This window comes from Gavia stellata, chromosome 8 (assembly GCF_030936135.1).
Source record: "Gavia stellata isolate bGavSte3 chromosome 8, bGavSte3.hap2, whole genome shotgun sequence".
NCBI lineage: Eukaryota > Metazoa > Chordata > Aves > Gaviiformes > Gaviidae > Gavia > Gavia stellata.
Window position 1 is genome coordinate 27,982,510 of NC_082601.1, and position 131,484 is coordinate 28,113,993.

Consider the following 131,484-nt stretch of genomic DNA (forward strand, 5'->3'; position numbering starts at 1 on the left):
ATGTGGCTTCCACTGGTGCTGATTTTTATTTCTTCCATGTGTGCAAAATATATAGGAGATATCTGTGCAATCTTTTCATGGCTATTACTACAGTTATCTTTTTAGGGATAGCTGAGTTGGATAACTAAAGTGCTGAATAACACAGTTCTTCATGCCTTACATCCTTCACACTGGTCTAAAGCACAGCCACAATCACAGGAGGGCTTTGTTGAGAAGAAAGTGAAGTGGGTGGGTAACATAGCTGGAATTTCTCCTTCAAGTCTCCCACTACTTTAAATCTTATTCCATTCAAATGCTTACTTCAAGTAACCACAGTATGTTTGACTCAGAATTTTAGCAGAAGCATCAACTGTACATTAATGGCTCTTGCATAGCTGATGTATTTGTAGCTCTAGGGGAAGGGAAAGCAAGGCCCCTTTGATATCAGTTTATGTAACACAAAATTTGTTTCTTGGACGGCTCGAGGCCACTAAGAGTAGAAACTGTATTGGAATATGTTCCATATGGCAGTTTCTCAGCTACTGTGACAGCTAACCCAAGTTAATAATTAAAATCCACTTCTATCACTCTTTCCTTCTGGATGCAAGAAAGAGCTGGAGTGCTCCTTTTAACAGCATGTCATCTTTTTCTGAGTATGTGACACTGTCATCATTACCACAGCGTACTTAATTTTTTATTTTGTAATATTTCACCTGGGTAAACAATCAAAGGGGAGGAGGGTTTGTTTGTTCTTTAAGACATTTTTATATAAAATGAGCCCATGGTGATACTAGTGATTGATGGAGCACTAATAGCACTGGCAGCTTTAAGATACCTCTTTCAGAGTAATGCTGGAAAATGTCCTCCGCTTCCTTCCTCCTAGCCAGACATTGTGATGTGCTGTGATCTCGGTTTGGACAGCCATAGAATGTGCTGTCCTTGTACTCAGCAGCATGAACAGCCACTGCACTCAGAGGGAGCTATTTTGGGATTTGTCGTGTCGGAGGGACTTTCAGAGGTTTATGGTGTAAGAGTAGCATGATAGGGAGATTAGGCTTAAAACTCTGGTTTGATGCTCTTAAGTTCTTGGAGACATTTCATCTCTTCAGTTATAAAACATGAGGTTTTTATTTGCCTGCCTGGCAGGATGCTGTTATCTCATGATCACTGGATGGTGCATCCTCTATGTTAAGCCCATAAAGGAACCATCACCATTACAAATACAGGAACTAGGTGTAAATACTTAGAAATCTGAACTTTAAAAATTAATGTACTTCAGGTTTGTTTGTAGGGTTTTTTTTCCCAAAAAACCAGTTCTGCTGGGAAAAGAAGTCCATGCATAAAATATAGAATATTGCAGTGTCCTTCCTCAGTATAGGGGGATAGAACATTGATGTCCTATCACCAAACCAACGGAAAAGCTTTGGGCTGAGTTACATAAAATGTGAAAGAAAATGAAGGCAGCTCTCTCCCACTTGGCAGGGCAGCTCCTCAGCCTCTCCTCGTAGGGTCAGATAGAGCTGTGGAGGTTTGATCACGGCAGAGCTGCAATTTACTGACTCCTGGACATGAACACCAGCTGATGTTCATAGAGACCCCACAATTTCAACTGTTTGCCTTTGGCTTCCAAATGCCAAACTAACTTTTTTTTACTAATTTCCAAAGAGCTGTTCTAGGAGCTGTTGGAGATTCAGGAACATCTCTGCTTGCAGATGCTTTCACGCGCTGTTGGGAGTGGTGTCCAACCTGCTCTCTGGCACGTGGGCTGATTGACTTGCCCTGTGCCAAAGATTTTCATGTTCTGTGCTTTTTCTACTGCATGACTGCCAGATAGCTTTAGAGTTCATGGTGGGAGCATTCAGACCTAGTGCAGCTGCTCCTGCTGCTTCAACAGCTACTTTATATCCCAGGCAGGTCACGGCACAGGACAAAAAGCAGCTGTGCTGCCAGTCCGTGAGTCGGAAAGCATCTTCCACCTGGGAAGAAAACTTATGCCAATAGATTACATACCTTAATTCTCCAAAGTTACTAGGAAAACGCTGATTGGTTCATTTCTACTTAGTATTGTAAACTGTGTGACTAGAACTACCTCATAAAGTTTTTAAAATGGGCAATACTTTTGAATTAATAGCTTTTATTTCTGTATTTTCACTTTTAAACATGAGAATAAGGAGCTAAGTTAAACATCTTTGCTAATGAGCATGCATCTGACTTCACAGCTTCAGCAATTTATTACTGAGGCTTTACCAATGACACAACTTAATAATGAAAATAGTGAATGAAGGAATACTGGAAGTTAATGTTTTCCTCAAATAGTACTGGTTGATGACAGTATTTTGGCTTGTGATAAAAGGAAATAAATTGTTGAGCTCTGAACATCATCTTCTGGAACTATTTTTCAGGTATTAAAAGCCAATTGCTTTCTCCTTTCAAAGCCTTGAGTGTTTCTGGCGAGGAACCTGGGGTTGGTGACACCTGGGACCAGAGCTACTACTGCTTGGTGATGACGGGGGGCGGCCAGTGCCAGCACCCCTGTCCCAGCCACAGCGCCATGGGCACAAACCAAGGTGGGGGGCACTGCTTTGAGGTTTATGTAGAGCCTGGGAGATTTGCCAGATTGCTGCCTGTATCCAGTGCCTCTTTGATCGAGGGGGTGGGTGCTGCACCGTTCTCAAAGGGACTTAGGTTGCTGAATTTCCTCCTTCTTTTTGGATAAATGCTTTATTGGAAAATCGATTTTGAATCCGTACAACTGACAGGTTTGGTAGTCCTCACTGAATAGCTTAAAATTCAGCAGAAGGGAGCACACATGTTGTTCTCTCTGGGGAACAAATGTATCCACGGGAATTTGGCCCACTGCATTTATTTAGCAGATCTGGAAGAAATAACTTACATTTGATTTTTAATTGCTTTAATTCTCTTTTCTTAGAGAAAAGTAATGGTAGAAATCAAGTCACCTAGTATGTTTTACATCTGCTAAACTTACATTTGATTTTTAATTGCTTTAATTCTCTTTTCTTAGAGAAAAGTAATGGTAGAAATCAAGTCACCTAGTATGTTTTACATCTGCTAAAACCAGTCCTAATGAAGTGCTCTCAGGTACGGCACCTTGCCGCTTCTAGTCAGGAACAGCACTGTGGCTCCAGTAGCAGTTCACCATTTTCATGATATTTGGACTTCTAATAAATTTTTTTATCTATTGTCAGGAGGCAGTACAAATAAATCCATTCACTAAAGACACCACACCTTCACTAGGCTTCCTATGGGTTTTTTGTAAGCTCCAGGTCACGGGGCTAATCTGAACGACTTCAGTGATTTTCCGTTGAAGCTGCCTTATCGTGCTGTGAGGAGTGAGCCCAGAGCTCTAAGATGTCTTTTTGCCCCTGCTTGTTGTAAGGGCAAAGCTCACCTGTGCCCAAGGACGAGCACTCCTTGCCAAAATCCTTCTGGAGCACCAGCATGCATAATGTGCCTTGGGAACTCGTAGGGACAGCCCCTGCAGCCCCTGGAGCTGTGCAGAATGCCCTCTCCATAGCTAACTGGAAATACTGAATTAGTTAAAATCCCATACATACAGCAAACTCATGCAGTCAAGGAAGAGTAGGGGAGGCAAAAATCTAGCTTTATTTAATATATTCTTGCAAAAATTATTTGATAGTATCTTATTTCTGTGATGTTTAGCAGAGGGGTATGCTGTTATTCACCCCCCTTCTCTAATGGGTATTTCACTACAGCTGTGGTGGCTTTATATGAAGACAAATTCCTCGAGGCTGGGATATTGTGACTGGTCTGAAAAAGTGTTGTGCATTCTTCTTTCTTCATTTAAATAGAAGAAGCGTGGAAAGTTTGCGAAGGATGGGGGTGGAAGAAATGTTTGCTGTTTTCCAAAAGTTGGTGAGAGGTTGGAATGCAATTGAAATTAGATTGTTTAGATGGTCCTTGATGGTACAGATGAAGCCTGTTTGGATGGAGTTTTTAACTACTTTATTTCAATTGTCTTAATCATATTTTTTGAAACCTCATACAGTCTACTTAGGGGTGAATAGGAGCTCACCTGGAAGCCCACTGTCAAAACCTCAGTATTTAGTTTTCCAGCAAGCAGTAAGCTCAGTTGATGGATATTTTCACAGTGTAACTGCTGTTAAAGCATTGTTTTTCAAGAACTGATGTATTAGGACACATGTTAATGCACAGAAGACTTGTAAGTGGCCGCAGGTTAGGTGTTGTGAAAAATACAGTCATTGGTATTTAGAACTGTTTATTTCCTTTTCTGATTGACTTCTGAAGTGGGAATACTTTATCGGTACTTTGCTACTGAGAGCACTAGGACCTTTTGTGAAGCAAATCAGCTGTCACCCAGCAGGAGAGGGTGAGGAGGGTGGTTTGGGCTCTGGCACTGCAGCTGTGACTGGCACAGGTCCTCAGTGCTGGACTGACTCTGCTGTCTTTGAAGTCAGACAGAAAACAGGAGCTGATTCAAAGTGGGTTTTGGAACCAACCCCCTTTGTCAGAGCGTGCCGATTCCCTAAACACCATCGGCATGTTGGAAATAAACGTGAAGCCTCCACTCAGCTTTTATTAATTGCTAATGTGCTTTGTGAAAACCAGTTAAAGGGTGTTACCAGCTCACGGCTTTGCCAAGGCAGTAAGGTGGAGTTGCATGTGGGAATGAAGCCTTGTTTAATCAGGTTTTATAATTACTTTGATATAATTTTAGCTAAAGCATGTTGGGTCAAGCAGTTCCTGGTTTAATACACTTACTGTTTAGTTTTAAGTTGAAGATTTAAGAATTTACCAAATACCTTCTGAATCACCATTTTTTACTGTTGCACATTGATCATCTACAAATATGCATATAGTAACTGTATGTTGCATTTTATTTCTTTTTACTTAAGTAACCAGCTGTAGATGTCAAATCTCCCCTGGAGTCTACTAAATTTTTTGATAGGTTTTAAAGATGAGAGAAATCAATCCTCAGCTTGAACTCCTAATAAAGGCAGGTGAGCACAACAGAAGCAGAGCTTTTCCTTCTCTCATATCACAGTTTAGTGGTTTCGTTTTGCAGTGTTTTCTTGACTGACCCATTAGATCTAGAAGAGAGGAATATTCTCCACGGTGAGGTGTAGCCTAGCAGACAGGGCTGTTTCGATGCAGAAGCACCTAAGCAGCGCTCACGGGTGAGATCTCTGAGGTAGGGAGGACTGGATATAACACAGCGCAGCAGCCTGGAAACTTCACAGCAGCGATAACCCGCTATCGGGATGCACCACGCCTACCTGGGAATTCATACAGAAGCTATAGAGAGCTTCTAGCAATGAAAGGTTGTTATTTATAGGCAATGGGAAGGTTTATGCTTTGTGTTTGCAACTGCAGGTGAGCAAATAAACTGCAAGATTGTATAGTCCTTTATCCTCTTCATTCAATTGTTAAACCAGGTTTCTTCCCCAGAAGCATACCTGTTTCTTTTTATTTATTTATTTAACGTCTCTAACCAAGGCATCTGCCAGGTACTCCAAAAGAGAGTTTAGAGAGCTGCTTTTTGGTTTTGCTATACTTTTTTTTAAAATAACTCTAAGGTGTTTCTGATGAAAAAAAAAAATCTTTTTTTTTTTTTCTGAGAAAGGAACATCTTACAATTAGGAATAACAAGAATTTCATGTTTGTAACAAGTGAATTATAGCCTACAACGTGGCTTGAACTTCTTCAGCTGAAAGCTGCTTTGGAAGCTTACCATGGGATTAATATTTGAAGTATGCCTGGACTATCAAGAAGTTAATCAATGGAGTGTGAGCTATACCCACTTAAAAGGCACAGGCATGGAAATCAGTGCATTCTCCACAAGAGGCTCTTAATGATTTCCTTTCAGAGGCTGTGCACACTATCTTAATTATACAGGAGCCTACGTAAAGGTACCATTGGATTGGATCCAACAAAAGCTAAAGCAAACAATATGACAACGAAAAGGGCACTTGCGTCATTTCGCTTTAGCGTTTATAATACAAACAATAACTGGCAAATAAAAAGCTTCTAGCCTATGGTGTGCTCAGTAGTGCCAGCATAATTATTCCTTCACGTGTAATCATTAAAACAAAGAATGCCATAACTGAAAATACTGGGACAGTCTTTTTTCCTTCATGATTTGTCTGCATAAAAGCAAGACCACCTTTCAGCAAGGAGGCATGTTTCTTGTGGTGTTCTGCTGGCTTCATCAGGTGAATCACCTCTACATTTCACAGATAAGACTTTCTGTGTGATCTCCTGTGTGCATGAGTGTACACATCCATTGAAAAAAAAAAAAACATCAGAAAGGATGGGCGATAAAGCTGGCAGTGAGGTTGAGGTGCTGGAGCTCTCTCTCATTAGAGATGCCATTGCTTTCTGTGAAGGGTTTGAGATGCCCAGTAATAGTTACTAAAATAATCAGTTTTCCTGCATGGTAAGCCTGGCACTCTGATCAAATCCGCCTTGTGAAACTTAAGCTTCTGGATCCATGAGATCCCAAGCTATTGTTCTGGAGACCTCGACTTTAACGTGTGATTTTGTCTGTGGCAGTGCACTGTTAACACGCTTTCTCTAATGACCGAGTGGAAAAAAACCAAACTATTCTTTAAAAGGGTACTGATGTTGCTTCCAATGTCAGGCCAGTTCAAGGTTTCTCTGAATCTTTGATTGTTTTATGTATACTTTGGTGACAGGCAACACCATTCCAATGTTTCTCAATATTGCTACAAAAACGTTATCACAATGTTACTTAGCACCATGGCATTGCCAAACCATCTGGATGGTGTTGGGGTACTTCAGAGGATGGTAGGTAGAGGAAGGGGTTCTCCCTTATCCTTTATCGGCCTTTTTTACCTTCCTCTGACCACTTTGGGGGCAGTTCCTATCCCTTGGAAACTTCAGCCCTTCACGGAGGCTGCAGAGTGCCATGGTGGGCTCCAGAGCCTCCTCTTTCCACCTCGGGGTAAGAAGACCCCAGCACAGCCTCCTACGCTCCATTCAGGTGACACCGAGACCTACGCTCGTTGCACGTGTGGCGCTTTGCTGTGCCCCAGTGTGTCTTGAGGTGCAAAGAGCACCATTTTCTGTAGGAAGACAGGAGGACGCACAGCCCTCCTCAAGCTTTGTGTGAGTGAAAAGCTCTGAAAGGGACATGCACAAGACAGGACGGGTACGGATGATCTTACAGGATTGATAGCTGTCAGCATGACAGCAGTGACACTCAATACATGTTAGAGATAAGTCTACAACACCTCTGGTCCCTACAGCCACCGGCGTATGGGACAGAGGAAGGGCGGACCTCAAATGACATATTTCTAAGTACAAAACAACTGCCTCCATTCATGGAAGGGTCAAAATAGTTTTAAACATTAATAATGTATTTTTTAAACATAATTCATGTTTTCCAATGCTAGTAAAGCCTAACTGATATATGAGCAGTGTTTGAAAACCAAATTCTTGCTGATGTCAGGAAGCCCTGATTCAAGGCACGCTGACCCATCCCTTCCCATGGTGAGGCCAGCAGCCTGCTGAAAGGAGGGACATGCACCAAATACACCATCACAGGTCAGTGAATTCCGCTCTAAGAGCAATGACAGGAGCCTTGATAAAAGTATGTCACGTTCTTTTCCTTTAGGTGGCGTGTTCTGCAGTATCTCCCCTAATCAAACTAACTCCTAACTTATTTACACAAAAGGCAGAGTCCTTATCTTCAGCAGGGCATCTTTTTCTTACCCTTCCATATCTACTGCCCTCAGTTTTCTACCTGTGATAATCGAACCATTCCTGTAGTAAGTGATTGTGTACTTGGAGAGAGGCACAGGTACTAGGGTAGGTATGTGAGCGCTGGCTAACTGCAGGGAAGTGGGAAACAGAAACTGCAGAACGAGCGGGCTCTGGGGTTTAACCAGCCTCGGAGGCGACATGCAGCCATCAGCTCTTCCCGGTGTATGGCAAAGAAGGAAACTCTTCCTCTGCTTGACAGCTAATTTTAAGGAGACGAGTTTATTTTTTTGGCCACTGTATTTGAACTTTCAGTTAATATTTTAATCTATTAAATGGATGGGAAAAATCGCTGGCAGAATTGAGGACTTGGAACCGCGTAAGCTTGAATTACTTAACGCTCCCAAAGGCAGTATTAATTTAGCATCTAAAGGGAGCTGATCAGATAAAGTCCTCTGATAATTTAGCACCAGACGGCTTGAACTTCCATGTAATGGAATAATTTCTCTGGGCAGCACTGGTTCTGTTCCGTTTATTTTTGGCGTCGCGTTTGCTACTACCAGTCCCTGCTATGCTCTTTAAGGAGCTAAGTTTAAAGTTAATGAGACTTCTGTGCACAAAGGGTTTGCCAGCCTGGACCGTAGACAGCAACGAGGTACCTGATTAGTACAAAATGTGATGCTTTTGTGACTTGGCCTTCTGCCCGGTGGGAGCTACTTCTGTTGAGCACATCAAATGAATTCACATAAGTCACCGAAGAATTGCAGGCCAGGAATGGCTGTTGGTTGCTACTGGATCAGACCAGCTTCTGACCAGTCAGCTAGAGAAATATCCTGTACTCCACACACTGGAGTATCCATTTATAAACATTTAGAAATACATACAACAAGATGGAGTTGTTAGACTGGAAAATCCTCTTTAGCATGATACCATCTGACCATTAAATGTCTATGGAAAAGGGATGAAATAGCATAGTGACTTACCAAGGAGTTACTGAACTGTGTAAATAAATCTTTCTTAAGAATTTATTGATCAGTGTGGAAGAGCTCATGAAGTCAAATATGCCTTTTTTTGTCTTTAAGCAGCTTCATGCAGGAAGTCCGGCCTTTGCACAATTCTCTGACCACCCCTAAGATCAGAAGTAGTTATGTTATGTATACTGGAAGAGAAAAACATTATTTTCTTCCTTTTATCCCATTTTCATTTTAATGGGATTATAAACTGACTTTTTAAACACAGATAAAATTTTCTTCTGTTTCCTGCTGCAATATTCTTTAATTGACAGCCCGTTGTTGGCCAAGTGTTACCTCAAAGGAGCTGTAACACCTGGATCCCCTCCCTCCGTGCGGGCTCGCCCTCTCTCCCTCCCACCCACCCACCTTCTGTGCTCCCACTGCCAAGGATCCGGTTGATACCATTGTCATTCTGAGCTGTATTGTTTGAACTGATGTCTCAGCACTGAGGGAATGAGATTTTATAGCAAATAATGTGAATACGCCAAGACTGTCTTAGCCCATCTTAGCTGTGGTTTTGCTTGGAACTTTTTACAGTTTTCTGTTTAGAATTTTCTCCTGATGTTTTTTGTCTTACTGCTGGTCACAGCTATAAGATAACTTGGTCAACACCTTAAAGTCAATAGAATTATCACTCTGGAATTTCTTGTACTTCCCAAGGAAAGGAAATGCATTCATTTTAGAGCTGAGTCAAGTCCACAAATGAATTGGCACATTGGGTAAATACCTGATGGCATATTTTTGTAACTAGCTAGTCACGCACACTGAGCTGTTCGGTTCCAGATGACAAGAGAGGGAAATGTCCTCTGGGCTTGCTTATACACAGCCTTTCTGTGGACTTTGTGATGAGGAATGATGCTCAAGCTCATAGTTGGTGTTGGCTTTTTTTAAACTTTCTTTCTCAAGAAAACAGTGATTATATAGATTATTTTCCTCTCCTCTTCTTGTCATAATTTCTGAACTTGCCTGCCAATTTCAGCCCAATTCTAGAGAGGGAAGAGGACTCGACGATGTTAAGTTTCAGTATGTTTCACAAAATTGATAGCTGGAGAGCTGAGTGGCAAAGGCTGCACCATGAAATTATTTATTATCGGACAACAGGCAATCCACAGAAGAGAGACACATTACAAATGCTCCAATGATGGAAGACTTAGTGGAAGCAAAAATAACCAACCACAAAACCTAAATCCATAGGAAACTTGACTGCCTCCATTTTGGAGCTGATGAAACTTTGTTTCACTGATTCATTTCAAAAAATTCATCCAGTGAGTTTTCTAAATGGATTTGGATGGACAAGTATGGTATGTTGGTCAGACCTGGATGTGCTGGGTTCCCTTGTTGTGTCCTCCTGCAGATCACTGTTTAACAGGGGACAATGTAACAGCTAATCCATACCTCACTGCATGTTAAAAAGCTTAATTATTCTAAATACACAAAGTTTCATCAGTGATCCCAGTGAGAGCAGAAACAGGACTCAAAATGTTAGCAGAGTGCTTTTGAATGTGAAGGATAGAATAAAATAGAGTATTTTAACTGCAAAAATAGAGCACAGAATCCTGTAGTATGCATAAACGGACATGGTCGCAGTGCCAGTCTTGTAAGGGTGGTGTTCAGAAAGGGAAGGAACACAGTTGCTAAAATTAAAGAAAGACAGCACTGGATGAGAAAATTCACAGAATCAGCTTTAAAATTAAAATGAACCACAACCTTCATTTCCTGCATCTGTGGATTTATTTCCTTAGCCTGCTCTCTTGGCAAAGATATTAACGTCTTCAAAAATTACAACTACTCACTGACATAATTCAGTGACATGAAATCCATTTACATCTTGGAAGATTTAAAGCCACTTTTACTCTCTCCTCTTCTCCATGGTGTTTGTTTTCGTACATTTATGTATACTTGGCCTCAGTTACCTCCATCTGATTTGGTGGTGCAGCTGTAATCCACTTCAGTACAGATATCCGGCTCTTCCTTTAGAAACTTCCCCTTGCTATGCTATAGTTCTTGTAAACGCCCTGACGGAAGTGGGTTTTTTCCTCCTTCCTCCTGCTGCAAGAGGTCCCAGAAATGCAAGTCACTTTATAAAATGGGCAGCATTTGGTTTGAAAAGAGCCTGAAGTGCTCTACTGTCACAAAAAGAACTATTTTGGCATTAATTTTAATGCAGTTGTTTCTTACCTTATAGGAACATCAGGCATATCACTCATGTATAAACAAAATGACTGGCAGAGCCATAGAGGCTGTCCTAACATTTTAATTTATTAGAGTAAAACTGCCAGGTTATTTTCCATTCTTTCTACTCCATATATTTGAGAGATAACATCTGTCTGGTAACAGTGATGGTTCCGAACCAAGTATATGATTTTATTCTTTAAGGAGAAAGATACTTGAATGACACTCCAGATGTGATTACCTTTGACTTGCAACATTTCACTTCAAATATGCAATTTTAAAAATGAAAATTTAGAAAAAATATGAAATTAATAATATTATTTCATGCAATAATTTTTATTATTTGTTATCTTGTGGCATATATATTTCATAGGATACAAGGTGACACTCTGTTCTGCCTTAGCAATATAGTATTTCAGTTACCCAATTCGGTTCCTGCAATCCGTGATGGTAGGAAACAAGTGAGGTATCCTTTAAGTATGTTAAGAAAATCTTCAGAGGTCTAAAACGGCAGATACTCTTGGCAGGTCAGTGTTAGCATTGAGAGAGACAAGGCTCTCAAAAGGTCTAAACAATAGATAATGGCCTACAAGGTCCCCCCCAAAAAATAAATATGAGGCATTTCCACGGGCAGAGAGCAAAAGCCTACAGATGCTCTGTGGGAGAAAGAGGTGCCGGTCAGTCTCCTGCCATCATTAGAACAGAAGGACCAGGGAGGTGAGATACATCCCGAGAAGCTGCGAAGTTGCCGATGCAACCTGAAGAAGAGCCAGCAACACCTTCCCAACCACCATCACTTTGGAGGAGCTCTGCGAAGACCGACCTCCAGCTTTCGTTTGCAGATGCAGGATATGTTATGGAGAAGTCAAGAAACCAAACTGCCCATCGCTGCAGTGGGCAATCCAAAGTAAAATATCACAAAAAGCAGTGGCAGGCCCTTTCCCTTGACACAGAAGAGATACTACCCGTGCCTGGCCAGGTTGTCTTTTTCATTTATAGTATAACAGAGGCTTCAGTAGACTTTCTTTTTTTTTAATAATCTTGGCTCAAAAAGAAATCGCTTAATTTAACAAAGTGCATTTACTAAAACGGAGCTGTGGAAACTTTAAAGATGTACATGACACTGGGTTGTGCGTTTCCTCATGCATTCTCCTGCTCTTAAACACAGACCCTGCCAAAGCAAATAACTGCACAGTATTTATCATAGCTTTCTTACCATGTAGAACTATTTTTTTTTAAAATGCTTGCTAAGGTGAACTATTTGTTAGCTCCTCCTCTCCTCTGTCTGGAAAAAGCCAGCAACATGGAAATGCAATTGTGGTCATGAAATGTAGCTGACTTGGAGCTGCCTGTCCCAGGATCAGACCTACGTTAGGCAGCAGCGTGGAGTTTCTACTCTTGTCAAGAACCAGTTCTCGCTGCCATGTGAAAGTCCAACAGAAGACTTTTGTCTTATTGCACCACTTCTCTAAATGATACAGCCTTCAAAATTACTCCCATTTCTTCTGTCAAAAGAAGGCACTAGGCACATAGAGAGTTTTGCTTGGTTTTTTATTTTGTTTTGTTTTTATTTTGGTGTGTAAATCTCTTCCCAATTACCCTGTCTAGAAGCTTCTGCATGTGTTATCCGCTTGCGTGGTCATACTGCCCTCCACATGGCGAGATCTGTGCAATGGGGCTTTGGCAGCTGGTTGGCAGCATGTTGTCCTGCTGCAGATGGTTGTCCTGGCGGGGTGGGCTTAGCCCTCTGCTGAGCTGGAAAAACAGAGGAAAGAGCTTCCAAATCGGGCCAGTCCAGATCTCATCAGCACCTCTTGATCCCGTTTGCTCCCATCCTCCTCCAGCACTGGATGTCGGTAGTTCCCAGGGAGTCTTCTGGTGGAGGCAGCAGAGAAAGAAGTGCAGGCTCTGACCAGGCTACTGAGGGCCCAGCTATGTATCCTGTAAATATTTCTTTGGTTTCCAGATGTTTATCCCTATCCCTCTGTACTATATGGAGGGATATAGATAAATTGTATAATCCTTTCTGAACAGTGAAGGATGTCTTGACCTACAGATCTAGCAGGGAAACAGTCTGCTCAACAGCATGGGGAAGCCTAGCTCTAGTACAGCAGGAAAGTGCTACTCACAATGCACTCAGACATGGGAATAAGTCCCCAAGGGAATTGGTGGAAGCACCTAATTTATGTCTTCTCGAATTATGTAGGAATGTATTTTTTTAGACAATCCTGTATCTGAAAGAATCCTCTGCAGGCAAAAATTGAATTAAGTCCTCTTCAAAGGTTTTTGCTCTTTTAAGAACAAAAGACAGTGACTTAGTGGCATTCCTTGGGCTAAATTGTATCTGTGTGTGTGTGTGTGTGTATTTACATGCACATTTATAAATTCAAGGCCAACACCCAGATGACAAATGTGAGAGTTCTTTCATTATTATTCTTAAAATGCGTCTGTGTTTTTTACTGCGATGCCTGGTAGTACTGTTAATGGTGCTGTGGTTATAAATCTTCCTTTAGGAATTTATTATGTAGTGTAAATGACAATTTCTCCCTTATCTAATTACTGCCTATGCATTTTTTATTTGAAGAGTTTCAAAAATAATTTGGAAAAAAAGAAGTTGGTCTGATTTAAGTGACAAGATGACTTGACAGGATTTATTTCTTTAAAGTACGACTAACAAATTACATTCTGAAGCAAGAGAAGCTTTTATTACAGAACAAAACCACTTTCTGGTTACAAGTAGTAAGAGAAATAACAAGCCAGATATTTTCCTTAGAAAAAAGTTCTAATGAGTATAGGAACTGAGTGTGCAATCTTTATTCATATAGAGTCAAAGGGAACTTGCTGGGGTGGTATGAATGTGCAAGTGCGAGTCCAGTGCTGGATGTGGCAGGACTTAGTTGCAAAAAGCTACTGGCTGCTGTTTACATTTCAAACATTCTCTGAATAAGTGTTGTCACAACAGACAAGCAATTATAGACAATAATGTCAGTAATTTGTGGATTAAGAACTCCTTAAGGATGTGTTGGCAGGGGCTGACAGTAGCTGCTTTTAGCTTGCAACTGTTCACCCTTAGCTGTGCCAGCGAAACTGTTACTTCCCAGAAGCTATTGTGTTCCCTCCGAGGCAGCAAAACAATGGCAGGGGTTAAACTTCTCCCGGTCCTCCCTCCGGTCCCCAGGCCTCTCCAGCAGCTCTCACCCAGACAGCTTAACCTCAAAGAGTCATTTTTAATAGATACATCTATTTATGCATATGCACAAAACAGAAATATTGGCCATTATGTTGAAGTAATGCTGTGCTAGGCTCTTGCCAACAAACCCAGAAAAATCTGATTTTAAGATTCCAGTGCTGTAAATACACCTGTGAGGAATTTCAGCCGAAGGCCAAGCCCCGGCACGCGGAGGCAGAGGGTGCGGGACACGTGCTGACCCTCTGACTCACCCCTCGGGACACCTGTGGCTCAGGACACGCTCCGCACTAGCTTACGCAAAAACATGTAGTGTGTGAAACATGCCATGCTGAGAAAATGTTGATAGTTTTGAGGATCAACAAGCAAGATTCAAGTGTAGTTTACTCGTCATTAAAAAATACCAACATTTAAAAATACAATCCCGAAACACGTATGGTAATGAATACTTTCAGGGACAAATTAAATACAAACACACTTTCTTTGTGCTACTGTTCTTCCGTTTTAATTTCAATATAATGCATTCAGAAAACTCGAGTGTGTTTAGGAAAATGGCTCATGTGATGAGGAGAAATTAATCTTAGGAAGGCTATATATATGTCAAGTAGTGGATGGGTTGGAGGGGTTAGGAAAAAGAAAGAAGGTATTGCTCTCATTAAGTCAAGTTTTTGTTTGTAGGGGAAAAATGTCACAGAGATTCCTTGATAGATTTGAACTATAAAGCTGGAAAATGAAAGGATATTTACTGAGCACCATTAACTTCGTACTTCCATAGGCAGATTTGCCTTTAAACAAAAGGTATCGCATATGCCTCCCTGTCAAGGCCAGCTAAACCTCCAGGGGACTCCGGTCCTTTTTGCTGTTTGTGCTTAGTAATTCAGCACCTTTTCCTGAAGATACTGTAAAAGACCTTTTTAAAAAAAAGCTTATTTCTCCCAGGCGCCACGGCTGGAGGTGAGCTCCCCAGGCGCGCAGGGTTCAGTGGAGGCAGCAGCCTGACCCCGCACGGGGAAGTGGTGGGGTCCTGCTCCCCAGGGCAGGCACCGACCGGCCCCTTAGCCCACAGGGGCTGGCCCAGCCACGGGCACCCTCACGCGAGGTACGGCCAAGGCAGGGTGCCCGGCGCAGGGCTCTCGCTGCAGAGACCTTGGCCGGCATCTCAGCGAGCGAGCCGGAGACAGTGGTTAAGAAGCAGCTCTCCGCTCCCGAGAGTGAAAGTGGCCTTTTGCGCGACACCTCCTTCCCAGACACAGGGACTTGTCTTTTGCTGGTGTTTCGTTGACTCTGGTTGCTTGAGTACACCCTGAAGCAGATGATACAGGCTTGAAGTGCATCTAAGGTTTTAAGAGGCCTTGCTCGGTACTGCCGGTGCCCCTGCAGACGTCTGCCTGTGCCCAAGCAGAGGTGTACCCGATTTCACACCCCCGAAAACGAGGCAGAAGGTTGTGTGTGCCTAGCCAAGCTATTTGTCTTCGTGTGCCTTCCCTCTTCCCAGCACTCCAGTTCCCCGAAGAAGAAATGTCTCAAACGCCCCTCTGCCTGCTCTGCATGTGTCCTGCTCTGGAACACCCTTCGCATGCCCACGCCGGCCGGCCGGGCCCAGGCCACCGAGCGCGGCTGAGCCCAGCCAGGCCCAGCCTCCACCCCAGCGCGGGCGGCGCAGGGCGCCCTCCCTGCGGACCGCAGCCCTCCCGCCCCTTCCCCGGCCGCGCTGCCCCAGCACCGGCCAGCCCGGAGCCCCGACCCCCTGCATCCCCGTGCCGAGGAGGCTTCGCCGCGGCCGCGGGCCGGCCCGGCCGGTGCGGGCGCGGCCGCGGGCGGTGCGGGCGGCCCCGGCAGGAGGCGAGCTGCCGCCGGCCCCGCTGCCATCACGTGGCCGCCGAGTTTTCTCCCCGCAGCGGTATGAGGAAGTCAGAGCCGCCGCCGCCGTCCGCAGCGCGGGCGGGCGCAGCCTCCGCCGCCGCCTCCCCACGGCGCGATATGTGAGTACCCGCGGGCAGCGGCGCCGGGCCGGGCCGACCCCAGCCCAGCCTCTTGCCCGCCCGCTGCGTCCCGGGCGGCGGCGGGGGGGGGAGCCGGGCGGGCCCCGCGGGCTGCCGGCGGCGGGGCCGGGGCTGGCACCTGCGGGGCCGGGAGCGGCCGTGCGGGGGAAGGCGGGGGGCGGCGGTGAGCGGGTCTGGGGGCGGGCCGGGGTGTGATCGCGGGTGCGTGTGGGGGGTGTGCGCGTGTGTGAGCGCGGGGCGGGGCGGCGGCGCTCCCGCGGGGCTGTGCGGACGGCGGCCCCGCGCCCCCCGGCGGCCCGTCCCCGGTGCGGCCCCCGTTCGGACGGCGCGGCTCCCCTTCCCCCGGCAGGCTGGCTCTCTCCGGCATTCGCCTCCCGGCGTGAGGCCCCCGCCGGCGCCGCCGTCCCGATGGAGGAGCCCCCGGCGGCGGAGGAGTGGCAAGGGGCGACCCAGAAGAGGAAGGCCTGGGCCAAGAGCCGGGACTCCTGGCAGGCGTCGGAAGCGGAGGATTTCTCGGCAGCGACGGCGGCGCTGGCCCGCGGCGAGGAGGAGGAGGAGGAGGAGGAGGAGGAAGAAGAGGAGGAGGAGGAGGAGGAGGATCTCGCCGGCGGGGAGCTGCCGCTGGCCGCAGAAGCAGGTCAGTGCCGGGGGGCGGCGGGCCCCAGGGAACCCCGCGGACCGGCAGCGGGGGCGGCCTCGGTGGGCCGCCCCCGACGGACGGGCTGTTACTGACCGTCGGCTTTTCTCTCCTGTCTGCCCTGAAGGCCACAGCGTTCCCAACGAGAAGATCGCGATATGGCTGAAGGACTGCAGGTGGGTGCCCCCGCCGAGCCCGCCCCTGCCGCCCCGCTCCGGCTGCCGCCGGCGGGTCGCTGCGCACACGGGGCCGGAGCCCGCGGCCCCCCACGCGGGGTGTCGGGCCGGGCAGCTCCCGCGTAGCGGAGGGGAGGAGGTCTCGGCGGCGTCCTGTCCCGTGGGTTGGCGTGGGCATCTCTGCGCTCTTGGAGCATGTTTGCCACCGGCACTGCCATGAGCTTTCCTGGAGTACAAGTGCCCGTCGGTTTTACATGGGTTATAGCTTCAGTTGGGGTTACAAAGGGGAGCAATAGCCTATGCACGTATGGCTAGAGAAGAGCTGGCTTTTGGCACCTTTTCTCTCCTTGGTGTCTCATGTAATGAGGCTGAAGACTTTCAACAGCCAAGGAGGAACTCAGTTTAGGGTAAGGAAGGCAGCGTTATTTTGGAAGCTGCTCCATTTCTCACCGAGGGGCTCCGGTTTAAAGCCTCCTGTTGCCTTGCCTGGTTTTTGCTGCAGGTTTAAGGAAACGGAGCTTACACAGCAATGGCCTCTGTGCTTCGGGGTCTTAAAGAGTGATGTGACAATTTAGACTAACTTTATTTATCCAAGTCTCTCTCCACGTCTGCCATATGGACTGACATCCTTAACTTGCGACGTGGTATATATATTCCATGTTTCTGCTACTATGACAAAATACTTCCTCGGTGTTTGGAATGGGCAGACAACATTACTGTTTCTTCGTTCTCAGTCACATAAAAGTGTAAATGGTGCATCCAGTAGCAGCTGCTTTTGTCCTGTCTTTTTTTCCATTCAGTCCTGGCAGCCCTTGGAGACAGAGTTGATGGGGAGAAGCTAGTAATTAGCTTCCCAGTAGTTAACAACGACATTTCAAGACCTTCCCTACTTGGTATTTCTGGTTTCCTTCTCCTTTTGAGAGCAGCTACATTAAGATGAAAATTTACCTCTGAGATTAGCTGTGCCTTTGTGATCTTTTGATCTAGTAAGTGGCTGAGCTGAGCTTACGCCTGTAACTGAAGTGTGGGTTGCTTCATAGCTACAGGGTCCTCAGTATAGTTTTCTTCAGATATCTACAGGCTGTGCCTTGGAGGGGGCGTTGGCAGCTAGACGCTTAAAATCATACTGTATTCCTAAAATACCATGTTCAGACCTGACAGGCTGTTCTTCCCAAATGCCAGAATGGGAGAAGTCTTTCCTGACTTTACCTGAAAACTGGTGTCCTGTTGGTCTAGCAAAGTATATCCTTAAAAATAAGTGTTATGAATTTGGTGCTTTATTAGAAGTACTTTTTGAGCACGGAGGGCAAAAAATGGAGGAGTGGAGGGGAAAGAGGCCCCTGAGGGAGAAATTCTTCCTAATGCTGCAGTGTCACTTCCCTCTGTATCTGCAGGATTTGTGTCTAGAATCTCCCCTGGACCTGTGATCCTTACCATTTCCATACAGAATTTAAGGAGTAGCACAAAACTGCAACTGACAATGTGAACGTTTAATAGATGGTCACAAATCTTGAGTAATAACACAAAGCTTGCAGTTTTATTCATGTGCTCTGGTAACTAACTGTTGTTAAAACTGGCACCAAATGCTTCTGTGGAATGTGTTTGCATCTCTGGCAGTTGATTTCCAAAATATGGTAACCTTATTTTACACTCTGATTCCATATTTTACACATAAGGAAATAAAGCGCGAGTTTACCCTTTTGCTTGTACAGAGATGCAAATTTAGTTAATGCATGTTTGTGAAACCCATTGTGGCCCTTCCACAGAAGTCTTTTAAAGTATAGCTATTTACTGTTGTAAATCTTTTCAGAAGAATCTTGTGTTCTCCTTGAAAGATAAATTTTGCATTTTTTAGAAGATCTCTTAAACCAAGCTATTCAGACTGGAGTTAGCCTCTGACTCTGTAACGTGCAGAGTGCATGCATATACGGTTCATATCTGGGAGGTGCTATCCCAGCTGCCTGGAGTAGTGCACAGTCCCTTGTGTTTTAAAACTGCAGAGTGGTTTCATTTTTTGTATCTAATATAAATGCGAGCAGTAGCTAGTATGTGCAGGAAAATGATTATTCAACTTGGACTGTTATGAAGTGACTGTATGCTTAGAAACCCTGAATTGATTCTCTCTTGATAACAGTGTATATAGGAAAAGAGGACAGCATTAGCAGATGACAGAATAGCCCTACAGATACTACAGTGTGTTGTTTAAAAAAGAATACTTAAAAACAACAGTTGTGAAATTTACAATTGTTGTCATCCCTGAAAATTTTTATTTGTTTAATAACACTGTTTTTGCTGTGGAGCTTTGATTGCTACAAAGTGTGGGCAACATACACAGACTGAGCTTCTGTTTCTGGTCCATCGCACAACCTCATTCTTACGAGTTAGCTCTGTTGCAAAAATATAACCATTACTACAAGTGAATCCCTTACTAAAATAAAGTATTTTCTCTGTTAACATATCTTCTAAAAGCAGTCCTTCCCATTTTGTCTTGAGTTTCTGTAAGCTTTTGTGAAATGTACATCAGAGGAAAATTGGCACTTCTAAAATCTCATTTTCTGGTTTGAGTTGGCAGCAGCACAAAAAAACTTAATATCAATCCACTGCATAAATAGATCTGCTTATAAAATTTATTCCTTTGTTTGTTTCCAAAAGCATCGACAGTATTATAATATGGATAAAAAGATTTACTAGCTGTCCCTTGATATTCATGTTAGCAGTTTGGGGCTCTTATTACTTGGCATCTCTGTGTCACATCTGCTTTGGAGGAGAGAGGAGGGTTCCTAATATCCCAGGCTATTTAACTTGATAGACACATTTTTTGTTTTTTTTTAAAAAAGCCCCAACCAACAGCAAAACAAAACAAAAAAAAGAGCAAGTGTGTATCACACTGTGATAAGAATTATGGAGGCTTAAGAAATGTCAGATGTTACCCAAAGTTTCTGGTTCATTCATGTTTTGGGAATCCCATGCCTTTGAGAAAGCCATCCTTTACTCTCTCCCTGGTACTTTGAAAACGCATTTTGAAGTAATAAGGAAGCTTACAAAGGTTTTTAGTTTTAACTCTTGTAAAGCTAAGACAGGGAACACAAGTGTTTGTATTATACTGATGGAAAAGAAGAAATTTTATCAACTCTGTGGTGACATGTATTATTTTGATTGAGTATATTTAAACCCTGCCAGTAGTACAGGGGATGCGGGAGGTATTTAGGAGCCATCTTCTGTCGATATGCAGGAAGTGAGTTCTTGAAATGCCTCAGAAAGAAGAGATTTTTTGCTTCAAGTTTAAAATAAACACGGCTCCTGGCCAATTTAGGCTTTAAAAGCTCAGGTTTAAACACTTTTATGGCACAGTGCAAAACCCTCGTCCCGTTCCTGAAGACCACCCTACCACAACCGGCAGCTGAGCAAACCAACCTCTGGAAAGAGAGGAAGCCTTGAGGCTGCGTACCCACGTCCCATGGCAATGTGGGCATCGAGAGTTCATTCCGTTCTTTTGTAGACCGATACTGAGATAAGTTATTGCCATATATATTAAAATACAATAATAAATGAGTGAACGCAAATGGAAAACCGTAGGATCCCCTGATCCAGGCACACACCCGCTTACTTGCTCCTTGCTCTGGCTGCCTTCTGATTGCTGTTGGTCTCCACGTGCCACTCCTGCCCGGCCGCCGTGCGAAGGCTGCCGGGACGTGCTGGGGACCTGCCGTGATGCACCTCCGGCAGGGAGACCTCATCTTGAGGGCCCAGCAAGTGGAAGGGTCCCCCAGCCCTAACCTTCCTGAGGGCGTGGAGCCGCTCTGAGGCACAGCCGGCCAAGCTGGCTCGTGGGCCTTGCTGGTGAAAAACATCCTGGCACGGAAAGGCAGAGCTGGCCGTGCTGTTGTCCAGGAGGATTTTTGTGTGGATACTTGCCCCTTGTGTAAACTCGTGTTGTGTCTAGTTCTTAAACGCAAGTTTTTCAAAGGCAGGGGGTATAAGGCGGCTGCGCCTGCGTGCAGCAGTGCAAGCAGGGCAGCAGATGGGTGGTTGACAGGGCTGCTTTTCTGCTAGCTGCTAACATGCTGTAGAGGTGACAGACTTAATTTCTGAAAGAAAATGCCAGCTCCGCTGCTGGCTTTTACTGTTTTCTGCCAGCCAGTGCATGCAGCGCTGACCTCGGCTGTCAAAGTCGCTGCCAGCATGTTTCTACCTTGAAAAGGTAGAGATGGGGAAGTAGCTACCAGGGAAGGAGAGGGAGAAGGATGGGAGCGCACCCGTCAAAGCCAGAGAGTAAACAACTGGCATAGTTCTTACCTCAGAACGTAAGGCTTGTTGTAGTGTGACAGGTTTAGACAATATGCCCTAAGTTTTTTCAAACCCTGACAGGACAGCCAGGCAGAACCTGGGAGATCTGCGCCTCGGCAGAGCCTGTCCTGTCGCCTGAAACACGCTCGCCCACCTGGATGCTCTGGCTGTTTACCTCGGCGTCTCACCGCGGCAGGGCTTTGCTTTGCTTCGCAAAAGACACATCGAAGTGAGCTTGCTCCCTGTCAGCAGGCCCCATGTGGAAAGAGCGAACTGTTTTCAGAGGGGGAAGAAAAAAAAGCTGTGAAGTGTAAGACCTGTTAGTAAGCAGATGCAAACTTTCCTTGCTTCATTTGGCCATGGCACCAAAACAAATAATGTATCAGAGCACTGTTTACTTTCAGGTCTTTGGGCAGGTTTATGTGTTTGTCTAATTAAAAACTCAAATGAAACATGCATAATATAGGCACATAAATCAGCTGCTTTCTCCTTCTCTATGAGTATTATATTTCTGAATTTGTTTTAGGCTTTGAGAGTTAATGCTGCACTACTTAATAGTGACAGGCCTTTGATTAAACATGTTTCAGAGACAAGATGTGGAAACATCCAGCTAATGTCAACAACTGTAGCGTGAACCCAGAGAGGGACTGGACCTGTCATGTTTGCGGTTGCTGTGGCTCCTTTTGGGCACCATGAGGTTCAGCAATTCCCTTGCCCTTTAGGGAGCAGCAATAGCAGGAATCATCCAAATAAGAGCCAAAGTGAAGAGTCTATAAAGCATCAGAACTGACAAGTGATAGCTAACATAGCTGTCAAGATTTTATCTTGTTCCTGATCAGCAAATACAGCTTTTTACCCCTCTCTCCAAGAAGTTTTAAATGGGTAGAAAAATGGCAACAGTTTTTGTCATATAAAATGAGATTGATTTAGTCCAGTCAAAACCCATGATCCTTTTTTCTGGGTGTTTTGCTGAGAAGCCCATGATTTTCCTCGAGAGAGGGCTGCTGACCCCGAAGCTTTGCCACTGACTAGTGCCTGAGCGTTGCAGTTATTATTAACCTGTTTTGTTGTTTTTCCCTACAAGGCGTATTTGTTCAGAGGGCTGGGGATTGTTTAGGAAGTTATTGCCAGTCCTCAGATGTTTGTGCTTTCTGGGGGCGGAGGGAGGGACAACTGCTGCTATCACAAGCTTGTTACACACTGTAAGGAAGGACATGAAGCAGCAAGTTTTTAAAGTAGTATTAATCTCTTCTGTGGTTTCAGAACGCCTCTGGGAGCCTCCCTGGATGAGCAAAGCAATCCTCTGTTGAAGGGTAAGGAAAGGCTTTACCTACTGAAATCTCTTTTGCTGGGAACTGTGCTTCTCTGGACGTTCACCTGAGACCTTGGCTCTTTAGCAGCGGCACAAACCACAGCCTAGTCGGCGTTGCTGAGTTATTCGCACTGTGAAGCAGTTGTGCCCGAGAAATTGGAGAAGCGGGAAAAGACCCTGAAAAAGTCTTTCTGAAGAGTTTAGTAAGCCCTAAAAACACCCCCAAAATGTGCCGAACGGGGAGGTTGTCATTTCCTCTCTGAGCTGGTGAGCATTAGGCAGTCTCTGCCTCTAACAACTCTGGTTGCCACACCTGAAAATTTTACTATCTGAGCAGGTCTGAATACTAAAGTTCAAAGTACAGTGAGAATGTGCAGGTAGTGACAGGGTGCAGAGGAATTACTTGCTGTGCTGGGATTCTTCGCTTCAGCTCTTAATCTGGTACAGGGAGAGAGAGAGGAATGCCTAAGCTGGACTCAGACTCTGGATCCCCCTGGTAAGATGTCTGGAGGATAGATAATGTAGCAGCAGAAGGCACAGATGTGTTGGGTGGTACCTCCAGGTTCCCACTTGCAATTAATTTGCTTGCAGGTTGACTCAGGGATGTTTCTGAGCACAAAACTAAAGCAGTGTTGTAGCCGTTCTCTTTCAAAATAGTTCTATGTTCTCAAATGTAACTTCTCACTTTGTAGTGCGTTTTTAGTGTATGAGTAATGCAGAGATTGTAAATATAGTCTGGTTATGTCCTGTTGTATCAACTGAAGTATCTTGCTAATATCTTTAGTTAAGCTGTTGGAAAGAAAACACTGCAGCATTCTAGTTGTTGAACTGCTAACTGTACATTTTCAGGCATGCTGGTGAGAAATGGAGGAAGTTTTGAAGATGACTTATCCCTGGGAGCTGAAGGTGGGTGTGGCAGGATTATGACTCTCTTTTTCTAGAAAAAAAAAAAATTACTTTCAGTCATCTGATTTTTATTTTGAAAGACAGCATTTCCCTTCTGGTCAAAGGCAGTTGATAAAGCTGGATAGAAAACCAGCATGAAGCACACAGGAAAATGCAGGAGGATTTGCTTTTTGTCTTTATTAGACTATTGCTGGTGTTAAACATTCTGGTCTAACCTGAAGGTCAGAGGCAGCCCTGAATTTGCTTCTGCCTTCTCATTTTAATGCCCACAGTGGCAGCACAGCCTGGAGCACTCACTGAGGCTGTGAGAAAGTGGTTTCTCCTACTTGCTCTTCTTGTCCATGGGTTACTCTTGGCAGCTGTGCATGCCCCACTTCCACTGAATCCCCTGGGAGTGGCATGTGTGGGCTTTTGAAGGGAGGAATGAAATTCTGTCAGCTAAGAGGCAAACCCATTAAGGGCTAAGTGCTTTTAAAAATGAAAAGCACCAAAGCTGAGTAAGTATTTTGGATCAGCCACGATATACACTTTGCTGTTGCTAGCTGCTTGCTTTTTCTCTCTTCCCTTTTTTAAGAGGAAGGAGATGTGGCTGTTCATGGTGGACTTACTTGTTAGAAAAAGACTTTTAGCCTCTCTGTTGATCATGGGTTAGAGGTGTCCATAAACAAACAAACAAACAAACAAACGCATTGTGGATCCTGTTCTAACAGCAACATTCTGAAATAAAATAGCAAAAAACAGTCTCACAAACCAGGTCCTGGGGTTATCTGCAGGATAGGGGATATAAGACAGTATCTGTTTTCAGTGTAAAAAAAAAAAAAAAAAGGCAAAACAACTCCCCTCGTTTAGATTTAATGTTTTTTGAACTACAACTTTTGCAAAGTGTTAGAACTTGTAGAGTACAAAGCCCTTTTTTCCACAGCAGTCTTACCAGTGATGTCAAAGTAGTGGGACAGGACCTGGAAGAACGAAATATCTTTAAAGATTCAAGACTTCTAAGGAAAACAGTTGATCTGATAATGACCTTGATCTGATAATGATGGAGAAGCACTAAATGAGTCCATTACTGCAACAGATTAAATAGGATTAAATTTTCTTTCTGACAGTCTTTTCCACTTGTTAGATTGCCTGCAGTACAAAGATTTCATAGGAAAAGTTTCTTTGTAATGATAATCCAAGCTCTGAGCATGTGGCCAGTAATACAAGAGCCAGTACATTTTAAACCATCCTGCCGCTTTTTTCTTTTCAATTTTTTCCCTTATCATTCCCACGGATTTCTGGTTTTTACGAGCCTTTAGCATGATTTAGGCAGAAGGTCATTTCCCTCCTTTTCAGATTATAAAGGTCCCGATACTAGAATCGCTGGTTGATTTTCCTGGGTAAGGACACGGTTGTTTCTGCAGGGCTTCGTTTCCCATCTGAGAACAAGGGGACAACAGAGCTGTGTGGAGCAGCGCTGCGTGCCCTGCCAGACACACAGCCCCTTTGAGGCGGGTATGAATGGCCTGCCCTTGTGCATCCCTGGCTGCCTGAATCCAGATACAAGCCAGAGCCCTGTGTGAATGGTGCAGAGGGCATCGGGCAGGGTCCTGTAACCCCAGCGCCCTGGTGAGCTGTTAAACCCCATGGTTTAGCTGTTCACACTAGTCACCAGCTAATCCATATAGACAGGCTTACCGTAATCTTACAGGCAAGAATATTAAAAAAAAAAGAGGTGTGGTATCTGTGTTTTGTATACATTTAAGTTTCTTCGTGATGCCTCTGAAAAGAAGAGAGAGGTTTTCCATGTTTGCTCTCTGTGGCTGACTCTACCCCGCTGGCACAGCGAGTCGAGATACCGGGTTTTCCTGGCAGCGTGTTTGTCATCACTTTGCTCTTTTTATAGCTGATTCTGAGGGCTGCTACAGCATATGCACGCTCCTTGTCTGTCTCCCAGGGCAAGCTTGTTAACATTGAGTCGCCTCTTTGGGGAACCCATAATTTAAGGCTGGTGCTCAACTCTCTGGCTTGACAGGGTGTTGATTTTCTGAAAGAATAATGCTGCCTGGGATGTTCCCATGTGGAGCTGGGCTGATCCAGCTGCAGAAAGTGCTGACATCCCTGTCGGAGGCTGGTCACCAGGTGCTTGGTACCTGGTGGCCGTCCTCCTTCCAGAGCCCTCTCCAGTCCCATCGGCGCCACAGGCTTCACCTAACTGTTGTCCATGGCTGGCACAGCTCGGGCAGCCGGGGCCCTGCCCCACTTGGAGAGCAGACCGTGCTACTGTAATGACTAACGAATACAGTCACAGTACCTGGCCGTGGGGCCAGCTGCCTTTCTTATGTTCTTTACTTTCTCTACTGGAGCAATCCTTGTGTGCCGGCTTCTCCTCCTCCCCTTCCTGCCCGGGAGCAGCCCTGCAGCTGGTAATTGCATCTTCAATTGCAAAGCAATAAAAGGTTTATATAACAATAACTAGCTTACCACGCGTAAAATTTCAAGTTAATATGATTAATGACAGTATGTAAACCTGTGTCCATGTGAGATTTTATTTTAAACAGAGCCTGAATAAACCAGATCATCTTTATATCAGCTGTATACTAGAAACACTTGACATTCACATTTATATGGGAAGAGAAAAAATTGGCTTATGCGGGAGTATTGGTAAATGTGCTCGTTGCCTGCTTCTTCATACCGGTTGTGGGAAGTGTAATTCTGAAGAGGTCTGTGTGTAACTTTTTGTTTCTCTACAGCTAATCATCTACGGAGTGATACCCAAATGGAAACATGGTAAACATCTTTTTTTTTGTTGTTTACTTCAGAGAAATATTTATACTAGAGGGTGGGGGGGAGAGGGGGCAGTGGAAGTCATGGAGGCTGCCTCAGAGCTAAAGCTTTTCTGGTCATGTCAGCTTACGTGAGAGGGAAAGAGAGGATCCAGATAGCACAGAAACAGTCATTATGAAATGGCAGAAAAAAAAGCAGATTTTTATTCTTCCAGCAGACCTGACATAGATTTTGCGGTAACAGGAGGAAAACAGAGAAATGCCAAATCTTCTAAGTAACTTAGTGTGATTTACCTTCTTTGCCTCGTGATCCCTTGCCATTTCAGAAATTTCAAGGGAAAATTAGTTTTACCTTTCAGGGCAGATATCCTTTGGGAGTGGGAAAAAAGACTTTGAGAGACCCTGCTTTATAGGGAGAGCTTCTAAATAAAATGTGCTGTGATTAAAACCCCTGTGGAGCCTTCAGCAAATACCAGTACAGCCCGTGTGGGCAGCATCCTTGCTACTTCTGAGCCAGGCCCCATAAATACGCTTTTAGGTGAATCCTCTGTCTTTGCTTTGTCGGTGGTTGTTCTGGGGGGGGTGCGTGTGTGTGTTAGGATTTGTACAGTAAAATTCACCCTGGGAAGGTTTGTCCCCCAGAGAGATTGTCGGTAACGATACGTTTGAGGCCGAGGTACCACCTAATGCTGAGGCGGCTTCTCCAGATGCAGGGAGGAAATAGTTTGGGATTGGGAAAGAAACTGGCCGTCAGCCTTGGTTGGAGCTCGTCTTGCTCCATTTCCTCCAGCCTGGAGCCTCTTCAGCTTCCCCGACCACTACCGGGGTGGCTGACAGCCTTGCGTGTGTGGCAGCCAAGGGTGAGGGGGAGCCGGGTACCCGAGGCATGGAGAGGTGGCCCTGCCAGGGAGAAGTGGCCCTGCCATGGCAAGGTGCTCCCGCTGGAGGAGGCAGCGGCACGGAGAAGGGCAGGGAAAGGCAGGACAGGGCAGCTCACCCGAGGCCGGGCTTCCTTGCTGGAGGAGGGTGGGATCGGGGAGGGTGGGGCAGCAAGGGGAGATCAGGGATTTGTTTATTCAGCTTGCATTTGCCTTCAAATTCTTACCGTCTACGTACATTTTTACTGAGGCATCCCAGGGTTCGCTTTTGTTACTGTATTTCAATAAATGACATGGCTAATATAAACCAGATAACGCTGAAGGGGAAAAGAGAAATTCAGCAGCGCTGGAGGCTTAGCTCTGCTCTGAGACAGAGAATCGAGTCCCCGAACAAAAGGGGTTTATCGCAGAGGTCTTCTCCATTTGTGTTGACAGCAATGGTGTGCTGGCGAAGGAGAGGAGGCTGCAGTTCCACCAGAAGGGGAGAAGTATGAACTCCACCGGCTCTGGAAAAAGCAGCGCGACTGTTTCAAGGTAAGAGAGAGCTGTGCTTTGAAGGTCATGGCACAGTTCAGTGGAATTTGGCCGCATTTTGCTGGCAAAACTTACTTCTTCTGTTCCTCAGTTAAATGGACTTGGCTTGATTTACGTGCTTTGTTGCGTTTAGTAGCTGAGGAGAGAATTTTCATTTGGCTGCTTGAAAAACTGATACTTGTTTTTAGTTGTGGTTTGTGGTAAATACTAACAAATGGGCCCAAACATTAGAAATGTCTGAAATTTTAATGACATTTTAAAATGGGAGCTCTGCAGAATGAGGGCTGACTTTATAAATTACAGGATTGGATCTGAGATGTGTCTGGGCCGACACGTCTGGTGATGTGAACCAAAACTTCAGATGTAGAGATCTCCACAATTACTTCCTTAAGTAGACTGAGCTGTAGGAGTCAGAAGTTCGATAGACCAAGCTGGCTACTGGGCTGAATTAGCAGTTGGACAGAAGAGACTGGGTCTTAAAAAGACACAAGTAGATAGTAAACATCTTTTCATTTGTCTAGTGTTTCTGAATTACTGGAGCTTTATGAGGAAGATCCTGAAGAAGTGCTCTATAACCTCGGATTTGGAAGAGATGAACCAGATATTGCTTCAAAAATTCCAGCAAGATTTTTTAATTCATCATCATTTGCCAGAGGGATAGATATCAAAGTGTTTTTGAATGCCCAAATACAGCGCATGGAAGTGGAAAATCCAAATTTTGCTTTAACAAGTAAGTATGTTTTTGAAGCAAAGTTTATTTTTAAGTTTTTGAACTATGTAAACAACCTCTAAAGAAGGTGTATATCTAGTGTTCTGGCAAAACCCCTTTACAGTCTAAAGGCCAAATTCCATCCAGAATCCATAATAAAACTCTTGTTTGGTCTTAAATATGGCAAGAAGTGACCATCAGTGTTGTACACCTGGGGGTGAGGGGAAGGGATTTATAGTGGGGGAGAGAAATGAAAGGCATCCTGTAAGATATAGTGCCTTCTGGTTTGTATCATTTCTGCTTCTTGCTCCTAAGCTTGCCTCCTGTTGTAGCTTTAGAGCACTGAAACAAATAGCAGTATCTGTCTTTTTCTTGTGTTCTTCAGTATCTGGGTGGGATTTTTGGAATCTGTCAGCAGCAACCTACTTCTGTAGTTGTTGAAATCTGGGTCAGTATTTCTATTGACTTGGACAGGAGCTTTGTTAGGTCAGTAATGAGCGTTGCTGAAATGAGGGCATAGCTGAAATGTCCTCTTGTAGTTGTAGATGGAGAGAGCAATGCGAGTAACCCTTTTCTTCCTAGCACTTTGTAAATTAACTTGCACTTGTGTACCTGTGTCCCTTTTTTACTTTGTGAAAGCTTTCCTTGCTGTTCTCCTTGCACATTTACCAAACATTCTTGCGAAGTTTTTTTCCATTTTTTCATACTGTGTGGTATCACTCATGTTACAGGACTAGGCAGTGTTCAGTCATCCTTTGGGACCCTTGATATAAGTAGGAGGAGATTTGGGGGTGGGTGGAGGTAATGATGAAAATTCCCTCTTCAGATATGACGAAAGAGCTGTCTCTGAGAATTCAAATCATCATGTGGAGATGGATCAACAGGTCTGGGATGTGATGACGGCAAACATCCTCATAAACTCTGCCTTATGTTTTGTTCTCGTGCAGGTCGTTTTCGTCAGATTGAAGTGCTTACTACTGTGGCCAATGCTTTCTCTTCTTTGTATTCTCAAGTCTCTGGGACTCCTTTGCAGAAAATTGGTAGCATGAATTCAGTGTCTTCCAGCAAAGAGGCATCCAGCCCTCCCCCTTTAAATCGCAGCAACACAGCCAGTCGGTTAATGAAGACCTTGTCTAAGCTCAATCTGTGCGGCACACAGCAAGCCGATTGCAGCGGCTGCTCAACTCCTTCACCAGTTGAAAAAGGGAAAAGTCCAGCTGAACCAGGAAGCGAGGAAAATGATGTTAAAAATGAATCTAAATTACCAAAATACTCTAAAAAGAAAGACTCCCCCTCTTTTTTGGCTACTGTAAAAGAGGAGATAGCTAGTAGTCAGACAAATGCTGCGGACATACGTAAACCTGCAAACCTTCCTGCTGGGACTAATGATCAGCAAGAGCATACTGTGCCTCCAGCAGATGTGCAAAGTGGCAGGCTGGCAAGTGCCCAGGATAGACCGTGTGAAGAATCTGGTCTTTTGGACTCGCCAAGCCTCAGCAGCAGTTCCAGCACATCCAACAGCAGTGCCTCGACGCAAAGGCTGCCCGCAGCATCGCCAGGTAGAGACCTCTGCACTCCCCTCGCAAACCCATCCATAATGAATCTAATGCTGCAGCAGAAGGACTCCTTTGAGATGGAAGAGGTAGGTGGAGATAGATGACTTTGTTTTGGCATAGAGTTTACATAACTTGCTGGCTGCCAGCAGAGGAATGTTCTCTCCGGTGTAGCTGACAGTGTTTTCTCCAGGAATGCTTTAAATTCTCTGAGTGATAGGACAGTTGTCGCTCTCTCTCGGTAAGCTGCTCTAATTGACCCTTTTAATGAAATAACTTGCTGCTGCTGCTGCTGCTGTTTTGTTGTTCCTGAGAGTCAGCAGGAAAGTTCTCATTCTTTTTTTCATCGAGCTCAGGTAATTGCAGTCACTGGCAAAACTACTAGGAACTTTTCCTGTGGAAATAGATCTAGGTTTGCCTTTATGTATATGAAAGCCTTTGGTTTTAAATTTTTACTTTGCTTAAATTGCTAACTGGAAATCTTTATTTTTGTTGCCTAAAAGTAAACTCACTTTATTATTTGATATTGATTGAGGATAAATACTCAATAATTTGTCGATGGAGCAAGAGTGTTGTTGCATGAAAGGGAAAGGGGCTGTCAAGTAGGTTGAAGTGCTCATCTTGTGCAACTTTTGGTTTTGATGGCAATCTACTATATGTTGATTTGCTTGTTCTCTGGAAATTAGCACACTGAAGGTTGCTGTTTGTGCCTTTGGCGATAGCTTAGTTACACATTCCGTGCTAGCTGTCTTTTAATTTCTTCATAAATGCATGTATCCATTTTTTGATTGATAATTGTCACAAAGGGATTTTAATTCCTAGGCTCCTGTAAGTGATTTGTTTATTAGGCTAGTAAACGCACAGCCTACAAATTCAGGAATGCAATTTTTTGCATAGACTCACACCTTGAATTGTAAGATCTGCCTTAACTTAACTCAGCAGGTGTTTTTGTGGACACGTTTCGAAGTGGCTGTTGTTAACAATTCAGCAGTTAACTTTTTTATCTATGTGAAATAGATATGTAAAATGAAGGATTGTGATTTATTTGGTGAAATGAGTGAAGAAAGCAAGTGAATAGAAATCCCCCAGAGTTTTACAGCGAATGAGGAAATGATGATTTAGTAGATCCTATGTCTAGTGTTGTATTGGCACTACAGGCTTTTGAGGCTCCTCTAGATCAACTAACATTGTAGCTGAAGGCACTCATTATATAGAAAAAGGTAATCCAGCCTCTCATAGTTCCTGTGACTTGTTTGTGCCTCTGTGTCGTCACTCACATGTTGTGTGGCCATCTTCTGAATCAGAACCAAGGACAGTTTAGAGGGGAAAAAGAAACCCAATGTGTTTCGATTTATTTATTTTTCCTGGCTTAGTTTTCAGCTGGATAATTTTCTTGATCCAGTTTGTTGTGTAGCTGCACAAATGTTTGTGTTGGCACAATGGGAGGGGTCTGAGTGGCAATGCATTTTTCTATATTCTTGATAGCTGGACCGGTTTCACGTATCCCAGAGGAGAAATCCATTTTTTGGTACTCTTGGGCAAAATTGAAACAACTAAGTTAAAAAAAAAAAAGAGGAATTTTCCTTCAGAGTAAGTTGGACTGTTATGACATGAAGAAGACTTGCCAAATTCTGCACAAGGCAAATGCAATGGGTTTGCAAAGTTTTGGTTGACACACTTTGCAATGATGCCAGTGCATAAACACAGCTGTTTTGGCAAGATGACGTGTGATGTGGGATGGGATTGTGATGAATTTTTGTTTATGCAATATAATATATATGTTTCAACTGCCTTCAGATCCCTGGGAGGGAGGGATTCAGTTTTGTTGAAGAAACTTTAGAACAATGCCTGGCAGCGTGATTTTATTTTCGTGCGTCTCTAAGCAGGGTATAATGAACAATAAACCGTATTAGAAACAGTGACAATAGCTCCTCCCCCCATTTTCCCAGCTTGGCTTGGAGTGCATTCATATGTGTAAGAAAGATGACAGATATATCAAGGAAGCTCTTTCCATGCTTACGAATGCCTTGGAGGTTTAAGCGCCCTTCGGAAGTCTGTGGCTGTGAAGATAGCTAGTGTGGGAGTGAGTCAGGGCAGGATTTCCCCCAAACACCCGCTCCTGAGGTGGCCAGTTACAGTCCTGAAGGTCATTTACCAGCGTCAATATTGGCTGAAGGGACAGGGAAGGAGAGGGTTGTGCTTCTGCGCGCTCGTCAAGCGGTCCCGTGCTGCGGACACAGCTGGGGTGCTGTCTCCCAGCCAAGGACAGGAGGAGGGTATTTAGATGAGAAGAGGCTTAGCTGTTGGGAGGCTGCAAATTTAGCCATCAGAAACTGGGAGATTTGAGAGAATCAAGACACCTTTCCTGGAAGGCCAGTCTGATCAAAGGGCCTGTAAGATTACTTGCTGTTCCCTTTTTTTTTTTTTTTAAAGGTACTTTTCCTAAATTTAAATGGTGAGCCCCTTCTATGCTCCCCTGCATTTGGACAAAATAAGCTTTTACTCCTTTGGTACAGCCTTCATCTCCTGAAGGAACAGAAGCCTCTTGGTTTATTGTACAAGAGTAATGCTGTTCACTTACTAATGGTGAAAAGTTCAGGCCAAGTACTTCTCAAAACTCTTGTAATTAAGAAAATGCACCCTTGTGGCTGCTATACACATATTGATGCAAATATAGCTGCTTCTTTAGCCAAACACTAATTTGGGCTTAAAACCATCAGTATCCTGGTTTTGCATTTTTAAGTTTATCAAAAATGGAGATGAAAATTTCATTGCTTGGTAATTTTGAAATTAGGCAGTCAGCCCATTAGAAGGAAGGGTTGGGGGTGGTAGTTGGATTGGCATTTTTGTGCGTGTAGACTTGCATGTGAACCATTAGGATTTTTTCTGTAGCACACAGAAGAGAAAACATACCCTGGCTTTTGAATTAAACAAAGGCCTCCCTGTTGAGATTTTAGGCATATTCCTTTCATTGTTTGAACGGTTGTCTGAGAACTGCTTTCTTAATAAGGCTTTGTTTCACAAAGTGATTAAGTAATAGGATTAATTTTCATGTAATTTTAAGTTTCCCGGTTGAAATCTGCATGGCTCTGAATGCATTATCTTCCTTTTTGTACTGGAAGGCACAAGAAGTATTTCCATAAGTCGGGGCGCGGTGAAGTCTGGAGTTGGTTCTGGCAGGGTCTGGGTCACTCTGGAGGATTGGTGGCTTGTGGGAAATACTTGGTAGGGCAGCAGATGACAATCCTTATGTGCTGACCTCTTGATATATTTTTCTAAATGTATTTTGCTTGTTCTTTACATTCAAATGAGGGGCCAAGAGTGCTGAATGAAAAAGACAGTGGTAGTGTAAAGGTGGTCAAAGGTATTTTCACACAATTATTTCAGTCTTCTGTCAAAGAGGAGCTGAGAACTCTCAGTAGTGTCTCAGGATGCAATTTCCCAGTCTTTTTGCACAATGAATGTAACCAGAGGGGAGCCCTGTGCTGTGAATGAGAGGTGCTGTCCTAAGGATCACGGTTGTCCTACAGGGGCATTGCTGAGTACCTGATGAAGTAATACTTTGGTTCAAGGAGATACGATTTACTCCCTCAATCATTATAGGCTGTTGGACTGGAGAAAAAAAACCCAATAAACGCCCCACCCCGCATGTGCAGTGTGTATAGCTTGGGCATTCTTAAGCACAGGAACATATTCCAGTTGTCCTGACAAAATATTCATCTCTTCCTGATAGATCCAGAGTACAGAGGGGGATCTACCGCACGTTCCAGCTTCTCACCAGCTGGCAGTGACCAAGTCAAGGAAAGGTGAGTAGACTTCAACTCCCAGGAGGCAGCAGTCTGCTGAGTGTCCTTCCCTCTCTGAAATGCTGATTCAGATATTTAAAACTTCTAAAGTTTCTTTCCTCTTTAGAAATAAAAAAGACCTGGGTTTCTTTTTCAGCTAAATCACAGAACATTACTGCAAAGTGGCAATCAAATTACAGGCAAGACAACAGCCCTATAACCTCACTGGCTGTTTTCACTTTTGTACAATTGATGATACCTCAGAGGAACTGAAATGTTAATTCAGATTGTATGGGATTTTTTTTCCCTCACAGATCCTGTAATTTAAGATAGCCATTTAAACTAAAATTACACTGTTTTAAACCTAAATTGCATGATACATCCAGCTTTTTCCTATGCGCTACTGCTCCATCTGCAAGCTGGCTGCACAGAAGACTAGTGTCTCTGCACCCACATGGAAATTGTAGTCCTTCACATGGCGAACTCTGTGCACTGGCTCTTGTGGCTCACTTAGTTTGTGCTTTCATCTCAAATTCTTATTTATGTATTTTATGGCTTGGTAGAGGGACAAAGCTGATCTTTAAGTTCATTTTGTGATTGTTATTTTGCCCAACATTGGCAAGTGAAGTCTGTTCTCTAGCTGTTATGTGTAATTAGAGAAGAAATAGAGCCTGTTGGATTTAGTGAGATGCTTAGCTGCAATGCAGTTTCTTGGTGAAACAGGACTAGTATCTCTAGATACTAAGGAGAGGCAGAAAAACCTGTTTAAGAAACAGAGATCATCTTATTTGCCTTTTCACAAATGAACTGACAGTCTTGTGAACTGTCAGCTGAATTGCATTAACATGGTTGAGAATGCTCTGGACTAAGCACTGAAGGATAATGCCTGGTTATTAGGGATAGCTTGTGCTACTAGTTCAGCAGTGTTTCGCACAACACAGCATTGCACTCGCTAGTCTTCCTCTGTTACAAACACAGGCCACCAAGGAGGACCACCAGAAACTGCATCTCTAACTGTTCCCAGCATTTCTCCCTTGGCTGTATTTTAAAGTTCATGATTACATGCTTTACGTGATTACGTGTAAAGAGATGCACTCTTTACAGGTCAAGTCTCTTGTTTGCCTGGCCTCAGCAGTTTCAGAAAGTTGCTTTTCAGAGAAAGGCAACTTAAGGAACCAGGAGCTGCAGTCAGGGAGGAGAAAAATACATTTTTTCATCTTCTGAAATGCTAATTTTGTGGTTTCTGTTACCAGTGGCTATCTTACCCTCTTCTTCCTCCATGCAAGGAAAAAAAAAGTCAGGTGGTCCTGTGTGTACCAGCAGTTCTAGCAATGGGTCTTCAGTATGGCAGAAGCGGGGCATGCTGGCTTTTGTTTTCCAGATAGTATGTCTCACCCATTTCTGAATACACTTGGCACAGATTAGTGATGACAGTTTGTTGTCATGCAAGTATTGCCTAGAGTTTTCTATGACTTATCTAACAAGGATGTCAATGCTGATGGAAAGCTTGCACATTTGCTAAAAGTTAGTCTGAGGCCAACATTTTATTTCACCTGGGAGATGTGGAAAGCTTAGGACTTTGTTCTATATGGTTTTCAGTAAAATTGCCAAGAGGGAGAGCATTTGGTGGAGAACTTATCCAAAATGTTAAAAATAACTAAGTATTCAATTGTTTTTTGCAAGTTGTCCAACATGAGACAATGTAGAGGCCTGTCTTCTCAGAGAGTGGGTGTTCACCAAGTTTGAAGGCATCCAAAGTTAATGGTCACTTATTAAAAATGCTGGCCATTGTGTCTGAATGTAAAATGCCACTCTCACTAGCAATCTCTTGAGGTGGGATCAGCATGAAATTCAAGCACTGGTCTTCTGTTGCAATGTGATTTCAGTTGATGATCCTCATACAGACCCACCTCTTTCAGTGGTGTTGGCTCTACTGTATATAAGCACCCATAAACAAAAAATTTGTTCCAGATGAATGCTTCCCTGAAGGAATACATTTGTACTCTTTTTTCATGTAGGTGTACTTCTGTGTCAATTAGCAGCATTAGTGCTGTTCAGTACAGACTGTTAAAAACCTTGCAGTGTCATTTTACATCTACACAGAGGGCTGTGGATGCTTTCTCTGACATTTACAACAGTTTGTAAGGCATTTTAAAAGGTCCTATAATAAGATGTGAAGTATTTGAATTAAAAAAAAAAGTCTCTTTTTTTGAAATAGTCTGTACACTTAAGACATGCTTGAACAACACTGAGTCTACTGCTGCTTAGACTCCTTATTAAAGCATGTTTCTCATTTCAGATTAGCTTTGTTTATAAGTGGTAAGCTTAGATTTTCAAAGTGGCTTGCAAATGATTGCTTTGCTGTCATACTGTCTTTGTTAAACACTTTATAGGGGATACAAAGAATTCTGTATTGTATTGACTAGCTTGATGTACTTTTTAGGTCTTGTCTTCCAAACGGTACTGAACTGAACTAGTTTATCCATTATGCCCAAAACCAGAATTCTGTTCTTTGTTGTTGCAAACCTCAAATGTAGATGTATTTTTGTGCATGGGTTTTTTTTAGGAACGCAGTAGAGAAGAATGAAAAGCTTCAGTTGCTTTGCACTGTAAACATACAGTGCTGCTAAATGTCCACTATAAAAAAAACTTATTGCGAAGTTATCTGGAAGGAAGGTTTGTTAGTTGAAAAACAAAATTCTTCCTGACATATTTATACGGCAGCAACTTCCATTCCAAAAACGCGCAACAAACAAGACAAATATAAGTACAACGCGTAGAGAACAAAGTATTCTTGAGGCATTGTAATTTGTGAGTGTCTGGTGGCTGACATCAGTGGCTCTGTGAAATTTTTAATAGCCACAAACCTGTTTCTTTTAAGGAGTCTGACATTGGTAGTCAAAAGCAGTGATTAATTTTGAAAATTTAGTTCTTGAAAGTGAAGAAAGCACATCATCAGCACTTCCTGTCCTTAATATATTATTGTATTTATAGCTCTCTGTGGGTGCAGCTCCACAGGAGATTGGAGATGGGGGAGTGAGAAGAAAACATTTGGAACAAATTTAGTGTTTGTGGGAGTCGTGCTTATCTGTCCAGAAGCTAGGAAATCCCCAGGGACTCTGAAGAGTTTCAGCAGCAGGGCTCCCTACTGGGCTGGTTTTGGCAGTGCTGGAGTGCAGGGTGCGATCAATATGGGGAAAAGGGGCAACAGATATTTAATCCCATAATGGAATAGTTTATAGCTAAGTTGGGAATGTCAATTTATTAATAATTTTGTGAAATGCAAAGTGCATTAGAGCTTTGCCAATACTGCAGGTACGAGAAACATAGATGTTACTAAAGCTTCACGGGCAGTTTCCACGTATTTCTCCTCCTCTTCTGTGTGAGCAGTCAAGTGACGCAGAAAGTGTAAGACAAGTACCTGATGGGACTGTTTGGATTAGTAAGACTGACAGTCCATTGGTAGCTGAATATTATTTTACAATAGGTGAATTATTCCATTATTTGATAGTGATTCTCTGATAAATCTATGCTCTCATGTTTTGTAAACCGCAGGCTTGTTTTTTCATCATCTGTTCTTGTTTAGAACTTTGTCAGCTTATTTGATATATTTCTGAATACCCACATTTCTCTGGCATGTATTCAGTGCCTAAAAATATTTTTATTTTTTTATACAGCTTAAAACAATAATCCAAGGGGCATTTTCGTTTGTGCTCTGTTTAACTGGGACGTGAGTTTGATTGTTCCTTCTGGTTTTGTTCATCTTGGCTGGTTCCTTTTCCCACATTTTCCTTGTTATGCTGCCTCTGGTCAGCATCATGCGGTGACCTTTTTGCGGAAGGTACAGTTGCCTTAGTGGGGGTACGCAGGGCAAGGGATGATCGCAGGTTAGCCTCTACAACCCAGACTGTGGTGCTGAATTTTCTGCATTCATGGTGAAGAGAGGGGAGCCATATCTCATCACAACCTCCTTCTCTTAAGACTCTCCATTTGGCATTTTAATCAAGATGCCTCCAGGAGGCATTTTAATCAAGATCTGAATGTAACTCTTTAGCTTCTTTTAAACATGTTTTCATGCTTTCCCTTTGTCTGCTTGAAACTGAGACACATCCAGGTGCCATAGAGCAGGTTGTACATCTGGATCAGTAGTTGACAAGGAGGGTGTATGCCATTATGTATCAGTATATCCCAATGTACTAGTTGGCATTTCCAGTCTTTATAGAGCCAAACCTTGTCATTTCACTACTGAAGTAGTAGAGATTCCTGTTCTTTAAAAGTTTTTACTGAATTTACATGATAGTGGTATAGTGGAGAACTGTGAGAACTTGCAAGAGACAAGGGTAAGGTGGGGTAGAAAAAGACTACTCATACTTACAAAAAATGTCTTCTCTGATTTGCTTTAAAACGTTCAAAAAAAATCCTAGCAGCTCTGCTACGCAGAAAGGAAGGGATGGCTGTATTAAAGGGATGTCTCCTTGGGTGGAAACAAGGCAGTCTGAATCTGTTCATGCTGTGCTAGTCTCTTGCCATGGATAAAGACAATGAGGCAGGCATGAGTGCCTCCGCTCTAGACTGACCAGTTGTCTGGCAGTATCTGTCATGTAAGGCTGTCAAAGCATGTGTGTAAATAACAAATGCTGTAGAAAATGATCTAAGACATTGATTTTTACTTTAGTACTGTGTCTCCAAGGAGGCCACGAATTGATTTGAGGAGACATATATATATGTGTAATTTTTTTATAGCTGAAAAGGAAATATTGACTGAGAAGGAAACAGAAAGGCAGGTCAATATTTTTCTAGAGCAGTAATAAACTTCATGCACATGAAACCAGATGCCAGTACACACACTGGTGAATTGCTTTACCTGAACTAGTTGGAATCTCTCCCCTGTGGCTAACACTTTTACCAGTAGTGCTTTTTCCTTTTAAATTAAAATTCACCGAGTAGGCAAAGAGACAGAGAGGAGGCCAAAGTAGGTGACTATTCACCTTGGAGGAGGTGGCAGCTTCCCACCAGCCTCAGCTGGAGTGGCAACCTGTTCGTGGCATGCTCTTTCAGCCATATTAATTGTATCGGGCAGTTAATAAGAGCTAGTTCAGTTCTCAGGGAAGTAATTTCCATTGTCTTTACTGGGAGCTGGGTGGGGATGTCTGTCTTGAGGTAGAAAAGTTGTTTATCATCGCAGGATATTGTGGCTACCATGATAACAGGGCAGCAGCACAATTTGAAAGGCACTCCCTAAAAGCTGTGTGAAATCGCTGATACAGAAGTTTAACAGGCAGTTTGCCTCTCCTGGTGTTCACAAGTTTCTGGGCCTGTGCAGGCTTTTATTTCTGTGTTAATGAAATGTTCATCAAAATTACTACCAAAAAAAATCAGTTCTGAATATCCAGCAGTTTCAAAACAGTTTTCATAATGCATTCCAATGCATTGAGCTGTGAACTGGGATTAATTATATGATGACAGTTAAGTGGTTGAAGGAATGCGGGGCAAAATTCTGCTTTGAGCCTCCGAGAAGATAGCAGCGAGCTTTCGCCCCAGGGTGAAGAGGAGGAGGAGGCAGGGGTCTGGGGGCTAGAGGCCACTGTGGTCTCATCCCATCTCCAAGCTTTTACACTTCTGCAGAGAACTAGAGGTGAGATACAGTTGTTGCCCACGCTGCCATCTGGCTAAGCAAAATGTTTATGGTGCAGTAAGGTAAACTCCATACTTGGTGAGTGCCTCCTGTGTCTAGTAGGAAACAATATACGTGCAATACTGTACTATAGAGCTTGCTGAGATCTCCTTGAAAAGCAGCTTTTCCTCTGCTTGCACCAGAGGAAGCCACTCCTGGGTAGCACTGAGGATTTTAGAGTCTCTTTAGGCTATTTTAACACTTACCTAATCTAAGTAGAAAGGAAGAAGCAGGAGGATCTTATCTTTCATGTATAAAATGAGTGCTGGGAATGTGCTTTGGCAGATTGCCCGTCGATGTGTCAGAGATGTTTTGTATTTGTCCGCTAAACCAGCGGAGGACCATCTCTAGCAGTTCTCCGAGTCCTGTGCATCACTGTCTCTGCTCATGTGATGCTGTTCTGGGTGTATGGGGTGGTGTAGGCTGGCAGGAGACAAGTGATCTCCTTTATCTCCGTGATCAGGAGGGATGGTGAATTTGTACGTGTCAATACAAAAGCAACTGTTCCACTGCCTGCATGTGAATTAACCAGTGATTCAGTTTTGTGAAAGGAAAACTCCAGCAGTGGCAACATCTGCAGTGTGGGGTTTTTTCCACAGTACAGGAAAGAAAAATGTAAAAGATGGTTCCTTTTCCACCACTGCTTGAAGTTTCACAAGTAGGGCTTTGCATGAGAAGAGGTTTCGCTCGAAACAAACAAGCTGTTTCTCTGTATTGTTCAAAGTGGAACTTGAAAAGAAATTGTGATTATCCACTTAATGCTACTTTGATGTAAAAGGAAAGCGTGTATTGAATGTGATTGGGCATGAAAGGTTGTGATTTGTAAAGTAATTATGGTTGGGTTTTGCTTGTTTTAAGCAGATCAGCTGTTACGGACCGCGAGTCAGCACTCTGACAGCAGTGGCTTCGCTGAGGACTCCTCCACAGATTGTTCTCCATTTAATCAGCTTCAGGTAAGGTTCCCATGCTGTGGTTAAAATATTACCAATTATTGTGGGATGGTAGGGACCTGGGGAGGGATGTTGGTGTTTGACTGTTATTGTGACCATCAGTCTAGATGCTATAAAGCTTCTCATTTCCAGAGCTGGACCTGCAGAATCTCTTACAGAACTGTGTTAAAATTTTAAAGCCTTTCTGGTAGGATAATCTGGGTATACTTGGGCCTGGAATAAGCAATAAGTTCAGTATGTCCTGTTTGCTGTTTCTGGTGTATCTTTTCTCACTAACCGAGGCTGCAGAATCACAGTCCATTCCTTTCATGACTGCAGTGGGTAGAGATTAAGGTAATGAAAGAATATAGCTTTTCTGCTGATCATTTGATTTCCTGTATCATTTTTGCCTTCCCACTCATTTTCTTTTGCATATTTTTCTATTTTTTTTTTAGTTAACAGCTGACAGAAAGTGAAAACAATTTCATACTAACTTTACTGTGAAGGTATACTAATGTCTAGTTGATCTTGAGCTCCCACACTCTTTCTAGTTCTAGTTCCTTTGATCTCGGTCCCAGAACTTACCATGATACTGACCAGAGACTGCATGTCTTAGGGGAGGCTTTTGTTCTGGCATGGTGCTTAGGTGTCTGCTCAATACACACATTTGCTTAACATTGTACCTGTTATTTAGGAGACGTGTTCTCTTGCCTCTCTTAAAACATTTGCACAGGAATAGCCATGATTCGGTTGGCCTGTTAATCAGCCAGAGAAAAGTCTTGAGTTGGATCCTGGCCTCAAGGCCATCGGTTAGCTGTCTGGGACCTAAACCACAGTCCGGAGGAATACAAAGATGGGAGTCTGGGCACCACCAGTAATTTAATTTCTGTGGCTTGCAGCTGCTGAACGTTTTTTATGCTACAGTATGTTTTTTCCCTTGTGGCACACCAAACATTTTTAAAGCTGTTTGGCACTTACTAGAAAGAGATTCCCACCTTCCCCATCCATCAACATTGCTTTTCCATTTTGGTATTTGTATTCCATGCTTTCCAGTTTAGTAGTTTTTCAACTGAGTACCAAAATGAAAGCCAAGACAGTGTGAGTCTTTGTGTCTCCCTTAAACACCAGCTTACACCTTCCAAGAGCAAAAGAGTGAACAAAGGAAGTCATGAGCCTGAGTCTCTGTAATGAGCATAGTAGTCTGAGATACCGCTTCTGCTCTCTACTAAACTGGGATTACACTGAAGTTGACAGGCATGTTAGAAGGAGTCTTAGGTTAGAGTTGCTCACTCCTGATCTTTATATTGGTTGCAAACTGATTAAGAGTCCATTAAAAGCATGTTGCAACCAAGTGCCCCTTCGCTGGAAGACTGGTGGAGTTTGTTTTTGTTGGCTGTAAAGGGATGAGATTTTTCTGCTTTCTATTATGCTGTTTTGAAAAGATGTATTGAGACTGTATGAGATTTGTGCCATGGAGTCGCTAGGCTCTCTTCTGCCACCTTTGCTGCTTTATTCAGACCAAGTGCTGAGCTGAATTCAGAAAATACGGGTGAATGATGAGACTAGGGGAAATGAGAACTTGGCAGCTAGTGAAGAGAACCTGTGAAAAGAAGATGAAGGGGATACAGAGGGGTGTATATTGTTTCTTAAAAGTATGGTAAGTTAGTGCCATCTACTGTTAAATAATTGACTCTAGCAGCCATAGCATTGCTCTGAAACTCAGGAGAAAACTCAAAAACTGGAACCGTATTGCCTTTCATCCCTGACATCCAAAATAAAGATTTCTAAGGGAGATTTTTGCATTAAGATGGGATATTCTGCAGGGGAGTTTCATGTTACCAAAGAAGTGAGAAGAATTCTCCATCCAAGTTCTCGAAGTTTCGCTTGCCTGACTTGCAAGTGAACAATGTGATGGAGGATTAGAGACACAGATATGCACACGTGTAGCACACCTAATTTCACCTAGATACTACTATTGCCTGACATACAACATAAGTAATCTCTGTAGAAGAAACTCATAGTTAGTATCCTAATGGCAGTGAGAACTGCAGAAATTAGAGATGGGAAAAGCTTCTCTAAGTTTCTAATTCATGCGTTAGCTATGGTAAACTTACAAGACTGTACTTTATAACACATATTCTTATAAAAATGTCTTGTCCACTTGTACCGGTCAATCAGGCCAGCCTAAGCAATGTGCTTTGTAATCCATAGATCTCTTTTTTTTTTCCCTTTCTCATGGATGCTTTTCCTGCCATTTGTTACCTATTAAATTAGCCTCTCCCTCATACATGTGCTCTGTTTTAAACTGTGATATAGAATGAAAAGGGGAAGAAATATTAGGAGAAAGAAAGGGGGGATGGGTGTAATAGTATTGGATGCAGTTTTCAATAGAGATTAGCAGCCTAATGTGAGATTCCCAGTCTCAGACAATTCTGTGACTTAAAACAGGCCAAGTCTATAGGCAGACTGGTTTTCCCATTCTTAGTGTTGTCCTGTGACACTAGTTTCACTACGGTCTGCAGTTCTCACTTCTCTGTATGCATTCCCTAATACCACCCTTTGTTTCAGTGCTGACTGTGAACCTTTATATACGGGAGGTGCCCTGCTATCCCTTTGTCATTGCTGCCTAAAATACTAGCATTTCATTCTTTTACTCTGCTGCCACTTCTGTTCTTCTGGAAATAAAGACTTTATTGTCAAATCAAAGAAGTGTGTGAATAGTTTGCTTTTATTTTTTTAAACCATCTCCTTTTGGTGCCATACTTCAATGTGCTTCTAACCTCTCTGACACTATGGTTTCTTTGTTCTCCTTCATTGTTTTTCTTGCACACTAACTACATTTTGTATTATTCGTTCTGCTCCCTACCACAATGCCCAATGAATATGGACTTGGACTCTTAGCCTGACCCCGGAGAAGACAGTAGTTGAGTCTCCAGTATGTTCACCCCTTTGCTGGCTCGTATCTTTCCTAGGTTCAGGAGTCTTTGCAGGGCATGGGAAGCAGTGCTGACAGCTGTGACAGTGAGACAACCGTGACATCGCATAGTGAGGAACAGAAGACACCAATAGCCAAGGAACTGCCTTGTTTCAGTAAGTTTGAGGAAGAGGAAGATGATGATGATGATGATGATGATGACGACGATGAAGAGGATATTATATCTCAAGTAGAGAGACGAAAGGTAGGGGCATCTTCTGAGAACAGAAGGAGCGAAGACAGAAAAATTATTGACTATGAAACTGAACAAAATCAAGCAGGAGAAAGCAAGTCATGTCATATATCAGAGACAGTCCAAGGAGAGGTCAGCTCTAAAGAGGAAGACATTTCCAGTGAGCAAAAAGAACTGGACCTGCTGGAGGAAGGCAGTGTGTTTGAGTTCCCACAGTACCATACGCACCATATCCTCAAGTCGATGGAGTCTCTGGAAGGTGGCAGCTCCTCCCCATCGTCTGTGGACAGGGTTCACGTCGCCTTGCAAAGAGCCGAGATGAGGATCATCAGCACATCTGATTCCAGGGCCGGACGCACCCTGCTTAAGTCAAAAGATCTCCTGAGGAAGCAGAGACTCTGGTTTGCTGAATCAGGCTATCCTCTAAGGCGGTCTCAGTCTCTCCCAACTGCATTGCTGAATCCAGTGAAAGTGGTATCCTCTGTGAATGTCCAGTTAACTCCAGGAAAAGAGACTCTGTGCAGTCCTCCTTCTTTTACCTACAAGTACACACATGTAGAGGAAGACGAGAAACCAATGTCTGAGAACGACAAAAGCGAAGGTGAAGCAGCCGCCAGCCAGCCAGTGTGCAAATCCACACTGTTCATTGCACCTTTGTCCTCCAAAAAAGAAGCGCCCCAGACTGGGCTCAACAGACTGTCCGAGGAGCCCAGTCCCACTAGGGTACAGAGCTGCCCGCTGCACACGCCAGCACACATGTCCCAGTCAATGTGCTCCCTCCACTCCCTCCCTGCCGAGTGGCAGGACAGACCGCTCTGTGAGCACGTGAGGACGCTGAGCACCCACAGCGTCCCAAGCATCTCTGGCTCTTCCTTTGGCACCTTGCTTTCCCCCTTCAGCTGTCCCTTCTCTCCAAGGCATGCTGGATTTCCGCATCGACCTCATGCCGTCAACCCTCCCTCCACCGTGGAGATGCAGCTGCGCAGGGTCCTGCACGACATCAGAAACTCTCTGCAGAACCTCTCACAGGTAAGAGAATGCCAGATTTTTACCTTGGGCAAAGAGGCTTCTTATTTTATCCTTACAAAAGCAAAATGTTAATCTGAATATTCCTTTGCATAGTGCAGCAGATCAGGAAAAAATGACATTTTGTGCAAGTTTGATTTGCTACTGTTTTAGGAGCTTCTGTTTAATGTGGCAAATGATCATCTCTCCAGTGCTCCACTATTTTTGCATTTAATTTTTTCTTGTTGCAGTTGACCCAGAATGATTTTTGATTTTTTTTTTTTTTTTTTTTTACTTATGGTTATTATTGGGTAGAAGGGAGGAACAGTGTACTCTTTATCAGCTATTATTTTAAGGTGATAGCCATTAGCTTTAGATTTGAAAATACATATTGACAGTCCTCTAACCTCTCTCTTGTCTTTGACATACTTCCCATCCAACTGATAAAAATTTATTTTTTTCATTGCAAGTCCCGTGGCTTCACTAATGATGTCAGTGATGATGTCTGTTGCATATACATTTCTGTGCTGTTTCATGCCAACCTTTTGCATGTTCAGCTCTGGAGCTAGTCAACATGATCCTGAAGTCATCCGTCTTTTATTAAGAACCATTTTTGTCACAGTGTGTGAAATTTTGTCCATCTCATCACTCAGAGAAAAAATGCTTTAAAATGCAAGTGCTTTTTTTTTACCGGTTTCTGCCACACCTTCTGCTTTTTCCCTCCTGATTGCCAGCTGTCCCTCCTCTGCCATCCCTGTACTGCTCTTCTCAGGCGGTGATCCAACTTAGGAGCCTGCAAGCTGCTGCAGGAGGCTACGTGGGCAGAGCAGACTTGATATTTGTTTATATATGAATGCATGAACACTATTCAGTTGTAAAGCTTCAACAATTTCTGTGGGTTTTACCCAAGAACAAACATGTACCTGCCTGCACCATATTGCAGGTGGTAGCCTGTAGTGGGCTTTTTTAGACCCCTGTTGTTCTGTTTTATTTTGCCACTTGACAAAAGTTAGAAGCTAGTCCATCCTGACTTTGGTTATATCAACTGGCCTTGCTTCTTAGAGCAAGCTTAGGTACTGGGACACAGCTCTGCAGCAGAAAGCTGCGATCAACTGTGTTTTAAGTCAACCATTCTTCAAGGTAGTGGATGGTGTGCCTGGGAGTAAGCATTTGCAGAATTTAACTTTCTTTGTAAAATCTCCTCTTGGGAACCAACTGCAGCCTTGATATGGGTAAGGTTACAGTGTGCTACAGCACTTCTATCACTTATACCATGATGAAGAAGTCTCTGTATTACGTCTGGAACTCAGGCTCAAGCTGGTTCAATTAAAAAAAAATTAGTGTTAGAAGGGATAATAATATCTCCTAGCCACTTGTTCTACTTCCAGCATAATTTCTCTAAACTAGTTCCATTTTGGGGGCTTGGTCCTTCTCATTATGGAGGTTTGTATGAAAACGTCTTGCTTACAATACACAGTTCCCTGGTGCTGCATTTTCCTACAGCCAAAATCCAGTTTGACATGCAGCATACTCAGCTGCAAAAGAAAAAGTTGAGATGCTTAAAATATATGATTCTGATTTTAGGAAGGAATAAAGAGGATTAGATAAATTCCTGATAGAACAGGGAACAGAGAAAACTGGGAGAGGAAAAAAAATACATCCCCTTGATGTGATCATGTTTGAGCAAAACTCCTCTGGATGAATGGACATGCTTCAAATTTTCCATGGCGTGTCTATAGTCCTTTGAATTCTTTCAAAATTACATTGGACAAGCTGTCTTTTTCACGTCTGAAAAGGTGAACGTTTTTGCTGTTTCCACTGTTCTTTGTTGTACCATGTCTCTACATGTAACAGCCCCTGAATTTTATCTGGTTGCTCCATGTGTTGATGCAACATGCAAATAGAAATTCTTCAACACCCTTGTTTTCGTGAGAGGTCATTAGCACGTAGAGGTCTTTGGATGTAGGCAATGTAGTGAGATTAAAAAACAAAATCAACAAAAAAACCCAAACTAAGAACTGAGCAAAACCCCACAGCAAATGTTACTGTAATCATGATTTGAAAATGGCACACTTTAATTTGCTCAGTTCTGTTTTCTGTTTTCTGAGTTCTTCTTTTTATCATTAGCTAAGACAATTGAGACACTCAGTTTTCAGGCGTAACATGCCTGCTGCAGAAAAACTTAGCTTTTATTCCTACTTACTGTGTCAGACAGGATTAATTTGGTTTTTCACCTGCAGCACATTTGCATTACAGAGCTTTGGTGCACATGCTTCAGTTAAGAGCTGGCACTGCTGTTTTGCAAGGTTTCATTTTCCTGATACAATATTTACATAAGTAGCAGAAATTGCAGTGCTGGCAAGGTTGTGTTTTAACAGTGGCTGCTGTCGGAGTATCTGCGCGTTTGGGAAGATGAGTTCATGAAGGGGATTTCTGACATTCCCATTTCAAATTCCTTGTTTTTTCCCTAGTACCCAGTGATGAGGGGTCAGGAGCTTTCAGCGGCCACCGGTTACACTACTCAGAGATCATCCATTCTACCTCTCTATGAAGTAAGTGACCCTGTTCACACAGTGGTACTTAGTCAAAATAAAACACAAAGAAATGTCCTAAATGTGTCACAGATTGTGCTTTCGGCAGTTCCCTATCTTTGCTCTCAAGAGATAACAGATGAGTCCATCCTGCAAATAACATTAGAAAGGAATTAATCTAAATACGTGGAAATCCTTTCATGTGTTTGCTTGTATGATACATCTAAAAATGTTGTTTTCTTGAATTATTGTGAGTTCACAACATACAGCCTCTGTAATACTCTGGAGTTGCTGAGGTTCTGCTTGACTCAAAGGGCACATCTGGGCAAATGTGGTTATAGGATCCAAATTTATTTTAATTCAGTTTTTCCATGTAATGCATTATTATCTTCTTTTATTTTTTTTTCCCCAGAATACTTTCCAGGAGCTACAAGTGGTAAGGCGAAATCTAAACTTATTCAGAACCCAAATGATGGATTTGGAATTGACTATGTTACGTCAACAGACAACAGTTTATCAGCACATGACAGAAGAGGAAAGGTAGAGTGATCTTTTAAAAAAAAAGAGAGAAAATACTCTGGCATTTCAGGAAATGTGTTGCTGCGCCTGAAATCAGAGAAAAAAAATCTATTCATTTCAATTTGATCAGGGTTGGAGCTGAGTTTTTGCCAAAAACTTGTTTATTCTTTTCTTCACACTTCTTCATTCTAGAGTTTTTTCCTCTTTGTTTCTTCTAATCCCTGTTTCTCATTGATTTTTTTTTTCTTCATCCTTTCTCCAAAGTCATTTTACAGCTGTGGATTTTAAGGACTTTTATCATAGGTACTTGAACATAGGATATTGGGGAAGCCTTAAAGATTTTTCAGCTTAGATTCCCCTCCCATCTTTGTAGATGTAAATAAAGAATGAACACTGTAGCATTCAGATGCTTTTCCAACTTACAGTGGCCACTTGGCAGGCTACAGATGGTATTCATATTCTGGCTGTGTGTGTTGGTGCTCACCATGAGTTGCAGCAGCAGTTGATCTGGAACAATTTTCAAAATGGCTTATATATTTACTTTAGTTGAATCAGCTTTTGACTAATCACTTTAAAAGCAAATACGTTTGAAATCAGTTGGCCTTCTTAGACAATGGCGTCCTGGCCAAAATGTAGCTGTGGCTTCTTGGGAATCTAGGACCACGGAGGAGAAGTAATATGCGATTACTGCATTGCTCTGTGATTTTTGTTGTTCCTGATTTTAAATTAGATTTCATTAGACATATGTATAAATGCAAATTTCTTCTGCTTGCATATACGCAAGCATTTAAAGCTAAAATTTTTCGAGAATGTTCTGTGATACACTTATTTTGTTTAGTTTTCTCCATGAAGTGATACATATTTTCTATAAATGGAGAAAGACTTTTGTTCCATCTAGGCATTCAGGTAATTCTTCCATGAAAGAGGAATTTTCTGTGTTCCACTTTGAATTCCCTCATATGAAGTCCTTCACTCATGGGACTGTCCTGCTCAGTTCCCCCTTTGTGGTGTGCAGCTGAGTGCAGTGAATGCCCTTGTTCTTTTTGTGATGGACTTGGTATAGATACGAAGCTGATCAGCTACAGGGCTTGAGAAAGTCTGTCCGCATGGAGCTACAGGAGTTAGAGATGCAGTTAGAAGAACGTCTACTTGCTTTGGAAGACCAACTGAGAAGTCTGCACATGTCTTCGCCTTACAGACCTCAGACACACGTCGTAAGTATTACTTTTGCAACAACATTATATGTTTTCTCAGTGTAATGTTAGTAACTCATAACTGTTACAACTCCTACAGTGGGATGATATCTGGGGAATCTAATGATGCTGTGTGTATTATCAGGGGTCATATTTTATTATTTTCAGTCAGTGTTTCATCTTGAGGATGTGTGAATAGAGGAACTTCCTTAGTGTTAATACAGAATCACAGAATCATTAAGGTTGGAAAAGACCTGTAAGATTGTCAAGTCCAACCATCAACCCAACACCACCATGCCCACTAAACCGTGTCCTGCAATGCCACATCCACGCGTTCCTTGAACACCTCCAGGGATGGTGACTCCACCACCTCCCTGGGCAGCCTGTTCCAATGCTTCACCGCTCTCTCAGTAAGGAAATTTTTCTTAATATCCAGCCTAAACCTCCCCTGGCGCAACTTGAGGCCATTTCCTTTTGTCCTGTCGCTAGTCACTTGGGAGAGGAGACCAACACCCACCTCACTACAGCCTCGTTTCAGGTAGTTGTAGAGAGCAATAAGGTCTCCCCTCAGCCTCCTCTTCTGCAGACTGAACAACCCCAGTTCCCTCAGCTGCTCCTCATAAGACTTGTGCTCTGGACCCTCCACCAGCTGCGTTGCCCTTCTCTGGACATGCTCCAGCACCTCAATGTCCTTCTTGTAGCAAGGGGCCTAAAACTGAACACAGTATTCGAGGTGCAGCCTCACCAGCGCTGAGTACAGGGGGACGATCACTTCCCTAGTCCTGCTGGCCACACTATTTCTGATGCAAGCCAGGATGCCATTGGCCTTCTTGGCCACCTGGGCATGTATCAATACATATCTTCTGGGGTTTTAGGTCTGAGATTTCAGACCTCTTCTGTCAGTGCTTTCTTCTTTTTCCTCATCGTGACCCTGAATTCCTACAGTTTTGGTAGGTATTGCTCATATCTAAAATCCTTGGGGGATGGTGATGGTCTTTCTGGAGTTTCCTTACACTGATTTTCATACTTGTGAAATGAGGGCAGAGAGATGATAAATGCACAGTGTTTCTCTCCCAAGAAATGGGGTGTGCTTCCCCTCTAGCTCTGCCAATCCATGGAACAAAAACCCAGGAAAATCCCATTGTCATCTTCATTTTTTTCCTCCATTGCCTTTTGTAACTCCTTCAGATGAGCATGTGGCTCCCCGCCAAACAGTGGGAGAAGCTCTGCTCCCACAGACGCTCCCCAGAAGCACAAGAGGGGAGATAAAAAAGACGCTTGCATATGTTTATTGGTGGCATGGTGATATACTTTCTTTTCTTTTTCACTCAGCGGAAGACTGTTCCTCTTTTTTCCTGCTGCAATTCTGTCATCGGCCAAACAAAAGAAGCACAGTCGAAAAGTATCATATGTTCTTCCTGGGTTTCATTCCTCTCTTTCAGCCAATCTTCTTCTGTAGAAGCAGCACAGGCACAGGCCACATCTTCCTCTTCTGTATTTTGTCATGGGAAAAAAATTGAAACCCAACAACAGGAAAATATGGTAGTATTGTGATCCCAAGCCAAACTTGCATTCTTTGAACCATATAAATATCTTTTTATTTGTAAATCCTTTTATAGAAGAAGGCCAGCTTTAAAAATGACTGAAATAAACTTTCTCCAACCAGCTTTGCTTCCTGTTTCCAAGTTTCTGCTTTTACAGAAAGTTGTCTGAGACACAGCATGTTTATATATTAGCTTCTGACAGCTCTAAAAAAATTCTCAATCTATTAACTTGACTTAATTTTTCAGGGTATGTATGGAAGCAGAAGCGCTGATAATCTATCATGCCCTTCTCCATTGAATGTCATTGAACCAGTAAGTAATTGTTGCGTGCTGTATGTTTCACTAAGAAAAAGAACCAGGAAGGGATTTCTTATAAGAGATTGCGGGAGATTCATTTTACACATAATCTTGGAAATACTTTACTCACTTGAGTAGTTCTGTTGAGAACAGCAGCATTTTCCCTTAAGCAAAGTTAACCATAGGTATAAGAAGCTGTGAAGTCTTGTTTGTTTTTGAGAGGAATATGTAGAAGTAAGATGTTGTTTGCATTTAGTTGATACCATGACTACATGGTGAGTTTTCTAGGCAAAATTATTTCTTATTTTTCTGTGCATTTTATGCTACTGAAAACAAGTAGTTCAAAGACTGCAGAAAGGAAAGAACAAACTTGAATTGTTTTAGTAAAGAAAAACAAAATCAAGCCTTTACGTGTGTCTCTGTCAAAGGCTCTGGCAGTATGCATCTGTATTGCAAAAGTCAGTGGCTTGGGGAACTGCCAGAATTCGTATTTGTGTTGGCTTTCAAAAAAGTCCATTCCTTTTTATGATCCTCTTTGTTGCAGTCATAAAGGCAATATATTTATTTTACAGCTGTATTTGTTACATGGAGGGAATGAGTAAGTGATTGAATAAATAACAAGAAAGCATAGTTGTGTCTGTATGTGACTTTTTTACATGCTTATTCAGGACTGTTTCTTTTCTGAATCCTTAGGTCTCCGAACTTATTCGAGAGCAGTCATTTCTGAAGTCTGAACTAGGTTTAGGACTGGGAGATCTTGGACTGGAAACTCTCCCAGCAGAGGGTACAGAGTCCATATTCTCCCATGGAAACTCTGATTCCTCTTCAGTGTGCTCCGGTCATGCAGGTAGAAAAGCTGGTGTTGGATCCTCTGAACTAACAGGGAAGTCTAAGAGTCAAAGCAAGAAGTTATACCGAGCCTCTGTTGCCTTAACACCAACTCCCCCGGTGAGAGCAGGTGCTGGACAGCAGGTAGAAAGCTCCGAGGAGCTTGCAGACTCCAAGCCAGAGGTGGAACACAAACTTGAAAAAGTCCCTCTCGTGCCTTCGGTTGATGAAATCCACAGAAGCGTGGAGCAGGAGGAGCTGCAGCAAGTCATACGGGAGGTGAGGAGGGAGGAACTGGGATCTAGGATGTTTGAACAGTGTTTACTGAAACTTAAAGACAGGCTATCTGTAACTCTTGGCCACTGGGGTTTTCTCTTCCCTCCCAAGCCAAGACTCCATACTGTTACTGTACTATTTCTGAAGGCTTAGAGCTTGTCACTAGTGGTCAAGCCACAGTTGTATTCTTGTGCAAAGCAGTAGATGTTTTTTCAGTAATAGTGGTTAGCGTGTAAATTAATAACTAGTTGCTACTATAAGTCTGGGTGAGAAAGAATTTGCCATCTCTACTACTTGGTTAAGCAGCAGTATTTCAGATTCCCAAGTGAAAATTTCTCTGTCGTGTTTGCTTGCTAATGTGCCAGGTTGGAGTTAATTTGATTGATGAAATACTGTTTCTGAAATAACTTGGTAGTAAATGTCAAAAATACTTTCCCAGTCCCTCTACCCCAAACCACTAAGGACTGGAGGAGTGTAAATGAAGCAAGCTGAAGTCAGATGAGAAGTTATTTCAGACTTTAAGACTGATGTTGGACCAATGCTGTTGGACTAGTTTTATTGTCAGTCAATGAAAGTGAAGGGTGCTTGGTTATTTTTCCTGTAGGCCAGGGCCAGGTTAAAAAACAGGACTAAATCTGCATGTTTTGTTTGTCCATGGCATGACAGAAAACCTTATGGCAAGTAGTATAAATGGGAAAAAGAAGCAAAAGAAACTTCTTGTTCTCAAAAGCAGTGCCTGTGAGAAAGGGGAGCGAGCTCTCTGCTGTAAATACAGAAATGGGGATTGAGAACCCGTGGGTTTTATTCCCTCTCCATCACTGGAGAAGGACCACTTAGCTGAGAGTCATTGGACCTTTAGCCTTTAGCTCATCCCTTGAAGCTTTTGTATGGCTCTGCCATAAGCCACACGAAAGGCCAGGAGAGGTGTCATGCTCAGGAATGTACAACAGGCCAGGCTGTAACACTGTGGTGCCATCCAGGTCTGCTTGCTTTGAGGCTGTGAATAGCTGGAACCAGCTTTGCCTTAGCTTTGCCTTTAAAACAGATGAGAGGCAGGCTGCTCATCTCATGATAAAACAGGAGCTGTGATCCCAGAGGAATCTTTTGCCACACCTTCTCTCCTCTTCTCTCAGTGCAGAAAGAGGCAGAGTGTACTGGACCATAAGGTATCCTTTTACTCATTGTCTGACCGCAAGACTCTGCTTTGTCTGTCTCTGCAAAGTGGAGGTGTTTTCTTCGCTGACTCACTGTGGGCTTTGCTATGCATAGGCACTTTACACTTGCACAGTGAGATTTGTGAAGCAGTAGAGCATTACTAAGGAGTGTTCTTATGGAAGATGATGGCTGGAGGCATGTGAAGATACTTACTTTGTTTACCTTTGGGTAACTCCGTAAATAACCAGAGCTGAGAGTGCAAAGAGTAATGCATAGCTACAAGCATTAACCATCAGTGAACTGCGGGTGTTAAAAGAGGATGAAGTTTGGCAGTGAGGTGAGATGGAGACCAGCTTTCAGTAAGTAGCCTCATGATGCTGAATAGTGCTTCGCTCCATCAGTAGCCCCATTAGAGTCAGCGGGATGAGTTATGGGAAGTGGCATTACCCTGTGGAAGGAAGGGTACCGCAGTCAGCTCGTGGAGAGGTACCACCAGACCAACGACCTCATCATTACTGTGCTCAGGATTAGGAGCTGAACACCTTCTGGCCGTCACTGATCTTTACAGTGGAGCTTGTGATGCTACAACTTTACACCTCTACTTTGAAAGCAAAGGAATGAATGAGGCAGGGGGGCAAGCATTCAATTTTTTAATGTCTTTACACCCTGCCACCCTCCTGCTGCCATCTTCCCTAAAGTAGCTAGAGTTGGAAGGAGTCTTGGGAAAGGGCTTGTTTTGGAGATGTCATGAAATACTCCCAGACATTACAAATTCACTCTCCTTCTGGTCTGTTTTTTTGCTTTCATGCCTTTTTAAAGGGGTTCCTTGCCTAATGCTCAGAAAAGACTTGCACATGAGATATTTATCACGCCTTGCACTTTGCTGCTGATTCTGAAGTGAAGCCAGGATATTGCATGTGTATCCAGTCCTTCTATAAAAACCTGCGTGTCAGAGGAATGGTCTCGGCGGGGGTGTGCTAAAGGAGAAACTGAGAGAGGAAGGAGAGAGCTGTAATTCAAACATACTGTAAAAGCAGCAGAGACAATAAAGGGAGCTGGAGTCAAAGTACAGAGTTATTTCAGTAAATGTTTTCTCTGAGGTTAGCCTGTGTGAAAGTTCCTCTTTAACTTCATTAATTGATAGCAAATAAAGATGTGTACTGTTTGCACAGAGATTGTTCTTTGGGTTGTGTGGCACTGAGGACGTTGTAATGCTGAAAGAATCCGCACTGAACTGAGAGGCTGCTATTCAAAGATGGGTAGTCAGCAAATAACTGAGCCTGACTCACTTCATAAATGTTTGAGCACACAGAGACATTGTCCCTCAGTTTAACTTCATTGGCAGCCTGTTTCGGATCAACTCTGATTCTCAGCATGAGAAGTTTTGCAGGTCAGACTGAAGATGCATTGGCTCAAAGTTCAACGGTCATTCTCTCTCCTCAACACCTGGTAGTTCTTGCAGAGCTGGAAATGCTATTAAATACTGGTCAGGAGAATCTTTTGTATTTCATAAGAGCTAAAACAGAGCATAAATTGAAATGTGTCTTCCTTAAGTAGCCCTGTTGTTAGCAAAGGAATTTCAGTTTTGTTGTCAAAAGAAAGAAATCTGGTAGGATGCATTCTTGATGTATGCACTCACAAATGTTAAACCCTTGCTTATTCCTCCCATTCTCTGTAGCTGCGTGACCTTGCGTTGGGGAAAGAAAAGTCAGGCAGTGTTTCAGAATATGCCTGGGTGGGTTCTAACACATGTGAGCTTTGACCTGTAACTATTTGCTGGCATTAAAAAAGCCCATGGTGTTTAGTGTTAATGGACTAACTCCCACAGAAAAGCATTCAACAATGTGAAATGTTAAAACGCCAAACAGCGGCCCTCTTGTTTTGGTGAAAATACAGCCTGACTTGCACTGGAGTGTCACATGAAGCACTTATTGCTTGACTCGTAGGTCACAGTGTCACTAGGAGTGCCACCAGGCCCTCTCACTCTGCTCTTCTGCAGTTTAATAAATGTGATAGTTTAAAAAGCTTTCTGCTTAAGAGCAATACAGGTTTTGCTTTTGCTAACAGTTCTCCATTGTAAATGACATTTAATGAAGTCATACATTAAAGAAATGTATGATTTTCCTGTCAACATCTGTTTTAAGAGGCTGTAATGGGTCTTTATGAGACAGAGAGGTGGTTGGATAGAGAATCTTCCCTTTTCCATTTTCCATTCAAATCCATGTTAGCTCAGCATTGATCAAAAATGTCTGTTGGTTGTTCATACTTCCCTTGTGCAGGTGTTGGGTTCCTCATCTTACTACCTCATCTTACTCTCTTGAGCATAAAAACTCAGCAGCTGCTGCCGTGAAGAAGTGGCAGAAGAAGAAAATAGAGTAGAAAATAATTCTTTTAATTACAGAAAATGTACCTCAGATCAGGAGTATGAGGACTGTGAAAGCCTCATGCCCATTTTCCATCAGTAGGTGAAGAACACCCATCTCCAGAATTGCCTCTGCGGCACGTTTCACTCTCAATCTGTTCATTATTTAGCAGCAACATAATATTACAGTAATAGTAATTCTTTCACAAGGAGAAAGATCACTGGTTTACTGTAGTAAAACTATCTATGAATGCAGTACTGTGTTATTAATGCAATATTGAATATTAGTGTTGTATCGATGTAGTATATGCACCATAAATGAGTGGGTTCTCTCCTCTTTCAAATGATCAATTTTTCATTCAGCTGCTAAAAATACTGGTGGAGCATTCATTGACTGCATCTGTCTTTTGCACGGAGGAAGCCTTGGCAGCAGCCTGTGCCCTCTGCAGAGTAAATGGAAGGTGCACCTTGCCCTAAATTGTTTGTAATGAAAAAGGCAAACATTAGCAATTGTCATAACACACGCACGGGACTGAGTCACCACAGGAATCGATGCTGTGCTTGCCATGCAGGAATGACCTTGATGAGTCTGGAAAGGAGGGGGGGAAGCAGTGGCAGTGAAAAGAAGAAACAGAGGGTGGCCTTGTTGTCGTCCGGGTGGGAAGGTGAGAGGCAGAGGGCCTAAGTGTGATCCACCAAGGTCAAGCCAGAAGTTGCTGGAAAAGCTGAGAATAGAACAGGAGCCACTTCCCTTCCAGTCTCCGCCTCGCCACAAGACTGTCTGTCATACTAGACCATTTACTTGCTAATTTGGGAAGCTTTTATCAGTTTTCTTTGGAAACTGAGGTTTATTTTTGTCTATCCGGCGAGGGAAGGGCACAGAATGACTGTTCTGTAGCATACTCGCAGACCCACCCGATGTGATACTGGAGAAGGAAAGCGGAGAGAGCAGCGCAGGGCTCTCTTATGACAGTGGCCTGCCAGATGGCCAGGGTGCTGTTTCCCTGTGCCAGCATTTCTAAATCCCAAAGCCCTTACTGCATTGACAGTGGTCCTAAAACTTTGTACATCTGTGTGTGCATTGGCATAGACATCCTCGGGACTTGCGGCCCTTGGTAAGCCAGGTCCTGTGACACACTGGCTTTTCTTTTGTCAGTTAATCAGCAAACAACCCAACTGGAAACCTGTTTCCCAATAATATAGTCTCTGAATTTCTGCTTGATGCAAAGTAGTAACGAAACAAGGAACTTTGCCACTAATGGTTTAGGGATTGAATTGCTTGCCAGTGAGAACAAGGGATAAATAACCTGTTGCTAATGCTGCTGCCACTCTTCTGACGTTGTTGGTTAATCCTTTTGACGCACCAGGAAAAGAGGAGACTTACAAGAATAATTGCAAGATCATCATCGACATGATGACAGGGCTATGCAAACATGGCAAGGCCATTGGGAGGGCTGGGTTTGAGTAAATATTATTCCCATGGCATTGGTGGGGAATCAGAACATGAAGGGATTTGTTACTGGCAAAACTGGCATTAGAAATTTGGGCTTTTTTTCTGGCATCGAGTCTCACGTTCATTACCGCTACTCAGGCATTTGAAAGTTACTTTGAAATGACACTATGAACAGTATTTTCTTTAGTCTAAGATCAGTTATTTGTGCCAGGAAATTACTTGGCCTTTTCATAAGAAAAAGAAAACTGTTTTGCTTAACTGGACTGATGAGTGCTTCCGACAGTGACCCCGGCATCCAGGCTCTGGCTCTTACCCCCCTGCACTGTCTCACCGTCATCGTCGTCATCCCCTGTCCTTGGAACCACATCTGACTTGTTAGTGCTTCCCCAAGTGAAGACCATGCAAAAAATGAGATGGTGCCAAAGGTTTCTTGTACTTGCGGGCAGCCTGTGTTACTTTTCTTTGTCATGCCCTGCTCCTTTCTGGCATAATATGCTGTTGTGAAACTGGGTTTTGCCTCCTTTTCTCCTTTTCCTGTACTGTAGCCATCAATGCTCTGTTCTTTGTTCTAGCTTAGCCACACTCAGGTGCCTGCTAGTAGTAACTCCTGGGTTTGTTTTATGTAAAACTTAATGGGTAACTGCTTTGTCACAATCCTGTGAAAAATAGTCTTTGCTGGCATAGATCATATCCCAGGGGCCAACTGATGATGTGAGCAACAGTTAAAGTTCTCTGTTTGTCTTTGCTGGTGAAAGTATGTAATTAGGATTCGTCTCCTTTTAATCTGTATGTAAACAGCAACTCATGTTCATAGACTGGGACCTTTCCTACTGCGTAATCCATTTTTGTCAAAAAGTGGTGCATTTGGGGTGCTTTTGATGTGTATATCCTGAAATGCCATTTTCAGAACTTTAGCACAGTCAAAATGTATTTTTTCGTAACATAAACCCAGTAGTCCTAAGTGTAAAACACAGATATATTTACCATCTGGAAAAATAAAACTACTTTGGTTTGCATTTATACGATTTGCAAGAACTTTAAAATTACTTAGTTATTTTTCCAAGAGAAACCCTCTTATATTTTTCCATTTGCACTTTTTTGGAAGCTGACTTTTTGGTATTGTACATTTTCATATGTCAATAATGTCAAACATATCTGCAATATCATTTAGTTTTATCCGTTGGTTATGTAACTTACTGACCTTAAAACTTTGGCTAATCCCTTTCAGATCAAGGAATCTATTGTTGGTGAAATAAGACGAGAAATAGTAAGTGGATTGTTAGCAGCTGTATCACCCCAAAGCAGATCTGCAACTGCAAACCAAGATACGCAGCCATGAAACAGGTACGATAGGTAGGCTTTGGCAAACTGCCACAATCAGGTTTTATTTCTTTGGTCATATGAAATATCATTGTTAACTTAAACCTTGCTTTGTTTGCGTTTTCCCTTTGAAACATAAGTGATCAAAATGGAAGTCCATTAAATACAAAGGAAACTGATAATCCTGGATAGCTTTGGAAAATCAGCTGGTTTATAGTTTGGCCCATTCTGTTGTGAGCTTTCATGCAGTGGTCCTTGATTTTTAGTTTTGATGTGCTCCATGATGACTTCACATGTGAATGCATCATGCGAGAGCATTTCTGTAGTTTACCTGCCTTAGATATGTGTATTATCAAAATACATACTTAAGCATAACAAGCAGACTTCCAAAAATCTAATTTAGATATTCGTCTTGCTTTTTGTTTTCTGTAAGGTTGGATGTAGTCCAAAATGCTGTGGGATTCTGCTTTGAGCGGCGTACACTGGCGAAAGTGTTGAATTATTTTTGCTTCAGGAGACATTAAAGCTGCTGAGATAGGCTACTGTATTCGTCGCTTGGTTTTGTGATGTGTACCTTTCCTGAGTTCATCTATAAAGACTTAGACACTTTAACTAATTCATTACTTTACTTAAAGCAGCAACAAAACTGTGGCTCTCTGAAAGGTTTTGTATTTATTTGTATGTCCCTGTTGTAAATTTTTATGTAGCTCATTTCTTTGTTTAATGATGTATCATGAAACTTGAAGATTTCCAGACATAACCAATTTATAAATAACACACACGCGTTCAGCCTAGCTTTTTTTTTAAAAAAAAAAAAAACCACAACAAAAAACTCCCCCAAAACACTGACCTCTGTGAGGTATTTATTGTGCAATAACTGATCCACTTTAAGAGCTTGAAACAACCAATAATGGTTTCCACTGCTGTTACTTAGTACCACTTCAAAAGAAGGAAAAAATCCTGATGTAAAAATTGCTGTTAATTCTTGGGGCGGTTACTATTAGCAGAGTGGTAGAATGACATGAGGTTACTTAAAACTACTTAAAGTTCTGACACTGAAAGCCTTATCTTTGTGTAGAAGACAACTTTTAACTAATTTTATTTGCTTCCTTACCATTTGCCCATCCCTCTATAGAAAAGTGCCTTATTTTAAGCACTGTTTTTTGTCTTTGTGTTGACTGCTCTCAGCCATAGCATGAGAAGTTCTCTTCTGCTTCATATTAACCAAAATGCAATAAAAGTACTGATCTTCTGAAAGCAGTTAGGATGTGCAACTTGGAATGGGTGAATGACCTTGCTTGTATAATGGTGAAAATGGAAAAAATCTCTTTTCGTTTCCCATCCCTCACTGAGTGTATTTTCAGTTAGCCTGGTGAACATGCATTTGTTCCAGTGGAGCAAATTGGAAGTCATTGGAGGTTTTATGTGGTCAAATAGACTTTTAATGGATATGTAATATCCCTTTTTACTGTCCTTGGAATCTCTTTACTCCTTTGCCATTTCCATCTACTAAAACTCTTTACACTATGTCAAGGTCTTTAATCAAAAATAGTTTCAAATATAACAATATTATATGAAAAAGTTTATAAGATTTTAAATTGTGTTAGGAAGACACACAAGGGCTGATTTCCTAAAAAAAAAAAAAAAGGTGTATATTAAACCAATAAAATATTTATTTTGCCTATAATCTGAGTCAGTGTTTTTCATTATGCATGGTTTACTCTTAAGGAAAATAAGTAACATAGATTTGATCAAATAGTACACAGAATGGAGAACAGTAGGAAAACTCAGGACTTGGGTTTCCAAAAGCTTTCAAATGTTCAGGGGAACATATATGCTTAGGAAATGTGAGATGTAAATTTGAGAGAAATGATGGCACTTAAAACCAAACTCTTAAAGTTGTTGGCTCCTGTTGGGGCTCCAAGAATTTGGTTGGTCTTGACCTCACTTCAGAGTTTGTCCCTGTGAGTAGAGACAGAGTTTTCTTGAAAACCTCATCCTACATGTTTAAAAGTTGAAATATAAACTCCGACATCACTTACGCATGGCAATCCGTATGAGGTGGTAAGCTGTAGTAGTTTCTGCTTTCCTTTGCAGCTTGCATGAGTACACATTTCCATTCCAGAATGCCACTGGAGAGTAACCAGCCAGACCTGAGTGCCTGCAACCTTCCTTCGCAAATGCGCAAACCCAAAACCTACTCAAATAATTGCAGCAGCAGATGCTCCCCTTGTCCCCCAGCCAGATTAATTAGCACACTTGACCGTTACCGTAGGTCCTGTGCCTGCTTACTACTCCAAGTGGTGTTCCAAGAAAGGTGGCAACTGTGGCTCTCACGGAGCGATGGAGGAAAGCAGTTCAGGAGCCGACGGACGTCGAGCAGCGGCTGCCAGCAGCATCCTCCACGGGTGTGGCAGCCTGGCTCCTCGCCACTCTGGTGGGAAAAGTCACTTGTAGGTAACATCCCGGAGTGTCTGGGGCGCTTCAGCTCACAGCTTGTAAGAACCTTTGATCTCAGCAACGCAGACTGTAACGTTTAATATATCCTGAGAAATGAAAAATAGTGCCAATTTTTTATCCAGCTGATGAAAGGCAGATTTGTGAGGTTCTGGCAGAATTTAAAATAAAGACATTCCAGAATTACATTTCTAAAAACTGTACGGAAACTAATGAATATACAAGCACCTATTTTTCCATAATCCTGGTAACAGATTTTTGCCATTCTTAAAGACACTTCCAGCTAATCTTTTCTGAGTGACATTTATCTAGATATAGGAATGTCTATAAACTCCTGTTTAAAAAAAAAATGAAATTGTAGTACACTGCTGTCATGTAAGTTAAGCTGAACTGGTATCAACCTCTATTGACAATTCTGCTTGTGCCTTAGGAACAGCCATTATTATTATTGGACACATGCCTAACCTGGGTGGCTTGCCCTTTAGTAATGTCAATTCAGCTGTAATGATTTTCTGAGCGTGGATGGTTTTTCTTTTGTTTAATGATTGAAACTGCTACTTCCCTTACAAATTACTATTGTCTTTTTTTCTGCCAGCCTGCAATTTGATATGAATTCTATGCAGATTAAAACAGCTTTATTAGTGGCTGATAAATATTGGTCAATCAAATTTGCTGTGAATAAAGCCGGCAGTAATGCCAGAGATAATTTGGATGCTTTTCTAAACTTCACTGTGATAGTGGTCTTTGTAGCTGCCAGTTGGCTGCAGGAATATAAAGCCACGGGCTGTATTTTGGAAACCCTAAGAGCTAGTTGTTTTCTGTGGGTCCAGGACAGCTACAGCCCTGTTCGTAGCAAAATAGACTTGTCTTTAGCCTGTGCAGAGCAATACGTGCCTATGGCACAGCTCAAATCAGGCAGGGGTTTGGGGGCCTAGTACTTGGAGGGGGTTTTTTAATGGGTTTTTTTTAAGGTGAGTAAAAGCATGTTTCTAGCCCCCATTGTTGCAGCAAAAAGCTAAAAAAATGACCTCTGCTGAAATGATGTGGAGACGTCTCAGCACTGGGCAGCAGGAGACAATAGCTGGAAAGGTGGGAGCAGCCCCCCGCACCGCTTGGGTTAGTGCTGCGGTGCCTGCGAGTGTGTGAGCCCTGAAAAGGAAAGAACCAAGGATGGCCACGGACCCAGCTACATGTCCGGGGGTGAGTACACAGGAGGAGAGGCTCCTGCTGCTGGTAGTTTCTGCAATGCTGTTTGGAGAGAGGGCTCGATGTGGCCCTGGCCCTACAGAAACCTCTGATGGGCTCTTGAAGCTCTTTCAGGCACTTTTGCTGACCACGACCTTCACAGAGGGAAGGCTGCCCTGCATCTTCCGATTTCTCTCAAATTGTGTGGTGTACAAGCCCTTAGCAGCCTGCTTTTAGAAGGCAAGTGATGCCCAAGATGCTCCAAGCTGTGCATTTCCTAAGGACCAGTTTGCTCTGATTGCTGTCTCTTGTAAGGGGAGAATTTAAAGCCTTGCTGATGCAGTCCAACCACTGATGCTCACCAGTATTACTCTGCTGAGCCTTGAGGGGCAGCGATTGTACTGCCATTGGATTTTGCGTACTGCTGAGCAAATGGCTTACACTTGAAATACAGCATAGCTCAGAACATTTTAATTCGGTTATACCACAGATGAATCTGTTTCAGTGAAACTGGCCACAGGAAGACACTGATTAGGGAGAGGGAAGAAGAGCCCAATTTGGAGTAATTCGGCCATGACTAGCCGTGTAAAACAAAATCATGCCTAAACTATTGGAAAATTTCTCTTTTGGAGGGTTTTTTTTCAATAGGGAACAATCCCAAAATTCTGAAACTTGGATGATGTCATAAAATAGAGTAACTGCTCGTTAGATGGCTTCAGTCCAATGCAACACTTTCTTCTCAATTAACATGATAATATCAAAATAATACCTGATTTGATTTTCAGGAAAAAGAAGAAACTCATTAACTTGGCATAATGCAAATTTACTTTGATATTTCATATGTGATTTTAGATGTGATGGTAATCCTTCATACTCATGCCATAGAATAAAAATGCACAATATTTTTATAATAAAAGTTGTAACAATAGAAGATGACAATTTTTTTTTTTAAAGAAAAAAAAAACTTGATAATTCCAAATAGCTTGTATATCAGGCAATTCTGCATAAATGGTGAATATTATACACAGAAACATCTTTTTTTTTGACAGGGTGAAAGGGGAAAGCCTGGACAACGGTTATGTAATTAAATGGTAGCAATGAGAAGGCAGCACGATGAAAAGCAAGAATTGCCTCAGTGAGTGAGTAGCTGTTCTGCTTACCATGAAATGTTTGGTACAGATACCTGCTTTCACAGGTATTTCTAAATTTGTGAGTCTTTGTATAATAATGTAGAGTTTCTCATTTTTTGACTTTCTAAAGTAGTCCTGTTTTCCATTGGTTATTTGCTGCAACATATTAGAGAGTTTTAGAGTCAATTTTTTAAGAAAACGTCTACAAAAATATTTCTGTTTAGTTTTGTGTGTTGAGCTTTGGTTTTACATTTTGTTTTAAAAGTATCATAAAGACAGGGGAAGTGATTTTGAAGGGCAATGTCCTGTACTAAAGATTGAACAATGCAGGTTTTAAATAGGTACTTAATAAATTAGGTGCTGTTATTATTGGGGGGGCTGCAGGAAAATTTACATCTAGGTGTAATTTCACACCGGCATAAGCGATGGGGAAAAAAGCTTAGCAAAGGGATTGATTATTCTTAAGTACAAGGAGCGTAGCAGCGCAGGCTCATGAAACGCTTGGAGTTTTGTTGCAGTTGGTAACATAAGAGCAGCCACAGCAGATGAAACCAAAGGTCCAGCCCCTTCGATTTCACCCCCACGGTGGCCAACAGCAAATGCTACTCTTTGGTAAGGGCATAGCCCGAGGGGAGCGTGGGGAGCATCTCTGCCCTCCCGCTCTCAGCAGGCACTGGCTCTGGGATTCCTGGCCAGCGGTGGTATCCTTGATGGATTTCTTTTCCATGAATGTATCTAATTGCTCTTCTAGCTCGTGTAAAGTTTTGGTGTCCACAGCATCCTGTGGCGATGAGTTCCGCAATTTAAGCATAGCCTGTATGGAGAAGGTTTTTTGTTTGAAGCCATCCCTGAATAATTTTGCGTGATGCCTTCTAGCTCTGCTGCTGCCTTCAGGCCCCGTGGGGCTGCAGAGAGGGCATGGTCCGAACTGGGGTAGCCCTCGGCTCCTGGCTTGTCCCTATTCACGGAGCAGTAGTTCTGTTTATTGAAAAGTATATTAGATTTACCCTCTTCTTGGTAAGGAAGCAAATTCTAGCATGGCTTCCTGCTGAAATACCTCCCTAAAACCAGTACCAGAATTTTGGCTTCTGCACTATTGAGCTATAGTCCATATTAGACATGGATCTTTTGACTGTCTAATCAGGTTATGTCCCATTAATCCGGCTTGTTACCTATGTTTTGGATGTGTGTACTCTATGGACAGTAGTGGACAGCACCTACCAGTAAATGTCTGTACATTACTTGATAGACTGGAGAGGAAGACTTGTATAGATAGTATCAGTTCTTATGTGCTCAGGTAAAGGTAACTTTAAACTGATTATGATTAAAATTATACTGCTAAGGAATTAGCATCTCAACTAAAAAGATCATATAACTAAAAATAGCTGCATTTTTCACTTATCTAGGCTTTATGAATCCGTGTATGTAGTTAGCACATAAGCATGTCCAAGCCTGGTGTTCGATGGATGGGTACTGGTGATGGAAGTTTGGGCTAGGTTACTAGGCCAACAGCTCTCGCTGAATGTCCCACCGACTGTCGCTGCTCAACAAGACTTTCTGTTCTTCTTCTTGACCTGCCTGCAGCAGCACTTACTGCTCACAAGACAGACGTGATCTGCTCTATGTTCTCCCACCCTTGCAGATTTTAAATTCTTTGCATTTTCTGCATATAAATAGCAAACTGTGTTTCCAGCGGTTGAGTGGGAGCCACCTCAGGGTGGCAACACGTGTATTTAGCTGTTTGGAAAGGAAACTTTCAGGGTCATTTGGAATATGTCGTTTATTCTTGGAAGGCTTGCATGTCATTTTAGCACCTATAAGCAATGCCCGTTGTAGAGCCCCAAGAGAAAAACCTGTCCATGAACGGTATGGTGTACACAGCAAAGACCATGTCCAGTGTTCATACTTTCTGCCTCCCTTCTGCCCATGACCAACACCAAGAGCTGCCAAACTGATGCCTCTGTATGGACAAAGTCAGTGAAAAAAATGTTTGTCAGTTTGTTAGAAAAGGGCAGAAGGAAGGGGCACGCTCAAGTTCCCTTTCTGCAGCAGAAAGCCAGTGAGCAGCAGCTGGGAGCAATGTGCTTTGCAGCATTTCTTCCCCGATGACACTGGGGCTGCCCACCAGCGCGCTGAGGAGATGCTGGTGTGAGGAGAGGTCTCAGATGGAGGGAGGGCCCGAGGAAAGCACAGATCAACATGTCTTTGCTAAGGTTCTCGCATATCAGTGGCTACAATGGGGATTAAAGTTATGTCCAAGAGACACGCTGGAAGGACTGCCGCTTCCGAGCCAAGTGGTTGCTCTGTGAAGGCAGCCTGGTGGATCAGAGAACTGTAACTGAAAGCTTCCCTGCATCTGCACTGGTGAAATTAGGAGCCAAAACCTTAAGTAGGTTGGCTTCACAAGCAGCTCCATCTCTCTCGCCTCTCCTCACCAGGCTGATGCCGCAGTGGTCCCTGACTACAGTAAAGAAGCTGAGGCAGTTCACAGCCACAACAGAAACTGTATAAGGAGAGTGCAGGACAGAGACCCTTGTATTCCCTTCCCAGCAGCCTCTGTCTTTGGCTGGGAAAAAAATAAATAAATCTCCCCTAACACAACAGGAAAAATATTTCAAGCAGGAACTGTGCCCTGAGTACTCTGATAGCTCATCACTACAGTAGGATATATTAAAAAGCAGCACTTCACACCAGAACCTAGCGAATGACATAGGAAGGAAAGATTGTAGACAGTTACTGTTATTTTTTCTTCCATGATAGTTTTAGCTGAATCATGAAGGAATTTGAAACATTGTGGGGAGTGCACTAAAACCAGAAGATGAGCTAAAAGGATTTGGCAGTACTTAAATGCGTTTTAGCTCTTCCCCCAACTATGATGCAGTCTATAGAAAATGCAAGCACACTTTGCCTGGAGACATCTAGTGCTGCAAATTAGGTGTAAGAGTGAGCTGATGTAGTAATCCTGAAATGCTATACCCGAGTGCTCTCTGCAATATGCCTCTTATACTATTTTAAAAATACTTCTGCTCTTTTGGTACCCGTGAAGATTGCTGGGCACCAGCTCCAAACAAGCACAGAAAGGAGAGCTGCAGAGGCAAATATCTCCACATCGCATTGTCGGTGGGCCTCTCTCTGAGGCGTAGCAGCCCCATTAAGGATCCGTCCTTGTGTCTTGTCTTGTCCTGTCCCTGTTGTCTGGCTCCCTTCTGAACCTGCCAAGAAGTGCTTCTGTTGGTTTGTTTCTTCATATGACTATTGAGCTTTTTTCTCAGATACTATTACCCGCAACACTTTGAGACTTGTTTCCTTTAGACTGCAATGTCCCGCAATCTAGAGCTGAAACACACCTCCACAATCCTTTGAACATTTAATGTTTTAATATTTTTTCACTATCTGAATGTGTTTTTTCAACTGACTTTATCATTAACATGAGAAATTTTAAGCCTTTATAATGAGAATTATAGCTGCTGTAATACAGTAACATACACTGTAATTGTAGTATAATTTAATACACGAAGTTTTGTAGACAGCTATAATAGATACTTTATGGCAAACAGTCTTTTTGTAGAGAAACCAATATTTAAAATATACCATTTATTAATATATATAGTAGCAAAGCAGCTGGGAAACATTTTTCTTATGTTATCTGGGACTGAGAAAACAAAAATTATTTTCTTTCAGGTATGAAAAATTATCGGAGAAAAGCCACAACTTCAGATCCCCGTGTATGTCCTCAGCCCAGGTGTATCCCTGTGTATACCCTCTATGTCTGAAGCTGTCATTGAAGTTAATGGCATGTCTGTTCATGAAGGACTTGTGAAATTGGATAATTAGACTGTCCTGAAAACAGCTCTCTAATTGTCCTTAGTGAAAGTGGTGTGTGCGTGTCTTATTTTAGTGTCTTAGACTCTTAGTTGTACCAGCAGAACTGCTGCAGTTGCGCTCTGGCTCTAAGTGTCTGTGGAAGACTATGAAGCAAATTATGATTCGTCTTTGTAGGAATAGTGAAGGCTTAAAAATGATTGTATGAAACACTGAACACCACTATTCTGTGCATCTCTCTCATTTGTTGTGGTAAACGAAGCTGAGCATTTCACCTTAGCACTGAAAATAGTCAGGACTGAGCCTGAGAGGGCCCAGGGTAACCTGAGATCGGGCCCTGCTGCGAGCAGCAGGTGGGACCAGGTATCTCCAGAAGTTCCCTCCAAGCAGGACTCTTCTGTGGTTCTGCCATTCTAAGTTAATGCCACCTAAACTATCGCAATAAATCTAACAGGGAAATCACCAGCTACTAGCCGTCAGCTGGAAACCACTATGGTACACAGTAGTTTTGATCTGGATGAGGAAGGAAATTTCAGCCCTCACTGAAAGTTATTTTTGATCATTGAGTCAACTGGGTCTCTAACTTTTAGTGTATTCTCACCTCCCGAGCTTTATCGGGTTCTTCATAAACCAACTAGCCATAAACCAGCTAGCTAGTGTGCTTGCCTCTGGTCAGAAATACCCTGGTATTCCGATAATGTGCTTTCAGTTGTATAAATCAAAGCCAAACAATACTGCATCCCTGACTTGCTGGTTTATTCTGCTGTGTATGGCCTGTGCATTGTTCTTAACCGTGATCCCCGCTCCTTCCCCACCTCCTCCACTGGCACAGGTGGGAAAATACTCAGCGACTCTGAATAAACCTGTGATGTACTGTGAAGTCCTTAGTGCTTTCAGTGGCCTGAACAAGAATGTGTTTTCAAATTCCTCTGAGTTTTGGTGATGTCCAGCCTCAGCTCTGAATTCATCTGCTTCTCTGATTCCTTACTGCAGTCCTGTCAGAGGCAGACTCAAGTTGTTACTCCTCCCTCTGAATTTTGTCTGTTTGCTCTTTGTTCTGGCTGGTTGTTTCCCTTCCCTCTTGAGAGAGTTCACAGGCCCTCCAAAAACCTGGCCAAAATGCACTTTCTCTCTGCAGGTAGCCTTATCCCAGGTAAAGCTGATTCTGCGATGGGCTGGGCCAGTCTGGGTTTTCCTGCTGTACCTCATTTTCTCTTTCTTCCCAGTTGTTGGTAGCGTGTAACAGGAGATTGGCCCAACGCTCTTTGGCATAGAGCTAAGCTTTCAGCATAGCCCGCTGAACTGGCTCTAGGGCATTTTCTGTGCGGGGATCCAGTTTTGGCATCAAACACACCTTTGTTGCAGGAGCTCTGCTGTCCTGCTTGGCAGTGGTCAGGTGCTTTAAGAAAAGAGGTAGGTTAAGTCAGTGGTTGCTGTGTATCATTTCATACACTTCTTTTGAATTAAGGTGAAATGAAAAGTGAATATCAATTATATTCACCAAAGGGTACTATTGGCATGATTGACCAAATTCTTTTCCTGATCTTGGAAGAAGGCACAGATTTTGTACCCCGAAGTAGGATTTGGCCATCTGAATTTTAGCCATCTAAAAGTGAGGTAACTAGTCCGAGTCATCTTTACTTTTTCTAGGGTTAATAGAAAATGTCATCTCCAGTAAACACTATATTCCACTTAACCAGGACAGGGTGAAATGCCTTTTGATGTGTCTAGTGTGAGGGAGCCCTGCTAGATGGCTTAAATGTGGATGTTCTCAGTATCTGACATCATGTGAGATGGAGCCCACCAGAAGAGATCGCAGTCTAATTCTGCAAACTCAGCCTAAGGTGCAAACCCACTTAGCACACCCGATAAGCTTCATGAAAGTGTAGGCATCTGTTTAGCATCATCATCAAAAATCTTCCTGGAAGAGGTTTAGAAAAGGATTTGAAAGAGCAAAGGCAATTGTTTGATACGTGAGAAGAGGAAAGCAGTTCTGGCACACTGTAACAGAGATGGAATTAGCGTATCCACCCCTCCTGCTACCTCCACCCCCAAAATCTGAAAACTTCCTGATTTGTGTTCATCAATAATTAAGAGCCCATCAGCAATACTCAGAGGGAGCTTGCATTGCACTTCTGAGCAGCCAGTTAGTAATGTACGGTGGAGAGATCCTCTTTTTCAAATCCCAGGGCTCCAGGCCATGCAATGCTAGTATTGCATTTTCAATTAGCTTCTGAGTGAATGCTTGGCATAAGTAGAAGTGAACTGGTACACAATTAGCTTATTGTTCCTTTCAGCTTTGTGCTGAGAGGATCTGAAGGACTGCAGAAGAGAGGGGAGAGGGGAAAAAAAAGAGAATAGCCAAGCCAGGGGCATCTCTGTGAATGTGGAATCTGGGAGTTGCTCAGCTCACGCAGATTCCGGTGCTAAGTGGGGAGCTACAGCGGTTCCTGAGGAGCACTCAGCCTGGCTGCGGGGAGGGCGCCCGGGGAGCGGCGCAGACCAAGTCTCCAGCTCCAGGCTCTTCTCTCCTCTGACTCACCTCAGCATCACGATGGAGCCCAACAGCCCTAAAAAAATACAGTTTGCTGTGCCACTGTTTCAGAGTCAAATAGATCCCGAGGCAGCTGAGCAGGTAAGGAAGACGTGTTTCTTTTGGTGTTTTGAGGGAATGGGGTAGGAATGGGGTCAAGACGGAGTGAGAACAGGTCATACTTGTGGCCTAAATGCTTTTCTAACTTGTATAAGTGTAACTATAGCTTAAATGCTCTGGAGGTTGTAGCGATGTCTGGATACACCCAAAGAGGGAGGAGGTTATGTCCTCTAGCCAGAATAAGGCTTCTTTACCTTGGGTAGGTTTATTCAGTAGATATTTGTTGTGCCTTTTCTATAAATGGGCTTGTGCCCTAATACATACACTTCACATGAATACGCATTCTCAACAAATCAACTAAAGTATACTATTTGTACATAAAAGCAACATATGAAGCTGATAATAGGTACCTAATGGAAATACTGCACAGAAGACAGCTTATTTACTATTCATTTTAACATGAGAAAATAAAAGTTATGTTGTACACAATAGTTATCACTTCAGTTACCTCCTGTATTTCTCATGATTTTATACAGTCTTCTTTATGTCATTGTTACAGTGTTTTACATATTTGAAAAATATATATGTGTAGAAATATGCCTGACTTATGTCCGTGTTGGAATTATGTGCTATTTTAGGTTTTGACTCACTCCCAAAACATACACATATGTATAATATATAGAGCAATACAGATGTCTAAGGAGGAAATGGTATCTATTACTGTGTACAGATACACGTAGATGCGCATAAAGAAGGACACAGGGAATCTTATGAGAAAAGCTGGGTAAATTGTAATTAGATGACCCAGTGTATTTCTCGCAGTGCAAGTCCTTCTCGGCATTTGCTTCTATTTTGGTAAGTCTAGTTTTAGAAGATACCAGGGGAATATTATAACCTTGACAGTTCTGCGCCATTAGCTACAAAATTATTTGCACCTTTAGGAGAGGTGTCTGGTTTCCTGAATATTCTGGTGTCGTGTCTCTTAAAAGACAGCCAGAAAATGATGAGTTGTGAGTGACCACTGAACGAAGAAATACTAGAAGGGTGCAGGGGAGAATTGCTGCAGGTCTTAATTTTGTCCATAAGTAGTTCTGAGCTGTGAGATGTCCATACCTTATGGAACAGTCCTGCAATGAATTTAAGTAGGATGTGTTCTGAAATTTTTCTGAAATCTGTGAGAACCATAGGATTAGGATTTCCCGGAATTCCAATGCCTTTTGAAATGCTGTGGCCCAAATTCCGCCCAGTATTTATGGACAGTCCTTTTTTCATGTTGTGAGTTTAATTCCAAGTGCTATACAGTTTCACTGTGGGTGTGTGATGAAACTAAAGTAGTAAATGCTGTTGTTAGCTACAGTTATGTTAATCTGGAATAAACCCATTAACCCTGATGATGTAATTTTCCATTTACACCTCTGACAGCAAAATTTGAACCCAGCTAAATACAGATGTTGGCTCAGCAACTAAAAAAGAACAAACACACTGACATTGAGGTTTTGTGTCAGAATGGTTTCTAGCTTAAATACTCTTGGTCCCTTTCTTAAATTCAATAGAATATCAATAGCCTGGAGGTTTTAGTGAAGCAACACAAAGCTTTCAATGCAAATGTGTGCATTATAGGAGGGTAGTCCAATATCATGTAGTTCAACCAGTGTTAATGGAACAAAAGTACTTAACCAAATAAACTCTGAATAACTGCATACAATTCAGGGTCATATATTGATATGTAAAGATCTATTATACAGTGCTCTGAAAATAATCTTTTGAAAGTCATAAGTATTGTTTTTCTTTAGTTAAAGAACAGTAGTAACACCTCTGGCCACAGTTTAGAAATATTATAAATTCATTGGAAGGCATACATGCAATATCAACTCTCAAGTGCACTTACAAAATATTAATATTAACTATTACTTGTGAGACCTATGACAGTACTAGGTATTTGCACACATAAGCTCACAAACTGCTGCTACCATTTTCCCGAAGCAAAGGTAAATGTCAATATTTTAAGATATGACTGATATATGTCAGCAATAGACGTCCATAAACTTATCCAAGGTGATTGCACATCCTAAAGGTATTTTGGAAATCTCTTCCCTGTGCCTTGCTTTCCATGGGCAAGCAGCAGCATGACCCTGATCACTGGCAGACCAGACGAGCAGTCAGTAAGACAGTGGCCTGCTGCTGTTCTTTAAATATTTTCTTTTTTAACTTTGCCTGGTCTATACTCAGGAGTGCACCAGATGGATTTTTTGCTTTGCTTTGGGCGTGGGGCAGTTGGTGGACCCTAACGACTTTCCTTGGTTTACGGATGTTACAGATCAGGAAAAGAAGGCCTACACCAGCATCGCTCGTCATCATGAATGAACACGTGCCCCCAGGTAAGTGCCAGCATACCTTCTAAACCATCGAACTTGTATACACAGGATTGTCTGGAAATTGGTTTTATTAACTACGTGGTTTTTAAAATCCAGCATTAATTTTGTAGCACCACATATCAAATAATGGATCTTAGAACAGTTTGGAGTAAACCCCATGAATACATGTAACTCTTGGCCTCCAGATAATGTCAATAATTTCAGGATTTTATCCTCCATGTAAATCTTTTGTTATATGTACAAGGAGAATATGACCCTGATCCAGAACTTCCATCCACAAAACTTTTCTTTCCCTGGGTGGATACTTTGGAGACCCATGAAGTCCTAGTCTTGGTTTTTCGATCTCTAGAGAGATCAGGGTGAATTGCTTCTGCAAAACAGGTTGTTTTCTAGTTTTCTGATGAAACTTGTGATTCCTTTCCAACTGTGAATACAGTATCTTCATCCAAGACTCCTCCCAGGTTTTCTGTGGGATGGGACGATTTGAGGTTGCAACATGCTTTGTCACATAAATTTGACTTCAGAAAGACTCTTTAATAAGCTGTTTAGGAAGTACTATAAGCAAAAAAGCTCAGCAAAAATGGATTGCAGGAAAAAGTCCTCGAGACATAATCCCTTTGAAACACACTACCTACTTTATATCAAACTTTTCTTTTATATGGTGCTCTGCAACGTTTTTTTTCTGCCTTATCTCTTCATCACCTGAATCTTTTTTTAAAAGCAGTTCAGGCTTTTTCTCACTGATGTGTCTCTGAGGTCATTACTGTATGCGCTGGCACCTCAGTAAAGAAAAACCATCTTAGCTCTATTAGGATCTCTACTCACTGCACTGTGCTGAGGGTCACCACTTCTGATTAACATCACCAGCAGCTGAAGTTCCTCAGAAAGTGCAGAAAAAAGCATTTAGAGAGCCCTGCTCTTGGGGTTGAGATCATTGCAGCACAGCCCACAGATTAGGGAGGTTGAAGCATGACATGTGGCTGAGGTTATATTCTTTTGACACTGAGAGTGACCCGTGAGTTTGCTGTGGGGCTAACACCAACCCTCGTTTGGGGAGTGGCTTTCTGGCCTGAATTTCAGGCAGTTCAGCTCTCAGTAATGGTGCATGAAAGACCTGCCTTAGACCGACCTGCCTTACCTTAATGGGATCTACGGTGTCTGTGTTGCTAGGACTTAATTTAAAGCAAATTCACCTTGACTGTTAATCTCTTTTGCAATTCACTTTGTACGCTTTGTACTGTCATATTTCCTTTTATAAACAGATACTTGGTACAGTACCAAATCAAAACCAAGCAGAGAATAAGAACTCTTTAATTTACAGGAAATTTTACCGTAAACAAAGTGGTGCATGTCTGTTATCTCCTTTCCTGCAATGTTCATAATAAATTTTTAAATAAAGCATTTTTATTATGAGTCAGGATTGCTGCAAGTATCAGTCAACTTCCATATAAGCCCAAGAACTTGTATATTTATCTTCTTCACTTATTTATTCATTTAGATATTATCCCCTCTGACTAGATACTGGGAACTAATATCAATGAAGGCATTCTTGGTTAAATTATAATCTTGTCTTGTTTTTTAATTTTCCATAAATTCAGATAAAAATAAAAACTTTAAAAGCACCTTCATTTTCCTGCACCTCACTGTGTGGTTTATCCTTAAGCATACATGTGCATATTTCCATATGGCATATTTGATATGGGAAAGTGTTTTGAACAGGGTGTGTGCATGTAGCTGTGTAAACCCACTGAAAACAAGGACTGCAAAGCCAAATTGGAAAAGCAGACAATAGCTTTACAAGGAAGATATAAACAGTAAAAAAATTCCTTATGGGCTTGATCTTGCAAGGTGCTGTGCAGTTTCTGAAATTATTGTATACCTTCAATTTTCAGAGGAGTCAGCTAGTCCTAAGGGCACTTGAAACCTTGCTGATTAAACCCGAAATGCTGGTCTCTTATCGGATTTTGAATAGAATTCAATGGGATGCTGAGTAACAACATGTCTCCAAAAATGTTAAATTCACCACTGTACATGTTTGCAGTGAATAAAAAAATAATAGTAAAGGTGCAAACTTGAAACTCCATCCAAAAATGAGGGTGTTGGTCTCTTCTCCCACGTAATTAGCGATAAGATGAGAGGAAATGGCCTCAAGTTGCTCCAGGGGAGGTTTAGGCTGGATATTAGGAAAAATTTCTTTACTGAGAGAGTGGTCAAGCATTGGAACATGCTGCCCAGGGAGGTGGTGGAGTCACCATCACTGGAGGTGTTCAAGGAACGTGTGGACGTGGCATTGCAGGACATGGTTTAGTGGGCACCATGGTGTTGGGTTGATGGTTGGACTTGATGATCTTACAGGTCTTTTCCAACCTTAATGATTCTGTGATTCTGTGAAATTGCTTGAGAAGCATGATTCCCGAGGTCAGCAGGGAAACTGAGCAGCAGAGAATTTAAGTGATACTGTCAAAGCCACCTATTAAATTAGAGCTGGGCTAGACCAGAATCCTGTCTCTTGAATTTCACCCACTGGAGTACTCCAGTTCCCTCATTAGGAGCAAACAGCTAGTGAAGGATATGCTTCCAAGGGTTTGAAATACGTGTCCTAATGCAATTCTAAATGTTTGGATGCCCCTGCAAAGTTTACTCAAATTGTCTAAACTTCTTTTATTTTGAAAAACAGAGACAGTCATTTTTCTAAGAATCAGACTTTTCTATAGCCTTCTGTTGCAGCTGGTTCTGATTGCAGCAGGAAAAAAGCAGCATTTTTGTGGTATTCTGGTGTTCTGGATGCAGACCCATCTGGAAACCAGAAGGCAGTAAAATGTGTTTGGACATTTCAGAACTTTATAAGAAATTCAGTTTGAGTTGTGCCGTGCAAAGATCTAAAATAGTTGTTTTAGTTTCTCATCCATCCCTGATGTCTACTACAGCTTTGACAGGAATCTGTCTTCACTGATTTAGGTCAGGTCCATTGCGCTGTAAAGTGAAGATGGAATATGTACTAAGGCTAAGACTTTTTAAACCGATGACAGCTACTCAAAAACTATAAGAGTCTGCTTGGCTTCCTTGCTTCCAAGGAGACAGTAAGGGCTAGACCACACTAAATGATTTAAAGACAGGTGGTAGATGTGACTGCAGGAGCTATTATCCAGCCTTTAGTACCACTGACTGGTGCATTTGCTCCTGCTCACTCTGGTTGGCATCATATACCGTTCCAAAGTCAACAGAAGAGAAATTTGAATTGAAGCAGCAACAACAATTGCAGTGGACGATACGGGCTTGTGAAGCAACGTACCAATGAATAAACCCTTAACTCTTCCTGTAAGTGCTCTGTAAAGTGCTCCGTGATGCGTTATGTCACATCGGAGCAGAGGAGCTTACGCTAGAAAATTGAGACTTGAGTTTTGAAGTTACTTAACTCTACCATGCTTCAGTTGCCATCAATGGAGTTATATTTTGTGAGCATCTGATATTTGATTTCATAATATCTAATCAGTTTTATTTTTATTTGCAATTATAAGACCCTTTTACTATCTGTGAAAGCAAAACCAAGTATTACTGGACAGAACTACAAAAATGTGCAGCATCTCATCCTGTGCAGGATGCCTGTATGGGTTACTGGGGTAACCCACTCATATCCTGCTATAGCCACAGTTGCTCCATGTCGGTACTTTAAAAAAGGAACATAAGCATATGTTTAGTTTTAAAGATACATTTAACTATTAAGCTGAACAAAAGCCTAATCCAAAAATTGCTAAAGCTCTCCTGCTTCCTCTTTCTCTTGCAAGATTATTGGAGCCACCAGAAACAGGAAATCACCATACCCTGAAAGGAACCTTTTCTGCACTGCCATAATATACTCACAACCTCCTGTCTCCTTACCAAGCATAGCAGAATATATATGAAAATAAATTCTTATCATCTGAAATAAAAGTCTGAACATGCTTTAAGCTAGCAGAGTATCATACTGCCACAGCTCAAGAAAAAGCTGGTGGCAATGTAGAGAAGCAACGGTTGAGGAAGGAAAACATGTCAAACCACAACTCAGGTTTAATGTCATTAGGGCTCGCTTTGATCAGAAGACAATGCCAGTGTTCCTGTACGGCTGGCTTTGTCACAGAGCCAACGCAACATCAAACAGTCTGGCTGGCAAAGGCTGTTCAACTTGTGAAGTGTTCAGTCTTCTTGAAGCATTAGAATATGGGTAAACATAAGGACAAACTTGTGCCTTTCTGAGCTTTCTATGTTATTTGCTGTTTCCAGCTCTCCTTTCTGCTCTGTTGCCTGTTTTGTCTTCCTTGCTTGAAATGCAAATGTTACTCGGTGTTTGGAAATAAGAAAAACATAGCAATGTGTTTTGATAACTCTTCTCCTTTTCGTATTTTGCAAATCTCATTTCAAGGCAGAAAGAGTATTTTATCACTGCAAAAGCATTATAAAACATATATGCCAAGTACAACTCAGTACATCTGAGTTTTCTGAAGGCTGGAAGTCATAACTTGAGGATAAGCAAGCTGTACCTGTCTCCAGACAAGGAACTTGCTTGCAGCTTTCTTTGGGCATTAGCAGTTTTTCTGTCTTGTTCCCAGCTGATTTTCCGTCATCCAAAGAGGAATTCATGCCTTTCAGCTTACTGCCACTTCCCCAGAGGTCTGGTGAGATGCCTTAGGAGCAGCCTTGATAGTTAGTGCTGTAGCAAACAGCACAGCCAGATGGGTGGTGGGAGGAAAAACTGTCCTTACACCTGTGGCCATCCCATGACAACCCAAAGTAGATTCGTTTTTTCATGCTAAGTTGGTTCTAGACACTCCCAGACTTTCCCTGCACAATAAATCTCATTACCACATATAGATGTGCTTTTCTGATAATACAAACTATAGCAGCACCACATCCTTGAGGGGATAAATGCGATATGCTCTACCCAACAATAATGTTTGTTAGATTATGCTTCTAGGTGAACAAATGTGTTTGTTTTACATCTAATGGTGACATTTTTTTCCTCCCAAGACAAAATAAACCGGGATCAAAAAGGACCTACTAGGTAGGAGGCAGCTGTTTCTGGGCATTGTCAAGCAGTCCTGCTATACTTTCTCAGGCAAAAGTCTCACTGAAACTTGAAGCAGCGGAGAACTCTTGGTCTCACAGTTGATGAAAACTGATATGTTTTTCAAAAGCTTGAGATTCTGGTAGGACATACTGCTTACTTTGGTTCAGGAAATAGAAAGTGAGTAAGCCAAATAGCAGCTGTTTTCAATTGCAAATTTAGGCTTCTAATGTGGTAACAAAGCATTCAGAAAAGCAGTGCATTAATAAAAACTGTCATTAACTGCATTTTTTTCGGTCAGGCTAGTTGGCCTTTCTATATGCTAAATGTGGATACCATTTAAGTGGGCTGTCTGGTTTTTTTTCAGTCTAGGAGTTTGTGGAGGTATGGCAGTAAGCAATGAAAAAAAATCGTGTCCCCTCCCGCCACAGGACCGGTACAGCTCAGTGTACGTTACCAATGGCACCAGGATGCTCAGAGATCAGGCACTGTTAGTCAGGACAGTGAGGTCCTCCATGTTCTTTAGGCCTGTGCCGGAAAGGACTATATGACGCAGTGAAACAATGAAATATATAAAACAAACATTGCATAAGACCTGACAGGTAATAGGGATTCGAGAACAGAGATGAAAATATCTATGCTTGAAAATATTCTGCTGTTTGCAGGCCGATGTGTGACTGCAAACATTCAGTGGCAAACTACATCCCTTTTTCTTACCTATATACACTATGCTTGGATGTTCTTTCATTCTGGTTGCTTTGAATTTACTTTGTAGTCCAGGCTCACAGAAGCCCCTAGGACAAGCCATAGCATAAGTTCCTCACACATATGCAGTGTGAGTAAAGTCTCTATGATCTGACCCATGAAAATAAAAAGAAAAGTCCAGGGATTCAAAAAAAAGAAAAAAAAGAAAAAAGCCAAGAAACTGTGCTTGAGCTGTTTTTAATGCAGTCCAGAAGCGACAGCTCACAGCTTCCAAACAGAAGCAATGAATTAAAAAACAAAAGCTTTCCTTAGTGTCTTTCATGAAAATGCTCTGTTTTCATGAGAGGGTGAGGATTTTATATGTCATTGTCATCACCTGCCAAAAGAGCTGTCATGCTCCCTGTAGTACGGTAAAGACAGCAAGCTGGAGGACTAGGCTTGAGTTAGTTGGGATGCACCATGCACTGCTGTGCCTAAACCGAAGGTCATCACCAAAGCAGCCAGATGCATTTTCACTATTCTTTGAGGTCATGAACATATTAGTTCACAAACAGAAACATTCTGTGGGAACATTTTAGTCATTGTGTAAAACACATAGTCTGAAACAGTAGGAAACATGTACTACCTCATATAGTGCCCAAGTAGAGTCTGGACTCTCTTTAGTCAGTAAGTAATGCTTTAACAAGGAGTACTCAAAGAAAGTAAAAATAAAAAGGTGTTGTGCATGTTCTGGTCAAAATTCACTTATTTTACCTGATTTTTCATGTTTACTTTTATCCATGCTTCCTTCATTTCCAGTGTTTAATGATGATTGCATAGGTTCACATGACACATAGCCCATAGGAGCTTGATTGCTTCTAATGACTATAGCCTAGTTGGCTGAAGTGAGTAAATTTAGTCAAAACAAGACAAGCAATCCCTCTCATTCACCGAAGCCTGTCCTCCCTCTGCAAGAAGGGAGAGCGCAGGATGCAGACGCCGCCTGAGAAAGCTCTGGTCTGTGGAAAGGCCTGACCCAGCCCTGCAGACTGGGAATAAAGGTTGGATATTCACAACCAGGACTCAGATTTCTGGCCTAGATCAGAGAAGTGGTGCAGCTGAGAGGCCATGAAGCCAAAAAAAAAGTTTACTTGCTCCCAATTTGGGTGGAATTGCACTTGCCCATTTCTCTCATTCCAGTCTTAAATCGCCAACAGGTGAGTTGACGTACTTTTTTATTTATCAGTGAAGCTAAGCCCCTAATGTGTACCGTGACATTATTTTGTGTTGGAAGGGTCAACGTCCGTGGAACTATCTGAAAGTGAAGGAAGTATTTTTAGAGTTGAACCTTGTACTCTTCATCTGTTTTCCTCGTTCCTTATACAAAAGCACCATAGAAACAGCCTTCTTCCACCCCAGGAGATTATTTGCAAGTAATTTTTAATATATATGGCTTCATGTTACAGATCTCCAGCTGCTTGATTATTCAGCGTCAGGACTGATAAGCTCTCAGACTGTTTACCTCTGTTATCACCTTCGTGTGTATTAACATGACAAAGAGGTGTGCCTTGGGTAGAGAATAGCAGTGTGCACAACTACCTAACCTGGAGAGGAAGTTAGTTGGACAGCTTCTAACTTTGTTGCATTCATAAGGCTTAACATTTTGCGCGAGGAACTCAAACAGATTTGCACTGTGCCAATTACTTATATACCTCATACAGCTTGTTTTGGTGAGAACTCTGAATAGGTGGTGAGTTTTTCTATTTTAAAAAATGCCTAGGTGTAATTAACTAATTCTTATAGTTAAAGTACTTACTATACATACAGCTACATGAGTATGCAATTTTGGGGGTTGGTGGCCTTCAAAAAAAAAAAATTTGGATCAAAGTAGGTCCAGTTTAGCCTGGAGCAAACATTTTAGAGACAATTTGAAATGAAGTCCATTTAAACGTCATAAGACAAAATGTTTTGAATAAGAGTGTCAAATTAGTTCGTTTTGAGATTGTGTTTACATTATATTTCCATAATGTGATAATACTAATCTTGGTTGTCTTTTTTCTACATCAGGTAATAAGCTAAAATCCATTAATAAATGTTTCAGCCTTGCTGAGGGGAAATAAAAACAACACAGGGTTTGTCTGACCTCTGCTATTTAGTACTTAATGCAGCACTCGTACCATGATGACATGTGCGGAATAAATAGATAATGCAGACAGATAAGAGAGAATCCAGCTTTTAGCACTAACCTCATTATGTTCAGAATGTTGGGAAGGGGTTGCACTTAAAGCATCAATCAAGATAGCCCCATTTACTGAGCTTTCAGAGACAAAATTTAACTCTTTATATGAAGTAACTGAAGTTAAAGCTTCACTTCAAGATACACTGAAAGTGGAAATTTAATGAATCTGGACCAAAAGCTAGCAGACACTCTAAACAAAATGAAGCTATCAGTCATGAAAGTTTTTGCCAACTACACAAGGCTGGACTGCGGAAATTCAGAGAGAGTGCAGGGAGGTGTAGAGCTTAGCGTTGCTTTCCTGTGAGGCTGAGCTCTCTGAGCTGTTGGAAATAAGATCAGCTGGACCAGTCAAGTCTCTTTTTACAGCAATCAAAGCAGTTCTAGGGTAGAATTAAACTATATGTCTATTGGAAGGAGCTCTGTTTTCCCCTTCTCCCCCTCAAAACCCTATTTGTGTGTCTGTATTTAAAATCATCACTTCTAACACTTTTCTCAAATGGCTTTACTGGGGGATTGAGAGAATATCATAGTAGCAGAATGAAGCACAGTTACATGCTCTCTCTTTGTTCATGTTTTCCCTGGGATACCTGGGATGCAGACGTACCACAGAGAATTAATGTCTTGCTGTTATTCATCTTGTGGAACCAAACCACACCTACAGAGTTAGCAGTGCTAAGCAGGTGAATGTGCATTTTAAACGCAGTGTTGTTCACCAGAGGCCACGTCCTTTATTCTGATGAGACAAGCAGAGAAGGGTCACACCGGGCAGAACATGAGCTCGAGCACGGCAGATGGAAAATTCAATAAAGCAGTGAGCTCTATTGCATCCTACAGCACCGCTTATCCTGGTACCTAGACATCCCATAGCCTAAACATTTCAGCACTGAGCCCCCACCACTGAGAAAAGAGAAAGGCTTGTGTTGACAGTATGCTCTGCAAGTCTTTCTGAAGTTCCCTGCCATAGCTGTTCTCAGAGAGTGGCTGAAAGCAAAGAAGTTCTGGGTGAACCTTTCCTGCTCTTTCTTTGACCACCACCAAAGAGTAGCACGTCCGGGATCAGCCACCACGTAGCTGCAGTACTTGCTCCACCTTCTCCCTGTTATATTAGGATCTGCAGGACAGCTACAGAATCAGGGAACAATTTAACCTACAAGCCCAGCTGGTCTGTATGCAATATGTTTGTATTGCTAAGTGCAATTTTATAACCTTTTCTCTTCGAAGTGGAATTGTACTGATGAACGAAAAAGTGATTGTGAGGTAGGGGAGAAAAAAAAATTTTCCCTTTAAAGATTTGTGATCCAGAAGATTTTTTGATCCAAAGCAACATCAGGTTTTTACTGTCTGTTTTTGAAATACAGTAAGTAGACAGCAGGGCTGTAATTGTTTAGAAATGTGCTTTCAAGCCTCCTAAAATGCTGATGCTAGTGTGTGACTTAGGCTTTAATGTGTACAGCATATCCTGTAGGAGGGAGTGGAACAGCTCATTCCATGGAAATCACAGCGAGGTGTTTCTGGTTGTGACAATACAGATGGAGATGTACAAACCAAAACCCAGAGTCCCTTATGTCTGCTGTGAGCAGTAGGCCAGGACTAGCTTTACAACACATTCTTACTGAAATCCTTGAGGTATTATTCCAAAAGGAAGGAAACTGCAAAGGCAGCAATAATAATCACTGGCTAAGGAAGAGTTTTATTGGTTTGTATTTGTTTTCTTCTCCCCTGGCAAATGTCACTTTCCAGAATGTATAATACACAACTGTTCAGCTACAATATCTTTTTTAATGGCTTTATGAGCAAAAGCATGCTAAGAAATGTTTGACTTTTTTAGTTTTGGCTGCTGCTGCTGGTTTTTATTTTAGAGCTTAGAATACTCCTACAGCTCACAACTGAGAAAGGAACTGCTCGCAGTGATAGCTATTGCAGCTGCAACTCCAATACAGAGACTGCGATCTGTGGGTCAATTCTGAGCCATTTTCCATCACAATTGATTCCTGCATATGAAGCTATTATGAAATGGTTTAAATGTCTATCAAGGGAACAGCTAGAATTATATTTCTGGTAACCATGGATTTTTATTCATGATCTTTGCCTCAGTTGTACTTAGATCTTCAACCTCTTCAATATGTCATTTTAACATAGACTGAACATCAAGCAAGCAAGCAGCTGGAAAGTAACACGTTACTAATACTATTCAGTATTACCGATGAATTTATAACTCTGGGTTACTGTCTTCTTAAGGTACTAAGCTTCCTTCTGTATTTGAAAATACTTAATGAACACGTTAATTCTTTTCACAAACTAATACATTGTTATGACTCCAAAGTCAGTGGGTAAAGTAATTGCAAGCTATCTGGGAAGGTTTCGTGTAAGTGCTTTGGTAACACTTGGTAAAACAGTAGCCATTCTTTGCAAATATTTAGTAGTCTGGCAGTATGTTTTGCTTGGGCACATTCATTTCAGAGGCACGTTTCTGCTCTTTGAACCCGTTTCTCTGAGTATTTGCTGGCAGTCACGCAACAGCTCTGGCCCTCCTCTAACCTCTCAAAAGCCATCTTCATCTCCACTGCCCTCCTATTTCCTTTGTGTGAGTCTTTTCTTTCACTGTCAGGTTTCAGGCCAGGTGAGGTTATGCTGTGAGTTAGGAAACCGCCCTTACTCCACGCAGCAGAGATGTAATCTTTATTGACGTCTGCTTTTGTGTCAGAATAGACCCTGTGTCAGTGTAACCTTACAATGAGGTGATTTCTCCTTCTACACAGTTGGACAAACTTTGAGACACCACATTGTGCTTTAGGTCTATTTTCCAGTCCTTGTCCTCTGCCTTGTTCCATAGTCTATTTTTCCAAGGTCTTCGCGTAGCTCAGTCTGGCCTTCCAGCACCACCTGGGGCACCCAGAAATGCTGGCTGTAAGGTTCCCCTTCTGGCTCGTGCCAGAAAATCGGTGTCACCCTGATTGACATTCATTTGCTTCAAGAATAAGGGAATTTTTCTTACATATATTTCAATATATTTCAATCTAAAAGAGAGATTTGAATAATCCTAAATAGATGTGCATCAAAGAGAGTCATGTATCTTTTAAGTCTTACTTTGCACATTTTGAGACTTGAGTTTACTGTCAACCTTCCCAATAGGCCAAGGATTTTAAATTTCACATCACTGATCACAGCAGTTTTCTTTAGTTTGTCTCACTTCTTTTTACTTATTTGAACAAATTAACCTGGATTTTCAAAGATGCAGTGAATATTAGTGCGACTGTGATTACTTAGTTTAGATAATGAGTAAGAGTTCTGACTACAAAGCCAGTTTACATATGGCTGAAGTTCCTTCCCAGTTGCACTAACTCTAGAACTAGTTCATTAAATGAGAATGTAGTTTGCCTTTTTCTCTTTCTTAGTTTTTTTTACCAAACTCATGCTATATATCTAGGATAAAATCTTGACTTCTAAGTCAATGGCAAAACTTCCTGTTGCTTACATCCTAATAAAGTCAGTGGTAAAATTATTTTCTGTCTCTCTCTTCCCTCAAAAAATTCTGTTTTGCCCAATTTGTTTTGCTGGTGCAGACAGTAGATTTGCCACAGTATTTGCACTGAGTAGCCCTCCACGTGTTGAACTCCTGTGCTGGACTCATTTTGTCTGGAGCAGCGCTCAGCAACCTGTAATGCCGCGCTGAGCCGGGCCTGACGGAACTGCTCTTTGCGGAGGGTCGGAGTGTAACAGGCAGCGCAGATTTGTGATTAAGCTTAACTTTGTAGTGCTGGAAATGGAAAGCAATACTTTGCTGTGGACTAAATTATATTCTTTTGGATTGAGTTAATTTAAGGGAGCTCTGAAGCAACGTAGAGGCAGACCCTGACCTGGAGCTTCTGCTCACAGTGACACCCTGTGGTCTTGCCGGAGGTTTCTCCCCGCTCTGATGCCATGAGTCCACACTGGTCAGCTGCAAATTATATGAAAAGTTTATTTCGGAGACATTCCTAGTAATCTAGTAAGAGATTTATATTGAGCCCAGAAAATGTCTCATCTGAGAGATGAAAAGAAAAACAAGATTTTTACTTACCTCCTCCTGGTTCCTCTTACTTAGTCAGTTGATACTTGAAAGCCATCTTCTTTTCCTTCAGCAAAGCGGAGTTTGTGCTGCTTAGAAAGCAACTAGAAGAAAGCCACTTCAAGCCTAGCATTGTTTATGTTGTGATTTAAAGTCAATCTTTACATTAGATATTCAAACAGAATGTTTATTTCAAGCATATTTCTCCCTGGGTTGATTACTTTCTCCGGGAAGACCTGCCAAGTCTGTAACCGTCTCCATATGATGGATAAGGGACTTCATGTCAGGAGGTCTGCTCCACGCTCCTTGCTCACCTCACCCTCTCATGGAGCAGGGCTACAGAGCGGAGACTCTTGTGCTATGAGGAAAAGAAACTTCTGCATGAAAGTATTTTTTCATGGCAGGTTTTTCCACAAAGCCTGTTTTGTGGTCTGTCATTCAGAGCCAGAACAGTATCTGAAAGAGCCTTACAGAGCTGGCAGCAGCTGGAAGACCACAGAGTCAGGCAGAAGTGTAACCCAAAGAAGGCAGACAGAACAACTCAGTCCTTACAAATAAGAAGGGAGAAAATAAAGAACTAAATTTGAATTCTCTTCCAATGTATGTTTTGAGAAGCTATATTTGATTTATGGGACTTATTTAGAATTCTGTTTATATTTATATTTAACAGGTATCATAGGAAGGGAGAATGAAAAGTTGAAAACAAAATGCTTTAGAGAGGGATGATTTTTTGTGCTTGTTGTAATAATTCATGGCTGCTCTGTGGTAAGGCTGCAGACCTGATTCATCACTGTTATATTCTAGTTTAATGCCAGTGAAACTAGACTGATTTCCATGAGTCTGGCATGAAACTGGAATAACACGGTGGTGAATCAGGCACTATAATTCCCTTCTGAGATCTATGTGATGTAAACAAATACATTTAGATTCACATTTGAGGTTTGTAATGTCTCCAGTTTGTTCCAAACCAGATTATGATCTCAGAATGTATGTTTTAAAGAAATTTTGATCTGTGTAATTTATGAAAGGTGGTTTTATTTCATATTCTTATGGTTGTGCAGTTGAAAGTGGGTCCTTGGATACTGTCTGTATGATGTTCAGAGTTATAGATGCTGTTTGGAACAGATGCTGTTTTGTGTGTTGGGAGGAAAAGGATGATCGTTCTTTTCATTTAGAGGTTGACTTTGAGCACTATTAGGAAGGATTTGGTCTAACAAGGGAGATTGCTGCCCCTACTCTCAGTACTAGTAATGGCTGCTTGAATATTGAAGGTGGGAAACACAGAGCTATGTAAATATAAATGGGCTAATTTACCTGGAAAGAAAATTTTAAATGTCCAAACAGATGATTCATCTGGCCTGTGGCATTTTAGTGAACTACAAAGGGCTGGTTACAGTCAGGAGCTAGGTGGGAAAAGCTACTGTACCATTGCCTCTGAGACAGAGTGACAAGAGGTCTCTCGATGACGATGCTGTCAGGGTAACGTGGGACCTTTCCCATGCTACATACCTTGACTGCAAATGCCTGATAGAATAAGCATGCAAATGCTTGTGTATATAGCAAATTCCTCTCTCCGCTATGTTTATATTAATATTTCCTATACAAGTCTTGTTATTAGTGTTCCCTAAAGGGCCAGGCAATAACTTAGATGCTGATTAGTGTGTGAGATGCAACAGAACCGCAATGTACACGCTCTCTTGTCAGCTCTTCACTGAGGAAGGGAGCAGACCCTGCAGCTACGTTTACCACAGCAGCTGCAAAACTGGAGTTTAATGAGGTGCTTTTGCAATGTGAAGATTTTCAGAACCATATACTCACTCCAGGAGGGCTTACCAGGATATTTTTTGTAATTAAATGTAATTACATCTATACCAGTAGTCAAGTTTTCATTGATAGATACAGGCAAATAAAAACCAGCAAGCAAAAGTCAATTAACTACATAAGGATTTTCCATATTTGCCTTTTTGGACTTTTTGCCATTTCTTACCTCAGTGGTTTAGCAAAAAGCCGTGAGATGCTAGCTGATCTGGCAATGTGTAGTTAGAACTCTGGCAAAAGCAGAGCATGAAATATTTTTTGATCTTACTTTGTCTTCTGGAGGAAAGTTGGCGGGACTTGTCTCCCATGTGACACCAAGTTGGGCGGGAGTGTTGATCTGCTCGAGGGTCGGAAGGCTCTGCAGAGGGATCTGGACAGGCTGGATGGATGGGCCCAGGCCAACTGTATGAGGTGCAACAAGGCCAAGTGCTGCACTTGGGTCACAACAACCCCAGGCAACGCTACAGGCTTGGGGACAAGTGGCTGGAAAGCTCCCCCACAGAAAAGGACCTGGGGGTGTTGATTGACAGCCGGCTGAATATGAGCTAGCAGTGTGCCCAGGTGGCCAAGAAGGCCAACAGCATCCTGGCCTGTATCCGAAACGGTGTGACCAGCAGGAGCAGGGAAGTGATCGTCCCCCTGTACTCAGCGCTGGGGAGGCCGCACCTCGAATACTGTGTTCAGTTTTGGGCCCCTCACTACAAGAAGGACACTGAGGTGCTGGAGCGTGTCCAGAGAAGGGCAACGAAGCTGGTGAGGGGTCTGGAGCACAAGTCTTATGAGGAGGGGCTGAGGGAGCTGGGGTTGTTCAGTCTGGAGAAGAGGAGGCTGAGGGGAGATCTTATCGCTCTCTAAAACTACCTGAAAGGGGGTTGCAGAGAGGTGGGTGTTGGTCTCCTCTCCCAAGTGACAAGTGACAGGACAAGAAGAAATGGCCTCAAGTTGCACCAGGGGAGGTTTAGACCGGATATTAGGAAAAATTTCTTTTCTGAGAGAGTGGTGAAACACTGGAACAGGCTGCCCAGGGAGGTGGTGGAGTCACCATCCCTGGAGGTGTTCAAGGAACGTGTGGACGTGGCACTGTGGGACATGGTTTAATGGGCATGGTGGTGTTAGTTGATGGTTGGACTTGACGATCTTACAGGTCTTTTCCAACCTTAATGATTCTGTGATTCTGTGATTCTGTGAACTATTTCATAGCAGTAGCATCATCTGATTTCTGTCTCTAGCTTGGGGTGTCCTGCGCTAAAGTTTGCATGTGAAAGGCTGGATCCGTGCTTCTGTTCATTTACTTTGCTCTCTCCAGTGGCACTGTTTATACAGGGGTGGGGGAAGGACTACAAGAAGGCTCCAGATTGACCATGACATTGTGTCCTTAAAGTGTCTCTTCAGGCTCATTTATTTCAGCTTCAAACCATTCTTGTTTAAATCATTCTTTAACTAAAACCTGTTATAAGCATGTGGCTCATGGGCTATTTCCACTGAGCAATTAGAGAGTATTGTGTTTATTATTTTTAAGGGAAAATTTAGACACCATGACAAAAACCAAGCAAATCCAAAGCCCTATCAGCCCCCTGTGATTTTTATTTGAAACTTCTCAGCTTTGTTTTCCCAACGAAAATTCCAAACTCCATACATGAAGCTTTCTGCAACAATTATACGAGTGTCTTACTGAGATTCTTTTGTGTGAAAGATGGCCCCTCTGACCTGTTCTGTTCCTCCAGCGCCTGACTGAAACCCTACAGAAAAGGCTTTTATTTGCTCTTGCCAAGGGGAAAGAAAGCAGGGTACTTAGCTGGATGAGATAAGCCTTTGCCGGATGACTCCACTGCAGAGCCCATATGTGATATCAGAGGCCAAGTCTTTTAAAATAGGTCACCTCTTGCCCTGCATAGCTGCTCCAAGTGCATTAACATTATCCAGTGGGAGAAGAGAGGCAGATGAATTTTGACCTTACTCTAAAACGACCATAAGGCTTCCCCCAGCACGGCCGTGCCATTTGCACAACAGTGGAGATTCACAGGAAAAGCAATCCGCAATGTTAAGCGGTTGTCAACCTGGCTATAACCAGCCAACTTCCACTCAGTTCGTTTCTGACCTCGTATAATGACACCTTTGGGATAGCTCAGCTTATTGTGTCAGCATGGCTGGGTGGCTGTGCTAATAAGCATTCAAAAGAGTTATGCTAACAAAAGCGTGTGGGAGACAAATCCCTTGGTGTTTTTTCCTCCGCACTTCAGCAATATAGCCGGCCCAAATCTTGCAGGTTTCCCTGCGAGAGGGTGAGAATTTGCCCTGGGTAAAGACTAAAGCTTAGAGCTCTAATGCTGAAATGGGCTCTATGCAGATAGATGGACTTTCAGAAGTGTCTCTCCTTAAAGAAATAAGGCTTCATTTCAGAAAGTCTGTGTACATATCTGGACTGATGGAAATATCCTTTAGACTGAACCTTCCATTGATGAACATGGACCATTTCTTTTCCTGAGGACACCGACTAAAGCCTGAACCCTGTTTATTTTGCCAGGTGCTACTGCAGTCTACATGAGGTAAGGGTCACACTAACTTCAGATATTATTCACCCAGAACAGGGGAAAGTCCTCAACTGCTTTTTCCTCAACACAGGTGTAAAAACCCTCTAAACAAAGCTCCAATCTTCTTTTTACATACCTTGACTTTCCAGTAACTTGGGTACGTACAAATCTGTTCTCAGCTCTTCATATGATTTCTATTATACCACTTTAAAACAAAACCACAAAAACTGTCAAGAAATTACTTGAGTAATTAGATTCTTGTTAGCTAATTAGAGCAGCCAAGAATAAGTTAAACTGGAAAAAAGCCATATGTTGAGATTTGGAATATAATACAGCTGTATTGTGTTCTGTGAGCAATGTTATGGTCTGTGAGGGAGGAAAATGGGCCATCATTAAAAAGTCTCCTTCTCTCCAGGCCCCAAAAAGAGAGCAAACCTGTAGGGAGAAGTTATCTATTGAGAGCTTGGGTTTTGTTTCATATAAGAGAGAAATAGCTGATCACTTGAATTCACATTCTCTGTGATATAATTGCCTAGTTATAAACATGATAAGGAAATTTCTCATTCTGTATAACCATGATTTTTTTGTGAGCAGAATCCTGACTGCGCAGTAGTCAATGGGAACTAAAGGATGCTGAGAAAAAAGGGATTTCAATCCCTCCTGTGAATCAAGTGATATCACAGTCTGATATTTGTGATTTAGTTTCCGATTATTTCCTGACCCCTCTCAAAAGGAATTTATGCTCAAAGAGTTCAGTAAAGAAATTCAGCTTATAATTGTCAATGGATTTGAGAGGGATTTAAGGGTGGGAAATGCGTGGCTTGTTTGATTTCCGTAGGTGGATATGTCTGATTTGCAGTAGCTAAATGATGATGTTCTTTCTTACCTTGTGCCTTCCATTCTCATCGTAAATTCTGTTGTCACAGAGATTTTCTATGTGGAATCTCTTGACGCCAGAACTGACCTGTTGTAGTGAGAGCATCAATTCCTACATGCATTGCCTCTTATAAGGACACTTAGTAAGACTGTTATAAGAACATGCTTTCATATAAAGGTAATGGGAAATATATGTATTGAAAAAATCCAGTAAGTCCGTTAATGTTTGCAAGATGCATAGATACAATGGTAAAGAATATAATTGAACATGCAATCCATCTGCCTGGACTGGCTCGTCCCCTCACACATAGCACACCACAAGCAGCCAGTGTCTAGAGAATAAGTTAGATAAAATGATATTGCCTAGACCTAATTCTTCCCTCAGACCTACATTTACAGATCTGCCACACCTCAGTGAAAATTGCACAGTGATATCTGCAAGTGGAAAATTCTAGAAGGGGCGTTGGTACGGTGAGAGATTGATGTCTCTGTTGTTAATGGCATTTTATTTTAGACATCCAAAATACTGCACATCAAAGATCCTACAGGATCTTCATCAAATATTTTGGAAATCATCATCAGAAGACAGACACTTTCTGGCCATTAACCACATCAAGACAACAGTAGAAAAATAATTTAATCATCTCATGCAAAAACTGGTTAAGTACAATGGTTAGGAAAATACTTGACCATCCTCTTCTTCATGTAATTTTACTTAGTTGTTCGGACAGGTTCTCAGAGACACTTATTTTCATTAGAAATCTCTAGTATTGACCATTTCTGCCATGCCTATAGTCCAAAGCAAATTAAGGAAAAAAAAATCAGCAGTTCCAAGAAAAATTTCAGTCCAGTAATGTCATGAAACTCTTAAGATGAAAGATTAGTCTTTGTTCAGCTTTGGTTTGCTAATTTTACATATTACTGTTAGGTGCTCTTCAGTACCAGTGTTGGTATATTCATAACTTAGCTGAGGTGAGGTTCTTATTATTATTTGAGTCCAGTAGAGCCCTTTGTGCGCTTGCTGCACGCCATTTGGCAGCCAAGCCTTTTCTGACCGTAGAAGAAAGTGCAGCCCCTGGGCAGAGCCCTGCTGCCAGCCTGGCCAAAGGACATGCTGCTAAAGGCACTCCATTGCTTGCTGTTAATTCACAGACAAAAAATGGGAGTCAAGTGCTTTAGATGTAGTGCCTATGTCTAAATGCTAATCAGGGCCTCTGGTTTTCTGAGACACACAAAAGAGAAAGAAAAGCTGTAAATCAGAAGGGTAATTTCTTATTTACGATAGTGCTGCAGGGTTCAGAGCAGAGTCGCAAGGGTTAGCGCTGAGAAACGCTTTTGTACTAACTTTTCTCTTTCCGTATCTTTTCCGCCTCTAGAAAAAGATGAGAAGAGAACAAACATCTCACAGGCAGAGGTAAGTGAAATCTTTTTTTTTTTTTCAATGTACTTATTGTTAAATAGGTCTGTTGTTAAAACCCCTTTGAAACTCACTGATTCATTCTGGTTAATGTTTTTATTTACATTGTCACGCCGTCTTCAATAACACAGCTTTTTAAGAAACCTCACTTTCAAACCAGGGCTGTATAAAGCTGTGTTGCATCTCAGCTCTGCCAGCTCTCCCTTCTCCCTGCAGCAGGGAACAGGGAAAGGCAAGTTTCCCCCTCTGCCTTGCTGCCGTGCCCTGGCAAATCGTAGCAAACCTGGCCAAGGTGACCCTGCCAGGTCACCTCATCAGGCATTACTTTGGGTCTGCAGCTCACTGCTGGTCTACAAAAGCATTGCAGACTCCTTTCTCCTCTTCCCATCATTTGCCAAGCCCACAGCAGGCAGCGCAGTGACGTTTGCACAGGAGTTAAAAGTCAGCTCCTCCGATCTCATTTTCTAACCTCCCCTTGCATAGCTCTTGCGATTCCCTGATCTCTTTCTCCTTCACCCATTGCTCAGAGAAGCAGGCAGCACTTTAAATAGCAGTAGGAGGTATTGATTGGTTCAAATTTGGACTCAAATAGAGACTTATAAAGATTTACTGGGGTGAGGATCAACAACCTATCCCACAGTGCTTATAAATAGCTTTCTCTTTGAAAAGAAGACAATATTTTATTTATAAATGTTATCATTCCATCCATTGTGATAAGGTAGGGTAATAGGATTGGCCATACTTGTGTGAAAGTGGTTTTCTTATGAGCTGTCTCAAATGTTCCTTGAAGAAATAGATCTGATTAAAATTCACAGACTATATACCAGTCCCAGTACTCAGGAAAAGAGGCATTTTTAGCAAATACTTGGGAAAAGGCAGCATCGTTATGCCCAAATACAACTAGAAATTGATTAGATGAGAAAAATTAAAGCTTGCCTATACACAGCTTTTTTTTTAACATTTTTCTTAGAAATGTGATATGCTGCTCATGTCTTCAAAAGCTGGCTATGTGTGTGACCTTATGTAGTTTTATTATCCTTTGTATATGGACATATTTCATGTTGGTATAATATGGACACCAATTTATCTGCTTTCATTTTGCAAAAGTCGCTCTGCTTTAGCACTGGAATGTATTCCAATTAGTTTTTCCTAACTATACATTGGTATAATCGTTATTTTAAGAGTAATAGAACACATTGAAAAAGTGCAGGGGGAGGGATCTTCCATTTATTTATGTAAAAATTTATATAGTAATAATTTCAGTACTACCTTATCTATACATATAATAATTCATTACACTGTATTTAACTGGAATACTGGTTAATGTAAATCTTGCAACTATTTTAATATAGGTAAGCATTTCTTTGCCTTATGAGAATCAGTTATATAGACCGTTAAAAGCATAGGCTATCTTAATTTTATGCTTAACAATTTTTTTTAGAGTGAAGTGTAATTTTCAGTAGTATAGAGTCTGTTTTGCCTGGGAGCCATAAAGGTTGTCCATTAAAATTAAACACGTATTTTTTCTATCTAATCTTAGTGTGTTCATGAAAGCCCAGGAGCTAGCATCAGATTTGTACAATACAATTTTCTTAGAAACGTCTCAGATTGGTGTGTGCACCCTCTGAAAGCAGCTGTGGGGCAAGACCCAGAGCTGTCTTGAACAGCAAACTCTCCCCATGCCCGTCTCTTACTGCCTCTCTCTGTGTTTTGTCCCTCCCCAGTCCCAGAGCGCCTCTCCCAAGCAAAGGAAGCAGAGCGTCTTCACCCCGCCTGCCCTCAAAGGTACTGTGCAGGTACTGTCCCTGCCCTGGCAGGGCACGCTCCCCTTGCGCCGTGGCTTTGTGTCTTCTCTTGCAGAGGAAACACTGGGGCATGGGCAATGGCTCTCTGCCCATGAGCAGTGCAGCCGTGAACGGTTCGTGCTCAGCCATCGCTGTTTCCACACTTTGAAGTGACTATCTGGCATTGACCATCTGCCTGATACTGAGCATCTATTTATCCTCACCACAGAATCTTGCAGCAGTGGCAACCTTTTTTTTTATTTAAAAACTTCTTTTGTTGCAAAGCCTCGATACTTTTATCAGTTTGAGATAACAGATAATTCCATCCCAAACACTGATGAGAACTCCTAGCATACATAGGTTTTAGCAGTGCTGGCTCCATACAGCTCTCTGTTTCTTATTTAAACCACTCCGTATGTTCTGCCTCCCTTTCCAGGCAGCTGTGAAAAGAATAGCCAAAGTTGTGGGCTGGGTATCTGATCATAGGAAGTGTGAAGGCTTTCTTGTGAAGACAAAGGGAAATGAGAAATATCAGTAAATGTTTAATGGGCTTACATGCTTTTCAGGAATGAACACAAAAGCAGCAGGAATATTAGCTGGGATCAGAACAGCTACATCTAGGCCTTGTTTCTCAAATGGCTCTGAACAGAGTTTGACTTGACCATGCTTGCAGTGAAGCAAGATCTATAGTGATTCACCAGCACTTCAGCCTGATACTTGTCAGTGCAGGATCATTTTGACTGCAGACCAAAGGCTATCCTGCCAGGTGTCTCTTGATAGATAATGAATAGCCTCAATTTCCATTCCTTCTGGTTAACACAATTTATTACCTGACAAAAAAGGTAGGGTATCTGATTTGTTGTGTGAAATACTGCTGCCGTCGTTAGGTAATTTACCATATCAGCCAGTTCTACATATCTCATTCTGTAGCTTCAGTTCTCTAGTACTTGTCTTAGCAACAGTTAAAACATCACTCAGGTTTGTCAAAATGAGCTCAAGTTTGTGTACTGGATATTAGAAATAAGATTATTACATTCAATTGTAATAAATTGTGGAAGGTAGAAGCTTTGCAGGGGTAGCACTAGTACCTATTGATCTCACTTCTGTATTATTTTGCTGTACAAGCCTAAACTAAATACAGTGCAAATGAAGTGCTCTGTGAAATAAGTCCTTACATCTCTTCTCAAGGACGGCAGCCTACTCAGTGCTATCTTTAATACCCTGCTGAGATCTGGGGAAGCACCTGGCATAGTTTGCTTCTACATCCACTTAATTCCCAGGAAACAGTAGGAAAGTAGTAAGTGATTCAAGATAGGTCACAACTAACCTGAAATATCTTGTAAATGGAACAAAGCAAAGCACAAAATGCCTCTCCTCGATACCTTAACACACTAAACTACACAGTATTCCCAGGTACACAGGCAGACACCTGGAAGTTGATAACCCTTCCTGTAAATAGGCTGGATTGCCCTAGATTTACCATACTGCAACTGCCATAAATACTCTCCTTTTTGTTTAAAAATTATTTGAAGTAGCAAATTCATTATTCCTTCCTCTTCCTTGTTACGAAAACATGAATGTTATTTTGTTTAGACTAAGAGATTAGGAGGCAAACTTAGCAATGTGAAATACACAGTGCTATGAAAGCATTACTGAGGAACACAGTGGTTTTGTAACTATTCTAGTTTTTTAGCGGTTGAAGATAGCAATATTCAGCAGTATTTTCAGAATAACAGCCTTCATAATTACCCACTATTCCCACAGCTTTGCATATGTATATTTCCTGTGGGCTGTTTCTCCCTTAGTATATTCACAATATGGTCTTCAATATACAGTAAAGAATGAGATTCTACGTGCTGAGCCTCTGTCCTTTGCATCCCCTTTGGCTGCTCCATATCCTCCAGGGCCGTTATTAATGGAAGGTGGGATAGTCTGTAATCTGGTACCTTACATTCAAAGGTGGAGACAATAAATCTCCATAAAACAAAACTTGTAGTGGAAAAGAGGGACTAACATTTTCATTTGTTACATTTCTCTGGCATTTTAGTAGTTTTTAGCTGCTGTGAATTCAAAGTTCCCAGAAATAAGCCAAGCTCGCAGGCGGGTGCAGAGCCTGGAAGCCAAGACAGCAGTCACGTGCGCAGAGCTGTGGGAGAGACGAGGGGCCATGGCATGAGCTTTGCTCTATACCCGCAGCAGAGAGGTGGTCAAGAGAAACTGTGGTGAGAGACATGCTTCAGCCTGAATCCAAATCTCCAAGTAGCTCTGAGATTATTATTTCTTCTTTGAACTGTACACATTTTTGCTGCACTTCTTAGAAGTTCCTTGAAATAATTACAAAACTCTGTGAGAGAAGAGTTGCTGGTTTCATGAATTCATGGCTAAGCAAGAAAGAAAGCAAGAGTAAATGAAGCTGCGTGTTGTGATTACAAACAAAATCGGAAATTGTTAACTCGGTTGAAATGAGTGGAAGAAACATCAGACAATAGTGATGACCAGTTACAGTACCAGGACTATGGCACATGTTACATGGAATATGCAAATACATGAAAATCTCTGAAATAAATGAAAATGCAGTATTGCTGATGTTATACATGTAATAGTAAATATATGGAGATCAGCTTCTTAGTTAAATGTGGGCATATTTTTCCCCTTTGCCATAGAAGTCACGTAAACTGAAAGACAGTATTATTATTTGTCTAACATTGTCCCCAGATATTCTGGTTCCATCCCTACAACGGCTTGCTCTAGCTTGAGGCAGGTCTGTAGCTGCTGCAAGCTGTAGCAAACCCACATGTCTGCAGAGCCAGCACCATGTTATGGTGCAACAGTCAGGTTCTTTTTACTATATATTTGTGTGTACCTTGGCTCCTGCTTTTATTTTCCTAAACAAAAAGGCACCAGAGTCCCTACAGATGGAGCAAATAGCTGACTCATTTCAGAGCATTGTTCTTCTTACTGGAATACAGTGTGCTGGAAAAATCAATGTGAGAGCTATTGATTTAAGTGGTAATCTGGAGAGTGAATCAGACAGCAAACCAGATAACAGCTCAGTGCAGTGTTCCTGTTAGTATTATATTACCAAACCTAATGGATGTCAAAGAGGTTTTCCATTTTGCTTTCAAAAATATTTCTTTTCCTAACCCTGCTACACTAGTGTTTGTTAATTCCACACTCTTGTGTAGCATGCAATGTTGACAAAAGTCAACAATCTGAAGATTGCACCAAATTAGTCCATCACATCTTCATTATGTTGTGATTTACCTCTTGTCACATTGTTTTCTAGTTATAGCAACACTCCTAACTGAGGATTCATCACCTCTATTTCCCCTGTTTGTGTCACTTTTTTCTTCTGTTACTCTTGGGCTTTTATGTTTGAACTTCAAATTCTCTCTCTTCCTTCTATAACTTCCAATGCTCTAATACGCTCATCTTGAATCTCCATCACTTTCTTCCATTTTAAGCTCCTCTTCTTCATGTGCGGAGGTTGGCTTGAACCTCCCTATGAAAAACACCATAAAAACAACCAGAGGAAAGTTTCTCAATTTGAAGTGTCACCAGGTTTACCTAGGGCAATCTTTTCTGGTCAGTTCTCATTGTGTAAGGTCTGTTTCTCTTATTTATTAATCTGCTTCTTGTTCAAGAAAAATCCTTTGGTCTTCTTCGTCTGTACAAAGTAGAAGTCCAACTGTTTTAGTGCAAATATCCATCCTCCATCCATCCATCCATCCATCCACCCACAAATAGCATCCTTAGAGATATCTTCATTATTCTGGTCAGTGGGTTAGAGGAGCCCCTGGAAGCCTTGCTGGATTCTTACCCTTTTCCCCTCACACTTGCCAGAGAAGTCTAAAATGGAATGATAACCCTCCCAGGTAGAGAGGGACCAAGTGGAAGGCAGCTTAGACTGCCAAGGCAGAAGCAGATTGCACTTATCTCAGGTGATGGTGGTTCCTTGGCATTTCATTACCACTAGAAAATCAAAAGAGCATATTTGAGTCTCAGAGCTACAACTGCAACTTTCCATCCCGAGGCATACTCTGTACCGAGGCAGGTTTCCTTTTACCTACATAGTCACATTTTGTTTGGTATATCAGCTCATCCTTGAAAGGAAACACAGGCTGAAGTGACAGGAAACAAGGTTTACAAAGACAAACAGAAGACAGCCTGAGCTGTTCCCAAACCTGCCTCACTCCTTAGAGCTCCCAAGTCTCCGCATTATCTACCAGCTATTGCTATTAATACTAGCAGCTATTTAAACACCATCAAGGTCTCCCCCTGTGAAGGAAGTGCATTCCCGAGTGGTTTGAGGATTTCATTAGGTCCACTGGTGTGGGTGTGCTAGAGGTCAGGGAAATAGGAAACCTTCACTCATCCTAGTTCACCCTGCAGGAGGCTATTTAGATCAGCATCAAGATCCTACTCATTTCAGCAGGCTTTAAAGAAAGTTCTTGCAGCTTTCTGTGTTCACTGGACCACCTTTGCAATTAGCTGCCATCAAACCATAATTAAAGTCTTTCCCCACAGAGGTGAAAGGTACATTTGAATGTTTTCCCTCTCAGTCTCTTGGGAAATACATCCTTTAAATTCCCCTCTTACTGTATTTTTCTTTGCATAGAAACAAAGACTTTTTCTTGAGCTAGGCCCCAGCTACAACATTTAAAATGGGATTAAATCTGAGTTGTTATAAATCTAAGGAACATTCAAAGACATCATTTTGGTTTGACTCATTAAAACAACCAGGACTCACTGGCTGTTCCCAGAGTGTTCAGTCCCAGGGATTTGATACATGCATAATTCTAGTATTTATGATGATGGTTGATATTAAATGAGCTCTTTCTAGCTTCTGCCATGAATTTCTGATGCTCAGCTTGTTTAGTGCCTGCTTGTTCTTCTCTCCAAAGGAAACAACATGCAGAATAAATGATTAAAATAATGATGTCCCTCCTGAAATATGTAATTTATTAGAAGAAATTAGTACAGTATGTGGCCGTCATCCAAATTTGTAACCCCTTAGGCCAGCTTGATGATGTCTGATGCATCTCATTACTTTGTGACTGAAGGTTAACAAGGAACACGGATAGAGTCTGGAGACATAAAGGATTATTGTTAGTGTGGTAAGCACTGAGTTGGGAGCCCACGAGAATCGTTGTGGAACAAAAATCTTAGGCTAAATTTACTTCAAGTGACAGAGGAATTAAGTTTGTAAGTCTTAAGCAGTGACTACAGAAACTTGTATCATTTTACAGGCTGCCCTCTTATATGGCAGACTCTGTGAAGAGCTTCTAGCGTTAACTAAACTCATCAGCGTAAGAACAAGAAACATTATATTATACTACAAAGAAAAATATTGTGTCTTTGTGTGATTTCTGCTTCATACGCTGGCTTAAATTTAATTTTTAGGAAATTAATATTAGCCACAATATAACACATCTGATACAGTTTTCTGAACATCAAGGCCAGGTTTGTCAAAATTCACAGACTGAGCTTCTGCTCAGTCAGACTTTTCTTATGTGGGTAAGTCACTTTGGCTCAGGGTATTACATTCTCCCAATCTCTCCAATGAGGACAAAGTACCTACCTTTTAATTTTAACGTGATTGTGCTGCACATGAGCTACGAGGCCAGACAAAAGAAGGAGATGGTTTTCAATTATCTTCTCGGTCCTGAATGTGTATTTCAGACCTCCTTGCTTTTCCAGTGGGCTAAAGGCCTGCGATAAATACTGGGCGGATGGCTAGGACTGCTCCACAAAAGCAGGCACCGTTCAGTAGCTGAAGCAATCCCTGAGGTTGGGGCCAAGTCCTCCTCTAATCCCTTAGCAGAGCTGCAGTGTTCCTGGAGCAGCATCTTTTCTTTAGCCTGGTGACACCCATTCTTCAGTCCATTCCGGGTAGAAGAGCTATCTCAATACGTTGTTTCTTGGGTAACAGAAGGCAAAGCTCTGCCTCATTATTCACATGCACTGCTTTTGTTTGTTCACGTGTTGTGATGTGACAAAGTGCCATCAGTGCATTTAGTTTCATGGGTGGAAGTCCCACGACTGCCAGGACCTCCTGAAGCACTGGGAAAAGGAAACTCATGCTGCAGTCTTGTATCATTATGGTTTTCCCTTTTGCCCAACGAGGTCACAAAAGAAAGGTGCAGCTTTGGTTTCAAAACTCGTTCTTCTCTTCATTTATATACCATTCTTACCCATGTCTTAGTCAGACTGCACCTCGATGCAACCACACCACAATGTAGTATGGCGTTGAACAAATTCCTGGCTATGGTACTGTACTTTTTCAAGATTCTACCTTCTTGTGCTTGGTCTGGTTTTGTCATTCTCTCTACCCTCCTCTCTCCTTCCTCAGACATGTACCGTAGTATGACGACAGTCGATACAATTTAAAAGAAAAATTGAGCTAAATTAATTAGTGAATCGCTGAGTTGGTGAATGGGATACATTAGATTGCTGCCATCTCAAGTTCATTTGGCTGCCACCATTCTGCTACTGCCCAAAAAGTTGGCAGATGCCACCGCAGTCTGTATTTAATTTCTTACTGTTGGCAGCTTTGAATACGTTTCATTTCACACAGCTGGCGGCTTCTGCTTCAAAATGGGTCTGGCCTTGGCTGCAATAAATACCACAGTATCGTTAGAGAGACCGAGGTGTTCAGTGGAGGTTAAACTTGACATCTGCTCTACAGCAAAACTGGGATGTTTGTGTTATAACTTGTCATCTGCCACTATTACCTGGTGTGTGAAAAAGAAAAGATTGTGTCGAGCACTAATATTGGTCCCTAAATTACCACGTGTGGTCTAAGGGCCTGATCCAACATGACCGAAGTCTAGGGGAGTATTTCCACTGACTTCATTCGGTTCAGCATAAAGTCCACGTATCTGATAGTGCTTTGTAATCTTCATGCAATGAATACTAAACTGACGTCTTTTTAAGGGTATGACTTTATTTTTATGATAGAAGGGTAATCTTACAAATGTCCATGAAACAGCATTTATGACTTGAAAATAGTGTTATTAAGCATTGTTGTACTAAATATAGAGCAGTGTAAACATCATAGTATTATTAATTGCTTCTAAGCAGTAACAGACAACATTAAAAAGTCAACCTTTTAAGAGATAACAGCATAAAATATTATAGAAAGAGAGTGTGGGAGACTTAGTACTTATTTTAAAATATAAAGTAGAAAGCCCAGGAAGGGCAACATGTGTTGTTCTGGTTACTTTATATCATAAGACATATTTATAGTGAAATTCCAAAGATTTTGGCAGTGTTGTGCTCTGAATTGAAACAGCTCTTGAAGAAAAGATAATATTTTTGTAGGAGAAGATGTAAGGTTCCTATGAAGCCAGTCATTTGGCAGGGCATTAAATTTTATTTCCTGGCTTTAGCTGTATGTTCTACACTGGAGGTTAACAACCAAGCCACATGGCAGACACTGACTCCAGTGAGTCCTGTTGTAATAAATAATAATTGCCCCTTTTTTTCTTCTCAAGCATTTAAAATCCTGAATTTGATCCCAAGCAAGATAACCAAATGAAGGCCCAGATTACATGGGAGCAGGCTCTGCCTACTCCCGCTGCTGCTCCTCTTCAGCGTTTGACATCTCCTGGGCTCCTGGACAGGAGCTTCAGGACTGCGTACATCGGGGGCAAGTGTATTTGTCAAGTCCCCATCCCTCCTCAGCTCTGTGCCACGAATCAGCTCCACTGGGGAGAGCACGCTCCTCCTACAGCACCGCTGGGGGGGTCTGGCACGTAGGGAGGCAGTGGGGGAGCTGGCTCGGTTTATATTGGGGTCTTCTGGAGATAGAGATAGGTACAGTGTAATGACAAGTGCACAGTACTTAGAGATACCTCTCTAAGTAGCATTTTTCCAAAAAGCCTCCATAGTATGCAGGCTCATGTCTCATTTAATTTGCCCTTAAAGGAAAAACCTTCCCTGCATTTGTATCTAAGTGCGTATTTCTACAGTTCCTCTACGTCTGTTAATGTCGCCTTGCCACAAAGTCAGATTTCATTTATAAAAATCTCCACACCCCCAAAAGGCAAACCTGTCAAAAGACAGCATGACAACCTACAGGCAAGCCCAAGGTTCATCGCGAATTTGTGTAGCGTGAATGGCACCACCGTGCATTGAGCAGTGACTGGTACAGGAACATCATCCCACCACCTTCCAGCTAAGACTCCATCAACTGTGCTGGTCCTTGTGAGCACACGTAAGTAGGGGCAGGCTCGCAGCCCGTCAGCAGAGCTCCCACCACCCGCACTCACTTCTCCTGGGATCAGGGCGGGGAGGTTTGAAAAAGGCAACGATTTCCTCAAGAGCAGCTCCTGCCCACAAGCTGCTCTTCCAGAGGCGATAGCTTGACATTACTTATTTTACTTTCTACCATCAGGTTTCACTCTGACCCAAGTAAATGTCCAAGCAGTGTGTCAGCTTTGTGATGTCTCTGTCTCTGAATAATGTGGTCCTCATTTCTGCGGTTAGACCAAAATTAGGCTAAGAGAAAACCTGCTTCTGATTCTCAGGGACCATCTGTGTTAGGTTTCTTGTGGTAGGGATGTTATCTGATTTTTTTGTGATTTTATTTTTTTTTCCTTTTGAAGTGGATGCCTATTAGTCTGAATTTATTGAAAAGCGAAAATTTTCTGAAGAAGGCCATGTGGTTCTCCTCCCCTCTGTAATTTCTCCCTTCCTTCACCCCTTGGGATGCGACATTGCCCAGTTTAGCAGGAACACAGAGTTCCCAAAACCATCCACCAGAGCTTTGGCATGGAGACAAGAACATGAGCAGCCTGAAGATTTCAACCACATCCTTTCAGGCCCGCAGCTAGGACTGAACACTTGCATGAATTATGTGTGTGAATGTGACCAGAAAAACACAGGAAATACTGCAGCAAGCATATGGATCTGAAAAGGGATTCATTTTCCTGTGAGCTGCACAGGCCAGAAGGATGTTGTTTGAAAAGCTCTCATCTGGTGTAGCTGCTAATTTTTCTTGCAACAGTGGGAGGATTTTTCAGGTTTTTCAGTTCACACCCAACCTGTGAACCAATGTTATTCCACGGACGGGTCTTTTATAGCCGGAGAAGATTGTCAGCAGGCTCCGAGCAATCTATGGAGTAACTAATTTTAAGAATACATTTAAAGGAATTGCGGGATCTAATGCCCACTCAGAAGCAAAAAAAGAAACATAGAATGTTTGCTCTCAGCTCAAGGTGCACCTTTACTGCGTATGTTGCACACACAGCCAGAAGTACGTGTACACACGTGTCTGGTAACATTGCAGGTTTGTGGGCTCCTCGCTGCAATGGCCTCTTTCTGGGTGACAGGGACACAGGACACACCAAACCTGCACTGGTAGCTGGAGAGCAGCTGGTAAGGCATAGGAAACCCTCACACACCTACCCAGCTTAGCTGGGACTGTGTCCGGTTTGAGACATGACATCAAAAAAGATGAGGCCAGCTGAACGGAGACGAGCTGGAGGCGGTGAAAACGCCGCTGAAGAGGGGCTGGATGGCCGGGGCGGCAGAGCGAGCGGTTGCCTGTATCCCAGGATAGCAGCGTACCCACAGGCTAGCCTTCCCCTCCAAAGGCAAAGGTAGGGAGCAGGTTTTTCCTTTTCTTTCAGCAATGAGGAGGAATTATGCCAGTTCAGCTTTCAATCTCCTTGCAGTCCCCACGAAAGCTGTTAGTGAGCGCAGTCAATGGGATTTTTGGGGCGCACGCTCCCCCTGGTGACGGGCGGCTGTAGTTCCCGGTTACCACTGGTTCTGGGGAAGCGCTAAATGCATTCTTCTAAAGAAGCACGGTGAAAATTTTTGGAAACAGGCCAGAAAGGTTATAGGAGAAGGAGTGGAATTATATTAAATTTGGACTGCAATTTATAATTTCCAACTGAAATCTGTTAGTTTGTTACTACATTTCACCTGCATGCCAGCGGTTTTCCCCAAATCCCTGGAGAGGTTACAGCCTGACTTTTCTTCAAAGTCACTCGTAGCAAGATCAGAAGCAAGAAGAGTGTTAAAACTAACCTTTACAGAAGCTATGACTCTGATATGAATGTGTCTAAGCCTTTAGGGAAAAGTCTACTTTTTCTGGATTTGCCTGTATTTTCCACAATGAAATTCATTAAATTGGTACTCTTTCTCCTAGATTACTGTTTGTGCTTTCCAGAAAAATTGAGAGCAAGACTTGTTTTCAGGCTCTGTCTGTTCATATGAGTGCCAGTTAGTCTGCTTCCACGGTGTAATTACATTCCGGTTGTGCTGGATGCTGGCTCTGGGGTATTTTGACGCCTTAGGCGAACCAGAAGAGGTAGGTTCCTCGCAAGCTCGAGTCACTCACACAATAAAGAGCCACTAAAGATTTTGCCCCTGATGTTTTGCTGCCCATGGCAGCTGCAAAGTGACACCGGTTGTATCTACTGTAATGCAAATAGTTTGTGGTGACTGCATTTTATGTTGAATAACTGATTTCTTAATATTGGGTTTTAACTCACCAGCAATCAAAAAACCCTTAAACATAAGAATTTGGTGGGCTTTCAGTTGTCAGTAAGCTTAATGAGTTAAAATGAAAACATTTAACATTTAAAATATTACTAAAGATGTCAAAATAAACCTTTCATTGTTTTCATTTTCTCTTTTCTCCTCCCCAAAAAGATCAGTGCAGAGACACTGTCATAGACCCCTTCTGATGTCCAGGCTAGGACTTTGGGTTTGCTGAATTTGCGTAACAGAGAAGCACCCTGGTTGTGCATACGCATTATGTACGAAATGGTTTTGTGGGGCTTTTTTTTAGGAGTGCGGAAACCCACCTATATTATTGTGCAAAACACTATAAATCACTAAGTTTTATTTGTCTCTCTTGATTCAAAGGATTTGTACCCTTACTCCGTGAAAATCATTCCTTGCAGCAAAGCGATGCTGTTCTCTGCCTCCCACTGAATTCACTGTGGTTGGGCAGTTTTGGAGAACAGTTTTTGACTAGAAGTTTCTGATTTGGTGTTGTGTGGGAAAGGGTCACTTCGTTTTCCCAGGTGCCGGGGGCAGGACTCCTCATTCCCACTTGCCCCCTGACCAGCAAGCGTGCGAGGACGCAGTTCAGGCCCCGGTCAGGACTAGCAGGGGTACCTGCTCCCTCCCCTTCCTGCTGGTTGCAGTAGTGGGACCTAACAGACCGCCGGCCATCTCTTAAGGGTTAAAGGCATCAGCCTGCATCTGGGGGACCTTCCGGAAGGAGCCCCAGCTAGCAGGCAAGCAGCACCTGCTTGTTGGCTACTGGTTGGCTGCTGGTTGGCTGCTGAGGTAGCCCAGCTCCAAGGGGCCAAGCTCCCCGTGCCCCCCGCGCCCCCAGCACCCTGCCAGGCTGTCTGCCGTGATGGTGGACAAGGCCACCTCGCTGCCCAGGCTGGCCTCCCACCTCGGTTTCAGGTTGGTGAGGACCCCATGTAAGCCTGGGGCCTCTGTTTGGAGGTTGCTGTGTGCTGCAGGACCTCATGGTGTTTGTTCTCGGCTTTGATACCAAATCTCAGCCTCCACAAGGAGCTGCACCAACCTACAGGCAGCTGTGCTATCCCTGCTCCTTCAGAGCAGCCTGGTGTGTCTGAGATTTCAGCACACACAAATATTTGCATAATCTCAGACTTGACGGTGAAGTTAAGTAGGTAGAAATGGTGAGAGATCACGCTGGGTGTATCAGTTACTCAGCCTGAAGAGCTGTAGTTGGACACAAGGTCAAAACCAACGCTTTTGAGCATATCTAAAACCTACGAAACTGTTGTATGAGAGAAAGGAGCTAGACACGCTTTTCTTGTCCTAGGAGTGTATTTTTTAGGAGAACAAGGTAGACAGTCAAGTTGCAAAACGCTTAGCAGTGTAAGGTCCCACAGCTACATCTGCACAAGGGTTTGTTTCTGTCCTGAGGCCAGCTGGCTCCACACAGCTCACATCCATGCTGCAGACCTTTTTATGCACCCAAACCATGGGGGGGTCATCCAAAATACCCAGTGGAAATGATCTCTGGCTTGTCCCTAAGCCAGGCTGGGAATTTTCTGGGCAAGAGCTAGCTGGCACAGGCAAAACTGGGGACCTGGCTAATGGTCAGTCAGTGCAACCAGTGTAGGCCAGAGCCCAGAGCTGCCTCCTGGCACTCTTTAGTGTGGTTTTTAGCTGCAGCCTACAAGACTTGGGTTCTCAGGGGCCAGCATGCATTTAGGAGCTAGGGGCATGGGCTCTTTGGAAAAGCCTATGTTGAACACTGGGAACAGTATTGAAAATTAAGGAAATCTATCCACCATCCACACTGGCTCTTCTACACAGTTACTTTCCAGACTAGGGATGCAATTTTACATTTAAATACAGTTATGTCTTATGAAACAGTAATGATAGGCACAGTTCCCTTGGCTACACTTCTCTGTGCTAGAAAATGAGGAGCTTGTATGTAACGAGAGGACAAGAGTCAATGGGCACAAATTGAAATACAGGAAATTCAACTTAAATATAAGAAAAAACTTTTTTTTTTTGCTGTGAGAGTGGTCAAACAGTGGAACAAGTTGCCTAGAAAGCTTGTGGCATCTCGATCCTTGGAGATATTAAAAATCTGACTGCATACAGTCCTGGACAACCTGTTCTGGCTGACCGGGCGTTGAGCAGTGCTTTGGACTAGACAGTCCCCGGAGGTACCTTCCAGCCTCAGCAATTCTGTGATTCAATAGCTATTTTAGTTACTATTCACGAAATGTAAACCTTTCATATCAGTAATGACAAGCACAATAAAAACTTCATCCTGCAGCTGCCCATACAAGAATGTCACCTTTCAGGCTGATGGATGACATCTTATTTTATGGTAGTAAGTTCCCTACTTCAGTAAGAGAGCTCTTTAGATGTCATTTCATCTGGGCGATACTGTGTCTTAGGTGAAAATATGTCAGAATCAAAAACTAGGATTAGGGCAGGCTGCAAGCCCCACATAAGTTTGCTCTTAACATGAGAAAAACCTCTCCAGCCCCAGGGGGTGTTAATAAAACCAGAAGAGGGACTGGCTCTCATCTTCCAGAAATAATCTGGTGCTCCGAGGCAGCCAGGCTGACATGATTCGTAACTCATATTGTAGGCTTTGCTTTGGTTGGCGTGAAATGCCTGCTGCAGAGGGAGAGGGGAAGGATTAAAGCCACCTTCAGCTTCAGCCTTCTGAAATGGATCCCAGCTGCCTTTGAGATGATCTCAGCAGTTCAGACACTGAGGTGGTGAAAACTGAAAAGGCTCGTTCTTCCTGACAGATTCCTGCTTGGATGTAAGGACTACAGCTACAGTACCTGTAATATAAAGAAAATGGTAATTGCCTGCTATTCATATGCCACCCATGAAGCAACTGCGATGGGGATAATTTAATGTAAACACTGACCTATCAATCACTTGTTTAATCATCACAATGTTTTTGTAATTTTGAAGGTGTTTATAAAATACTTAAAAGAAAAGAAGAGCTCATTCTAATGTTTACAATATTACTGATGTCAGGTTACGCTGATGCCAAAGTCCTATCTCCTTTGTCATCGTAAGAAGGATCACAATGAAGATTATAAATATGACTCAGTAGGGGATTAATCAGCAAATTAACAGAGAAGCTTACAGACTTCTGACAGAAACCAAACAGACTGGATTAATTAAAAGTGAAAGCCACACAGCACATGGATGTATGACAGAGAAACATCGCCTTGGATTTTTGGCTGACCAGCAAAGATTTTGCTCCTTTCTTAATTTTAAAAAGTACAACTCACTGGAAAGCTTTTTATCAACACCCTAAAAATCTCAGGCTGCACAGAGTATTCAGCAAGAGATTTAAATCTGCCACTAAGAAATCTTGCACTGTATCTGCCCCAGATCATGGTAAGAAATAATAGCCACGAAAAGAATAACAAAAATAGAAAATATGGATCCAGAATATAAAACAAACAGAATGCTCAGGGTACCATGCCAGGCCTGGGGGTGAAACAGAAGAAGCTGTGAAACAGCAAAAGCCGCTCAGTCATTACACGCAGGACTTTATTCACCCCACTGTGTACTCAGGCTTCTGCTTCTCAGTATTACAGCCTCCCCTTCCCTGTCAAGGATTCTCTCCCCTCAGGATGTTTAGGTTTCACGACCTCAGAAAAATCCCCATGTCAGCCAAAATATAAAAAAGTAGAGCCACAGTGCAGTTGTCCACAGAAAAGAGAGCAGCTGGATAATGCTGTCCATTAACATTGAAGTCAGATAAGAATGCCTAAAGAAAACTGAAATACAGCTGCTCGGAAATGGTTCATAAAGTTGTGGGGATGAAAATGTTACGTAAAGCATTTTCAGTAAGGTTTTGAATGCAAAAAACTTAATTTCCTTTACGTTTTGAACTTGTGTAAAAAATTTAATTAATTTTTCTATAGCATGTCTAGATTTTTATGTTTAACAAACTAGGCAAAACTAAATGTTTCAATACTGTTAATATTAAATGTTTTGGTGAAGTGTTTTTTCCCTTTTTTCCTCATAAAGGAAATGGTGAAATTGCAGGGTTTTTTCTAATCACAAACACACAGAAATTGTACGGCTCCAAGCAAATGCAAATATTCAGCTATTGAAGTCTGCTATTGTCGTTTTTATAAATGCTCTGGCCTGAATCCATCCTGCTTAAACCAAGTCAGGCATGGAGTAACCCTGGCCTTGTTATAGGCTGCCAAGTGAAGAATCAAGCCCTGGAAGTCTCTCTCTCTGCTGACCGTATAAGGAATCACAGGCAAGTGCGTTCAACGTTAAAGTACCTAAAGGTAGGTGGGCATCTGTGCTTAGCTACAAACCCAGGCTGCCCTTGGACATCTCACAAGGACAGTCCTTACATTGCCACAGCAGTGAGCAGGAAACAAGGGAAATAAAGACCTAGGAAGCAGAGGTAGAGCAAGGACGGCTTTGACCATGTTACCTTTCTACAGGGTTTATCATTATTACAACAAGGAGGAGAATCCCACATTTTTGCGCTTAAAACCAAAAGAAAACCTCCCAGATGTTTAACAATTAATTCTGCATTGAGCAAAAACATTCGCTAGGTAGCATGGCCAAAACTAGTGAGACTGTGGTGCCACTGGCCCCACGTAACTAAGGCTGAACATTTCCAGTTATATATTCTAGCAAAAGGGCCATAATTAAAATCTTGGTGAAATCTAATCCCAGATTCTGTCTACATCTGACCTGTGACTGGACCTAAATTTAACTGCTGGTCCTTGTATGATAATCCAATCAATCACAGCTGTCAAATACCTGGTACATCCAATCTGGATGGGGTCTTATATGTCTCATATCTCCTGAGTCTGCTGTGGTGTTCAATCTTGCAGAAGTACCTATGTCCTCTTATTCCTTATACACTACTTTTTAAGCTTGCCTTTCATAGTTAACAGAATTCTATACATATTTAGGACATAAAACCATTTCTTCCTACACAGGTTAGTTAAGTTTTGCAGAGAAACTTTCTAGTAAGCCTTTACCTGCCCAAAGGGGTGTGAACTGCAGCTGTATGGCAGTGCAAAGGCTTGCCTGAGCAGTACAAACAGAGCTGATCAGGATGAGAATCCTATCCACATGATTAAAGTCTACATCTATAAATGTTCCTGGATTTAATACCTGGAATTAAAAAAAAAAAAACCTGCCTTGCCATCCAGAGACCCAACCAAACACAAAATTATGGCAAGACAAATATTTGTTTTCACGAAGGGAATGGACCTATTCTCTTTTATTTATGTACATTTATTTTTGACATTGCTGTTTTTTTTTAAAGGGAACCTACAAAATTATCTTCTACAAAAAAGGGTTTGTGCAGGGTCTGGGCTGGGGAGGGACAAGGTGATTGTTATTGTCATCAGTGATTCTGCCACACGTTGAGAGGTTATTTTCCTGTATAAGATTTCCTTTCCCTGCTTTATTAATTAGAGTTTATATCACTTATTTCTTTTGTTTTGGAAGCAAGCCACTGTAAGCAAAGCATAGGTAAAAATGCTGCACTTTGTTCTTACTGCTCAAAAGTTTGCAGTTAAGCAGCAGTTTCCTTTTTTACTTTGCTTCTGTCGCATGTGCTGCCAGCACAGCAGCGTGCAGAGGGTTTGCCTTGCTTTGGGTCGGCTGTCGCAGCTCTCCCCAGCATCTGAGGCACCACCAGTGCCACACACTACCTTTGTTGCAGATTTTTCAGCAGTGGCATACTGCTTCATCTGTCCCCACCATAAACAGACCTCTGCCAGCCATTAAATTTTTTAAACCCTAATGGAAGTTGCCATTCAAATGGAAGCAATTTAATTTGAAGTTAAAATATATTGCATGAAAAAACCCCATGCTACTATTCTGTCACAGTGTACTTTTCCATATCATGCCAACCATAGCTACCTCACATCCCAACTGGGTGCAAGTCTCAGCCCACCTAACATCCAAACAGCTCAGACTCAGTCGAGGGTCTCTAATACAGTATTTTCCCCAAGAATTAATTGCTGAAGTAAAATCCCTTAGCAATGCTTGTGCATTTGCTTTGAAGACTGGTTTGTGCAGCCTCAACAGCAGTTTTGGAGAAGAATGCATTTCTAATTTTCATTAGAAATTATAAAGGCTTGAATAACTGTGCTGTAGTAAGAGAAGTGGCCAGGGGAGCAGGTCAGAGATTTCCCATTAAGACCTGGTGAAGGAAAAACTAAAAAAGAGAAAATGTTCTTGGTTGTCACTATTGGCAGCAAGAGATTAGAAGAAATTAAATTGGTATGAGACTCAATTTCCTTTCTCACATATAAATCATCATTTCATATATTAACATATTGGGACCAGAACTCTTTTTTTTTTATCCTCAGCAAAAGGAATAGTACCTGTGAACAAAGCATTTGTTCCTAGAGACAAGAGCAGGATCACTTTTGTAAATGCTCATTGATCTTAAGGCTAGGAAAGGACCATTATTTTTATATAATTGAATCTCTGGCATAAAGCACACCCTTCAACCTAACTCTGTGCTTGATCCATAATTTATGTTGAATGATGGCGTATATTTTAGAATGCAGAAGTTAAGACTTCTTATGAAAGTTCAGATTTATCTAATCGTCCTTAATCTTTCCCTTCCTTAACTTATGGCAGGTAGGATGATAACGCTGTTTTATTTTGTACATAGCAGACTATCTAATATTTGTCTTGTCCCTACCTCTAAACAGACTTACATGCTGCAGTTGAAATATTAAGCATCGTTTCATATTGTCTTTAGCATCAGCTTTCCCAAGTCCTGACTGATGTGATTTTCTAGCTGTAAAACCTATTTCTTGCTTTTTCCCTCACGGTTTATTTTAAGGTAGTCAGCCTACAGAGTGTCTCAAACTGGAAAGATAAACTAGCCTGGAGCAGCATGTGGTGAATTATAAGAATGACAGAAGTTGCCTGGGAAAATGTAAGACGTTTTAATGTAAAGAAGCCATGCTTAGAAAATGCTACTCGTAAACTTTTAAGGCCAGTGAGTTCTAATTCATAGTTTGTGACAGTAGCAGAGCTATTGGGTTCTGTTATTATGGAGCAGCTGATTCAGGTTTGAAAACGTGGTCCTATATTTGATGGAATTACTGTGATCCTTTGACATAAGGGAACAACTCTGCCAGTCCTGTGATTTTGATCTACTGTTAGACAGAGAACCGCCTATCTGCAGATGGTGCTAGTGTTAAAAGTGAGGGTTTAGCAATTCCAGCAAATAAACGTACTGCCCAGTAAAGCTTGAGATCCAGACAGCTGCTTTCTGAGGGGTGATTCGACCGTCTAACAAGCTTCCCAGGACACATCAGAGCACAGCACCTTTGAAGATCTACCTACATTGGTTGAATTCAAGCACACTTATCAACAGCTCTAGGTCTGTCTCTGAACTATGAAAAACTGGGATGAAAAAATGTCAGCTGAAAAGCTTTAATCCTCTCCTGGTTGCAGCCTCCAGCTGCCCAGCCAGACCAGCGCACCCGTGCCGTGCAGGAGGGGAGTCCTGCGGTCCTGTCCGGCTTCTTTACCAATGTGGAAGTCATCTCTGCATGTTTTTCTGCTCAAGTTGTTGTTGAGGTTTTTGACCAAAAGCCATCTGCCACAGAATCAGCTGAGAAATGTTTTCTGGCTTTCCAAAGGGTGAATTAGTGTTGGGCTGAGATTGCTACAGGCTGAAACATCCACTTAGCTGACTGCGGGGGCTTCTGCTGTTCGTTTGAACTCTGAAGACTGGGGGACTTCTGCAGTCTGAGGGCTAGCGAGGAAAGGAAGCAACCAGCAAAATGAGATGTTTACATACTAGCAGAAGTTGCCTGGGGTGACAAAAGCCTCTCTGTTTACTCTTTTGGCTGCTGTAAGTGGGAGATGCAGTCCCTCCAGCCACAGCGAAGCTGATCTCTGTCTCCAGTGCGTGTTCTGGCCAGCCTGCGGAGGACCGACAAAAGCCTTTCTGTGCTGAAGCAGCTCCTTCACGCTAGTCTTATGGAGCCAGTGCTGCTTCAAGCGACTTCTGAGAGGGAAAAATGGAGTGGAAAGTGCTGTGTGAGAGAATAAAATGGAAAGCAGCCAGACATTTGCGACATGAATTTTGCTGCTCTCATACAGTCTTCACTGTGATAGTTTAACACTGAGTCTTTTGACTGTGGAGAAAGTGGCACGAGCCCTAAAATTTGTCATTTAAAAGACTCACCATGAGGACTGAGCATTGTACGGCTGGAGCTAAGAGAAGAGTTAGTAACAACCAGCAGACATTTACAAAACCAGTCAACCCTTGTTGCTTGGTATCCGAATGATCATTTACAAACATTTATGAAGCCATGGTGACCTACTAGATATGCTGGTGATCCGATCTGCTCCAGATCAGATAGGTGACCGTCATAAACCCGTCATGTTTGCCAATGCTTCAGATCATTTGTTTTGATTTAGTCATCAGCACTTGTGAAAGAGATGCACATTAGAGAAGAAGGAAAAAAGTAGGTGAAATTGCATGACTGCGTAATATCTTGGTCTCATAATCATAACAGACACATGAAATTTTTTTCCTCCTTCTCAGCCTGAGTTTAGGTATAAAATAATGCAGCACCCAAGTTTTTTTGCTGATTTATAGCTTGCTAAAATGTCAACACAGTTTAAACTGCCACACTGGTGCTTCAGTTTCTTCTTATTCTAACCGCTGAAGGCCCACCATGTATGCTGGTCTTTGAAGACTCCATCAGCTGTAAAGGACAGAGTGACAGCCTGATTTCACTTTTGCTTGGATAATCTAAACAGGAGTTTGAGAATACCTAGTGTGCCAATTCTGTTGTGTCACTTTGTTTATCTCAAACTTTGTTCACCTCAAACTTTAAAGCCACATACAACATTAATTTATAGTATTTACATACATTCATTGTAAATAAACAGTAGCTGTTTGAATTTATTTCTTCTTTATAAATGAGAATTAAGACCAATTATAAAAGCTGACCCTTCTTTCTTTGAAAACAGTAGGGGAAAGTCTCATTAACTTCTGGAGGAATGGGCCCAAGCCCTGTGTAATAACAAATGACCTGATTGTGTTCAGACTCATTGACCACAGGAGTAAGGGCAGACCTTCGTATGTCATTTATCAAGCGTCAAGTGTTTAGTATTACTTTGCCGTGAAACCGTGGTTAACAAAAGCTTACAGGCACAAGTACAGTTGAGAGTCCTTTGACATAGTTCCACAGAGCAGCATCTTTCAGTCTTTCTCAAAAAAGAACTACCTAACTTTTGGGAAACTTCCAAACACTGCATCAAGCAGACTGTTCCCAGTTGCCCACACCTATAAAACACAGTTTTCCGTGTCGATTTACTTTTATTTTTTCTTCTCTCCCTCACTTTTGTTCTGTTTGCTCACTCACACACATGGGAATTGTCAAGGTCTGGGTCAGTGTGTTTTGTTGCTGTCACTTCACAGATTATTTTTTGATGTTCTTTGGACCACTGGTGGCTCAGGGACCACCCAAGAGAGTGGCTGCCTTGGGACACACCAGGGCTGCTGCCCTCAGCAAGGCTAGGCTGCTGCTCTTGTGCTGGGTCCGCTTGGAAGCAGGGCTAGCATCCTGGCACAGGGGATCCGGTGTCATTTATGAACATGAGCATCAGTGGATGAATTAATTGCTGCCAGGTTGGCAGATTGAAGCCATTCTTGTAGGTGGGAATGAAGAAACACAAGGAAAGGTATGTAAAACACATTTTCTGTTTGCATACAAATACCAGTCGTGGTCTAGCAATTGGTTCATACTCAGTAATCCCCCACTGATCACTGTACGCCACAGTTCTTGTCATATTGTAATGATGTTAACATAGGAACCAACACCAGGGATTAGGCCTATGCTGCATTAAACCTTGTTCAAACATTTAACAGAAGTCGGTTGTTGCACCCCGGAACTCCCAGCTGGGGTGTAGCAATCAAACTCAGGTACGGATACAGAGCGTTAGGGAGAAATGCGACAGTCTTTGTCTCAGCATGCTGGCAAACGAAATGTTCTCAGGTTGTGTCTCAAATTCCATAACTGGGAATTTTGAGGAGGACTTGGAAGTGGCCAAGGAGGCTGATAGTTGTATCTCTGCAGCATTCAGTACAACATGGGAGAAAGGATGAAAATGCTCATTTAAAAGCTGTATCAGTTCCTGATTTGAGATGAGAGCAGGCGGTGCTCATAATATGTGAAGAAACTTAATTTTCCTTGAAAGCATAAATAGCTACCCTCAGTCTGAAATATCTTGGAGGGAATCAGAGGAGGGAAGTCAAGAGGGAAAGAGAGTTGCTCAGTGGTGCCATAGGAGGTGATCAGGGAAATGATTCAGGTGACTGTAGCTGCAGAATGCTGAATGCAGGAGCAAAGGTATGTTTATAAAGCCTAGAGAAGGAGATGTGGTAGTAGTGAAGACCCCAGGGTAAGGACAGTTTCCATGAATGTTTTCACTGATTAAATGCTAAAGACCATATTGGACACATTAAGCAAGAAAAATGTGCAAGACTTGGATGAAAACTGGATTTGGAGAAGAGTGGAGATCAGAAATATGTAAGCCTGAATGTCAGAAAAAAAATGATGGTGTTGTCCACAGTAAATGAACAAATCATTTTGGAAAGGAGTGGAGATCAAGAGCTTGCTTTTGACCACTTTGAGATGATGGCTTATACTTCTGCAAGGTTCCACCAAAGATGCACTCTAGAGTTTTAATTTGGACAGAAGGAACAAACTCTTTCCATCAGAGCCTTTATAAAGGTGCTTATTATTTCTGTATTTGCGAAGTACACTGTTGAAGATAGGGAGTACTGTAGAAGAAAGCTTGCAGCCTCTGCCACCCATCCTAAGAGGCTGGAGTGAGGGGAAAAGGGCCTTCAGAAGGTGGCAATGAAAAAAGTGTTACAAGCAGTGGAAGAAGAACGAGGGCAAAGAAGTATGAGAGGCAAAGACATCAAGGTGGAAAAGATGAAGACAGAGATCACTAGGCACTTTTTGCCAGAAAGCTTTCACGCTGAGTCCAAGGGCAATTTGATCAAAGGAAGTGGAGGATGTAGTGAGAGGAAAAAAAAGAAAACAAAAAAGTTAAGGTGGAGACAGTGAGCATCATTTTTGGTGAGCTGGCTGGTAGAAGGAAGCATTGGGCAGCAGCTGGAGAGACAAGCCGGGTTAAGGATGGGGTTAATTTTTTTAAGGGGTTTCTAACAAAAGCTTATGCACTGAACTCTGACTTGTATGCAAGGTGAGTTGTCTAAACCAACCAATTAAGTAAAAATGGATTAAATGTTTCAGGAACTGATTGTACAGATGAGGAAGGTAGATAGCAGGTCATTTATGCAACGAGGAAACAAGAGAAAGCTCAAAATAGACATTTGGGAAACTATAGCATTTTCCTTACTGGTTTACCATCCTGCTCTTGCATGGAGTGTATACCCTTCTGTATTTCAGCTGTTTAAAACAAAAAAAAATATACAGTAGGAACTAATTTTTTCTGGCCAAACAACTGAATTTTTAATCAAGAAGGTCAAAGTACCTAGGATATGTGTTTCCAGAGTGTGTGCATGGGGTAAGCTTTGAGGTTTTCCATGACCAATTGTGACAGCTGTATATCTGATACTTTCACCAAACGGGGCAGAGGGAAGACAAGACACATATTCTTACATTTAAATAAATATGGAAGTGTAGTTGGTGTGCACCTCACAATGCATCTTTGAAGATGACTAAAGCTGCTTTTTCTAAACTTTTATGAAGCAGAAAATGCTGAGAATGGAGGCTGGTTAAGCTGTATTCTGTTGAACTGATGAAATTCACAGAGAGGAAAAGCATTTAATAATTGCTCGGCTCCTGTGAAGGAGGATTCTGCCAGGCAGCTGCTCCTGCAGGCACTGACGGTCCTCGGCTTCTGCTGGAGGTGGCAACAGCAGGAAGCCTTTCGTGCCTTTCGCAGCAGCGTGCTCCCTGGAGCCGGGGACTGTGCCCTGGGCTGGGCAGGGTGCCCAGGTGAGCTGCACCGCACTGCCTGTCGCAGGGAGAGCCGTGCTACTCTCCCGCTAGCACTGACTGGCAGAAGGGAGCACATTTCCCCACATGGAGCACCCAACACTTCTGGAAACGTCTGGCAAAGTATCTCGTGAAGTGTTGAGAGTCTGTGTTACTTCCATTGTGCAGATGCCTAGCTGAGCAAGAAAGCAATTCCTTTTGTAACAAGAGTGCATATTACCAGAGTATATGGTTTTTAAATCTGTTACATCTGCAGGCAGCAAGCGTAGTCTTTTAACTACAATGACAGTCAGCAGTCCTCAGGCACCATGCACCAGCAGAGAGCAACTGAGAGAGACGATCCACCCCGGAAACCCTGGCGGAAAGCTGCACCGTTTCGGCAGCAGGCGCGCTAAGACTTGCTCTGCAGGACAGCCCACTCCTGTGCCTCCCTCTCAGGAAACGAAATTCTTTTCTTCGACATTTCTATGCACTGGGCCATGACTGGGACGTGATTTCTATGTGAGATTTTGTCTGTGGATCTGTCACATGCAAGAGATGCTCCATGTTCCTTGAATTTGGAAATACAGTAGCACTTGGTCCAATGCAACCCCTTAATCCCATTGTTTTCGTCCCTTGTATTTGGGAACAAATACAAACATATATAGCTCATGTATACGTATATATAGGTCACATATATGTATATACAGATCACACTGGGCCAGATAACCTAATTATGAGTTTGTATGTTTCCCAAAATCAGTACTGAAATACTGATTTAGTCTGGCCCCATGGTTTTAAGGAGTGAAAAGAAACCATATTCCTGAGATCAGTCCGACTGGTGCAATTAGATGCTTCATCTCTGTTCCAGGGAAAGGAGGCATTTGAAGCTCTCACCTGGGCCAAAACGTAGCCTTCAGTCACACAGTTAATGTTAGTATACTTTTATAAACTATAAGATGGATTTACTGAGTTTTGGTTTCATAAAACCATATAGTCATTCAGGTTGCAAGGAACCTTGGGAAAGCATATAGTCCAACCTGATGCACAAAGCAGAATCAGCACCAAATTTAACCAGGTTGCTCAAGGCTTTGTCTAGTCCAGTACTGAAAACTTCCCAAGACAGAGACTTCACAGACTCTCTGGGAAACCACGCCGGTGCTTAAACACACTCAGTGAAATAATTTCTTCCTTATATCCAGTCACAATATCCTCTCTTCCAATTCATGACCAGACATCTCCTTAAAGAGCCTGGCTCCATCTTCCCTGTAAGCTCCCGGTAGGCACAGGCAGGCTGCTGTTAGGTGCCCAAAAGTTGCCCCTTCTCCTGGCTGAGCAAGCCCAGGTCTCTCGGCCCCTCCTCACAGGTCATGTCCCCTGACCACCTTGGTGACCTCCACTGGATTTGAACAAGTCTATCAACATCTTCTTTTACAGGGGGGCACATACAGTATTGCAGGCACAGCCTAATGCATGGTGAGTAATTGAGGACCTCTCCTGGTTCCCACAACCCTTCAGTGATGACAGAGAATGGCCTCGCACTGACAGCAGCTGGTCCCTCTGCACCCTTGCGTGCAGCCCACCTGCCCCATGGACTTCTGCGGGTCAGGATTTCTCAAGGGATCCCTGACTCAACCTTTCCTCTCCTCCTCGGCACAAGGGCCTGGTGGACCTTCTCAGTCCAGACCAAGGCAAAGAAGGTATTGACCTCCTCAATCTTGTCTATGTCTGGATCGCTTACCTCATTCAGCTGCAGGCCCATGTTTTCTTTGTTTTTATTTTACTGTGAAGGTAGGAGAAGAAATTCTTCCTATAGCCCCTGACACCCTTTGCTAGTTTCAACTCAAGCTGAGCTTGAGCCTTCCTAACACCATCCCTGTACTGTGGGCCTGCATTTTTTTCTATACCTCATTTTTACCTTGTCTCCACTTTCATCTGCTGTACACGTCATCTTTTTGGCATTGGAGCTCAGTCACGGTGTCCCTGCTTTGCCAAGCTGGTCTGCTGATAGAGCTACGTGTTCTCCTGTATCAGTACGGGACCCCCTGTGCTGGGAGGAGGCTGCCTCTGAAGACCTGCCAGCTCTTCTGGGCTCTGTCACCTTCACAACTGCCTCCCACTGGACCCAACTTAGCCAAAGACCGGTGGTGGATGCTGTTTTTCATGACATTAGTTTTGGTTTTTTCTGTGGTTTTTCTAATTCAAAAATTCAGTTGGGAGAAAAACAAGATGAGGAAGGCGTTTCAGAGAACTCAAAATATATTTGACCGATAAATTAAAAACAAAATGTTCCATAAAAAAGAAAAGTTCTTTTTACTGTTTAGTGGCATGAATACATGACTTCTGTTTTGATATTCTCATTTTTTCTTAGGGAACCAGAACACATTTCATTTAGGATTGGCATAAAGTAGACTTTTTTTTTGGCCATTATCCTCTTCAGCCAGGTTTGTTTGCTTGATAATTTCAAAGTGATTTGAGTTCTGAAACTCTGAAAATCAGGCTGCCTTGTCTGTGGCTCAGCTTCGACTTTTGCTGCTTTCTGAAAATCTGGAAATGTGTTTTTGATAGAGAGAGGATCAGCTCCAAATCATAAAACTAAATAACCCTTCAAACTATGGGGAATTCAAATTGCCAGCCAGACTTCAATCCTGAGTTTGGTAAATGTCAACACCGTTCCTTGGACAGTGAAGCGGCGTGAAGGAAGAAGTGTTAAATAGGATGGGGAACTGCCTTAATTACTTGAGATAGGGAGCTGCCTTAATTACGCAAATCAATTTTTTTTTTCCAGGAGATATTTAATTCAGGAACACTTGGTTATTTCATATCTTGTGACACTGCTTAGCCTTCTAATCTGGTGCTTTGGTCAGGTGGAGAGAAGCAAAAAGACAGCTGTTGAATAAACAGCATAGATGTTATTATGTGACCACAAAAATGCCAGAAAGTTGTCCCACTTGCACTCATAATTTATAAGCAATCTAGAAATATGCTTTGAGGCAGTGACTTCATCTAAAAAGAATTACCAGTTCAAAGTGTATTAGTGCACGTCTGCTGAATACGGCTTGGCATTAAGGATGTCTTCATCAGCATTAATTGCATTGAATTACCTGCAGTGAAATGTGAGCCCTTTGAGGAAAAACAATTCTTGTGCTGCTGACTTCAGATGCATACAAAGGAGGGGGGGGAAAAAGGGGAGAAACCAAGAGGCAGTGTTCAGACAGGCTTTGTTTTAAGGCAGAATATAGAGTTTGAACAACCTGTGGGTATGAAATCACTGTCAGGGAGTGGTGAGAAGGGGCAGCCTTTGGGCTGGAAGGGGGTTTTTGCTGTCAGACCTCCTGGGCGAAGAGCAAAGCTCCAGCCAGGGCGTGACATTGCGGAGCAGCATTCGGGTTGGGCGCAGAGGCCCACGCACAGGCAGAAGGGCCAGCGGGGACTGGCGGGATCAGCGGGACGGCTCGGACCCCATGAGGCACCTCCGCACGAAAGGGGAGAGCGGGGCAGGGCAGGGCGACCCAGGCTGGGGGCAGAGCAGTGAGAGGAAACGAAATGGCGTCAGGACAGTGCAGGCACAGCGCTTCAGGAGGGTGAGGGTGCCCACAAATTCAGCATTACCCACTGCCTGGAAGAAGGGACGTTGCTGTGACAGGGTGGCTCTGTGGATCAGCATCTGCAGCCCTCCCTATTTGCAACTAGCATTATGAAGGTTGGGTAGCTTACGTGGAACCAACAATGTGATGTTTTGCACTTGGATCTGCTGTATGTGCAAACAGGATCTTCTAAAATATCCCTCATACATCCCCCCAGATATCCTCGCTTTGTTTTGGTTTTTTTCTATGAGTAAAATCTTAGAGTCTATATTTGTTGCTCACCTTTACTACAGTGCTTTATCGATGAATAGAAACAAACCCCAAACAACAAAGTTCTGGTGCCTCTTGATTACTATTTGAGAAAGCTGAGGGCATGAACTGTGTTACTGATGTATGAAGATTGAAAAGATGAGAAGGAAACATCCTTTCTAATAAATCAACCTTACCATAGTAGCAGTTGTAAAAATGGTTGGGGTGACCTGAGTAATAAGTTTTCACTCCATCTCTAGCCAGAATATAACCTTTCAGAAAACAATTTAGGTATTGCTAAACAAAGATAATGGGTATCAATAGATCCAACTTGCTTAGCAAAAATATATCTCTGGATATTTTTTCTCCACCTCGCTACCTGCTTATCACTTGCTTCGTATTGACAAAGGGCAGGGCACACAGCTTGAATGACCCTGCTGGAGTGACACTCGAGAGCCCCTGTAATGGCCTCTTCTCTAGAATTGTTTCAGCTGAGCAGGAGCGGTGGATGAATGTGCCAGCGTGCTCCTGGGCATGCCCAGCTCCAACGCCTTCTGACCACCCTCGGCAGCCACTGCGGGTTACTGCAATGTTATGTGGCGAGAGACGCTTTTAATCTAAGAGTATGATTGCTATCGTTTAACTAATTATTTTTGTTACCCCAGACTTTTTTGCACTGTAAAAGTCTGACGCTTTGTGCATGAAATGTATCTTTTCAGGAAAGCCACCAGCCTTTTCTGTCATGCGTGTTCACATGTTACTGATAGGAATTTCATTACCTGTACGTCGATCCATGCTAACTTATATCATTATGTAGCTGTGTGTCTTACTTCATAATGCCACATATAGGGTCAGTTAATTCTGACAACCTGATGTTGTCAGAACATCTTGAGGCTTATGAATAATGACATCAGGTCTTGTGCACTTATTGGTCAGTGCAGAAACCACCACGAGTCTTTACCTCCAGATGACAGTGTGGCATGAAGTGATAGGCAGAGGTGAAGGCAGGCTGTAGAACGGAGGTTGTGAAAAAATCATTAAATAAGATTGACAGTAGCCTGCTATGTGAAAATCAATGGATAATGCTCATTGATGTCATTCCTTTCCATTTCCTGCAATTTTCACATTGAATATTGCAATTAAACCACATAGCTAAAAGCCTTCACTCCTACCAAAAATACCGTTCCATGAAGCTTCACCATACTAACTGTCTATCACATGCCCTCTTTTCTGTCCATAACTTTCCCTTTTTTGTCTTTGAAAAACTCCCTAAAAAATTATATATTCTGGCTCTTAGAAATTCCTGTTTGAAGTACTGAATAGTAGCTGTTAGACAGGTACTGTGAATGTGAAAGAAATGGCTCTGTAAGTCCAGAGATAAACAATAGGAGACAAACTTGCCCTAAAAACACAATATAATTTTGAAATTAATGTCCATTAACCTATGGTTAGGTGAAATCATATTTAAAGTGTTTGTCTTACCAAAGAGCGTTGCTAAAGAGCTTGGTGGTAGCTTGAGCACCCTAAGTGTTTCTTCATGTATCACAGTTACTTAATAGGAAATGGTTTGATTATTGCAGGGCACGCTTACAAGTACTGTGGCTTGAGAGCATTAATTCATTTGCTTGTTTTACATCTGAAAAACAGTTTCCCAGGGAACCAAGTACTGTGTGGAGAAAAAGAAAAAGAGAGGATCCCAGAGCCCAGCACAGATGGGCTTCTGTTGGAAGTGGAGCAGGCTGCACTCCTGTTGTAAGACCCATTATAAGATCCTGTTTTCAGCTATTTGTAACTTTGTTGAACTAGAATAATTTATGCTGAAATTTTTTTTAAGTAGTGTATCTGGAAAAAAACTATCCCATATTTTGGAGTGGTGCGGACATAAACAGTGAAATATAGGAACTTCCAGGTTAAGTGGCTCTGGGGCCACGACACCAGCAATTTCTCTTCCTCACAATTTGAGGTAATCTGGATCTTGCCTTGTATGCCTTGAGGGTGCACCCCTTTTTGAAAATTGTACCTGTGCAAGTGCTATGACAGTGGGGTGTTTGATTATCCAGCTGTGTTTATCTAAAGCAACTGGGGTGCAATTTCTCCTCATCAAACAGAGGAACTGATGCATAAGGGAAGCTTTTTTCCTGACAGAAATAGTGAGTAGAACTATGTATGATCTGTAATGAAACCAAAAATGTTTTCGTGTTATGACAGTAATGACACCAGAAAACTTAATTCAGGCTTACATTTCGTTGAAATCACACATTTTTGACTAACCGTTATGTTCCCACTATGACAGTTTTTGTTAAAAACTAGGGGACACAGAAACCAATCTATCTATCTTCTGCATTTGCTGTTTAGGTTTTTTGAAAATAACAACTCTTATTCTCTGGTCTCTCTTCTCTCTCACCTTTTCAGCTTGATCTTGCCTCCTTTTTTAGCTTGAATTCTTCTATCACACCAAGATGGAGCTGAGAAGATGGGATTAGGCCCATTCACTGTGGCCTGTTCACTTGTACTGAACATGGGACAGGGAAAACAACTTTGCAATTTGATTAATTTTCATAGAGCTAACTTCACTTGCTGGCTGAAACCAGCTGGCAGCAGGGACTTCATAACTTTCTTCAAACCTAAACTTCCAAATATCCTGTGATAGGTATTTACACTTTTCACCAGCCCCACGTGGTATTCAAAGGTCAACAGAATACATTTTCCATGTGAGAAATTATTTAACTTTGTCACCGCTTTGGCTCCAGCAGTTCCCTCTCTGTCGGGTGCAATGCTCTCTTTGCTCTGCAAGTCGTGTACAGACTATGGGGACACACTCTGGAGAACACCTCTGGTGCACATGGGAAGCTGTGACCATGGGGCACTGGGTCCGTGTGAGCAATGACCTTCAGCAGATCAATCTCAGAAAAAGGCTCAAGTTGAAATTCCGGTAGAATAATTCCCATGTCTACTGTCTGAGTCTTGAAAAGTTTTAACTTATTTGAGAGGGGCAATACTAAGCTGATCAAAGACCACCAAGGAAAAAAGAGAAGAAAATACTGTTCTGTTCTACAAGGTGTCTTTCAGCAGTTTTTCCAATAAAATGTGATAAATTTCCTAAGAGCCTATATTCAAGGAAGAGAATATTTCTGTTGGCAATACACTGTAGTATTGTTTGAACTAAGAGGTTTGTGAAAAAGGGAGTCAGTACGGGCATTAAAAAACCCATTCCATGAGCTTGGTTTTTTGTTTGTTTCTTCCTTCAGGAAAAAAATGTCCGACACAAGCTAACACAACTTTAACCATCACTTCTTTATTTCAGGGATTAAGCATCTGAAGAGTCAGAGTGATTCAGCGTTTCCAGAGGAAGAAGAGGGAGTTAGTGAAAGGGAAGAGGAATGGGGCCATTAAAGAGCGCCGAGCTGCCTCGAGCCCCATCACAGAGAGTAACTGGACTGTGCAGCCGTGTGTGCATCAGACCATTCGCCACTGCTTGTCTCCCCGCACCGCCGCGCTCGGTGTGCCGGCAGCGCCGGGGCTCCCTGGGGAGCGCCCTCGGCTGGGTTTTACAGCCACCTGCAAATTTGTTCTGTGATCCTTATACCTGAAGATAAAATAGTTATTTTAAAGTCATTTTTTCTTTCATTTTCTATGACTTATAAATATAATTTGCAAATGTGTTAGCGACCTGACATCAGTACTACCAGAGCTTAACTACGGCATGTGAGTTGTACTCTAAGACCTGTTGTAAATAAAACTGATTTAAAAGCTACAAAATAAATAATAGGTTCATTTAGACAAGGTTATATACTGTACAGTGGGTTTGTCTAATGTGCAGTTCATAGAAAATGATCCTATCAGTTAAGGGCAGCTTTTACCAGTATTGTTAGGGTAACTTGCAGTAATGTAGATAGAAACAAAATAAGCGGAGATGACTCTTAGTCTAGTGAAGAAGGATGCAAAGACATTCTTCCCTGTGTTCCCTGGATATGCAATGCTTAAAGTACTTGTCTTGCTTTTGATCAGAGGCTGACTAGTCGCATCAGCCAAAATGATTTCTCTTTACACAAGATCATTGTTGTCTGGAGGCATTAGAAAACTTTTCGATTTGGGAATCAGAGGAAACACGGGAGCGTGCAAGACCTGTGAGCAGGGTCCCACACACCAGCTGAGCCGCGGGAGATGCCAATATTCACCTTCGTCACCTGCAGCAAGTACAGGGTACAGCCTTCTCAGAGAAAAAGGGCCAGATTGTTCTGCATTTGTCACAGTTTCAGCCAGTAAATGGCAGTATATCAAGCCGCAGTGATTTAGCATGTGTCTGAGCCCTAGGATTTTTAGTTCAAGTGTGGCATGGTTCATACCAACATTTTCATTTGTTGGACCACACAAACTCTATGGCATAAAATGAAATAAAGTGGAGAAGGAAAACCATGTTTCTCCAAAGTCACACTTGACAGATCATTTCCATTTTTATCAATGGTCAGTTTTTAAACCAATTCACTGTCATTTTTTATTAACTGTTTGCCTTTGATACAAAGTTTTACCCTCAGTTTAGCTTGCTACTACTTTAAGTCTCTTTTAGAGGGCTGAGCTAGCAAAAAAAAAAAAAAAAAAAAGAGATGAAGTGTATGAAAACACAGAGCCTTTTGTCTATGCCTTGCATGGTGGTTTCACTGTCAGTCTGAGCTCTTCCATGAAGACCTGCTGAGAACAGGATCTGTCAACAAGTTTTTCTTTACATTTGGGAGCCATCCTTTTGCCCTCCATCTGTATCTCTGTATCTGTCCTCTTTCTTGCCATTTTCTGTAGAAACACTGCAAACAGGATCCATGACTCCAGGTCAGCTTGGGTGTGCAAGATGGACTAAAAGAAGGACTCTTCAGTTATACAGAAGCAGCTATGGGACTTAGGGGACTGAGGGCTTTTTATGCCACAAACAACAAAAAGAAGGAAGTGCTCCTTCAGAAAACATTTGAATGGGCCAAAGTTAAGACTGGAACAGTAGCAAGAAGAGCTGGGCTCTGGTCCTAGCTTTGCCACAGCTTTGCTTTTGCACAGTACCAGGCTCTTTACATAGTCACTCGTTGCCACAGTACTCCCACTTGTAAAACAGTCATCGGTGTTTAACCTCGCACCATCTATCTGTGTTGCTAGCTAATAAAGCACTTTTGATATTAATGGCTTTTTGCTGGTTATTAGTACCCATAGGCTTCAGATGAGGACTGTCTAGGACTTACGGGCAAACGAAAAAATGTGTGTGAATTATAATAGTTGACACCAAGACAAGGTATCGAATACTTTGGAATCTCAACATTTCAAAGGAAACGCAAAACACCCATGATCTGGATGAAACATGAAGGTCCGATAACAGCCTCAGATAGCCACACCAGTATTTAGATGCATCGCTAAATCCAGGTCTTATCATCTCCCCATCTCTAAATATTCCAGCTGTGGTTTACCGTTTTAAAAGCTTGTTTCTTTCCCTCTTTCTTGACCCAGGGTTATACAAGCAGCATGTCTGAGTACAGGAATGGACTGCTGCTTTCTGGCAACGGGACAGGGCTTGTTGCAGAGATTTTACTATAGATGCACTCTGACATCATTTGCTGGTGGGACCTCATCTGAAGAACAAAGTCAGGATGCACATTGTTTTATAAAACAGATATTTTTAGCTTAAAAAGATAAGGAGACCCTGTTTGTCAGATATTCCACTCATGAGGCATGCAGCAAGTGGAGCTATAAGGAAAAAATCAGTATAACAACAGAGCCCAGGAAAAAAGTGCTTGTCACGAAGCAGAGCTGAAATACTGCAGCGGATTGTCAGTGAACCCCATGATAGAAGTGACTGGGTGTGGGGAAATCAGAAAGGAAGGTCAGGAAAAGCAGTCTGCTTACTAAACTAGGTCTTTTCTGGTGCAGCCGCTGACATTTAAAAACAGCAGCACTAGAGAGCCTCTGGTATGCTTTGGTGTGTAATTGAAAGCTGTTTGTCTCACAGCATGGTGAGCTCCATATAGGTATACCTGAACAATGTAGATCTCTTGTGGGAGTCAGTGGTCAATCACTGTTGCCCAACATGTTTATGTTACCAAAGCATGGATTAAAACCAAAAAAAGCCATTAATTTTGTCTTTTGTTTTACTGTAAATAAATCAATAGGGGATTGAGAAAGTAAGTTAAAAGTTAGTGAACACCAAGTGTCTCAAAGAAAATGTCCATATGAAAATATCTTAAAGGAAAATTACGATGACATGTTCCCTGTTTGAGCTGTCTTCTCTCACAATACCTACTCCTGCTGGGGAGTACTTACAGGTTTGGTGGGACCAAGATTTTTAGAGATGGATTGTATTAGTTCATTTTCTGCAAGCAGGTTGATGGAAAAAGAAAGCAGAGAAAACCCACCCAGGCAAATAATGACCATAGTTCTTTCCTAATGACCATAGTTCTTTCCTAATGACCAGCTCTGATTTGTGTCTTTTTCCCTTCCTTCCTCCGTGTTCTTAAATCTACCGCCTTTCCATGCTGTCATACAGTTGCTGTTGTTCTTGCTTTCAAGGTATTGCAGGAAACATTATTTGCAGAATTGAAACGAAGCTGTCTCCTCGGACTGATCTCAGTCTTTTCCCAGTATCCCTTAACTCATTAATGTACAGTGGTTTAAAGGCGCTTTGTTATTGCATTTTACAGCCTTGTTTCTTTTTCTTATGCTATACTTGTTATTCCATGACAGGTTCTTCCCTTCAGAGAGATTTATTGAGACATTGTGCTAATAAGTTACTTGGAAAAATTCCATGGCTTGACTTACAGGATGGTATATGTTGTTTATTCTCCAGGTGCAAAACCAGATAATACTTAAATAGATACAAAGAGCCAAGAGGTAAATCTCCTTTCTAAAGCATAATTTCCACTGAAGTCAGAGGATTTTCGCTTGAGAATGGCCACAGGTTTTGGCCAACAGCATACTTTCTTTTGGGGAAATATGATTTGTAGTGTACAGGAAAGCTTCTCTTATCCTGCTATCAATTTAATTACTGAATTTCTTGCATTTTTTTAAGATTGCCATAAGTGCTGTTGAAGCGTTCATAGACTACCCCTCTGTCTTCTCATAATGTCATTATTTGTCCCCAATCATGTAAACTGAAAAATCACCATTAGTTCTTGCACTGCTGGTGTTATTGAGCCGAAACTATCACATCCAACACCATTGTGTTGGCTCCGAGGCGGGGCTGCAGGCAGAGGTCCTGCTGCCTGTGCTTGGGCCGGGGACTCCCCTGGTGTCCAGGGTCCAGGCCACTAAATAAGGAAGGGACTGCCAGTCTGCCTGCACTCCCTCTAAGCAACTACAATACCGAGGGCCAGGTCAGTGGCTGCTTTTGCTTTTTAAAAAATGTATTTATTGTATTCCACAAGGCAAACTGTTGGGTGGCTGTCCAAGCTCTCTCCAGAGCTGGTCTGGGTAGGCTGCAGTGCTGTGGGTGCTTGGGGAGGGACCCAAGCAGGTCTCCTGCAGGCTGCGGGGCTGCTTTTGTACGAGCCTAGCAGCTGGCACTATACAATGAAATGTCCCTAGCTCAGTGCAGGGTGCCCCCCTCATTTTCCTTCTCTTACAGATTGAGACACAGGGGGTTTTATGAGGGACCTTATTCCTGCAGTACATAAGGCATCATCTATCCCCTAGCCCTGGGGGTGCAATGTAAGGGCATATTTAAAACACGCTGTCCCTCAAGCTCCCCTTTCTTCCTCTCCTATGGCATCCACGTTGGTGCTCAGGCCCACAGCTGTTCTCTTTTTCTTTTCTTTCTTTTTTTTTTCTTTAGGAGCTCAGTGCAATGGTGAGTTGCAGTAAGAGTTTCAATTGTTCTGTTGGTTCCTGACATGTTGAATTACATTTGACCTTTTCACGCAGAGCATTATACTTGGCAACAAAGTGGATGCTAAATGTCTCTTATGCTTTGCTGTATTCTCTCCTTTATCCTCCAGTGAGGATAGCAGCACTTTGGGCAAACCTCAAGCAAGATATTTGTGCACCCTCTACTAAACCTCAGGCCACTTGGTAACATGCTACTAATCTCCAGTTACAGCAAAGTTGGCTGATGGAGTTTATGCAAGTCCAATATCTATAGAAGGGATATTTCTGCTATAGGATTTTTTGTGTTTTGTTTTGGTTTTGGTTATTAAATAATCCGGGCTTTTTAGGGCAGAAAGAATATTTTGTACTACTGCTAGGCCAAACATACTGTTTCAATTTTGTAATGATTCATTTGCTTAGTATATACTGACCCTTAGTGGTAAGCTGAGATTTGAATTGCATTGCCAAGTTTCTAAATTTTGCTTTTCTCTTTGGTCCAACTGTTCAGAAAATGGCAGGAATATTTGCTGTGCATCAGGATAGTCGATCTATGTAAATAGCCCACATTGTCTTCAACAGACATAATAGGCATGTTCAAATAATGATGATGACAGGTGTTACTAGCTCTTCTGAAGGGCGGGCTGTGGGAAGCGGGGGTGTCGAAAGGTTATTCCAAAATGCAAAACAAAAACGTTGGCATTGAGAAGCAATACTCTCCACATAATGAGAAACAAATAAGAATTCAGTATCTGGCACTAACGAACACCTCAAGCTAACTGTGGAATGAGTATTAATTAGGTTTCCAAAATAGCATCTTTCTGAAAAGCAGCTGAGGTGTAATATTGCTCCTTATTAATCAAAGCAATGGGACAGTGTGAACTCTGCAAAAAATAAATGGTTTGCAGATGGCTGTGTGCATCTTTAATAATGACAGAAGAACACAAGTTACAGCTTTAAATGCCAGAGAGCCTTTCTGCATCTTCTCCTTTTCAGAAAGCGATATTTGCAGTTTTCAAGGCAGTGAGGAAAGTGTGTTGGTTTCTTATTACATTTTCCCTGCAGCATAAATTCTGTTGATGTGCTTCCCTAATCATGCTAATTATACTGCCATATGTTGCTCTCATCTTTCTTTTTCTCTCCTAATGGGACATAGATTCTCTCTTTTGAATATGTCATTTGTTTATTACATTTATCAAGGGTTTTAACATTATATGGGACTTTTAATTGCTTTTTTAAACACTCAGCAGATTGAATATTAAAAACAGACATGAAGGTCAATTATAAATAATATTTAAATTGCCCATGCCATTTTTATTCTCTAATTTACTGCAAATACCAACTCTGTAGCCCTGTTCCTGTACCTACTATTTACTTGTACCTCAGATGTCCCTCAGAACTGCTCTGGCTGCAGTCATAGCTCTGCCCTACCCCAAACCACGTTGTGACTAACAGAATAGGGGTCTTTCTCGGACAAGAATGCTAAAATAAAGGTGCATTGTGCATCATATTACAATGCTTGACACAAATATGCTGCCATTCATTCCAGTTGTGAACTACTGGAATACCCCAAACAATAAAGGCGAATGTTCACTTCTGACTGGAAAGAAAAACACAATTCTGTCTCAAAGGAGAGAGATCTCAATGAAAAGAAAGCACAATTTCAATAAAAGCATTTAAGATGGCTTAAAGTTGAGTAGTGCTTTGTACAGAGTCATTAGACCCTCAGACCCTCCACTGCAGAAAACAATCAGTAAACCAACTGAATACAGGGAAAGCAAGAGACAACCAATTACTATCCAATTATCAAATTAATTTCTGGTATAATGACACCAGCTCTCTTGGCTTTCATTGATTGCATCACAGGTGAATTTGACGCTTTGCCTTGTAGGATTTGGGTGAAGATAATCATATCAGGCTTTATACAAATAAATAGCAAATACTTTCATGTTATGTGATATTTGTTCATGGTATTATGATACAAGTCCCAAAGTCTTTCTCTAATGAAAGTCCTTCTTGCAAGTTCAAGAGTGTTGCTTGTTAGTGCATCAGCATTAGGCATGTGACGATGGGACAGCTTTATAACTACAGTCCAAACAAAAGTGAAAGAACATCTTTCCGCTTAACTGTGTTCCAGCTCAAGGCCCAGATTGTACCTACCGTTTTGATTTTGACCTCCTTATTTGCATATAATTTTGTATTACTTCAGGTTTGTAATAATGATCTACAAAGGATGTTACAAATGCATAAAACTCATCAGCTTTACAGTTCATATGTTATGTAATTTGTCAGAAAAGCACATTTGGTTAAGGTATTATCTATCCCAGCTCAGCTAATGGAAAGTTCTCCAACAGTTGTCCACAAAAGGGCTATAAGCAAAGGACTTGCATAAGCACAAGGGGAAATATTTTACAGCAAAGTTCAGCCCAAAACAGTTAAAATCTCCATTTTTATAAGAGATTTTTGACATTTATAATTTCGTGGTTATGACTTGCTTCTTTGTTCCCAGTGGACAACTTAGACATTCACAGTTTGATAAAACTTCTGAATGATTTTCCTGGGACATGGAAAAGGGGTCTCTGGAGACCCACTAAATGATTAAATGACCAGGAAAGTAAAATTATCCCAGGGAAGTAGCCTAAATATTTGCACAGTGTGTTTGACAGAGGATACTTTCTTTTCCTCATAGTATTAAACACCATTTCCACTCATTTTTCTATACCAGTTTTCAAGGACGCGATTTTTCAAAGAATGATTTAAAAGTGGATGCACTCCCCTCTCAGACAAATCTTTGTCTGCTAAACTACTGTAAATTCAAATCTTTTTAAGTTGCTGTTGAATAATGTTAGTTGTACTTACTTTTTTCTCTTTCTCATGTAATAACTGTATAGTCTGTTAAAAATACACATTTTTAGACACTTACCACTGGGGATCTTGATTTATTTGTTAATTTGAAGTTATTTTGGTCACAGTAGTCGCTTGTTTGACTTCTGGCATCTAAACAACAAAAGGTCCTTTGCGCATGTAGGTGGGATAGTATCTGGGAAAAAGGAACTGCAAAGAATGTGATATAAAGTATGTGATATAAAGTAGTTGTCTTGATTTATTTCCATCATGTACCTTGTTAGGATTTGATACACGTCTAGGTCAATGGGATTCTTTCCACTGATTGTGTAGGAAGGGGCCCTGTTTACTCCCTGCTCCGCTGAACTCAGCTGACTAAATTTACACCATGCCATGGAGGTGCCTCTGAAAGTGGTACCCTTCCTGAAGAATCATTGCTAACATGAACAGTCCCAGTGACTCCATCAATACTAACCCATGGTAAGAATTTTTGGGGGTGAAAAAATGTTTTATTGGTTATGTTTTTTTTCATGTGCAGGCTCTTTAGCAGTACAGGCTAAGGCAGCAAGACTTGCTTAAAGAAATTGTTTTCAAGTTTCAAGAGTGCTATGAGGATGCAAGTGAGCTTGTAGGGCAAACCAGCACAGTTATGGAAAAGTTGTGGAGACACAAGCAGGTGAAAAGTTTGGAAACAACCATTTATGCTCCATCACTTTTCAAAGACAACCATAAGCAAACGAGTAAACACGCTTCAGGAAAGCAGATTTGAAACTAACACTCAAGAGCTTCACAATCCTTGCCCTCAAATCAAATTTATTTGGGAATACCATCATAGGAAATACGGACAAATACAGCAGAATAAAAACACACAGTTGTAGAATGCCTTGTTGAAAATTAAATAAAAAAATACTGGCTAGATCATAACCCATAACAATATTACATAATATATCTGTCAGATATCTCAAGATAAAAATACAAAATAAAACTCTTGAGGGCTAATCTATAGCTACAGCTCCTCAGTGTGCTCAGTGCAGGGGTACATGCCCATAATGCTGTGGGAAAGATGCATATACAAACACCATTTCTTATGGCCCCATGCAGTGTCTTGGTAGCGCCACCTCACAGGTTTTGGAGAGAAACTATTGTTCAGGGAGAGGACCTCTCAAGAAGCCATTCTGCCATCCAAATGTGAATTTCACCCAAGGTCAAAGCCTTAACTAACACGTTGGCTATATTGGTCTTCTCCACCAAAGAAAATTTCTCCTCATTCAAAGAACACACTAAGCTTTAGGTCATCTCCAGGTAAAATCTTGCTAAGAATAAAGGAAGAAAGAAAGAGAATCAGCTGGCATTAAAGAAAAACTAAGGACTCTTCTTCTTGTATTTCAGTAACATTTACCACAGTGATTAAAACTGAATACAAATGAGCAAATAGGATTATTTATACACAAATCACATTTCTATATCAATGAATGAGTTCTGCAGGCACTGAGTGCCTCCTGTGAGATTAGGAGCTCCTTCTAGTTTCTGCAATGGGACATCTTGGTACCAGGTATAATAATAACAGGACACTGACAGCCCACAGGATGCTTCGAGTACTCTGCAGAAACTGTTATAACTTCTGCTTTTATTTCCAGGAGAAAATTCTTGCAGAGTATATAAATCACGATGGGACAGAGACACAAAGAAAAAAAAAGTCAGCTTCAACTATGGTAAAAGTTTGAAATTGAAAATACAATAAAAACATTAAATTCTGATTGCTCCAGATTTTCAGTCTCAATGAACTATAAATTACAATGTTGAAGAACACTCTGTAACAAACAAATACCTAATTGGCCTAGTTCTTAAAGATCTCAGTCATCTTTTGTTCTTTTCAAATTTGTTGGGAACTGCAGATGCTCAACATATCTGACATAAGGTCCCAAGTTCTCAGATCTTAAACAACAAGATTTTCTGCTGCCACAGCATATGGCAATTTACAGTTAAAAAATGTCTGATATGACCATTATGTTTCTTTTCTTGTCATAATGACAAGAAGAAACCATAAGGTGGTTTACATTTTATTATAAAGGAAAAAACAAAAGAGTCCAACATTCCCAAAAAGGATGCAAAGGTGCATGAAGTGGTCCAGGCTACTAATGATTTGCTCAAACACTAGCGGAGAATATATAAATCCTTAACTCTTAGCAAAAAATATCGATTGCGTTATAACATATATGATACAATTTCATTTGTTAACATTTCATTCGTTAACTGCACTGTACAGAAATTTGTCCATGCTAAATACAAGCCCTGGACCAGACACACAAAACAATTTAAATGCACTTTTTACATCCTATATGCACAAAAATTTCTTAAGTTAAAACTATGCACGCTACTTATACATAGCGTGTATATGGCTTACATATTCAATGACAGGAATTCCACCTTTTGGCATGCCCTTATCCCAGGGCTCGGAGCTCATGCTGTTCCCAGCTCAATTTTGATTGCTCCGCTGTCAGAAAAGAGACAGTCAACAGGTATGGACATGTAAGGGTCCCTCAGTCTAGGGTGATTGTTTTACGATTCCTTCAATCAGGACGAAGTGTGCCCTTGTTGAGGTTGAGCCTGTTGCCTGTTGAGCTC

The 131,484-nt window shown here is 42.2% G+C and overlaps 2 protein-coding genes across 3 annotated transcripts; both read left to right on the forward strand.

Annotated features, from left to right (window-relative positions):
• Positions 1–16,657: 16,657 nt before the first annotated feature.
• On the forward strand, positions 16,658–59,413 carry ITPRID2 (ITPR interacting domain containing 2). Of its 2 annotated transcripts, XM_059820385.1 has the most exons (18): positions 16,658–16,713; positions 16,841–16,889; positions 22,440–22,489; positions 23,338–23,394; positions 26,127–26,163; positions 27,473–27,571; positions 28,093–28,301; positions 29,228–29,922; positions 33,567–33,639; positions 40,154–40,245; positions 43,194–44,417; positions 46,865–46,945; positions 47,337–47,464; positions 48,507–48,657; positions 50,427–50,492; positions 51,171–51,584; positions 57,780–57,895; positions 58,305–59,413. In XM_059820385.1, exons 4-17 carry the CDS (start codon positions 23,340–23,342, stop codon positions 57,888–57,890), a joined length of 3,435 nt encoding a protein of 1,144 aa, XP_059676368.1. In that variant the 5' UTR covers positions 16,658–16,713; positions 16,841–16,889; positions 22,440–22,489; positions 23,338–23,339; the 3' UTR covers positions 57,891–57,895; positions 58,305–59,413. The 2 variants fall into 2 exon arrangements, with proteins under 2 accessions (XP_059676368.1, XP_059676369.1); XM_059820386.1 differs by lacking the exons at positions 16,658–16,713; positions 16,841–16,889 and having other exon boundaries at positions 22,461–22,489; positions 51,171–51,324; positions 51,436–51,584.
• A 9,436-nt stretch (positions 59,414–68,849) lies between these two features.
• Positions 68,850–121,578, forward strand: PPP1R1C (protein phosphatase 1 regulatory inhibitor subunit 1C). The gene is given in 6 exon segments (XM_059820671.1): positions 68,850–68,973; positions 68,976–69,100; positions 71,376–71,436; positions 90,047–90,084; positions 91,812–91,872; positions 121,490–121,578. Coding segments are annotated over 6 exon segments (498 nt in total).
• Positions 121,579–131,484: the final 9,906 nt, after the last annotated feature.

Coding starts and splice junctions, on each gene's coding strand:
- ITPRID2 (XM_059820385.1), top strand. CDS start 23,340: ATGCTGGTGAGAAATGGAGGAAGTTTTGAAGATGACTTATCCCTGGGA. Junction 29,923..33,566: donor ACTCCTTTGAGATGGAAGAG/GTAGGTGGAGAT, acceptor TCTTCCTGATAG/ATCCAGAGTACAGAGGGGGA. Junction 48,658..50,426: donor ACAGACCTCAGACACACGTC/GTAAGTATTACT, acceptor TTAATTTTTCAG/GGTATGTATGGAAGCAGAAG.